The sequence below is a fragment of the Mustela putorius genome, unplaced genomic scaffold (genome assembly GCF_011764305.1).
Source record: "Mustela putorius furo isolate JIRA1106 unplaced genomic scaffold, ASM1176430v1.1 tig00003962_pilon_pilon_pilon, whole genome shotgun sequence".
Classification (NCBI taxonomy): Eukaryota; Metazoa; Chordata; class Mammalia; order Carnivora; family Mustelidae; genus Mustela; species Mustela putorius.
Genome location: NW_025422106.1, coordinates 22,242,739 through 22,344,979, shown reverse-complemented (window position 1 = coordinate 22,344,979; position 102,241 = coordinate 22,242,739). Strand labels below are relative to the sequence as shown.

Genomic DNA, 102,241 nt, shown 5'->3' with positions numbered 1-102,241 from the left:
GCAGTAAGGCAAGTCAGAAAAAAATTAACTTGTCTCTCTAAAAAATCCGAATAATATTTAATCTCATGCCAGTGACTATAGAACATAAAACTCATAATGAATCGCAAATTCTTGAACACTCAGGTAATCTTTCCTCAAGAGCCTATCTCTGCAACACCAAGGTTATTCTAGAACAAACAACTTAGAGCATGGGGAGTTTTCATTGACAGAATACTGGAAAACACGGAGGACACTATCGAAAATTCCCCCAAATCTGAGTTTTCAGAGAATTGCGCACATGTAAAGAAAAAACTGGGGACTCTGGCATCCCTGCCGACAGATTCCCACAGTCAAGTATTGCTGTGGAAATTCAGAAAATATCTGACTTTATTTCTTCAGACGCTCTCTTTAGCCACAACAATAGCTTTAGGCTTTGTTTAAATTCTGGTTATTAGTAACAATTTCTTACACTTTCAAGCTGCCTTACAGTTAGGAAACATTTTCACATAGATCTTGTTTGATCCTCACAGCCACCCTGGGACACAGATAGGGCTGTCTTCCTGTATGACTTGCAACCGGAAATACTCAAGTTCAGAAGGTCGAAGAGATCTATCCAAGGTCACACAGCTAGTAACGAGTCACCCCTCCTATCACCTGCTTTTGGATTCTATGTAAAGTATTACAATTGCTTTCGTTTTATTTTATTTTATTTTATTTGAAAGAGATCACAAGTAGGCAGAGAGGCAGGCAGAGAGAGAGAGGGTGGGGGGGGAGCAGACTCCCTGCAGAGCAGAGAGCCCGATGCGGGGCTCGATCCCAGGACCCTGAGATCATGACCTGAGCCGAAGTCAGAGGCTTTAACCCACTGAGCCACCCAGGCGCCCCGACAATTGCTTTCAGTTCTGTCCAGGACACTCATTCAGTCCTTTTGCCTCAGAAATATGCCAGGAAGAAGGAAGACAGAATATGAGAAATTAAACTAGCACACAGAATGACTTGGAATTGTCAAAATTGAGTTCTCTGAGTGACCTGAAGACAGGCACATCACATAACAATAGTTACACTCCTATACATACTTGCCTCGTTCTGTCCTAAGTACCTGAAATATATTACATTTCATTTAATCCTCATAACAACCACACAGCAAGGGTCCTACTTTTATCATACCCATTTTATAGGAGAGGAAAACTAGGGCGCAGAGAAATTTAAGTCATGTGCGCCTTGAGTCACACAGCTTATTAGGGGCAAAACCAGATTTAGCCCCAGATGGTATGGTTTCTGAATTTTTAACCACCAGGAAAAGTTACCTTTACATTAACAACTGACTTGCACAGTCCTTCTTACATGGTAGGAACAAACATCCATGGACTGATTTAATCCCTATTAGTGACACTAATTGAATTAATTCAAGTTGAAGGTAGATACAGAGAGATAGGGAGGGAGGGAGTGAAAAATGGGCAAAGAAAAGGGGGGGTAGGGGTGAGGAAGGAGGGAGAGAGGATGGAAGTCAGGGAGAGATAATAGTGGGAAAGTACTGTGAGAGGGCAGCCATTTGAGTCAAAGAACATGTGGCCTGATATGAGCAGAAGAGGAGAAGGAGAATCAGCAAGTTCCCTCATGATTCTTAAAGCGTGAGCATCTCATGAGCGGAGGACGAGTCTAGTGTCCAAGGATGTGCATTTTTCTTACAACATGGCTCCTGAATGCAAGCCAGCTACTTACTTTGGTTCCCAACCAAAGAGACAGCCATCTCTTCCTGTTCTGGAAGGAAAACCTTCTCTGCTGTGTTTGTTCAGAGGAGGTGTTTGGGTCCCTGAAGCAACACTTCCCCAGTGAATTTCCAAGGATGTTGATGATAATCAATGTTTGCCTTACTTTGGAACTTCATCCTTGAGTCTTAGATCCAAACCCACTTGTATCATCCAACCTGATTGGTGCTAAAGGAGGTAATTGCTTTCCTGTAGTTTGTAATGCAATTCTGCTGTGTATATTTAACGTTGCCCATGGAAAAGTTTGAGCTACCAGTTGTACGTGAAGCTACCAGATGTATGAACAGTTGCTTCAGAAAACACCCCTGCCTCCCTTCTTGCTCTGGCGCTAATGAGCTACTCAGCTCCGGGATGTCCCATAGTCTTCCAGAGATTCCAGACTGAGGTTCTAGACCCAAAGATAATCTCTAAGATCCTGGGAGTCCTCATATGAAAATGACTGATAATGAAACACCTCTTGGGAGGCCTCACCACCTCCTTGTATGGCATTTTGCAAACTGTGTGTTTCTTCTACAACAGATTCTCAGTCCCAAATGGGTCATGTTTCACTCTAGCTTACATTTGTAGGCTTTATAGGCTGCTCAAGGGCATAATTTAAAACATTCCGCCAAAGAGGATATAAACTTTGCTTCTGCTAAAGCAGCATAGCCTTGAATTCCTGAATTTTATAGTTATGGTACTCATAAAAGTGTTTAATAACAAACTTGGCTCACTTGGAAATCACCAGTCTAAAGGACTTTGCCCAATTTGAGATGTGTCATATTTGTTTTTAAGAAAATATTTACTGATTTATTAACAAGTTTATATTTGGGCTAAAGATTTCTGTATAATATCTTCTATTACTCTAAATGCAGGTGTGACGTGTTTTATGATTCTACAATGCTATCAATCATCCAGGTAAAGCTTCTGTCATTGATCCATTTTTGTCTTGTTGTGTGGTCTTCATGATTTTCTTTCTTTCTTTTTTTTTTTTTAAGATTATTTATTTATTTATTTGACAGAGAGAAATCACAAGTAAGCAGAAGTAGGCAGAGAGGCAGGCAGACAGAGAGGGAGAAGAAGCAGGCTCCCTGCTGGGCAGAGAGCCTGATGTGGGGCTCAATCCCAGGACCCTGGGATCATGACCTGAGCGGAAGGCAGAGGCTTAACCCACTGAGCCACCCAGGCGCCCCGCATGATTTTCTACCTATATCAGACAAATTAAAATGGGCCAGTGTAAAAAACGTAACAGCTGCATATGTAAATGTCTAAGACAAATATCCTGATAATATCCCATTTGTCAAAGGCTAGAACAAAAGCACCCATAAACCTGAACCATCCACAAACAGAATATCCACAATGGTTCCTTTGTTGCAAATTGAAAAATGACATATGACACACAACAATTTATAAATCTGCATGCTTATTGTTTAGGCTGACATGTCTAAAGTACTTCAGTTTCAAAATGCTTTCATTTACATTATCTCCCCCCCCCCTTTTTTTTTTTAAGATTTTATATTTATTTGAGAGAGAGAGAGAGGGAGAGCACAAGCAAGGAGAGCAGCAGGCAGAGGGAGAATAAGGCTCCCCACTGAGCAGGGAGCCCACTGTGCGGCTTGATCCCAGGACCCTGGGATCATGACCTGAGCCGAAGGCAGACGCTTAACCGATTGAGCCACCCAGGCACCCCTTATATCTCATGAGCTTACATATATAGTTTCTGGAATCAGACTACATGGGGGTAAATCCCAACTCTACTTCTTCACTAGCTATGTGATGATGTCCAAGTTACCTAACCTCTCGGCTCATTTAATCCTTACCATGAATTAGCAGGTGCCTTCTATCACCATGCCCATTTTGTAAATGAGGAAATGCAGAAACAAAGGCTTTTCCAGTATAAGATCGTGGGATAGTAAGCGCTCGCTAAGTTTTGGGAATTACAATTGCTACCCTACTTTTCAGAACAAGAAATGGACACTCAGTTTAAATTATTGTTTATGCCTATAAATAGGAGTTGGGACTAAAACCAGACTTAATGGACTTCAAACCTTGGCTTCTTAACTCCATGCTGCCTTTCTTATTTTACATAAAAAATCAGGTTTTCTATTTGATGGCTTTTAAGAAACATTTTTTTTTTTAGTCGTAAAAAGAGAGACCAGTTTTTTTTCACTCACTTTCAGGGTGAGAGGCATGTTGTCTTTTTTTAGTTTTTTCGTTTGCCCCATGAATGTGCTCAGTTTTACTCTTATCTGATGAATTATTCTTCTTGGATTAGGGAAGAAAGAAAATTAAATGAAAGAAAAATAAGATGAGGTATAAAAATTAAAATCAAATGAAAAATTTTATAAAGGATACACATTGGAAAGGGTCCAATTTTATAAAGGATATCTATAAAAGATATTTTATATATTTTATATTTTTTATAAAATATATTTATATTTAAATTTATATTTTATTTCATATAAAATATATTTATATTTTATAAATTTTACAAATTTTATAAAGGATACACATTGGAAAGGGTCCAATTTTATAAAGGATATCTATAAAAGATATTTAATATATTTTATATTTTTTATAAAATATATTTATATTTAAATTTATATTTTATTTCATATAAAATATATTTATATTTTATAAATTTTACAAATTTTACAAAGGATGCACATTGCTTTTGGGTCATCAACTCCTATGTGTTAACTTTATTTCTGAGATTTTTTTTTTCTGAGACTTTTTTTTAATCCTTTTCATTTGACGCTTTTTATGCACCTCAAAAAGAGCCTCTTAAGAGAGGCCAAAAATGCCATAATTAAAACACTCCAGTATTTGCTTCAGACAGTGAAGAATGCAGTTCACGAACAAAAGAAGAATTACAGAAAGCTCTGGTTTTGTTCTTTACGGGTTTAAGGGAAACCAGTCTAACAACATTCTTAAAAGGAAACAAGGATCTATGGTCTTAGTGGTGTATTTATGTATTTATTATTTTTTTTTATGTCATTTTTGTTTGTTTCAAGTTTTTAATTTAAATTCTAGTTAGTTAACATACAGTGTAATACTGCCTTCAAGAGTAGAATTTAGTGATTCACCATGTGTACATAACACCAGTGTTCCCCACAAGTGCCCCCCTTAATCACCATTACCCAGTTAACTCATCCTGGCACCTCTGCCCGTTTCCCTCCAGCAACCCTTAGTTTGTTCTCTGTAGTTAAGAATCTGTTCTACAGTCTGCCTCTCTTTCTTCCTGCCCCCCCACCCATGGTCATCTGTTTTGCTTCTTACTTTCTTTTTCTTTTTCTTTTTTTTTTTTTTTGAGTAGGCTCCATACCCAACACAGGGCTTGAACTCATAACCCTGAGATCAAGAGTCAGATGCTTAAGTGATTGAGCCACCCAAGCGCCCCTGCTTTGTTTTTTAAATTCCACATGAGTGAAATCATATGGTGGCACTGGGCTGACTCAGTGAGTGGAGTGTGAGACTCTTGATCTCAGGGTCATGGATTCGAGCCCCACATCGGCTGTGGAGATCACTTTAAAAAAAAAAAATCATATGGTATTTGTCTTTCTCTGACTGACATATTTTGCTTTGCATAAAACACTCTAGCTCCATCCACATCATTGCAAATCATATGTATATATATGTATACCACAAATTCTTTATCCATTCATCAATTGATGGACATGTAGCCTCTTTCCATAATTAGGCTACTGTTGATAATGCTCTTATAAACATCAGGGTGCATGTGTCCCTTCAAATCAGTATATTTGTGTCCTTTGAATAAATACCTAGTGCAATTGCTGGGTCGAAGTGTAGCTCTATTTTTAACTTTTTAAAGGAACCTCCATACTGTTTTCCAGAATGATTGTACAGCTTGTATTCCCACCAGCAGCGTAAGAGGGTTCCCCTTTCTCTGCATCCTCGCCAACACCTGTTGTTTCCTGTGTTGTTAATTTTAGCCAGTCTGAAAGGAGTGAGGTGTATCTCATTGTGGTTTTGATTTGTATTTCCCTGATGAGTAATGTTGAGCATCTTTTCATGTGTCTGTTGGCCAGGTTTATTTCTTCTCCCAATGGTATTTAATTATGTTCTTTCAGATCCAATTTCTTCTTTTTCATCTCTGTCATTTTCTCTTCTATTTGCTTTTTTTTTTTCTTTCCTCTTCATTTCATTCTTTTTGTGATTCCACAAAATATAGGTTTTGGTGATCATTTTGTAAAAAATGATTAGTACAAAGAGAAGCATTTTTAGAATAGCCTGATCAAGACCTCCCCATAGCTAGATTCACTCAGAGCATTGTATTGGTGCCTTCTTTTGTTGTTCACAGGGATTTCCTCTCTCTCTGGCAAAGGGAAAGAAAAATGGAGGCAGTTTTCCTGCATTTTCAGAATAAGGTCTCAATCCCTCAGGAGGCTCAGTTTGTCCTCCATGTTTGACTCCTGCCCTTTCTTAGTTCTAGCCGTGTGCTCAATGTCCTCAGTTCCCGAACAGCACTTGTTGCCTTAAAATCTTTTTATAAGTCATTACACCCACCTGGAATGCCTTTCCTCAGTCATCACTTAAGGCATGTGTGATTGTCCCAAACTCAGATGATCTGTCATCTCTTCCAAGAAGCTTTTCCTAAAGCTCCCAGTCTGACTTAGATATTCCTCTTGCGAGCTCTACTTTACATGTGCAAACCTCTACCAGAGCATAAAGGTTAGGATCGGACTTAGGGTTAGGGCTTGGGTGATTAGCCTCTGAAATATATCCCATATATAGCCAATGCTTTTTCTTCTCTATGGCTGCCTCCTGGATCCAAGCCACCATTCACTTTTTGCCTGATCAAATTCTTGTTACCTAGCAGGTCTCTTGCTTACCTTGCTGTCTCTCTTCAGTCCATCATTTACACTACAGCTAGAGTAATTTTTTAAAAGATTTTATTAATTTATTTGAGAGAGAGACAGAGAGATCATGAGCTGGGGGAGGAGCAGAAGCAGAAGGAGAGGGACAAGCAGAGTCCCTGCTGAGTGGGGAGCCCAACTCAGGCTCAAAACCAGGACCCTGAGATCATGACCTGAGTCAAAGTAGGCTGTTTAATGGACTGAGCCACCCCGGGCCCCCTAGAGTAGTTTTTTTAAGAAGAAATATTTCATATACACAAAATTATAGATAATGTGTAAAATTAGGTATAATAAATAAAGTGAACAGCCTCCAGTGTAAGAAATAAAATACTGCCTATCACTTTGAAGCAGACTGTGTCTCTTTCCCAAAGGTAAACACTATCCTGAATATGGTGTTTAATTTTCCCTTGTTTTTTAAAAAATTTTCTTTTCTTTTTTTTTTTTAAAGATTTTATATATTTATTTGACAGACAGAGATCACAAGTAGGCAGAGAGGCAGGCAGAGAGAGAGAGAGAGGAGAAAGCAGGCTCTCCGTGGAGCAGACAGCCCGATGCGGGGCTCGATCCCAGGACCCTGGGATCATGACCTGAGCCGAAGGCAGAGGCTTTAACCCACTGAGCCACCCAGGTGCCCCATGTTTTAAAAAAAATTTTAAAAAGATTTTACTTTAAGTAATCTCTATACCCAGTGAACTCACGATCCCTAAATCAAGACTCCCATGCTCTACCAGCGGAGTCAGCCGGGTCCCTTCCTTTGTTTTGTTTTGTGTTTTAATTCTTTTCCCATGCAGGCATCTCTAAACAATGCATTAAGTTTGCTTGTTATTGAATCTTTAGATTTACATGCCATTTGCTTTGCAGTTTGTTTTTTGCACTCAACATCATGTTTCTGAATTTTATCTATATTGATTTTCACTTCTGTGTAGTGTTCCATTTTACAAATGTGTCACAATTCATGCAAATTCCTGTTGATGGACTGTTGGAATTCTTCCAGGTGCTATGCAATCACCAACAATGCTCAGATAAATGGTCTTGACTATGACTTCTAGTGCACATATGCAAGAATTTCTCCAGGGCAGGGCTGTCCAACACAACTCACTGTGATGATGAAAATGTTCTATATCTATACTATCCAATGCGACTACTACAACTGAGAAATTAGATTTTTTATTTAATTTAACTGTAATTAATTTAAAGTTAAACAGCCACAAGTGGCTAGTGGCTACCATACTGGATGGTATGAACATACATTAGAAAATACACCAAAGAATAAAGTTGCTGGGTTATAGAGTGCATGTGACTTTAACTTTATAAATATTGACAATTGTCTTCAAAGGGGCAATATTAATTTATACTTTCACAAGCTATAAGAATCATCAACAGTATTTTTAATGTCTGCCTTTAAAATTTTTTCCTGTCTATGTATTAAGTGGCATCTTATCACAATTTTATTTTCCATTTCCACCATGACTGTTTATTTGCTAGTCATGCTTCTTTTTTGGGTGAAACGTCTATTTTGCCTTTTTTTTTTTTTTTAAATACAGGGAAAACAGGAAGGTGGGAGGAGGGGCATAGGGAAAGGGAAAGAGAAAATCTTAAGCCAGCTCCGCACCTAGCACAGAGCCCCATCATGAGGGACTCAACACAGATTTCCATGCAGGAACCTAAAATAAATGATTGAAACGGCATAAACAGGGGATTGGTTAAACAAATAATACTACACCCGTACAATGAAATACTCTAATAATTGAAAATAGTCATATTGATCTGTATGATTTTACAAGGGAAAAGCTCTATAATGTATTATTAACTAAAAGAAGGAAATGTTAAAACGATGATTACCAGATTTTGCTGCACATTGGAGCCCAACATGGGGCTCGATCTCTCAACCCTGAGATCATGACCTGAGCTGAAATCAAGAATCATATGTTTACTGACTGAGCCACTGAGGCGCCCCTATTTTTCTATTAAGTTGTTTATCTCTTTCCTACTAATAGTTAGGAATTCTTTGTATAATTTTAATATTATTTTATAATTTAGTGTGTTACATATATCTTCAGTGTATCCTTAAAAACATAAACCAGAACATGTTTCTTCACTCCTTTCCATTGCACTTAGAATAAAATCTGAACATCTTACTGGTGCAGTGGGCAGGTTGACATCCCACAGCCATCCCACCCATCCTGCACTCAGGAGAAGAAATACAATTTGGGGAATTGAGTATTGCACCAGGGATAGACCCGACAGATGGACATAGGGGATAAATCCCCCTCCCTTAGCCAATGACCTGTTCAGGAGAAAGCACATGACCTCATTGTGGACAGTATAATTCAGGGTGAAATTTGCCAGAAACGTCCAGAAAGATGGTTTTAACTCTTAGAAGGAAGGAAGAAAATACCAGACTTTCCCCCATTGGACTTAAACAAGGAAGCATGAGGGGGGAAAAGGCCAAGAATGGTACTAACACGGGAGGTGGCAGATCCTGGCGCCAGGAGGAAGCTGGGTTCTTTCTGGCCTTGTTGACTGCTGCTCGTTTCTATACTGAAGTCCTTGGCCTTGCTTTTCCCTTTTCTTGCTACTTTTCCCCAGAAATCCTCACAGGGCCAGCTCTTCATTGCCATTCAGGCTCAGTCCAAATGGTCACTTCCTCAGATGGGCTATTGATGCTATCGGTATCTCTGAACTGTCGCTCTCACATCATGTTTTATTTTCTTTATATCGCTATTGAAATTATCTGCATTTCTTTATTATGTCTCCTGCAGTAGAATGTAGACACCAGGAAGGCAGGAATCTTGTCTGTCTGTCTTTCCTGTATATTTCTACATCTAACACAGTGCCTGACACACACACACACAAGTAAGTACTCACTGAATATTTTTTGCATTAGTCAAAAAATAATGATTGGTTTTATTTTTTATTTTCTCTACTAGATTGAAGCTCCTGAAGATCAGGGACAAATGTCTTATTCATTTTTGTATTTCAGGTGCTTCGTGTAGTTGCTGCCAAATAGTAGATAGTTCAATAAGTTGTTGAATAAGTGAAAGGAAGGAAGGAAGGAAAAGAGGAAAATGAAATATTTGGGATAAATATAATACTAACCTATTGCCTTTACGGGCAATATTACTTGAAGATAATTTTCTCCCATTCTCCTTGCTACCTATAGGGGAATTTTGTGGATATAGTAATATCCCCATGAATAAAAGATGCATGACCTTCAAAGGGCTTCACAGTCTGTCTATAAACAATCTGTCCAACCTTATTTCTTACACCTATATGTCTTCTTTCTCCCTATCATTTACTCTTGTCACACCAAATTCTAGCACAGTTGAATTTTACACAAGGGATACATACGTTCCTGAAAACTTCACACAAGGTTAAAAACATCCATAATTCAAGACTATTTAGAAGCAGTATTTAGCAAGACTATTTTGTGATAAATGTAAATTTATTGCAGGGAGGATACTATTTTACTAGCTAAAATGGCTCCGCCGTGTGGCAACAGCAAAAGTAGTTCGTTCGTTCATTTGTTCCTTCCTTCCTCTCTCTCTTTTTCTTTTTTCCCCTCTTTCCTTCCTTCCCCTCTCTCTTTCTTTTTCTTTCTCTCTCCCTTTCTTTCCTCCCTCCTTCTCTCTCCCTCCCACCCTCCCTTTCTTTCTTTCCTCCTTCCTTTCTTTCTACACAAGTACTTTCTGATTGACTTAGCCACCACCAGCTTTGAAAGTATGTCCTTTCTAACAAATGTGAAACATTGTGAAGGCTTCACATTGCTTCACATTTTGTGCATGCAGTAAGGTGTTATTGATAGTTTATCATGAACTATTTCAAATTTGTATCAATAAAATACTCATGAAACTTGACCAGACTTTCTCACTTTTTCTAAATCACACTCAAACCCATTCGTGCCTCTTTGTCTTTGCGTATGCTGTGTGTCCCTCTGCCTGGAATGCTATGTGAGTAGCTAGCATCCAGAACAGCCAGGGAGTGGCAGAAACAACATATCCAGAGGAAGGTATAATATGGCTGATACAACAATGTTGTTTTAGAACATGGACAATGTTTCCAAAAAAAAAAAAAAAAGGCACTGACATGATTTACAACTGCTGTCAACTTTGAATCTGAAGGTGAGTAGCAGGGCTAGATTAAGCCTACATGGAGTTTGGGAATGGCAGGGAAGGTAGAAGTCCTGAAGTTGTCAGTTACCTGTACTCAGATGGGTATGTCTGGAGGAAAAGTGTAGTGAAGGGATACTGGCTCCTTTGGGCCCTAAGAGTCCCAAGATTCAGTATCTGAAAGCCCTATCCGAGTCCCCTCCTGTTGACATTACTCATCTCAGGGAGGCAAATATAGGCAGGAGTATAGAAGGAGAGAAGTAGTCCTCCCAAACTGCACCTAGGTCACCCAAAATTAGGGGATGAAAAACTCAAACTTAATAAATGTAATACATATAAATGAGTGAAGCAAGCTTGATATAAAGAAGTTTATATGGGATCCCTTCACTTGTAGTTTTTTCCCCCCACTTTTGATAGAGAAACGACTACCATTGGGAAACAGTATTTTTCACTTTTGATAGAGAAATGACTATCGTGGGGAAACAATATTTTCAAAAGAAGCCAGTAGTCCCGATTTGTATGCAAAACCTCTCGATTCTAAATATTGGCTCAAAAATTTTAAAACACCATGCAGGCCAAGTAATACATCTAGGAGCTGAATTTGGCCCAGCTGAGCACAAAATGTGACCTCAGAAGCTTACTGTCAGGTTTGACGAACTATCAGAAGGCTTCCTGATCAAAGCAAATCTCAGCGTTAATTAAGGCAACATTTATTTATTTATTATCTTATTTTTATTTATTTTTAAAATTTTAATTCAATTAATTAACATATAATGTATTCTTGGTTTCAGAGGTGCAGGTCTGTGATTCATCAGTCTTATATAATATCCAGTGTTCATTATATCACATGCCCTCCTTAATGTCCATCACCCAGTTACCCCATTCCTTCACTCCCCTCCCCTCTAACAATCTTCTGTTTCCTATGATGAAGAGTCTCTTATGGTTTGTCTCCCTCTCTGGTTTCATCTTGTTTTATTTCTTCCTCTCTTCCCCACGATCCTCTGTTTTGTTTTTGAAATTCCACATATCCATGAGATCATATGATAATTGTCTGTCTCTGATTGACTTAGCTCGCTTGGCATAATACCCGCTAGTTCCATCCGTGTCGTTGCAAATGACAAAATTTCATTTTTTGATGACTGCATGATATTCTTGTGTGTGTGTGTGTACCACATTTTCTTTATGGATTCACCTGTCAATGGACATCTGGATTCTTTCCATAGTTTCGCTATTGTGGACATTGCTGCTATAAACATTGGGGTGCAGGTGTCCCTTCGGATCATTACATTTGTATCTTTGGGATAAATACCCAGTAGTGCAGTTGCTGGAATGTAGGGTAGCTCTATGTTCAACTTTTTGAGGAACCTCCATACTGTTTTCCAGAGTGGCTGCAGAAGATTGCATTCCCACCAACAGTGAGGAGGGTTCAACTAGGACAACATTTAAATGTAGAATACTTGGGTTACATCCTAATCCAGAATTCCACCCAACATAAAAATCTGGTCTTTTCCATCAAAGTAGAAGCAGGTGACCAACACATGTCAAAGACCGGTGGACAGCACAGAATGGAGAGCAAGGACACAGAATTTGCCTTGAGACTGGTCTTGTTTGCTTTAACTGGGGAGAACCCGTGGAAGCAACAGGCGGTTGGCACATCTACAATGACAGGTGGCCCCACTTCACAGGATTTATAAAGATTTTCTTTGCTAATATTGGGGACTTCCTACTAGAATTGTTTCTGCTTGCTTTGTTCTATGAGGTGTCACCGAGCCCAACAACATCTCTTCTGGACAGAGTTAGAGGGGTAGGTCCTAAAAATTCTATTCTTGGGGAAATGTGTTGCTGGGTAGGTCATTTGGGGTGAACCCACTGGGAAACCAGTTTTCTTCTGCATTCCATCTCTGTACTCACACGGGGGCTGGATACATGGGTGTGAGCTGCTGAGTGGAAAGCTGGTACTAAGGGTACCACCCTGACAACGAGGGCAGAGTAAGAGACCTGGCAAAGTGTTGATAGGAATCTCTGGGCATGGGGTGGGGAAATGTAATCACTGGCATGCAAAGGGTGGCACTGGCTGCAAAACTGGCTCCTCCACCTTCCCCAGTGATTCCATCCCTCCTCTTTTTCTGGGTTCTTACTCTAGCCATTATACCCTTCTGGCATCTGGCATCTCTATTGGTTCCTGCCTTTCATCCTCCTAGTGGACACGTTTTCCTTTTCTCCCCAAAGAGCTTCCTTTCTAGTTCTTCCATCTCCGCTTCCTGCAGTGTGGTTCTCCTCTCTAAGCTCACCCATGATCCAGTTGCCAGACTTTCCTGAAGCTTTCAGTCCCCTTCGCCATCTTCTCATTGCCCTCCTAGATTCCAAGACATAACACTCCATGTCTTCCTCTATCTCTCTGTCTGCTCTTTCTGTCTTTTCCTGCGGGCTCCTCTGTCTTTACCCATTCCTTAAATGTTGCTGTTTCTAGAGTTAATGGTACCCCAATATGGCTTCCTTGTAATAAACAATAAAAGTTGCCCCATACTCTGAGCACAGCCCTGGGCCAGGGGCCGTGGCTTGGCAAGCAGAGCTTGGACTGGGCTTCAGGTCCTATTCCCCCCACTCAGCCTGGCACCCTTGTGCCTCAAACACCCAACAAAGCTGCATGGTGCCACCCAGGGCACTATGCTTGGTCCTCGATCCTTTTTTGCTTTACTCTTTCCCTCTGCCAACCTCGTTGACTATCATGGCTCCAAGACTGGAATGTTTTATTTAATCTGTAGACATCTTTTCATTCAACTCCTGTCCTCCTGTTCTTGGGGGTCCTGTGGGTGCCCCAAACTTGCCAAGGCCCAAACTGGATTCATTATCTCCCTGCTCACATACCCGCAAACGTCTATTTTCCTGTATTCCCTCTCTGGGTTAAAGACACCGCCATCCAGCTTCTCATTCAACTGAAAACTTTCCAGATTGTCTGCGTCTCTTCCCTTTCCTCAGTTTAAGGATCGTCTGTCAAAGGCACTACTGGAACAGCTTCCTAACTAGTTTCTCTAACTTCAGAATCTCTCCCCTCTACATCACCCTCCTCATTGCCATTGGGTTTCTTTCATTACACAGAATTAAGCATACTGCTTCTTTATTTAAAAGCCAATTCTTCCAATTAACCATAGGATAAACTACAGATGCTGGGGCATGGCATATAAAAGCCTTCATATCCTGACCAAACGCACCTTTCCAGCTCTATACCTCGCCCCTGATCTCGACACCTTCTTTGTTCTTAACCACATCAGACTATGATGCACAGTTTCTTTAACAAGTTCTTGCCATGTGCTTTAATGTTCTGTGCCTTTGCTGGTGCCTTGTGTGCCCTTCCTCTGTTTTTGGTTTGTTTGGTTGGTTGGTTGGTTGGTTTTGTCTTCTAAAATCTCATCACTCTAAGATCATGCTCACTCATCATCTCTTTTTCAGGCACTTCTGTCCCTAATTCACAGCTCTCTCTTCACTGGTACTACAGTACTACTGGTATGCTAGTACAGATTGTCTAAAAGTTATTTTATATCCTCCCCACCATATTGTGAATTTCTTAAGGGCTAGCCTAAGCTTTGTGGGTCTTGGTATCATCAGCAGCTTGCTCTGTGCCTGGTACCTTGTAAGACATTGAATAAAATTTTGTAAGTTGAATTGGGCAGGGTGCTTGGACATCGTTTTGTGAAAGGACCAATGGCTTTCTTTCAGCATAACTTCAGCCCGTCCGTTTTCTTCGGACATCAGAAGCATCTCAAAATAGGATGTGTTCTGTTGGAGACAGTTATGTCATATCCCCAAACTTTAGCTATGTCTCTGTAGGGACATAGAGATTGTACTTCTCAACTAGTACCTGAGTGTGGATCTTTTGAGATAATAGGGTTCCTTAGAGCCAGTCATGATTCTCAATCGAAGACCTAGGTTCCGGGTTCCACTATTATAGACTCTCACACTTCTGAGTAGCAGAAAGGATTTTCAATAAGGCAGATACATTTGTATTTGCTTTATCATCCGTGGGTCCCACTTCAACATCTTATTAAAGACTGAGAATTTCAGAGCACGAAAGACAATATAACAGGGCTTCGAAATCTCAAAGCCTTCTAAAACATCTGAGTTATCCCGAAAGCCTGCGGAGAGGATAGGGATGCTCACTGGCACGTTTTGGAGAGGGTTTGGCGATCCACGGTTAATGAGGAGGACAGACCTCTGTCATTCCCCTTAGTTAAGCCCCAGCACATGCTGGGCTAAGCAGGAAACATTCACTGACTCCCTGAAGCCCAGAATAGGTAGTTTTCTTGAAACGAGCAGATGTATGTTTGTAGAACCGTGGTAGTAGCTCCCGAGTGGATGGGAAAGAGCTTGCTTCCAATTTTCCCTCAAATACAAGAACTTGGTTCTGACTAGAATCCAAGCAACAAGTTGCCATCGAAAATGCGGTGAATGGTCAGCAAAGGATGCCTACAGGAAGAGCCTTTGGGAACATTCTGTGTGTGTGCGCGCGCGTGTGTGTGTGTGAAAGACAGTCAACTGATCCTAAACCTGCGCTTAATTATGCAGCCCCTCCCCTCCACCCCGCTGCCTCGAGCGCCCTAAAGGCTTCTGGAAAGGCTTACTGGGTCCCGTCCCCAAGGCCAGAGTATTGGGGTCCGGGCCCAGCACGGAACCGCGCAGCCACCCCGGCAGCTAGGAAGCGGGAGCAGGGTGGGCCAGGAAGCCGTGGTCCCGTGGGGCCCACTCACTGCCGCGCCGAGGCGGGGCAGGGGCGCGGGCGGAACCCACCGCGTCGTGAGCCCGCCCGGTCGCCCCTCCCCTGGGCGGGGCCAGCACAGACGGCGCTGACTCAGCAACGCGAGGGGGAGTTTTGTCCCTCCGCGGACCCCGTTTCTCTGGGCCTCAGCCCTCCGCCGCCACCGAGCCGGGTCCCTCTTTCCGGCGCTCCGAGTGCGAGTGGCAGGCAGGTCCGGCCGCTGAGGCAGCGAGCCGCGTGTAACCCCGGTGCTCCCCCTAAGAACCCCGAAGCTACCGGTCCCCAGCCGAGCGGCGTGGCCACCATGAACAACGCGGGTGAGGCGTAGCTCTTCCCCGCCGAGGCCCTAGCGGGGTCCTCTCTGGGGGGTGCTCAAGCTGGGCCCTGGAGGCCCGGCGGCTGGGAGAGTACCGGGCCTGGGACCGGGGGCGAAAGCGGGAATGGAGCTTTCAGGGCGGGCTGGGAGGGAGACAGCACTTGGGGGAGGTCGCCAGTAAAGGGCTTCGCCGCCGCAAGGGTCATCTCCGGATGGTCGGTCCTCCGAAGTTGGAGCCAAGCAGTGGGAGTCCGGGATCGGCCCTCTAAAACCTCCTTTTGGTGTTAGAAATACCATTTGGTTTTCCAACAGGGCTGAATTCGGAGAAGGTAGCTGCTCTGATTCAGAAACTGAATTCCGACCCTCAGTTCGTACTTGCCCAGAATGTCGGGACCACGCACGACCTGCTGGACATCTGCTTGAAGAGGGCCACGGTACAGGGTGCCCAGCATGTGTTCCAGCACGCTGTGACTCAGGAAGGCAAGCCAGTCACTAACCAGAAGAGCTCAGGTGAGGTCTCACAGCTCCTTGCACACTTTACTGGACCTTCCTGACAGCGCCCCCATTTTGATGTCTTAAGAGTGGTCTTGAGTAGAAGTTTGTGTTGAAAGAACTTGAAGTAAATTTCCAGAGAACAGGCACAGGGAAAGACAGATCCAAGGACGTCACCTTGTGACTTATTTTGATCCTCTGTGCCTTGATAGTGTATGTTTTAAGCACTGAAATGACAAGTCCATGGTCATCTGTTTGAATGTAATTCACTGTATGGTGTCCTGAAGTTAGGTGACTTTAGCCTGGTGTTTTGGAGATACCTTGTTTTGGTACAGAGGGAACCATGCAAAAATGTTCATGATCCAGAAACTCCCCAAAATGTTCTTGCCCTGAAGGCCATACACAAATGTATGAAATGGAAAAGACACGATGTTATTTTTAAGTAGGCTTTTTGATTGCAGTTTGAGCAGATGTGCTAATGGGCTCACTTCCTGCCAGTAGACCAGTTTGTAATACAGAAAAATACTCAATTCTCATGCCTTACTCCTCAAGAGCTCTAGTTTTGTTGTCTAGCACTGCTGTCAGAAAAACAGCTCCGGTGAAACATTGGTTATCCAGGAATCTAAATAAGGAGGACATTCTTACAATAAAATCGTACTAAAAGAACTTTGTAAAGTGTATCCATTGAAAAATTATTCCCAGTCTATTTTTTTTTTTTAAGATTTTATATGTTTATTTGACAGAGATCACAAGTAGGCAGAGGCAGGCAGAGAGAGGCAAACAGGCTCCCCGCTGAGCAGAGAGCCCGATGCAGGGCTCAATCCTAGGACCCTGAGATCATGACCTGGGCGGAAGGCAGAGGCTTAACTCACTGAGCCACCCAGGCGCCCCTCCCAGTCTATTTTTTTTTTTTTTTTAAGATTTTGTTTATTTATTTGAGAGAGAGAGAGCGCGCAAGTGGGGGAAGTGGGAGAGGGAGAAGCAGACTCCCCACTGGGCAGAATGCGCGATGTGGGGCTCGATCCCAGAATCCTGGGATCATGATCTGAGCTGAAGTCAGACACTTAACTGACTGAGCCACCCAAGTGCCCTACTCCCAGTCCGTTTTGACAGAAAGCAGATCAGTCCTTGCTGAGAGCCAGTCAGAACTCAAAGTGTACACTTCATATGGATATATTTTGTTGTATGTAAATTATACCTCAGTAAAATTGGTTTTTGAATGTTAAGGAAAAAAAAAGTCATGACCTTGCCATAATTACTGTTTTGCCATAGTAGGACGTGCTTGGGATGGTGTGGACTGTCCGGCTACAGATGATCCATTTAGTAATGTCACAGTGGCCCTACATAGTTTGGATTTCAGTGACCTCTGGAATAGATCAGATCTTATATATTCTGTAGTAACACTGTTATTTACAACAGATATCAATACCACATGAGCTATGTAGTTTATTTTCATGCAGTTTTCACATTAACAGTTCATCCAGTTTTTTCTTTACTGAGAAATAATATATAATATATATAAATAATATATAAGTGTAATATACTTATAATAATAATATAAAAGAGGTGGCATCCAGACAAACCCAAGGTAAAGAGCTAAGTCATTAGTGACTTTCCAAAACCACTATAGTTACTTATTTTTAATTGTTTTTTCTTGTTACAAAATTGTTATTTTTTTTTTTTTAAGATTTATTTATTTTGAGGGGGGCACATGGGCAGGGGGAGGGCAGAAGGAGAGGGAGAAAGAATCCTCAGCCAGACTCCCCTCTGAGTGTGGACCCTGTTGTAGGCTCTATCCCAGCACCCTGAGATCATGACCTGAGTTGAAATCAAGAGCTGGCCACCTAACCAACTGAGCCACCCACTTGTCCCAGAAAATTATTGTTCTTCAGTGTAGAATATTTGCAAAATACCAACAAGTATATATTTTTTTCTTTCAGGTCTTTATTCTGTGTGTGTGTGTGTTCAATATAGATGGATACCTTACATATTGTTAGGTAACCTGTCTACCTTTCTCACTTACCAATATAGCATGAACATAAGTTCATAGCAGTAAAGAAGTTATGCCCAAAAAAGAAGTCAGAGTTTTTCCTTCTGAATTTTCCTTTAGGAAAGAGAGAGTTACCCTACCCTACAGAGATCCTCGTAATGAGCACTCTTGGCCAATTTATTTTGAAGTAAAATACAATTTGGCAAGCACTTTACTCTGAAATGACCTCAATCTGTGCGAGTCTTGGATGCTTATAGAGATCATTGGATTGAATCAGTTTTTTAAAAAGGTGAAAAATTTGACCATAATATATTCCTAGGACAGGACCTCACATGGAAATGTTGGCTATCATTATAAATAGGCCAATGATCACTTAAATCAGTACAGGTAATGGTAACATTGTAGAGTTCATGATTATCTGCTTACCAGAGAAGTTAAGAAGATGATTGTATAATTGGCACGGGCAAACAGTTTTCAGGAACAGCATCATGCATGAATTCAAAACATTGCTGTGACTCAAACATAATAGATGGAAGAAAGATGATGTGTTCTAATTGTAAGAGTGGGTTTAATGATGGCAAAAGCGCGTTACCAAGATACAAGTGAAGAGTGAATCAGTGTGAAAATGACATATGTGAAAGTGAAGAAAACAATGCTACATCAATTTATTAATGTTAACATGACTTTAAATATCTGTATATGTTTAAATTACTAAATGTTGTAGGTGGACATTTACTATTTCATCTCTATTTTTTAATGTCTGTATGATCCAGTTAGCTAAACAACTTTTTCTTTTTTTTTCCTAGAGATTTTATTTTATTTGTTTATTTTTGAGAGAAAGAGAGAGTGTGAACCTGTGTGCAGGGGTCAGGGGCAGGGAAGAGGGGCAGAGATAGAGGGAAGAACTCCAAGCTGGCTCCACGCCCAACACGGAGCTCTGTCTCACAGTGAGATCGTGGCCTGATCCAAAAGCAAGAGTTGGATGCTTAACCAATTAAGCCACCCATGTGCCCCCGAAGATTTTATTTTTTAAATAATCTCTGCACCCAATGCAGGGCTGGAACTCTCAGCCCTGAGATCAAGGGTCACATGCTCTACTGATTGAGCCAGCTAGGCATCCCAACAACTTTTTCTTTTTAATTCTCTTGGGAGACTGGGGATTGACTTATGTTAGGGTCATTTTATATAGAAGCATATACGGTATGTTCCAGTTTAAAGGGTGGGGTCTTTTTAAAGCTTTTGTCATATATTGCCAATTGCCCTCAGGTATTTCGTACCTGTTTAGATCTCTATCCAGACTGTATAATAATGCTGTTTCCCAAATCCATCCCAATACTGGGCGTAATCAGTTAAAAAATAATGTATCCCCACCTAACATTTTGAAAATGTTTCTTTGCCATTTGTATCTTTTTTGGCCAGTATGTATTCTGTATGATCTGTATGTATGATCTCTGCTCATGTCTTTCTAGCCATATTTCTTTTTCTAATGTGATTTTCTTAGGTGATTTGTATTGGATTCTTTAAATGATATGTAAAGAGATTTATTTCATATGTTAAGGATATTAAGCCTTTGCATATATATTTCAAATACTAATTCTTACCTTTCTTGTTTTGGTGTTGTTTTAATCTTTCTGTTCTTTCTGATTTAGTTTTAAATTGTTCAAGATCTTCTCATGCATTCAGTTTTGGGAAACAGGGATAGGACAGTGTTGTAATCTATGTGAACACTCAGTCTAATTTCTTGGTTTGCTTTCTTGTTTCAGGGCGATGCTGGATCTTTTCTTGTCTGAATGTTATGAGACTTCCATTCATGAAAAAATTAAATATTGAAGAATTTGAGTTTAGTCAATCTTATCTCTTTTTCTGGGACAAGGTAGGGGACTGATCTTGCAAGATTCTTGTTTCAGTATCAACCTTGATAGGGACTATCTCTTCATTTCTTGCTTTTCCAGTTGTAGTTTGCGTTCCATTATAGATGGGACACCACTTATTCTGATTTCCAAAGTATCAAAGGTTGACTCTTCAAAGGCAGAACTGCTTTTGTTTGGTAGGTGGCTACTTTTTTGCAAGGAAATAATAAGTCTACTTACTGACTCACCTACTGCTTCTTTGTTTCTTAACTTATTTAAAATATTTTATTTAGTTTTTAGTAATTTCTCCTTTTACCGTCTTTATTTAGGTTATTTGGTCTTTCTAGGACCTAATTTCCCATCTCTGGGCAGTACTTATATGAAAAACAGTAAATAATTTTACTTAATTTTTTAATTTTTAAAATGTACATCATAAAAGTGTTCATTAGATATTTACTGATTAAGACTCTAAATATCAGATTTTGTTTCAAAATAAAGCAGTGCACGGTTTTGGATAAACTATTGGAAGGTAGCTATAGAAATATAAGAAGAAACTTTAAATATTCTTATGAAGCCAGATACTGATACTTAATTACCAACTTTAGTTTAAAAATACCTACTGTGGTGGGGCTATGGTAGGCCCAAACTCCTGTTGTATTGCTAGTGCCAATAAAAGTTTTAGCTCTTTTTTCCTTTAATTTTATTTAACTTCTCTTATCTAGGTTGAACGTTGTTATTTCTTCTTAAATGCTTTTGTGGAAACCGCTCAAAAGAAGGAGCCTGAGGATGGTAGGCTGGTGCAGTATTTGCTTATGAATCCTGCGAATGATGGTGGACAGTGGGATATGCTTGTCAATATTGTTGGTAAGAGCCTTTCTTTAATAGAACTGAAACTCAGCATGATCAAGCAAGGTCCTATAGTTGGGCATGGGCTGTCTCTTTGGTGGTTATGTGCAGGGTAAAATCAGTCCCCCAGAAGGATGTACAGTTAGCTCTGAGAACTTTTATCTCATACTCTAACCTTTTAAGTACCTTTCTTAAATGAGAGGTAAGGAGATAGGTACTGTAAAGAGTTGGCTGGGGAAGAAATGGTTGTATTAAGTAGAACCAACTTGCTATGAAAAAGTTTATCTTTTGTCCATCAATGTAATCAAGACACAGCTGTTTAATAACAACTGCAGCTGTTTAATAATATCCTCGTTCAAAAAAGTGGTGTCTTTTGGGAAAACCTCATCATGCTGAGCTCTTTACATAGTATTATAGATAAAAAGAGCAGAATTCTTTCTTAGATCTATTGATAAATATCCAGATTCAGAGACCTGTTTGATAGATATGAAGCATAAGATCGTTAAGTTTTCAGATTTAGACCAGCAAACAATGGCCTGTACTTTAAAGCAATAGCTATTTTTGCCACAGTTTCTAGTGCTGGAGTATGCTTTTACCTTATTGAACACCAAAATGTGTTTTCTTTTAGAAAAATATGGTGTCGTCCCTAAGAAATGCTTCCCTGAATCTTATACAACAGAGGCAACCAGAAGGATGAATGATATTCTGAATCACAAGGTGCAACATATGGAGCAGGGTGGGATTGAATTTAGTGTACTTACCTTAAAACTCTTAACTGATTTTCAAGAGGGATTCCTGGGTATTTCAGTGTACAGTTTATGTACAAGGTAGCTACTCAGTGTCTTTCAGAGGCAGTGTAGCTACATATTAACTTCAAAAATAATTGAGCTTAGAGAGGTTTTTTTTTCTTTTTAAAAAACTTCAACTTTTATTTTTATTGATTTAAATTTTTTTTTTTTAAGATTTATTTATATATTTATTTGACACAGAGAGAGAGAGAGAGCACACAAGTAGGCAGAGCGGCAGGCGGAGGGAGAGGGAGAGGCAGGCTGTCTACTGAGCAGGAGCCCAATCCGGGGCTTGATCCCAGGACTCTGGGATCACGACCCGAACTGAAGGCAGCTGCCCTACTGACTGAGCCACCCAGGTGCCCCAATTTAAATGTTTTCTTATGGGTACTGAGGAAAGAAAGTCCCACGCTTAATATGGGCCATAAACCCATTGGGTTCCTAGTGGCTGGGAGAATTTTATGTTCTAGTAAAACCAGAGAGAATTATTTGTGAGACTTTCTTAAAGAGTATACAGAGTTCTGAGGCGTCCCCAAACCACATCAGTGTAGTTTATCCACCCACTAAAGATTTGATGTAGTCACTGAACTGCTTTTTATTGCTTCAGTTATCTTACTGAATCATTCTTTTTCGCTACATAACCCATTTTCCCAAGGTGGGAGATATATATATATATTTTTTTATATATATATATATATATTTTTTTTTTTTAAATTTTAAATTTTAAATTTTTTGAGTAAACTCTGCACCCAGCGTGGAGCTTGAACTCACAAACCCGAGATCAAGAGTTACATCCTCTATTGACTAAGCCAGCCAGGCAGCCCCCTCCCCCCAACCCAAGAAAGGTTGGATGCTACTCCACCAGCCAGACCTCTTTTTTGAGAACTGGGAGTTTCTAGAATCACCTCTCTTGATCTACAAGGCTGAGATTGGATTTGTCACCCCTGGGAGAAAGATTGGATTTTAATATAAACTATAGATGTGTTTCCCCAATATTAGAAGTAGGTTATTTTCCACCCAGGAAACTCAGAATTCTTATCCACAGGTTAAAAGATCCTTAATAGTATATCTTTGCATTTCATTTTAGAGGAGAACAAGATCCTTTTTAGAGCACTGTAGTTAGATTTAAGATTCACCTTTATCTCAGGTACTTTCAAAATTGAAAACAACAAAAATGAAAACTATAAGGTTGGCATAGCTATTGTTATAATGATTTGGTAAGGAAGGAGAAGTGAACAACCAGTAAAATTCTAAATAAAAATCTACTAGAGTGACTTAGTGGCATAATAATCTTAAGTCTCTTGCTTTTCCTAGGAGTGATAGGCATTATGGAATCAGACGTTTTCCCCATACCTAGGCCCATATTGGCACAGAGGGTATCATTAGTTGAAGAGCAGAACAGGTCCCTCTAGAATTCTTTGGGAATAAGCCATGTTTTTTCCCTGTATGGAAAGTTTTTAGCCATTTTAAGTGGACTGGTTGGAGAGATACATACATGTTTTTATGAACTTTACCCTGGGTCTTGGTTTAGTTACACTTCAAAAGAACTAGTACTGGTCTACTAGGCTCATTTATATTGAAGTTGGGTTAACTATTCGGAGTACTGAATAAGTTTCTGTCATAGATGAGAGAATTCTGTATACGACTACGGAACCTGGTACACAGTGGAGCGACCAGAGGAGAAATCTCAGCCACACAAGATGTCATGATGGAGGAGGTAATAACAATTATTTGGATTTTTTGTGACCATTCTAAAGAGCTCTCAGAATATTTCCATCTGTTAAACTGATTAGGGAGCACAGTCATCGCAGTAAATGTAGAATTGAGTTGAAAATTAATTACTTTACAACTAAAAAACTGAGGTGTAAACTTTGTATTTTCATATGGGACTTGCACTTAACATCTAATTTTCAATTTAATGTTCTATACAATTCATTATTTTATTCATTTCATAAATACTGAGTATCTGCTAGGACTTTGGCACTAGGGATACAAAAAAGAGAAAGACATAGTCTCTACAAAGTGTTCAATCTCTTGGAAAAAGAAACATACGATTAGTTATGGTATATCCTGTGTCACAGGTGTGTAAAAAAGGATTTTTTAGTCCTCTAGGACTCCCTCTTAGAGGAGAGAGTAACTAATTCAATAAGCTGAAGGTTTCATGGGGGAAGATATTTGAACCAGCTCTTAAAAAACAATAGGAATTTATCAGATGGCTGATTGGGAAGACCATTCTAGACAAAGGGAATTGCATGTACAGTGGCATGAACAAAGGTAGAATCCTCAGAGAACAGTGTAGCTGAAACATAGTATCTTGCGTATGATTGGTAGCAAATAAAGCTGGAAAGGCAGGACTGTAAGGGATCTTCAGTAGTGGCCAGGACTTTTGGCTTTATTTTGTAGGAATAAAGATTGGAAGCTGTTGATGGTTATGTCACTTAAAATAATGTATGTGAAAACATTTTGGAAAACATGAAAAGCATTAAGCAAATATTAGGTGGTAATATTTATTATCAATGCAGTTAATCTTTATTAAGACTATACATAATACAGATGGATATGTATCAAAGTATGAATTACTTTGAGAAAAGAAAAAGCATTTCCCTTTTTCATCCAGTGGGCCCATTACTAGTGGGTTCCATGAGTAGGAACCAGTCAACTAACAGGATCCTTTCAAAACTGTATAGAGTTAAAATGGCCTAATTTTTTCACTGCCGTGGACAAACCTAATGCTTCACTTATGTTTTCCTTTGAATTTCAGAGAGCCAGTTAAAGTGTAGTTGAGAGCATGGTCCTTGGAATCAGACTGTCTTGAGTTCTAGTCTTCTCATTATTTAACAGGTGTGTGACCCAGGACAGGTTCCTTGAGCTCTCAGGTCTGTTCAAGTAAATGTGTCTAGCCTAGTGCTTCACACAGTACTTGTTTTTCCTTTCCTTTCCTTTTTCTTTCTCCCTTTCCTTTCCTTTCCTTTCCTTCTTCTCTTCTTTTCTTTCTCCCTTTCTTTCTTTCTTTCTTTCTCTCCTTCTCTTTCTTTTGAATCTCAAGCAGACTCCGCGCTGAGCGCGGAGCCCAACAGTCACAACCCTGACATGACCTGAGCTAAACTAAGAGTAGGACACTTTACTGACTGAGCTACCCAGGCAACCCTATTTCTTAAATATTCATTGAGTGGATTGGATGCAGGGGTTTCATTTTGCTAAGTTCATTTAAGTTATCTCCTATCTACCCCTTTTTTCTAAGGATTCCTATTTAAGAGAGGTATCTGAGAGTAATAGGAAAAAGTAGTCTTTGGAGTTAGACATGGATTTCAGTTTTGGCTTTATCACTTACAGCTCTCTGATATGCAGTAATATGCTTAACCTGAGATTCAGTTTGGGATTTAAAATATATTCCTCAGGCGCCTGGGTGGCTCAGTGGGTTAAAGCCTCTGCCTTCAGCTCAGGTCATGATCCCAGGGTCCTGGGATTGAGCCCCACATCGGGCTCTCTGCTCAGCAGGGAGCCTGCTTCCCCCTCTCTCTGTCTGCCTCTCTGCCTACTTGTGATCTCTCTCTCTGTCAAATAAATAAATAAAATCTTTAAAAAAATAAAATAAAATAAAATATATTCCTCATTGGATTTTTGTGGGGATCAAATAAGGAATTAGAAGAATGCAAGCCATGGTCCCTGGCACAAAGCAGTTGTCCAGTATATGTTAATTCTCTTCCTTCAAGCTTGGAATGATTTCTCTTGCTGAGGCCATATTTCCTGCATGATTTGCCTTCATTTATGATTATAGTAAAATGGTAGGATGTCGTAAGCCTAAAAATTCTGTAAACAGTTCTGGAAAAGAGCCTAGATAATATTTCTTACAAACTGTAAGCATCCTGTTGGCTTTTGTTTTTTGCTTTAATGATCTTTCAAATAGTGTATCTAAGATCCGTGTCCTGACCCTGGGATTGGCTGATAAAAATTAGGACAGATATATTTCATATATTTTTCCTTCCCTATTCCTATCTTGGAAAAATAGTAAAACACCACCTTACTGAGTCCTGAGTATGGTGGATGTTTTATAAGATTATTTACCTAATGATTCTGCCTAAACTGTTGACTCCAGAATTCTGTGTGGTCGGTCTTTAGATTTTTACAGACCCCCTAAACCTCTCTTTATTGATTATGACTCTTTGGTAATGAAGAGTCCAGCTCTGGTTTAAAAGCCACAAATTAGTACTTATGATTTGCCTAGCCTTGTAGGCACATCAAAATAATGACTAAATCAACAGCCATGAAGCTCAGATGGCTTTGAATGAAATGTGTTCGTACTAAAGGCATTATTTAGAGAAGTGCAGGTTGCTTGTTGTGATGACAGACCAGACAGACATGTTTCCATTTTGGAAACATGTAGTCCCCTTTACTGCAGTATTTTCTTGGTGCATCTACTTTTTTTTTTTTAGCCTTCAGATTTCCTTGGGATTATTAATGTAGTCTCTCAAAACTCCGTTAAAAACAAAACATAGGGGCGCCTGGGTGGCTCAGTGGGTTAAAGCCTCTGCCTTCCGCTTGGGGTCATCATCCCAGGGTTCTGGGATCGAGCCCCGCATCGGGCTCTCTGCTCAGCGGGGAGCCTGCTTCCTCCTCTCTCTCTGCCTGCCTTTCTGCCTACTTTAGATCTCTGCCTATCAAATGAATAAATAAAATCTTTAAAAAAAAAAACAAAAAAAAAAACCACATAAAGACTGGAAACAGTATTTACCAGTGCTATGAAAAGAGATAGGAAGCCATTATGATTTGCTGAAGAAATTCTATAGCAGTGGCTCTCAGCTCTTAAAACTGGAATATAGGCCTAGGCTTGCCCCAGGCGTGCAAGATCAGTTTCCCTGAGACTGGAGCCTAATTATCTGTATTTTTATTTTTTATTGTAAAAACATCTTTGCATAAAAAACATTTTCTAAATATCAAAAATATAAGAAGGTATACAGTGAAAAGTCTTCTTTCCCTCCTATTCTCCATCCTTCTAGTTCTCCTGTATCCCCCAACCAGTTTTTTTAGTTTGTTTCTATATTAGTTGTTAGTTATCCTTCCAGAAACCTTTTTTTTTTTACAATCCAATATGAGTTTATATTATTTTCCTCCTTTTTTTGCAGAGGCGTTAGTCTATGACTCATATTGTTCTGCACAGTGTTTTGTTTTTTAACTTAACAATATGTCTTGGTAATCTTTCTATATTAATACCTAAAGAGTTTCTGCATTTAAAAAATATTTGCATAGAATTCTGTTGTATAAATGATTTATTTGGTCCTTAGTAATGGACATTCTGATTATTTCCAAGCTTTTATTAAAAATATAATAAATAATCTTGTACATACATTATTTTGCATATATGCTTGTATAATTGTAGGTATATTTCTAGAAGTAGAAATTCTTTGTTTTTAGGTAGGCTCCATGCCCAGCATGGTGCCCAATGCAGGGCTTGAGCTCACAACCCTGTGATCAAGACCTGAGCTGAAATCAAGAGTTGGACACTTAACTGAGCCACCTGGGTGCCCTGAAGTAGAATTTTTTTAAAAGTAAGCTTTACTACACCCAATGTGGGGTTGAATTCATGACCCTGAGATTAAGAGTTGCATATTTTACCGACTGAGTCAACAAGGTGCCCCAAAGAAGTAGAATTTTTGAGTCAGGAAAATATTTATTTGTAATTTCAGTATGTAATGCAAATTATCTTCTTTGGGGAGTTTATACTCACGTCAGCAATATCTGATAGAACCTATTTCCCTTTAGTTTTACCAAGGCAATATAATTATCAAACAACTGGATACTTACCAGTCTGATAGGTCAACAGTTGATTGATGAATGATTTGATAGGTAAAGTATCTCATTATAATACTTTCTTACTTTGAGTGGGGCTGAGCATCATTTCTGTGAACTGTATATTCATATCTTTAACTTATTTTTCTTATAATTTCTAGGTACTCCTTACCTTGGCCCTTTTTGATATAAATTGCATTTTTTCCCCCTTAGTCTTTTGTTTATCTGTGATATGCTTTTTTCTTGCTATGCAAAATTTTTTAATTAGATATAGTATAATTTGAAATTTTTTATAGTTCTTAAGTAGAAAGACTTTAATTATGAAAGAATTCTTCCATTTTTCTTCTAATACTTGTAGGGCTTTGATTTTTGTATTTGAATCTGTAATCTGTTTAGAATTTATCCTGGCATAGGGTATGAGGCATGGATCTAACTTTTTTCCCTGAAGGCTACCCAATTTACCCACATTTTTTTCCTTTCCATCCTCTCTCTACCCCTTAATTTGATGCCATTTTTATCCCTTTAAAGCCTCTGCGCTTTCAGTTCTGTTCTGTTAGTTTTTTTATTCATTTGCCAATAACTATTTAGTTGCTGGAGCTACTTAGAGTGTTGTAATATTTGTGAGGCTAGTCCCGTCTCATTCTTCTCTTATTGTTTTCCTGGCTAATTTTGTTTTGGCATCTAATTAAGGCATCTGTGCTTTGAAAAGCTTCTCAGATGATTCTGGTTAAGATCCACTACTATGAAGGAAATAACATTTTCTAGTATGGTCTTCTCTTTTGGATTCTGGAAGAGAAAAGGGAATTATTCTTTTGATAGCCTTGGAGGACATCTCTGACCCTGAATAAGGGAGTAACCTCAGGTTAGTTCTTAAAGGTTCTTAAAGGAAAGAGAGAATGTTCACCTATTATGTTTCCTTTCCCTTTTTACTAAAGAGATATAATCAGGAAAATCAGTGAGTACTTAAGCCAAAGACTCCCATTAATAGTTAAAATTCTGAAGTAATATGAACTAAGTATTTAAATTCAGGCAGTCTCTTAAGTATTCTGGAGCTGAGAGTTAGTTGACTGAATTCCTTCAGAAGTGAAAATTTCACATCTCCAAACAATATAAAATCCTTAGTTTAAATGGAGATAAGTTGTGTATCATGTTTGCTTACAACCCTAAGTACATTTTGCATCATTATCTGTCATGAAAACCAAACATAATGAAGACATTTATTCCTTACCTTTCTGAACTATCATTTAAATGTCTTCGTTGGATCTGAGTCACTTTTTTTTATTTAGCTCATTGAGAATCAGAGTTGTTTCGAAAATAAACCTGCATTTCTTCTATCATAGTTTAGCAGTTATTCTAAAAAGAAAAACAAAAGCCCATGAAGATGTGTTTTTCTTCTTGAAGTGGATGAAAAACTTTTATCCTCCCAGCTCTTGACTTGAAATAATGTTCAGAATTGCTTGCTGAGTCAGACTTGGATCCAACCAGCCCAAGGTTCTGTTTTGATGGTAGCACCCACGAGGCATACTGTGTGAAGCATTCTGGACCCCCACAGCACTCAGTCACATATTTCTCAGTGCCTGTTATATGGGAGGAGTTGCAGATAATACATGTTAAGTAACTTACATTTAGTAGGGGAATAAAATGAGTAATACAAAGTGAAGTAAAGTAAATGTCTTAAGAGATATGGAAGCATGTCTAACTTCCGAGATGGAATTGGTACATATTACTTGGGGGATCAAGGAAGGCTACCTAGAGAAAGTTGCATTTGAGATACACTTTGAATGAAGTAAGTTTGGAGTGAAAAGCATTCTAGATAATGCTTATGGGAGATTTGGTGAGCAGTGAGTAGGCTCTTTTTACCTAGAGTCTTGGGGAGGAGCAAGAATGGTATTTCTCAGAAAGTGATGTGAAGTCTGTCTGCATTAGAATCATCAGAAGCTTGTCAAAAAGTGCAGATGTCTGGGTCCCACTGCAGATATACTGAATCTGAATCTCTGGGGATGGGCCCTGTAATCGACATTAAGTTAGTGATCCTGAGACACAGTGAAGTTTGAAGCTAGAATAATGTGGAAAGTTAGAATTAGTCATAACATCATGAGAGTTTTGAATATTAGTATATGTGCTGCCGAAGCAAGCACGAGTTTTGAATATTAGGGTAAGAGTTTAAGTAGGAAATGAGCAGGTAGAAAGATGGGAGGGGAGTGATGTGAAGTAAAGCTGCCCTTTAGGAGATTAATTTAATTAGGTGAAGCTGGAAGGAGGAGAGTTAGACCAGTTACGAAGCTGTGGCTGTTCAGGTGGGACTGATTAGGCCTGAACAAGGGTAGTGACAGTAGAAATGGAAAAGAGGAAAGAAACTGAGAGCTCTGAGAGGAAAAATCTCTATGACTTGGCAGCTTACCTACCAAGAATTCATCATTAAAAATAATGTTAAGGAAATGAATAAATACAAACAAGAGAATCAGATTTATACATACAGACAACAAACTGATGTTCACCCAAAGGAGGGGGTTGAGGGACTAGGCAAAATTTTGGGGTAAAGGGGAGTGAGGAAAAAGGTTGATTCTTGTTAATTCCATAAAGCATTAATGGAGTACCTACTAAATACATTTCTAAGTGCTAGTGGTATAGTGATGACCAAGACAGACAAGGTCCCTGCCCTCATGGACTTTACATACTAGTGGAGGGAGACAGACAAGTAAATGAACAGGAAACTATCTAATGTGATATGTACTTTGAAGAACAAATAATATGGTGCTTGATGAGGTGGTTAGGAAAGGCCTTTCTGAGGTCAAATTTGAGCTGAGGCATGAGTAACAGGGAGACCAGCTATGCAGAGATGTGGATACAGAGCATACCAGACAGAGGGGACTGTAAGTGCAAAAGCCATAAAATGGGAGAAAGCTTAGTATTTTTGAGGAACAAAGGAAGGCAGTGTGGCATGAGCTTGGAAAGAAGGTGGGAATGGTTGGAATGGGTCATGTAGAGGAAAGGAGAACATGCAGCCTACAAGCTAGGGTAATGAGTTTGCATTTGTAACCATGGCAGTTAAAAAAAAAAAAAAATCCCTCTGAGTGTTTTGAGAAGGGATAGTAAAATAAAGAGAAAAAGTAGGGAGACTAGTTAAGAGGCTCTTCTGGTCCTATAAAGGAGAGGTTATAATGATTGGGACCAGGCTGTGAGGGTGAGGATGGAGAGAAGGCCATACATTTTGGAATATATTTCCAAAGTGAAGCTCTCAGGACTTGCTGAAGTTGGGGGGACATCAGTTGATGGCCTGGTACCTTGAGGGGCAGGGCTTGCAGAGACAAGAGAAGGTCTGTAGGCAGTTAGGGCAGTGTGTGGAAAGGGCTAGCAATTGCAAATGAGAAAAATAATAAATAATAAGGTTTTGGAGGAGGGAAAGAATAGATGTGGTTTGAAAGTAGTGCTTTCAAACTTCAGTGTGCTCACCATTTCCCTAGAGAGCTTGTTAAAATGCAGATTGATTTAGGTCTGGGTGGAGCTGGAAAGTCTGCATTTCAATTTCTTTGATTCAAACGCAGCTCTAGAACTACTCAAAATCATCATTTGACTATTAGTTATCATCTCTCTATATGAGCACATTTAACATCACAGAGGGGCACATAGCTTTTAAGTCTACTTTTTAGTGTCTGTCCCTGCCTGAAAATATATTTAATGCCTCCAGAAAGTATTTCCTCTGCCTGCTTTTGAAGGCACAGTTGGGTGTTTTATAATTTGTTCTTAATTTATTTTAGAGAAAGGGAAAGGGGCTGAGGGGGCAGAGGGAGAGGGAAAGAGAGTCTCAAGCAGGTATAGTCCGATGCAGGGCTTGATCCTGCTATCCTAAGATCACAATCTGAGCTGAAACCAAGAGTTGGGCACGTAACCTACTGTGCCACCCAAGGCCCCTTGATTTTTTTTTTTTTTAAACAGATCAGTGCCTTTCTTCTGTTCCCCACTAGAAGGCAGTAGAGAGCTGTCTTCTCTCCACTGCGTAATCAGCAGGAGCCAAGGTCCCTACTCCTTCCTGCTTATAACTAGCTTATTTACCCACCACACTGAACTTTCTTCAAAGTTCAGCTCTTTCCTGCTACCACCTTTGTGTCCTTGGGGCCTTTCTACTCTGAGATTGTAGGTCATTTTACCTTTGGGCCTGATTTCTTGGTCAGTAAGTTGGAGCAGATGATTTTTCTTTTTAAGATTTTATTTATTTACTTGAGAGAGCTGAGTAGGAAGCCCATTGTGAGGGGCTCGATCCTAGGACCCGGAGATCCTGACCTGAGCCAAAGGCAGATGTTTAACCAACTGAGCCACTCAGGCGCCCCCAAGCACATGATTTCTTAGGGGCACTGTAGCTTTGCATTTTTATAACAGTAAAAGCAACTAATATTTCTGCAATGCTTTAGACTTTATTGTATATTCTCTCAACAACCCAGTGTTGTAAATACAAATTTAAGATTCCAAGATTCACTTCTGTAGTGGTTTGAAGCACTGAAATCTTTTAGCTCTGCCAGTTTTGCTCCATTACAAGTAGTTAGGTTGTTATCTTTTTTTTTTTTCCTTTTTAAAGATTTTATTTATTTGACACAGAGAGAGAGATCATAAGTAGGCAGAGAGGTAGACGGAGAGAGAGGGAAGCAGGCTCCTCACTGAGCAGAGAGCCTGATGTGGGGCGTGATCCCAGCACCCTGAGACAATTACCCGAGCCGAAGGCAGAGGCTCAACACACTGAGCCACCCAGGCACCCTTAGATTGTTATCTTTGAACCGCCTTTCCATTCTAACCCTTCTCACTACTACAGCTTACCCTGTTCGTGTCTGCCTGTAGCCAGCTTTAAGCTCTCACCTTTGTAAGGATTCATGACTGACTCTCAACTTTGTATCCTCCCTTCCTCCTCCCACTTGATGTCCGTCTCCCATTGAGCCAGGGGCATGGGAATTGACTTAGTCCCACATCATTTGTCTTTAAATTGAGGTCTGCATGTTCTGTGTTCCATGTTCCATGCCTCCTGCCTTCTGTGTTCTTTTTTCTTTTTCAATTCCTTATTGATTTTATTATTTACCATGGTAGACTTCAGCAAATCATTGCACATGAACAGATCTCTGTGATTGGGTACAATATTTTTAGGGACCAATCATAATGGACCTTTTTTTTTTTTCCACAAAATTAGACTTGAGAGGCACAACCTTTCTTTATAATTTACATTCTGCCTACTTATAGGCCGTATAATAGGTAAAATATAGGCAATAAGTATAAATGGATATAAACTACAAATAGGACTTGGGCCTTTCTGACCCCAAGTGAAGCTTTTCTGATACCTTTTAGGTTGTTCCACATATCCACATTGTGAGGTTAGTTTAAAGTCCCAGTGATTTTATAATTATATATATATATATTATATATTATATATATATATATAATTTATGTATTTATTTAACAGAGGGAGAGATCACAAGTAGGCAGAGAGGCAGGTGGGGGGTGGTGGAAGCATTATATATATATATATATATATATATATATATACACATCTATATATGTATATATATATATAATTTATGTATTTATTTAACAGAGGGAGAGAGAGAGAGATCACAAGTAGGCAGAGAGGCAGGTGGGGGGTGGTGGAAGCAGGCTCCCCGCTGAGCAGAGAGCCCGATGCAGGGCTCCATCCCAGGACCCTGGGATCATGACCTGAGCCGAAGGCAGAGGCTTTAAACCACTGAGCCACTTGGGTGCCCCAACTCCCAGTAATTTTAATTAGCCAAGGAGATGGACCCATAGAAGCCAGCTGGCCACAGGAGGCAGGTATAGTTGTGGCCTATGGCAGCGAAGTTTCCCTTTACTCCCCAAGTTTCCCAGTAAGGGAAGGATCTCCGTGAATCCTTCTCCAACATCAGTTTTTGGCACACTACTGCCCTCTTATGTTTGGCTCATGTTACAGTTTTAAGACCACATTCTCTACCAATCTGAACTTAAGGAAATAATTGCAAACATTGGATTCTCCTGGGTTTTTGTTGTCGTTTTCATTGTTTTTTAAACTGTAGTGAGAATCATAAGGATTACCTCATTAATTGGCTGAGAAGTGAGAGATAAACAGAATCAGTTCCCTGGTAGCGCTGACACATAGATCTCTCTGCCTTCAGCTTTCTAGCATTTTGGAAAGCCTGTATTCCCTGAATCCATTCCCTTGGCTCTCTCTTAATACCTTTTTTTATGGGGTTGGTTCCGACACTAAGTTTAATCTAAAATCACAATTACAAGTCATCTCATCCAGTAAATATTTCTTAACACATTTACCTAGTAGTGTCTAGCCAGGCATTGGGGATTTAGCAGTGAACAGAACAGACAGGAATTCCTGCCATCATATAGTTTACTTTTCTAATAGAGAGAGATGAATAAAATATATAAAAAATATCATAAAAAATAACCAGAAGGTTAGTGCTATGGAGAAAAATAAAGAAGGGAAAAACAGAAGTTCTGGGATGGACACTGGGTAATTTCAGTTGAAGTCAAAAATATATTTCCCTAAATAGACTAATTGTGGTTTTCAATATGTACTTATATTCTGAGGAATATGGTTATAGTCTTACTTTATTCAGTTGTGTGCAGTGACTTGTGTTCAATGCCTGGTATTTTTCTTTTGTCCTGAATGCCAGGTGCATCCTGTGAGAAGCAGGTGACACTCCCAGGTTAACCACCAGAGAGCAGACCTGGCTGTCTAAAGCTCTCTTGTCAGTTTTGTACCTTTGAGAACAGAGAATGTTATTTTAGAACAGCCAGGCCTCTTATCAAGAAGATAGAGTATCAGGGCCTCTGGAGATTATACTTTGGAAAAAATTTTTTTTATGTTAGAGCTTATTTAACTATTGTTAGTTGGGTTGGAACCAAATATTTTTTCCAGAGGGTTACACACTGACCTAAATGTGAATGACTTTGGGTAATTTATAATTATGGTAAACAAACAATATAAAACAAAGCAACATGTCTCAAATTATAGTTTTACTAAAATTCAAGAGAAAGATGGTACTCTTATCCTCATTCATGCCTTATAGGCATCTTTAGTAAGAATTCAGACTTACAAAACATATGCATTAGGACATAAGCATTTATCTTGCAAATGGATTCACCATAGAATCTATTTAGATGGTAAAAATGAATTTCCACTAAGGCATTTTTAGGGAGAAGGAAGAAATGATTTAACATTATTTCTTTAGATAGAGCCAAATGGACAGTAAGGTACTATGTAAATTATAGTATAAAACATTTATATTTATATTTAAAATGTGTTTAAAGTAAACAGAAATTGACCTAGTTGTCTTCATCTTCATTAGGCCTGGCCCTAGCCATACACATGTGACAAATACTAGTTGGTAGTACACATCATTTAACAATGTGATGACTACCAGAGGGGAGGGGGGTGGGTGAAATAGGTGATGGGGGATTAAGGAGTGCACTTGTCATTATGACCACAGGATAATGTATGGAAGTGTTGAATCACTATATTGTACACCTGAGACTAATAGAACACTGTATGTTAACTGGAATTAAAATAAAAACTTTTAAAAATGCTCATCATTTAGGATTATGAAACCTTCCTTGTCTAAGCATGTTCTAAATGTACACTTTCACTGTTATTGTCTTGAGCATGGTTACCAGGGATGGTGTCATCCTCATGATGACAGATTCCTAAGGTTGCCATTTGTGACCTTGGTGCTGAGCAAATACGAAGGATTCTCTAGTCCATACGAATCCCATACAGTTCATTAATCCATGGTTAGAGTAGCTCAGTGACAGTTGCTAATAAGATGCGCTGCCCCTTTGGTCTTAGAAACCAACCTGAGAATGATAGAGCATTAAGAGAAGGGTGGTTTAAGCACCAGCTGTTCAGGCTCTTATAGTAAATATCAGTAAAGAACATTCTCTCTTGGAAAACAGAACATAACAAAATGAAAGGCAAGCATAACCTCTTCTGTTGGTTAATCTGCTTCTGTTAAGATAGCAGAATCATGCTTTGTCTTCTATTATAAGCCATCAATTAAGCTCTTTATCCTTAATTATTGGCCTCATGTTGTAGGCAGGCATGTAACTCTGTTAATTTCTGTTATTTTAATTGCTGTCACATTCTAGCTTTGGTCAGTACATAGGTTTCAGTCTATCCCAAGGCTTTTGGAGGCCAGGAATGCAGTGGGGATGATGAAAAGAAGTAAATACGTAGCAATGTCAGTTTTTGATGATGAAATACAAATGCAGACTGAGAGATCTCATGTGTGTGTGTTCCTGATGAGTGACGAAGTCAGACGGGGCTGGGGTTCTCTAATAAATTTCCCTCCAGATCAATCTGGAGAAAGTCCTGGCTTCTGAAATCAACCACTCAAGTAAGCTCAGAAGTACTCAAAACTAAGCTTGTTAAGAGGTCTTTTGGGGTGAAAGAAATAGATGGGGATAGGAGAGACACAGATTATCTGGTGATTCTCTAAAACAAAGGCACGAGCAGAGATTTCTGAAGGGAAAGGAGCGTAAAGTGGAGGAAGAATGTGGGTTCTGTCAGTTTAAGGACAATAGAGTTCTCCAGAGTAGGTGGTCCAAGGAGAGGAAGGGGAAGAGTGGTGTTTCTTATAGGCTGTAGCTTTGTTTTGTCCTCTGAGCATTTCCTTTTGCCTGCTTTTAGGGTACCTTTGGGATCTGGCACAGGTCATTCTCTGAGATATGTCATCTTCCTTGGTTGAGACCACAGGATGGAAAGAGCCCATAGAATTAGTAGGACGGGGGCGCCTGGGTGGCTCAGTGGGTTAAAGCCTCTGCCTTCAGCTCAGGCCATGATCCCAGAGTCCTGGGATCAAGCCCCATATCAGGCTCTTTGCTCGGCGGGGAGCCTGCTTCCCTTCCTCTCTCTGCTTGCCTCTCTGCCTACTTATAATCTCTGTCTGTCAAATAAATAAATAAAATCTTAAAAAAAAAAAGAATTAGTAGGATGTTATTTTATTTTTTTATTTTTTAAGAATTTATTTATTTATTTGACAGAGATCACAAGTAGGCAGAAAGGCAGGCGCGGGGGTGGGGGGAACCATGCTCTCCACTGAGCAGAGAGCCGGATGCAGGGCTCTATCCAAGGACTCTGGGATCCTGACCTGAGCCAAAGGCAGAGGCTTTAACCCACTGAGCCATCCAGGTACCCTGAGTAGGACATAATTTTAAAAATAAAATAGCTCCACTGCTTCCAAGAATGACTGCAACATAGGTAGGTTTGGCCCCCCTAATCTTATCCAGGTTTAGTATACCTTAAAATGTAGAAGGACCAAGTTTGGAGATTACTTCATCCTAATAGAGAATTTTCCAAATTCTAGTCTATGAAATGAGAAAATAACAATGTTACTTTGGGAGCCATTGTTCATCCCTTAACTGGAGGAGAGAGAGAACAGTCCTTAATGATAAGTAGAATTGATAGGTGATGAATTACTTGTATAATCAGCTTGTGGCAGGTGTGAATCCATGGTCTGTTTGTCAGAAATGGACTGGAGCTGGTGTGTTTGGCTTCACCACCAAACTCTACATGTTGGGAGTATAGGAAAACATTGCCTGTACCTGTGAGTAAAGCCTTAATGATCAGAATGTTTTTAAAGAGAGCAGAAGTCCAGTTCAAAGCCTCTAAATTCAAATTTCACACCAATCACTGGAGAACTTTTGATTTAAGAACTTTTGATTTAATATGGTTCTTCTAGGGCTTGTTGGGCTACATCTAAGACCTAGTTACTGTCCCTACTGATTAAATCTAGTTGCAGGGGGAGACCTTAGAGAAACATAAACGGCTCTAAGCACTCCGTTAAATTTTTATGCCAGAAGTGTTCAGAGAACGGAACAGTTCGTGTGAGCTGGAATAATTAATTGGTGAAAACTTTCTGGGGGAGGGGTATCCTGCCCTGAGCTGTAAAATGGGAGTAGGATTGGGATCCACAAACAGAGGAGACGACAAAATTATGAAAGTGATAGTGAGCTGAATGCCTTCAGTGGACAGTAAAGAGAGACACAGACTAGCCTGAATGGAGTGTGGGATCTATGATGGGAAGTTAAGATTTGGTGAAGTTATAGGGAGCCTTTAAAAACTGGGAAAGAGGGGTGCCTAGGAGGCTCAGTGGGTTAAAAACTGGGAAAGGCACATTAAAACCACAGTGAGATATAATTACATACCAAAATGACTAAAATTAAAAATAGAATGTCAGGTATTAGGAGGAATGCAGTACAACTGAAACTCTCTTACCCTTTTTTCCTCTCACATTGGCAAGTATGTAAATTTCTTTAACCCCTTTAAAAACTGTGTGGATAAAAATGGCCATAGCAGTTTTATTCATAATAACCCCAAACTGCAGACGACTCCTGCATCTCATCTCAGGAGAGTAGATAAACTAATCTGTTGACACAGTGAAATAATAACACAGCAAAAGAGTATATGCTGTATGAGTCCATTTATATGAAGTTAAAGAAAGGCAAAATTAATCAATGCTTATATAAGGCAAAATAGTAGTTACCTTGGGGGAGGTGTCAGTTATTGCTTGGTAGTTACATGGGTATGTATGTATGCAAAAAGTTGAATAGAGCTGTGTATTTCAGATTAATACACTTTACATACTCAATATACGTTATGTCTTAGTAAAAAAGTGAGAATAATCAGATTCTGGAGTTTTAAATTTGTTGTGGGGGGTATTAGGGAAGCGTTATGGAATCTTAACTGGGGAGGTGATTTGAAGAAACTGGTACTTCTAAAATGAGTCATCCTCTTATAATGTGGAGAATGGAACAGTGTCATATCTAGATCAGATACAGCGCTACGTGCTATAGGACAGACAAAATAGCGGAGACCTGGTCCTTAGCCTTCAGAAGTTTAAGGTCTTTTGGAGGAGATAAGTTACATGAAACCCAGAAAGTTAACAGTGATAAATGCTTGATTCATGGTAGTATGGAAATGGCACTGAAATCAGATCTGAGTTCAAATCATAATTCTGTCATGTATTAATTTTTTTACTTCAGTCAAGTTATTTATTTCCCTGAATGTTGGTTTCCTTCTCTGTAAAATAAGAATAACATCTCCTTTTGCTGAGAAGATTCAGAGATGTGGTATTCAAAGATTATAGTACAACACAGTAATATTCAGTAAATGTTCCCTTTTCTTAAACCCTTTACCCATAGAGTGATACTTTTTTTTAAACAACCTATGACCTTAGTTCAGATCATGGCTCGGCACTTACTGGCTATGTGACCTTAAGTAGTTTACTGAATTTCTTTGTCTCAATCTCTGGCAGGGAGGGGAATAGGGAGGGAAATTATACCTAGAGTGAGTGTTATGAGGAATTAAGAAAACCTAACAGATAGGTAGTATCTAGCATGAAAGAGGCACATTAAGTAAATATAAGATCATTTCTCTTGAATGTAATGGACTATACAAATGTGTAATACAAATAATGCAGGTAATTAGTGATGAAATTGGATCAGAGTGGGTACTGCAGGCTAGAGACAGAAGAGGTTCATCATGTTGTAATTTGAAAAGACATAGCAAATTTAAGCCATCAAAAGAAATGAAATCTTGTCATTTGGGACGACGTGGAGGAACTAGAGGGTATTATGCTGAGCAAAATAAGTCAGTCAGAGAAAGACAGTTATCATGATCTCCCTGTTATGAGGAATTTGAGAGGCAACGTGGGGAATTTGGGAGGTAGGGAGGGAAAAAATGAAACAAGATGGGATCGGGAGGGAGACAAACCATAAGAGACTCTTAATCTCACAAAACAAACTGAGGGTTTCGGGGTTGAGGGGGAGGTAGGGAGAGGGTGGTTGGATTATAGGGAGGGTATGTGCTACGGTGAGTTCTGTGAAGTGTTTAAACCTGGCGATTCACAGACCTGTACCCCTGGGGCTAATAATACATTATATGTTAATTAAAAATTAAAAAACAAAAGACCTAGCAAATTTAATATAGCAGAGGGAGCTTTTTCATGCTGTGACCTTAAAGAAGGTATTTCTCTATGCTTCTATTTTTGTCTTTTTATAAGATGAAAATAATACAGAATATACCCTTGGATTATAATGATGCTAACTTGAAGGTGTGACATCATTAGAAACTGCCACAACCCAAAAATGATGCCTTCCACTAGAAATTATTCTTGTTCTAAAAATACTTCTAATAGGCATTGTTACCCAAGCTCCACCTGAGAAGTTACTGTCTTTTCTATGAGTGGAGATCCCTGTCACAATCAAAGGAAAACCTAGATGCCTAAAGGGACGGTAATCCATTTATAATATGTCCTTTTGTTTGTCACTTGAAATATAATCAGCAGAGCAGCAACCCCGGTCTTGTTGAGTATCAGTGGTGAGTGGTTTCTTGGCCAAAGAAGTTTAATTTGCAAGGCAAATACTAAGCACTAAATATTAACATTTCAGAATTGTATTGTTCAGAGTGTTTATGAACTCACAAGTCAGCTGATCAAATCCTGGACATCACATATTGCATGGAACACTGGGTGTGGTGTGTAAACAATGAACTTTGGAACACTGAAAAGAAATAAAATAATATAAAATGAAAAAAAAATCCTGGACATCAACCTTCAAATTTTTGGAGCAATATTAGATGTCCTATGAAACTTCTGGCCTGAATTAGCAGCTGATTTCTAGTGTTTCCCAAGCTTGAGGAAAACAAAGAGGTAAAAAACAACACTTTCCCCTAGCCATTGCTCATTTGCCCTCCTTCTTTCTTCCAGATATTCCGAGTAGTATGCATTTGTTTGGGTAATCCACCAGAGACATTCACCTGGGAGTATCGAGACAAGGATAAAAATTATCAGAAGATTGGCCCCATAACACCATTGGAGTTTTACAGGGAACATGTCAAGCCGCTCTTCAATATGGAAAATAAGGTTGGAGACTGGCACTGGGAGCCACTGGCTCTTTACTTTCAAACATGTGTTGACTACAGGGAAGGCTCTAAGAGTTAACATGATGAGTTAACATTCTTGAGTTAACATGGATGGTCATCAGCCTGGACAGTAAACAAACTTTTTTCTCCTTTCCTCGGAGATATTTTATGTACCTAATGATGGAGTTGGTCTTCTGAGGATCTCTCACCTTTCCCCAGTGCTACTCTTCAGAGACTTCTAACCAGCAGTCAGTTTAATTCCCACACACTCCCCTGATTGGGGCCCAGAATTGATCTCAGGTGCAAAACAATAAAAGGAGATTAGGTGTTTCTCACTGTGAGTTCAGAGCATCTCTGTACCGTGGGCCTCACTGGAAACTTTCACATGGAAAGGAGCACTCTCCCCTCCTAGTTTTTCCTACTCTCTTTAGGTCTTCTCCACCAATCTAGCAAGATGACAGGAGCCTCTTACTTCCTTGGCATTTTGACCCTCTTAGAAGCAAGTGGCTTTGTTTTAGGAATGAAGTCTCAGTGTGGCTGCTGTCTTGCCAGGAGTTGAGCCTGTCTTGTAACTTGAGAACAGAAGTCTTATAGTGATGGGATATCCATCTTGACTTACTCAGTGCATACAATTCGTGAGAATTGGATTTGGGGCAGTTCTTGTCAGTAGGAAAAACCAGTAGATGCAGCTCCCAAAGGCTGTTCCTTGCACTAACTAGATATGCAAGAATCTCTCTTCACATGACTTTGCCACCTTTTGTTTCTTTGTTATTTAGCAAGGTACTTGTAATGTTTTTTTCTTGCAGACAAAGGTGATAAATTTGATGCCATATATGAATTTAGAGGAGAGGTGAACCTTGTTTGACCTTCCTGGTTTTATGTTCTAATCAACATGTTACTAATCTCAATAGATTTGTTTAGTGAATGACCCTCGGCCCCAGCACAAGTACAACAGAGTTTACACAGTGGACTACTTAAGCAATATGGTTGGCGGGAGAAAAACTCTATATAACAACCAGCCCATTGACTTTTTGAAAAAGATGGTTGCTGCCTCCATCAAAGATGGAGAGGTTGGTATTGTTTCTGTGTCTTCCCCATTGAGGTTAAAAACCTCTTCTTCACTTGTTTGGTGTAATAGGAAGGTGAGATTTATATTGACTTTTTTTCTTCTTCCTTCCTCTATTTCTAGGCTGTGTGGTTTGGCTGTGATGTTGGAAAACACTTCAGTGGCAAGCTAGGCCTCAGTGACATGAATGTGTGAGTACAAGAAATGTAAAATAGAAAATATCTGTGGGCTATTGTTGGAGTGCACTCCTGGTTTGAAATGACTCAGTTGAGGTTTGCCCGAAGATTAAGGATGGCCTGAGGGTGGGTCTCTCTCTTTCCATCTTGTAGAGTTTGAGGGCTCATTGCGTAAACTCTGTATAACATATATGTTCTAACCTGGGAGATCAAGATCATACTTCATATTTAAGTTGAAATTGTTGCGTGTTCCTAAAAAGCCATCCTATATGAGAAAAGCACTTTTAAAAAGGAATTGATTATTGTATAAATCTGCTCAGTACATTTGAGATGTACTGAAAGGTTTTCCACACTTCTTGTTTACTGTTTCATCTTCCTTAACTACTACCCTTACTTTGATGCCTTATGTATTTTGTCTTTATGACTACTAGGAGTAATTTGCATGCATGCTTTAAAGCATGTCTCCTGATTGTTTATGGCAGTGAGGTTCATTTGCTAACCAAATAATACAAAATTCCTTGACTATTAAAATTAACCCCTTTACAGTTTCTTATTATTAGCTATAAGAAGTTGAGTAAGTAAGTAGTTAAGAACAGAGAAATCTTCTAAAACAGAGAATTCATGATATTTTTTTAACTTTGACAATATTCTCCAATATTTCTGACATTATTTATTTAAATATCACCATCAGTAGTGGTCTAAATGAGTTCAGAAACTGGGTGGTTCTGAACTGGGTGGTTCAGTTCGAAAGAGACTTTTTTTCCTTTTTTTTCCTTGAGAGAGAGGGATAGGGAGGGGCAGAGGGAGATTGAGAATCTTACGCAGGCTCCACACTGAGTGCCAGCCCGATGCAGGGCTCCATCTCATGGGGCTCCCTCTCATAATCCTGAGATCATGACCTGAGCCAAAATCAAGAGTCGATGCTTAACCAGCTGAAGCACCTAGGTGCCCCAAAAGAGACCTTTTTTAAAGAGATTACTTCAAAATTTTTTTTTAAGGTTTTCTTGCCAAAATGACCAATACAAACTCATCTTGTCCGCCTTTGAGATGGGGAATTTGTTTAATACTTCATATTTTCCTCAGTACTCTTGTAGCACATAGAGAATGGAATCCCAACAAGAAACCAAATTCTGCATCTGTACCATATTCTCGGAAGAGCTACAGCCCATATTTATTTGAACTATGGATCTCCTTACGTTTCTTTTATGTCCCTTTTACAACCAGAAGCCAGTTTCCCCCCTTGATTGTACTGTCTTTATTCTGTACTACCATTCTTTTTACAGCTATGATCATGAGTTAGTGTTCGGTGTCTCCTTGAAGAACATGAATAAAGCTGAGAGGTTGACTTTTGGTGAGTCACTTATGACCCATGCCATGACCTTCACTGCTGTCTCAGAGAAGGTATGACCCTCAGCCTGCTTACTGCACTGTTTGCACAGGTAGACCTACGTTCTCCTGTAGACTGTTATCTAAAAGAGCTTCATTTGTGTGATTTCTGTTAAAAGTTAGCTTCCAAGCAAGACATTGGCACTCATATCACTTGGGGTTTGGCTGCATGCTCGGAGATAATAAAAATGGGAACTTTGGGTGAGGAACAGAATTTGGGTCAAAAGGGAGTAAGGAAGTAACGGCTTTTCTGTGACTTTGGAAGATCTTGATGTGAAGAGAGGTCAGCGAGAGAACGTGGGAGAGAAGATAACTTCTATGTGTAAGGAATTAGAATATGCCCTGAAAGTGTTCATATCTTGATGTCTTATGTTTTCAGGTTTACCTTTTTTTCATTTGTCATTCAGATTCTTCTGCAGTAAAATGTCAGTAACAATAATCAGTGGACTCCTTGCCTGTGGCTGGATTTATACAGAACTATTCAGGAAATTGGATGTCAGGTGTTTAGAATTTCCTATGAAATACTCTGAGTAGTAGCATCACTATTTCTAGAACCTGGTGTTGGAAACAATAACTAAAATTTTACCTTTCACAAATAGGCTTCCCTGTTTCTAGGCTGTAGAGTATATATTTCACTCCTGCGCTCAGGGATCATAAGAAGAAAAGACTTAGAACTACTTTAGTTCTTTACCACCACACAAAAAAATGTTCTTTTTCTAGCCTAATTGCTAGAAAGAAAGTTATAGAATAACAACCTTGCCATTAGAAGCTAAGTGTTAGAAGGAACTTTTCATAAAATACTATTAAAAAAAAACCCAATACTTAAGTAAACAAAATACTAAAATACTTAGAGTAAAATACTAAGTGGTTTAAATTTTATATTTTTATATTTATTTATATTGTATGTTTGGACCTGCTGTATTGGATTTGTAACAAAAACTCCTTAAATTAAAGTTAAACTTTTAAGTTATTTAGTAAATTATTAAAAAATAAATAAATAAATGAAAACCTGTAATTTCCAGGAGAGGTTCAGTTTTGTTTTAATCCTTTTCCATCTCTGTTATATTCCTAATTTTCAGAAACAAAAATCATATACACTGTGTCATTTTCTCTGGAACTTCTGTTCTTTGGTATGGCTTATTAACATGCCTTTTTTTCCTCAGGGAAATGGAACTACGTTATATGCTACTAGTATAAAGCAGAATTTATATGATCATAACTGGAATTCTGTATTGAAATCTCTCTCTTCCCTCAGTTTGGGTTTTGGACCACCCTACTAATTTGCACTGCATTTGAATGATTATGCAAAGATAAATGCTAGTAGCTCTATTCTGGGATATCCTTTCTTAGTTGCTGATTTCTTGGAATCCCTATGATTGAGGTCCAGGTATTATTTCTTATTTGTAGATGACACAGAGAAGAGCTCTCTAGGTCATGCAGGAATTCATTGGCCAAGGAGAGGAAACATTTGCAGACTCATTATAGAAAATGATCTTAGGCTGCATAGATTCTAACGGTGATATTTACAAGGAAAGTAAAAATATACTATGATGGGGGGACAGAAACCCAAAACAGACATCTGATAGGCTAGCTCCAAAATGTATAGTTTAATTGTGGGGTTTTGAAGGTACCTGGGGCCAAGATTAAGAGGTAGTACAGATAAGGGTGTTTGAAACTTGTTGACTTGATTGTTGGCTTTTTCTGAGACTGAAAATTACTGAGATCTAAGAAAACTGCCAAGGGAAGAGTCAGATCCCATGTAGGTGAGACTCATGCACTTATATGCAAGTGGGAGTTGACAGATGAAATCATTGGGAGCCAGCTGTCTTCTCAAAGATTTGAGTTGTTTTGACATCAGTGAATGCCCTGGGTAAACGTAAAAGAAAAAAGTCTTCCCAGATGGAGCCTTCCTCTTGTTCTGCTCTGTTCCCAATAGTAAAGGTTATAAATGAAGGTTATCATTAAGTGTCATTGTCCCTTTAAAGAGATTATAATTGAGTATATTTTATTAATGAAGATAAAGGAGGGAGAACAAGAGCTGTCTGGATTTTGTTATAGGAAAATACTCTTTTTACTTTGGCTTTGCCATTCTGTCTCTTTTTATTAAATTCAATATTTGTGTTACCGAATCAGTAAAAGCGCACATTGAAGCATATCATTACTTGGTTCCACTAAATAGAAAATTAGGCAGTATGATGAGAATGTGTTTGTTTTCTTTTTAAAACTCTGACCGGGTCTTAGAGTCATTTCTAAAGTGAAGCCTTTACAGAGAATGCTGACTGATAAAAGCAAGGGTCCCTGGCTTCCGATGGTATTCACCACTCTTAGTAACTTAATATTTCATATTGTCAGCCAAGTAGCAATTTAGTATGCTTATTTTTGGTTTAGAATATAATGTAAAGGAGAGAACAGTATTTGTCATTTTGTTAGGTATATTGTATTTTTATTCCCAAGAAAGTTAAACCTCACTTCTACTAGAGTATCCCTTTGGTTATAGTAGAGTATATGTATGTTCCTGATCATGTACATCATGGCTCTTTAGAGAAGGCTGTTTTTTCTGAGTAGCTGCAGAAGAGCTAAAATTCCATGACACGTTGGCAGGAGGGATCTGTTTCAGACTATACACTGTTATCTATTCTTTTGCAGGATGATCAGGATGGCACATTTGTGAAATGGAGAGTGGAGAATTCATGGGGTGAAGATCATGGCCACAAAGGTGAGCTTAGTCTGGTAATGCTAACTCAGGGTGACTGGCGTCTGTGCTACTCTCTGCCTCCTAAGAGATACAGGTAAAAAGCTGCCCTAGTGTGGAGCATTTTTCAGTAATTAGTTCATTAGCTAGACTGCCCTACAGAAAATCTGAGGATCTAGTTTTGCTCCGTGATCCCTGTGACCAGCGTGTTTTGCCTGAACCCACAGTTGATTCTGAGACCAGTGTGTGCAGGCCTTCATTCCACACCATGCTGACCCCGTAGACCTCTCTGCACCAGGACCACTTGACCAATGAGCAGGTTGAGTTCCCTTTGCCGGGACACTTGCTGTATAGCATTTGGTGCGTTTTCATCTACCTCACCAACTCTAGAAAGTCACAATCTTCTCAGTGGGAGAATGGGATTGGCAAGAAGCTTTAGCCATTTATTGGAGTCTCCTTAGAAGTTGTGAAGTCCAAAGTGCAGAGGAATGCCCAGGCAGAAGACATAAGGAGATTATAGTAATTGAGCTAAAAGCTAACAGGTATTCTATGAGTTATAGCGTTCTATGAGGTGTATATATATATATATATATATATACACAAAATGAAGAAAATAAAAATATAAAGTAATCTTGTCACCCAGAGATCACTACCGATTAACACTTTAGGGTATATTCTTGCAATTTTTTTTAAAAGATTTTATTTGAGATGGTGAGAGAGAGCACATGCGTGCATGCACAGGACCCAGGCTCCCCACTGAGTAGGGAACCCAACATGGAACTTCATCTCAGGACCCTGGGATTGTGACCTGACCTGAAGGCAGATGTTTAACCAACTGAGCCACCCACGCGCCTATATTCTTGCAAAATTTGAGACCATACTTTTTAAAGACAGCTTTTCATAGTAGATAAAATCCTTTTAAGGTGTGATTTAAGATTTTATTTATTTGAGAGAGAGAGTGAAGGAGCAGGGGGAGGGGCAGAGGGAGAAGCAGGCTCCCAGCTGAATGGGGAACCTGATATAGGCCTGGATACCAGGATTCTGGGATGAATGAGCCAAAGGTAGATGTTTAACTGATTGAGCCATCCAGGTGCCCCTAAGGCTTTTTTATTTCTTAATTTTTAGGGTTTCAAACCCAAAGTGGCAACTACCACAAAGTATTAGGCGAGAGAGCATGTATGTGCATGTGTGTGGGTGGTATTTTGTAGCAGCTCTTTACCAGAGTCCACATTCTGAACATTTAGCCAATGGATTCTGGCTAGGAAAAATGTAGTAACCACAGCTTGCTAGACTAGCTAGAAGACTGACGAGGTGCAGGTAGGGAATCCAGTGAGAGATACCCAAACATTTGGAATCCAACTTCAGCACACATCCCCCCAACCAAGAATCAGGCAGAAATTTCCTTACTAAATAAGAAAAAGAAAATAGAGATCTTAGCAACTCTTTGCCTGTTCTGTCTTTAGATAGTGATTTCCCAACCGTGTTTGTCAGAGACTAGGATTTCCAAGGGTAAGAGGTAGGGAGCAGGTGTGCACGTTTGGAGGTGAGCAAATATAAATGATGTCATTTATATTTGAAGACTGCTGTCGTTGTTCTAAATCTTTTCCATCTTGCCATGATGTGATCCTTGGTGGATTTTCACTCACCATGCCTGGGATCTGCCATGAGACTTGGCAGCTCAGTATCTCTGTGTAAACAAATACAAGCGCTGTAAGTGCATTTCTGTTCATCCTCAGTTGGGTGGGCCCCTTCTGTGAGTTCGGTGATTGTTCTGTGGTTATGGGCTGCTTGTTAAATTAACTATTATGAATTATAGGGCAGTATATTTTTAAACTGGTGCGTCCTTATATGATGAATTTTATTTTATTTTATTTTTTTTTAAGATTTTATTTATTTATTTCACAGAGAGAGATCACAAGTAGGCAGAGAGACAGGCAGAGAGAGAGGAAGGGAAGCAGGCTCCCTGCTGAGCAGAGAGCCCGATGCGGGACTCGATCCCAGGACCCTGAGATCATGACCTGAGCCAAAGGCAGCGGCTTAACCCACTGAGCCACCCAGGCGCCCGATGAATTTTATTTTAAGACAAATACACACTGGGATTAGGTGAATTAGAGACCTTAACAAACCTTGCAGAAAGATTAAGATAACTCATGATTTAGTTAATGCTGCAAATTGGTAGTAGTTAAGAAATGAATGCAAAGGAATAACTTGTCTTGAATTGGAAGGATTTGATATTTGTAACATTTTAAAACATAAGAGATTGCTTCAGATGAACCTCTGTAGCATCTGTTTCATTTTTGGTCTAATTTGGTCCCTGTAACTGGGTTTGTTATGGGAAAGGTTAGTGTTGAGGAAGAGGACTACAGTTACGGTTTAGATGAGCCTGGATCTGTTGGCTTGCTTCTGTGTTATTTTTCCATCTGTAACTGTCACTTGATTTGTTGATTAGTAGTGTGTTTTTGTTGTTTTTGTTGGCCTGTCCACAAGCAGTGTTGTGGCTTGACCAGGCCTTATGGTTTTTATTCTGGAATTTTTTTTTCTATTTTTTATTTCGGAAATTTTGAAAAAAATAAAGATTTATTGCCTACAGAACCTCAAAATTACACAGCTCACCGGGGGACACACCTCAAGGTTGCAGGTAGAGAGCGTGCATGTGCGGGGGGGGGGTTCTCCTTTAAAGGGGGTTGAGGGTGGAAGACTAAGGTCTCGCAGTCTCACTGTTTATTGGTGAATTTAAAAAATAAGAGCAGAAGCTTAAAGCTTGGGAAGAGAAGGTGTAAGTGGCCTGAATGGTCAGTTATCGAATCAACTAAGATCTCTTAAAACAAAGGAGCCTCAGTGGGGGAGGTGGCCTGGCTCTTTATCTAGTCTAGTGCGGGCAGTGTGTTTATTTGAGATAGGCATCTTTTGTAGTGAGGCCTTAGCAATCAAAGCTTAAGTCAGGCACTTGCATTAAAAAAAGAAAGAAAACAATTCTCAGGGTTTACACTACTTGGTGATATCCATTTAAGAGAGAATAAACACAGTTAAGTCTGGTAAATGCTCTGTTTTGAGTAATGTGAGTTATTGTCTTTATTACTTTGAACCTAAATATTTATTCTTTTTTTTTTTTTTTAAGATTTATTTATTTGAGAGAGAGAGAGAATGAGTGAGCTCAAGAGAGTGGGGAGGGAGGCCAGAGGGAGAGGGAGAGGGAGAGAAAATCCTGAGCAAACTCTGCACCAAGCGCAGAGCTGACTGATGTGGGGCTCAATCCCCAAGGTCACTATCCCAGCTGAAACCAAGAGTCGGAAGCTTAACCAACTGCGCCACCAAGGCGCACCCCTAAATACCTACTCTTAAAGAGGATTCTGGGCCACTCTGTTATTTTTTTTTCCCATTCAGCTTTACCTCTTCACTACTACTTAGTGATTTTGCTGATTTACTAATTCTGTTTTGCTGAGAGCTGAGGTCTTGATTCCTGTGATCTCCCTATAATCCTTCTTGGTGAAATCTTTAGCTATCTAGTTAAGGTTAAACTAACTTTTTTGTTGTTCTTGAATAACTTAGCAAAGCATTTCAGTAGAGAATTAAAAGATAGGAGCTGAGTGGGGGTAGGGAATAGTTCATTCAAAGCCAAAATAAATTATTTTTGTGTATTTCTTAGTAATATATGGGGGAGGGGCAAATGGAGAGGGAGGGAGAATCTTTTTTTTATTTTTTTTAAGATTTTATTTATTTATTTGACAGACAAAGATCACAAGCAGGCAGAGAGGCAGGCAGAGAGAGAGGAAGGGAAGCAGGCTCCCTGCCGAGCAGAGAGCCCGATGCGGGGCTTGATCCCAGGACCCTGGAATTATGACCTGAGCTGAAAGCAGAGGCCACTGAGCCACCCAGGTGCCCCAGAAGAGAGAATCTTAAGCATGTTCCGCCTTTAGCACGGAGCCTGACATGGGGCTTGGGGATGGATCTGATGACCCTGAGATCGTGACCTGAGCCAAAATCAAGTGTTGGATGCTTACTTAACTGACTGAGCCACGCAAGGCACCCCTTAGCAATGTTCCTTTTTACTTAACAGGAAGTAAGAAAAGAAAATATGATCTAACTTAATTAGCACACCTGGCCTGACCTTAGGAGAGTATGTGTAGTATGTAATTATGCTGATGCTATATATTCACCCCAGTGAGTCCCTCTTGTCTGTCAGCCTGGTGGGCACTGGCCAGCATGTGTGAGGCAGAACTTGCTCTCAGGAGAGGAAACAATCTTTTTACAATCTCCGGAGGTTGTAAAACCACTAATGTCTTAGTGGTTAGGGCAACATTTAAAAAATGGAAACTAAATCTCACTGCTGAGATTTTGTTTCTGTAGATAATATTAACAGTCTGTTACTATTCTCTTTGAGATTTCTGCCTGTTAAGATGGGTGTTTTCTGAAAAAGCAGTTTTGATGATATAAGCTAGATACAAACACAGCAGAGATACTTAGGCATGCTGCCCTTGCCCTCTGCCCAGTCCTGGCTTTGGTCTTCCCCATTGGTCATGGTCATGGCCTTTCTTACACAGAGATGACTAAGTAAATCGAATAACCTGTTTACCAAAATGGACAAAAGTACCTTCTGACCCCGAGAGACATAAAAGGAGAAATCAATTCTTGTCTTACTTGGGCCCATTGGGTTACTTCCTCTTGTTGAACTCCAGTGTTCTTAGTCAGCTGGACTGAAAATTGGATACATATCTAACATGCTGTATTAGCATCATGGCTTTCTTTTTTCACTTGCTTCTTAAAGCATTTTGTACATGTATGGATCATATCAGAAATGGAGGGATGCCTGGTTGGCTGAGTCAGTAGAGCTCTGACTCTTGATCTCAGGGTTGTGAATTCAAGCCCCCACAGGAGATGTACAGATTACTTTAAAAAAATAAAAATAAAAATCTTTTTTAAAAAAGTGGATTTCACATCGGATAGGGGAACAGACTTTGGGACTTGTTACATTGTCTTTCATTTTAAAAAGTTGGTAAGCTTATTAGAGTAAAATCGTTTATAAAAACATCTAAGAATTTAAAGTAGAGGAAATAACCTTTAGTGCTTCACTCTTAGTCAGAAATTCACCTGAAAAGGGCATATTCTTTAAACCAAGATAACCTGCAAGTCATTTAGCTAATAGGTGATTGAGCCAGAATTATAATTCCGACAGTTTAACATGAGAGCCCGTTTTCTTAGCCGTGAAACTCTGCTTTCTCTCAGCTTCTCTGTTCTAGTAGCATCCACTCCACTCATGGAAATAATGGATCGATTCATGATCTTTGGTGATCAGAAACTAGTGGTGGAGGGAACATATAAAACTATAAAGAATCTGGAGACATCATAAATGTCCCATGCCAGCAGAAGGGGCTCGTGGAGCACCATTTATGGCTGGGAATCTGGAGGAGGAAGGAGGGATGGGGTACCTAGTGAAGGTTTATGTTCAAATATAGCACGTTGTGAGTGGGGCAAGTAAAAAACTCTAAGCACCTATTATTTCCCAGAGTTCTTGTGTCTATGCTGCTTTATAATATGTTGGCCTTTTTTTCCCCCTTAATTTTTTATCATGGATAATTTCAAGCATGTATAAAGTAAACAGAATAGTAGTAAGGAACTTCCTTGTACCCATCACCCAACTTCAGTAGCTATCAAATTCTGGCATGGATATAACAAAGTATTTCTGAGAGTCAGTAAATTGAATTTTTGGATATTCTTCCTAATGAACCAGTCTTATTATGGAACTTGACTTCTTCATGATTGGTTCACTTAATCTGAGATGTATTCTTATTTTAAAGTCTGATACAGCAGAACTGTGAACATGGAATTATCGTAACAAAGTTTTTCATGTTCATTAAGTCCAGTTTCTTAATATACTAAATAATACAACCTTAAAGTAAGGGTAGGGAGAATAGTATTTTCTAATTCTGCAGTGGTCACTGAAAGAAAAAAAAAATTTAAGTTTTTTTTTTTTAATGATCTCTACACCCAACATGAGGCTTGAACTTACACCCCAAGATCAAGAGTTGTTTGCTGTACCAACTGAGCCAGCCAGACGCCCCAGAAAACATTTCTTTGAAAAATTTTGTCTCCTAGTTTTTATTTTGAACAAAGATTAGTTTTTCATTTTTAATATTGCTTTTGTGCCTTTCAGATACATGAACATTTAAAATTGTTCTTAACCCACATTCTTCATCTTTTCTCACAAATGGCCTCTCTGTTCCTGATTTAATTTTAGTGAAATTTCCAGACTTCCTCCTTAAAAGAAAGTATCTTGAGGGGCGCCTGGGTGCCTCAGTGGGTTAAAACCTTTGCCTTTGGCTCAGGTCATGGTCCCAGGGTCCTGGGATCGAGCCCTGCATCGGGCTCTCTGCTCAGCGGGGAGCCTGCTTCCTCCTCTCTCTCTCTACCTGCCTCTCTGCCTACTTGTGATCTCTCTCTGTCAAATAAATAAATAAAATCTTAAAAAAAAAAAAAAAGAAAGAAAAAAGAGTATCTTGATTTCCATCAAAGAGACTTTGGCATATTGGAAATTAATCTGGAAAGAAATTTATGTGGCTGATTCAGATTATATCTGGAGTTCTACTGCTTCCTGAAAATTAGCCTTACCAGCCAAACTATTGCATATGATTTCAGATATCTAGGCAAAAAAGTCATCATATCCTTCATCTAATGTTGTATTGTGGAACCAGGAGAGACAGTTACTACTTTCTTGATTATAGATCCTGGACCACAGTTTAACTCTGTATAATTTCTATTTCTTTGCAACATGGATAATTTCTGTTTCCTTATGAGGTCCTATAGTTTGTATATAGCTGTCAAATGAAATAATGTGTGAAAGCATTTTTCAGACTGTATGCTGCTATAGAACTCTGAAGAGTTCAATGAGTATTCCATATTTCTGTCAGGGGTGCTCAGTATATATAATTCATAGCATCTTTATAATAATTCAAAATTGCTGATACATTTGCATTTATTTTTCCTCACGGCATCGAGTAGGATATGAGCATGGGTGATTATACCCATGTTGAATGTGAAAAAACTGAAACTTCAGGCACACTCCCCAAGCCCATTGCAGGGCTGGATCCCAGGACACATGAGCCATGGCCTGAGCCAAGACCAAGAGTGGGACACTTAACCAACTGAGCCATCCAGGCTCTCTGACAGAGACAGTGTCCCTAAAAATGTATGTTCCCTCTAAAAGATAACACAGCATTTGCAGGACTGTTTGAGATTCCATTTTGTATATCAAGCACAATTAATGTAAATTACAGGCAATATTGAGCTGAATGTACTGAAATAAGAGAAAATTGTATGAGCTAAAAGCAGAGGTCTCCGACTTTCTAGAAAGGGGTGAGATACAAATATGTGATATCACCTCGGAGTTTTCATGTCTCTACCAGCTTGGGAAAAGTGCTGCTGTTATCAAATCCCAAGTATCCGAGGTCCTTCCGAGGGACTTCCCGTCGTCCATCTTTATTAACCAAAGAGCCTGCATGACTGGGGCTAAACAGCAGTGCGTGGGAGCGGGACAGAGCAAGCATGCACTCTCGGGTTGACTGCTGCTCCCTTATCAAAGCGTGTGGCTGGGAAAGGGCTACCGTGTGTGAGGGGGGACAAACTATGGCACAGTAGCTCCTTTTGACCGTAACCAGACCTCAGTCTCGGGGACAAATTCCTCACGTTCCCATAGAGTTTTGTGCGTGTGTTTGCTTTCACCTGTGGAGAGGACCCGCTGTTTTCACCTGATTGTCTCCAACATGTTCCTGCATTGGTTTGAGAGGGATAAAGGGGAAGCACAGGCTCTGGAGCCTCACCGCCTGGGCCCTGGCAGTCCCATCTGTTGGCTCTACGACCTTGGTCATGGTATTTAACCTGCAAAAGCCATACGTTTCCGATCTATAAAATAGGTCATAATTGTACCTCCCTCGTATGGTTGTTGTGAGAACTGTGCCAGGCATGTAAGGAGTGCTCAAAAACGTCAGCTGTCGTCGTGACCGTTGTTAATGTTACCTGTGGACAAACGAAGGCAGAACAAGTAGTCCCCCTCAAACGTTGTCTTCTAGAGTGGGGCTGTTTAACTTGCCCACAGCTCCAGTTTCAGATCTTAAAGTAATTCAGGACCCTAGTGTGACCATTGCGCTACATGACCCGTTTACCGGATGGATGGCTCGTCATGTGGCCTTAGTTTCATGAGAGAGAGCAGTGGAAGTGACTAAATCTAGTGCTGAGGAACAACCATTAGCAATAGCATCACCTCACATTTATTGATGGGATGCAGGGAACCGTGCACAGACCATGGTGGAATGAGTGTCGGACCCTCCAAGGAATTCATACGTATTCACCAGGGGCACGGGAAGGGGACTTGAAGAGGGCTGTGATGGGACAGAAGTGGCATTCGTGGTGTGCTCCTCAGACTGTAAGATATAGGGTAAGTAGACCCAGAAAGGGAAAAGAAGAGATGATTTCTCCAAGAAGGCAGATGACAGAGAAAGAGGAAGAACTGGAGAGGACCCCCACAGTGGGGAGACAATCGGAAGGCACCGAAGCTTTTGTGGGGGAGGGGTTAGAGAGAAGTCAGGGAGAACTTGGTGGTGCATAGTGTGAGTGGAGCAGTCAGAAAATGAGTCAAGGGAGAAGGCTTTGGGGCAGGTTTTAGAAAAGGAATGAAAGCCCAGCTGTCCTGTTCTACCATATCAGCACCAGTACCAATCCCTTCCAGTGCTAGGTGCGGTGAGGAGACCGGAAGATTGAAGCTGGGACACTTGAGATTGTAAATCTTGCTCCATATATAGTGTTTGTAATTAATTATAAGGACAAATAAGTAAAACATAAACAACAGAGTAAGTGCAAAATAATGTAGGGGATAAATTGCAAGGTAGATGAGTGATTGGAACTGTGAAGGCTCCTTCGTGAGTCTTCAAGAGGGAATGGAGTTTTTAGGAAAGGTTGTGACTGTTTTGGTAAGGAAGTGGGCGGCCAGCCAGAGCAAGAGTAGCTGAAAAGAGTGTAGTGCCCGGCATGTGGGGCATGCTTCAGGTGGGTCTGAGGAAGGAGGCCAGGACATAGTGTGAGCTTTTGAGGAGATCGAAGAGCAAGTTTTGCCTGAAAGAGGAGTAGTGGCCATTCTGGGGTCAGAGAGAAGTCACTGAGTTTCAGTGGGAAAATAGACCCTTGGGTGACATCTGAAGTCTTTCCTCCCCTGTCCGTTGTTAGAGATCTGGCAGGATTGTGTGTGTTCTCAGGCTCCTCTGGATCGTGCTTACTGGTCCAGGGAGGGGAAATCTGACTGGTTGGTTCATTGCCTTCTCTCCTCAGCCCAGAGACAATCAGGCTTCTTCTGGACTCCAGCAGAGGATGCTTCCTCAGAAGTGTATGCTTCTGCTCATTGAACGTGGTTGTGACTTGATGGTTTAAAAAAATACAACCAACCCATAACCAAAACAACTTTGTTTCCCTACTATACTTTTCCCTCTAAGTTCTCTAGCTTTTGTTTCTGAAAAAAAGCCTCTGGTGGTATTAAGCTGTAAGAGGATCTCTTCTCTTACTAGCAAAGTGTTCGGGAGCATGAATGTGCCCCACCATACAGCCAGACTTTTGTGTTTATTCTGGAGGAAAAAGAAAGCCTCTTCTTAGATCACTGTCCGATGTCTGTCTCATAAATGGTGCATTTGGTTCCCTTTCTTTTTTTTTTTTTTTTTAACTCCCAGCCCATCCTGTTCTCTGTCTTCTAAGTATGTGCACCTGGCACACATGACATCTCTTTGATCTAAATACAAAATATCTTATAAGCAGCACCTGGACACATGACATGGGATGTGTGAGCAGGTGGAGTTGGCGCCAAACAGGTGTCCGAACTAGATGACGTGCTGTGACCTGCTGCCTTGGCCGTAAGTGCCAAGTCTCTGAGCGCCGTAGAGGAGGGGGCTGAGCCCCGTGGAAAAGGCTGAATTTGAAGACCTGGGTTTGAATACAAGCTATATGACTTTAGACAATTCACACCAACCCTTCCTGCCTTGCAGTGTTGCAGGATTAAAATCAAAATGAGGACAGTGGATATGAGATTGCATTGTGAAATGAAGCACCCTATAGATTTATGTGTGTGCTTTTGTTTTGCTTTGCTTTCTAGAGTATAATTCTATTAATAAATCGTAAAATCACAGTGTTCCAAAATCAAATTACAGAAAAGCATCTAAAAAGCATCTTGTTTCCCTGTCGGTCTCTCTCCACTCCCCTCTTTCTGGTTGCCATTCCTGTTAGTTTCTCTTTCCGGTTATCAGTGTGGTTTAGTGCATCAAAGGTAACACACCATGTTAGCCTGCTCTGCCTCTTGCTCTCACTTCACTGAACAGTGTGTCTTGGAGGCATTTCAAATCAGTATGTTTCCGTATCGGGACAGCATCATTATTTTCCATTGTCTGGATGTACCATAGTTTATTCAGCCAGTTTCCTTACTAATGGAACTTGGGGTATTTCCTGTCTTCTGCTATTACAAACAAGGTTGAAGTGAGTTAATATATGCGTGATGTTTTGAGCCGTGCCTAACATGGTAAGTGCCAAATGAGTATTAGTTATTGTGCATAAATACTTACTATGTTCCTGCAAGTATTGTTAAGTCTGTGGGACAAAATCTCAGAAGTGGCATTAGGGAAAGGGGTAAACACATTTGAAATTTTTATAGACACTGCCAAATTTCATTTCATAACGATTGTGTCATTTTCCACATTTGCTATATATTCTCTAAAAATGTAAGGTATTGGAGTACCTGGGTGGTTCAGTTAGTTAAACATTTGCCTATGGCTCAGGTCATGATTCCAGGGTCTTGGGATCGAGCCCTGAGTTGGTGGGCTCCCTGCTCAGCGGGGAGTCTGCTTTTTCCTCTCCCTCTGCCTGCTGTTCCCCCACTTGTGCATATGCACTCTTTCTCTGTCAAATAAATAAAAATGAAATCTTAAAAAAAAATTAAATAGATAATTAAGGATAGGTACAAAGATTTAGTTGCAAAGATATTCATAGCAGTGTTGTTTCTAAGAGTGAAAAAACAAGCCAGACTTCGTCAGTAGGGGACTGATTAAATTCATTTTGGCTTGCTTATCCAAATTCCGCACTTAAAAATTAGAGTCGTTGTATTGTTTAAATTAATATGAAAAGAGATGAAGTGGAAAATCTGCAGCCTGTGTGGTACTTAGTAATAAAAGAGCATGTGTGATGTCTCGTTTTTTTAAATTTGTAGAGTCTATACGGAGGAACTTTATTAAAGGCCGGATGTAAAATCTGAATAGAGTGTATCTCTAGATGGTGGGATTGCAGTCATGCCTTAAATTTATATTTCTTGGGGCGCCTGGGTGGCTCAGTGGGTTAAAGCCTCTGCCTTTGGCTCAGGTCAGGATCCCAGGGTCCTGGTATCGAGCCCCGCATTGGGCTCTCTGCTCAGCAGGGAGCCTGCTTCCCCCCGCCGCCCTCTCTTTGCCTGCCTCTCTGCCTACTTGTGATCTCTATCTGATAAATAAATAAAATCTTTAAAAAAAATTTATATTTCTCTCCTGCTCCTCATCCACCTCTTCCTCTTCCTTCTCATTTTCTACCTTTTCATCTTCTTCCTCTTCCCATGTTTCCAAAATCTGTTATAAGTGTTTATTATTTAAGTAGTCTTTAGAATTAGGAGCCAAAACCCAGTATAAGAATTCTGAAGTTTTGGGCACCTGGGTGGCTCAGTCAGTTGAGTGTCTGTATTCGGTTCAGGTCATGATCCCAGGGTGCTGAGATTGAGTCCCACATCGGGCTCCCTGCTCAGCAGAGAGCCTGCTTCTCTCTCTGCCTCTGCTGCTCTCTCTGCTTATGCTCTCTCTCTCTCTCTCTGTCAAATAAATAAATAAAATCTTAAAAAAATAATAATTCTGAAGTTTTGAGGAGAAAATCACCTACCCTGTTGAATAAAGATATCATTTTGTTATTTCTTGTAAGGTTTTTTTTCACCTACGTATCTGGATTCGTAACATTGTTATAATTATATAAGATATATTGTTTGTATGCTCTTCATTTTTATCGCTTAAATGTTTTCCATGTTGCTGCATGGTCTTTGCAACTTCATTTTTTTTTATTTGAAGATTTTATTGATTTATTTGACAGACAGAGATCACAAGTAGGCAAAGAAGCAGGCAGAGAGAGAGGGAAGCAGGCTTCCTGCCGAGCAGAGAGCCCAATGCGGGGCTTGATCCCAGGACCCTGAGATCATGACCCGAGCTGAAGTCAGAGGCTTAACCCACTGAGCCACCCAGGCGCCCCTGCAACTTCATTTTAAATGACTGGCTAATGTCCCGTGAAGTAGTTTCTCAGTGTTTATTAGGAGGTTGGAAATACGAGACAAATGCCCGTGAGGTGTTTGCTTTCCTTTCTTGGAAGCTTTCTTCAGCCTTGAGTTCTCACCATCAGGTGAGAGATCGGCAGTGACGTCATGAGGCCCCGAGAATCCAGCCTCCTTAGATCCATGCTGCCAGGCACACCCATCAGAGCAGAACAGAAACTTGATTTTGTCACACCTTTTTCAAAAAATAGCTGCCCCAAGACACCCCGCATTAACCACAGATCATTTGTTAGTGAGGTAAAATACCTCATAGAAGGCAGAGAGCAAAAAACAGAAAACATCTAACTCATAAATGATAATATATTTACTACCTTAATCAAGTCTGAAAGGTTGGGAAATGTTAGATCTCTGGTAGAATTTCAGAAAACTGTTATTTTCAGGTAAAGATCTTCCCCTTAAACTAACCTGTTCAGTACTATTCTGTTTCTGAGTGAATTTGACCTCATCAATCTAGAGTTGTATCAACAGACACCGTTTTTCCCTTTACCAACCAACACTACACTTTCTCTTAACCAATACAGAAACACTGGCAGTTTTTTTGAGGACTGTTCACGTATTTTGTTTCTTTCTCATTGCCTGTAAACAATTTACAGCTTAAGCAAAATGTGATTTCTCCATAGTTCCTAAAACTGACTTTCTGTTTCCTTAAATATAACCTTGGGCTCCTTGTTGCAGATTTTTCTTCTTCTGGGAACCCCTGTTTCTGGTGGCCAGAGTGCTTAAGGACTGGAAGCTGCAACTTTCTTCAGATCACAATGGCCATTTTTAACCACCTGAAAAAATAAAACATAAACCTGCCTGAATGGGTACTTTGCTGCCCCCCCACATGGCACTCACTTGGGTTCTCAGACATACTGATCCTAATCTCCAGCTCCTGAGACACGAAAGATGCAACAGTTACAGCAACCCCGAGTTCGTTATCTGCTCAGGGTGCAATTACCTGGCCGCCACCTAGACTGTGAGGTTTTTGTGGGCCTCCAGAGAACTCATATCCTGAAGAGAGAGGCGAATCAAGGCAGGTCCTCTGGGTAGGGACACTGAGAGGGCGGATCGCATTTGATAGGAGTTTTAATTTGTGAGGACTTAATCTGATCTGCTTTTGGAACAAGATAGTGTACATGTACTTATTGTCCATTTTCTCTGTGCATTCTTTGAAGACTCATTTGATTGTGTGATGATAGTATTGTCGTAAGGACACAGAACTTTATTACACGAATCTGCCTCTGTCCTTCACCTGCCTCACTGTCCAGAGCCATTCTAGGGATTTATTTAGCCTGGGAAGGGGAAGGATGACTAATGTCTCAAATTGTATGGTGTTTAGTAGTCTGGTTTCCTGCCCACTGAAAGCCCCTCTTGGGGAAAGCAGATAATGAATTTCTCAGGAAGCAGTGACTTGGGATGCAGCAAGAGATGGTACTGGTTGTCCCTTCCGCTACCCGAGCGGATAGTTGGTGTCTGTTGATAGGACTCTCTGTCCTTTGAGAGAATTTAGTGGCACTCGTGTAGGTGATAGCGCGGGCCAGGTTTTCGACAGACACAAGCAAAGCCAGGGGCTTGGGGGTAATGAATCCAGGCAGGAACTGGAAGCAGCCCTGGTTACAGCGTCCGTTGGGTCTGTGGTCCCCTTGCCTGTACCTCTGGTTGAGAAGAGGAGTGCTGGATCAGGAGGCGGGCGTCAGTGGACAGAGATGCATTCCCTCAGCCTACTTGGAAGGAGCCCTTGAGCACTTCTGCACCGCGTTCCCTTGTGACGATAGACATCCTGTGCCACATCAGGGGGAGCTGTCCTTGGCTTCTGTCACAGGTGAAGAGGAGAACTGGGCACAGGAAACCTCACCGAAACAGTTGTGTTTTCATGTTAAATAATGTCCTCTGTGACACCATTTAGCTTACACAATTAGACTTGCCATCATGTTGCATTTTAATGACTTAAATCAGTCTGGCCTTTAGGGCAGCGGTTGTCAAAGTGTGCTCGCAGGACCCCCGCGGCTCCCTGGGACCCTCTTAGGGGGTTTGCAAGGTCTTCCCTTCAACAACAAATCTGTATGAGGCCAGGTTTTCCTTCCTCTCCTTCAGCCAGAACAACAGATTGCAAAAGATTGCAGACAGAGCAGATACAAGAATTCATTTGTCTTCTGTGAAGCCAGACGTTAAAGTGCAAAACTATGCCATTTTTCTAACTAAGGTTTATTTTGGAGAATTTAATGGTTTTTTTCCTTAAAATGTATTATTTCTATTCATGTTTTTTAAAAAAATTCTTATGAATTAGTATTTTAAACTTTGTTTTCATTTCTAATATGGTGAACACCAGTAGGTGTTCCCACATAAACAACTTTCTGGCATCCTCATTTATTTTAAGAATATAGTGGGGCCTGGACATTGGAGAACTGCTCCCCTAGAGGACTGCCATGGGAGAAACACCTACAATTTCTTCCTTTTTCTTGGTCTCAAGTAGTGAGAAATGATACAGCTCAAAAACCGATTTGCACAAACACTTTGAGGGAAAAAAGGCTCGTGTCTAGTATAGACCAGGTGCCGGATATGGTTAAGATGGGAGTGATGATGATGACGGTGATGAAGACTGCTAATTCCTCTGAGTCCTTTGGTGTGTAGGTGTGCACAGCAGCCCTGTGTAAGTTCACATTTCTGTGCTCTGGGCTCTCTCCTTGACCAATTCGTATTTTAAATATGCACTTTAGTTGCTCACTTTAATTTTACTCTTTATATTATCAGTGGCCAAGTGAAGCATTTTTTCCCCTCTTTAGGTTTGTTGGAAGGGTGTTCCTGAAGGGGAATTTGTTTTGTCCTAGTGGAGCCTGAAATAGAGGTTAATCGTCGTCCTAATGGGAAAAGGCAGGCTTCTAAGATGGGTGGATGATGGCTGACGCCATGTTTTCTCTGGGCTGAGCTCTCAGCCTAGGGTATTCATACGGTCCTACCCAGTGGAAAGGTCTGTAAACTGTAGGGCCTCTCTGAGGAAAAGAGATCAAGAAGCTGTCTCAGTCTCCCATTTCTGCCTGATCTTCACCACAGATTTTCCACTAGGAAAGCAAAGACCGTGTTATCATTTGACTTACACAGGATCACCAGCAAATAAGCAGCTACCTGGGAATGAAGACACGGGCCCCATCAGGTTCCCCCTAGCAGCTTAGCTGCTCGCAGGAATTTACAGGGGAGAGGAAGGTAGGAGAAGAGCCTGTGATGCTGAGAAGGTGGGCAGGGTAAGGATGAAACTAGGGTGCTTGCCCTTCTGATCCTAGAGGTCAGTCCCCTTGGTGTTGGCTCTATGAACAAGAAGCCTTTCCTCCTGTCTTCTAGGGTCACATGCTCCTCTTCAGCCCAGACAGCCCAGGCAATGAAACAGCACAGGATCTGCGAACAGTCTTAGGTCCGAGGCCCAGGTCGGAGCCTCCCCTGTGCGACGGGGCCTGTCACCTAATTACTCTGAGCCCCAGTTTTCTGATAGATGAAATTATAGCCATGCCTGTCATGTCTGCATCACAGAATGGTTAGTAAGACCTAGAGTAAGTGAGGTTTTAGACGGGAAAGCTGAAAAACGTGTGCAGGTATAAGTTTTGTAAAAAGCTTCTTTAGAGTGCTAGTGGGGCTTCTGCCCTTTGCCCCTTGCCCTCTGGTTCATGAGCCTTCTGTTCTTTCCTCCAGGTTACCTGTGCATGACAGATGAGTGGTTCTCTGAGTATGTCTACGAAGTAGTGGTGGACAAGAAGCACGTTCCCGAAGAGGTGCTAGCCGTGCTAGAGCAGGAACCCATCGTCCTGCCGGCCTGGGACCCCATGGGGGCTTTGGCCGACTGATGCTGCCTCTAGCTCTTTCCTCCTCCTCCGGGACCTGAAGTAGCTGCAACGGACAGATCCAAGGACTGAAGCCAAAGTTACATGGGTTCCCACAGGACACAGTCAGACTCTTGGATTTCTCCTCCAGGAACCTCTTCGGAGAAGTGTGCTTTATGATGAGACAAAATATTCTTGAAAGGAAGGATCAGGTCACACTCTGTACTCTCCTCATCCCCAACAGCTCAGGATCTCTTAGCATTTTAATTAGCTGTCATTGTTTGTCCTAACTCTGTCAAAAGGTCTGGCTTAGTGTCTTTTCAGAAGACAGGAGAGGATGAGCAATTGATGGAGAGAAAATGGACCTGATGCTCCTTGTTTCTAGGGTAGAGTTGGGGGAGGGTTATCTTGAGATTTGAGCTTTCAAACTGCATGCTGCCTGACAGCATCACTGTCCTTCCTAGATGGCAGTCACTGAATCCCGTTTTTGTCAAGGTAGTTTTATGTGCCTCTGATAGCCCAGGAATGGGAGGTTGATCGAGTCTGACATGATTCCTTCCTGTTCGGAACTGTGGGGAAGCACAGGTCTCCTTGAGTGGAGGCTTAGAGAAAGAGGAGTGTGAGAACAACCAAAACTTTATCATGATCTGAATTATAACCCTTAGGGGGCGCTCTAGCCCAACGGTTTAACTGCGGCCTCTGGACTCTGGAGTCCGGTGGGCAGGAAAAGGCGATGCCATTCTTTCTGACAACTAGATGGTGCTGAGAAGCTTTTGAATAAAACACTTTGCTAAATGAGAGTAAATGGCTTATTTGATCTAGCTAGGAGTTTATTTAGCAACAAAAGAAAGCAACCAGGTGACTCCTATTCCTCAAAATGGAGAAACCGTAAGATGCCTCAGGGCTTCCCTGCTTCACTTTCTGTGTGGTCTTGATGGTCCTTCCCAGCCAGTGCTGACCCTCACTGGCTTCCGCAGAGGATGTCCAGGCACCGCATCTAGGAGAGCTTGTGTCCCTGCCACTTAACCGTTTTTTCATCCAGATCTTAGAAGAGTAAGAAAGGAAGCTTTGCTGGGTTCAGACTTGTAAGTGGCTGGAGAGTATGTTTTACTGAGACTGGGTCTCCCTTTCACTGAAAGCAATTAAATATAGCCTCCTAATCAATATTTCCATCAGTGCCTGAGCCCCCTACCTTTCTGGCTTTCCTAGAATCTTCTCAGTCCTAGCAGGGCTGTCTGTCATAGCACTTTCCAAGATAACATTAGATAAAGGATCAAGCTTTAATCGAAGTGTTGCTATTGTTGTAAACCCTTTCTGTTTCATGCAAGTTAAATAAACCCATTTCTAGGCACATCATGGCAAAATGCTAGAACAGATCTTTAAGGCATCCAGGAACACAGACCATTCCCTCCAAAGAAAAGACCATTAGTTGACGACTATCTTCTCATTGGCAACTCTGTAAGCAAGAGGACATTGAAACATATCTTCAGGGTGCTAGGAGAAGTTAACTGTGAGCCTAGAATTTTATACTCAATGAAATTTTCAGAGGTGAAATAAAGTACACTTGCAGTCAAACAGAAGGGAGGTGATCCAGTATGGAAGATAGGAAATGTGATAAGTACATGCATCATCCAAACAGAAAGTGCCTGTAGGGAAGTCTAACAGGGTTCAAAGAAAGATGAGACCAATATACCTGAAAAGAGATGATGATAATTAGGGAGGTGGTTGGACTAAACATATCCTTTGTCATTCAGGAAGAAGAGAAGTATATCGATTGACTTTAGACTTTGGTATGTTAATGATATATCCAAAATTTTCTAGATGAACTACTAAAAAATAAGCAGGGTATTTTTGTCCATGAAAAGACAAGATGTGAGAGAAAAAAAAGCAAAACAAATAGAGTATCCAAAATAAGACAGAGATAAATCTAAGTATGTCATTAAGTACAATATATAAATGTTCCTGAAAAAAGGCAAATTGTCAAACTGGAGGGTTTTGGGGGTGTTTAAAGATTTTTTTTATTTGAGAGCATGAACAGGGGAAGCGGCAGAGAGAGAGAGGGAGAAGCCGACTCTGCTGAGTAGGGAGCCCGACCCGGCCAGGGCTTGGTCCTAGGACCTCAGGATCATGACCTGAGCCGAAGGCAGATACCTCACAGACTGAATCACCCAGGAGACCCTCAAACTGGAGTTTGAAAAGAAACTCAGCCATAAGCTAATTACAAGAGACATCGGCAACCTGGGATATGAAAAGGTTTGGAAAGATCCATCAGGCAGATACTAAGCAAAATAAATCTGGTGTGGCTATACTGATAATTAGCAAAATTAGGACTACTCTGAATAACAAACAGACTCATGCCAGGATCTCTTATTCACAGTCTCCCTGGAGTTGTATAACATGTCGGCCCTGGAAATAGGCTTTAAAACAAAAAGCATGGGGCACCTGGGTGGCTCAGTTGAGCGGCTGCCTTCGGCTCAGGTCATGATCCCGGGGTCCTGGGATTGAGTCCCACTTTGGGCTCCCTGCTCCATGGGAAGTCTGCTTCTCCCTCTCCCACTCCACCTGCTTGTGTTCCCTCTCTTGCTGTGTGTCTCTGTCAAATAAATAAAATAAAATCTTTAAAAAAAAAAAAAAGCATTGCTAGAGATAGAATCACTGCATTAATTATGTTTACTTGGTTCCCCGGAAAAATACAAAGATTCTAAATTCTAAATTAGTATGTACCTAATAACCTCAAATTATATAAAACAAAAACATAACTATATGGAAAAATAATCCAATATCATAATGGAAGATTTTAATTCCCTTCTTGATTGTTGATAGATCAAGTAACCAAAACCTCAAGTGAATATATAAAAGATTTAAGCATTTAGTAAGTTTGGTATAATGGACATCTATAGGACATTGCTCTAATAATTGCACAGTCTTGAGCGCACATGGAACTTTTTCAAAAACTGGCCATATATTGGGGAGTAAACCTCAACAAATTTCCGATAGTTCTTAATAGAAGCTAAAATTAAGAGCTAACTGAAAGGCTCCTATATGTTTAGAAATTAAGTCATAGGTCCAAGAAGAAATCATAAAGGAAATTTAACCCAAACAATTATTAAAAAAAAAATACTGCATATTCAAAATGGCAGGTAGAGCTAAAACAGTACGTAAATTTTATAGCCTTAAAATTTTATTAGAATGGAAGAAAGCCTGAGAATTGAGCTTAGCATCCATGTCAAGAAATTAGAACTGTAAAATAAACTTTAAAAAAGGTAGAAGGAAATAAAATGTATGTGCAGAAACTAAAGTTCAACAAAGCCGTAAGTTGGTTCTTTAAAAAAAAAAAAAAAGTAAATTAACAGATCTTGACAAGACTAATGAAAACACATACACAAGAAATTAAAAGGAGAGCACTATTATACATACTGCAGATATTTGAAAACTGGAAGATAAACTTTGTTAAACGACTCATTTAGAAGACCTAATTCCACAACCTCCAGAGTAACAGAAGAGAAACAATAAGCTGGAAAGCAGACAGAGGCATTAAGAAATTTAGCAGAGCTGAAACCATTGAATCCTCAGCTCGTGGCGGAGACAGCCAGTGCTCTGCAAACCAATCTACACTGCATAATACCACCACGACCACCGCCCCACCCCTCCACCCACCACCCCCGCCAAATACAGCATCTCCAGATAGCCACTACGGGAACTGGGGAGCAAAAGGAGGGTTACTGGGGGGTTGACTGTCTGTTAGATCCCCTCCTTACCTTGGGCAGCTGGGTAACTGGCCCTCCCCTGCTCTTTCAGCCAATTCAAGATTTATTCTCTAGAGAAAAACAGCTTATAGTCTGGAGGTCAGCAACACAGTTGGGGATGAAAGTACCGTAAGAGGGTTGAGTCTTTGCATTCCGAATGTTCTCTGCCATCTTGTGCTCCTAGAACTCCAGTGCCGGGCAGGAGTGCCCCGGGGGGGCTCAGTCAGTTAAGTGTTGTCCATCAAGAGATGGTTTCAACTCAGGTCATGATCTCGGGGTCCTGAGATGGAGCCCCACATCAGGCCCTGTGCTCAGTGTAGAATCTGCTTGTCCCTCTCCGTCCGCTCCTCCCCCCTCCCCTGCTCCCTGCTCTCCCTCTCTCTCTCATAAATAAATAAATAAAACTCAAAACCAAAAACAAAACAAAACAAAATGTAGTGCCCAGGGGATTGGAAATCTCTGGGGAATCTCGATTAGCCCAAAAGGATAGATGTAAAGAACTATTATGGTGGAAAGCCTTGTCTTGTGAGACCAGCATAACTCTGACAAGGATAGTAAGAGGAAAAATTACATGTAAATCACACCCATAAACATAGATGCAGAAGTCCCAAAACAAATTATAAACGAAATCCACAATATGTAAAAAAATTATCTTTATAACCAAATATTTAATAAAAAATATTTGTCAAAATTAGGATCAAGTAGGGAGAAGCAAACAGCAGTGCCCCTGGGGAAATGGGTCAGAGCTTAGCCAGAGACCTGAACTGGAGGACCCTGCTGATATTCGGGGGACTGCTGAGCGCAGAAATAGGAAGGCGTGGCTGGGCACTCCTCTAACTGCTGCTCTGACGGGTGGAAAGTCCTTGGCAGCCAGAGGACTCTGGGGACATGTAGAGTCATGCTGACCCCACACATCCAAGAAGCCAGGACCTGATAATGAGCTGTGCCTTCAGGATGTGGTCACAGACCCATGTGCTGTCTCCAGCTTGTCCTTAAAGAACAGCTTGAGGGGTGCCTGGGTGGCTCAGTGGGTTAAAGCCTCTGCCTTCGGCTCGGGTCATGGTCTCAGGGTCCTGGGATCGAGCCCCATGTTAGGCTTTCTGCTCAGTGGCGAGTCTGCTTCCCTTCCTCTCTCTCTGCCTGCTTCTCTGCCTACTTGTGATCTCTGTCAAATAAATAAAAATCTTAGAAAGGAAAAGAAAAGAAAAGAACAGCTTGATTCTAATGGGCTGCGGGCAGCACTGGGGCCCTCGCGCTAACGAAGTCCTTTAGCTGGCACTGCTGTTGACCACAGCCAACACCACTGGTTAAGCTGGACTTCTTTAAGTAATTCCAGATGAGCATTCCCTTATTTAGGACAACTTGTTCAAACCGTTGTTGCCTGATGCCAACTCTTCCTTCCTCCCTGGGGTCCATGCTACAGTTTGATTAAAAAACTAGGAATAAACCAGCCTGAGTTTTGTTTCCTTTTTTTTTTTCATCCCTAAGAGAAAGAGAGTAAGTGGGTGTGGAGGGGTAGGGGAGGAGTTGGAGGGGGTGCAGGCAGAGGGAGAGGAAGAGAGAGAATCTTAAGCTGGCTTCACGCCCAGCATGGATCCACTCTCCATCCCACGACCCTGAGATCATGATCTGAAGCCATAATCAGAGTCACACGCTTAACAGACTGAGCCACCCAGGTGCCCCTTGTTTCCCTTTTCAAGTTCCGCCTTTCCCACTTTATCACAAAGGAAAGGAAGAACGAGAGGGACAGAATGTTTGATTCACACCAGCTGCTGTCATTTGGGAACAACAGCTCTAGTAAGTGCCCTACGGTTGCAAAGGGGCTTGAACTCTGAAAGAAATGCTGCCTGGTTTTAAACTAACTTCTAACCACGGTGACCGCAGACCTCAGTGAGGGTGAGGGATGAGGGTGATGAGCTAGCCAAGAAGAGATGAAAGGGAAACCTTCAGGAAAGGAGATCCCTGGGGATTTGGCCCTAGATGAATTTCCCAAGCTTGCCCAGGAATCACCAGCCTGGCTTTGCAGCCCTTAAATGCCAGTCGGCTCACCACTACCTTGCAATCGCCCCCCTGACGTCTAGAGGGCACTAAAGCCTCACACTGATTCCTTCCAGGTCAGGAGAGGCCGCCAGGGCCCCCGCAGACACACTTGCTCAACCTGGCCCCCTATGTGCTGACTCGGTTCCTCCAAGGACATAGGGGCTGCAAGCTTGTGATTCTTTTCTTCTACCCTGGCCGCCTTTGGGAGGAGGGTGATGGGCTAGTCTGTGACCTCTCATCTCTGCCTCAGGGGCATCCCAAAGCAAGGACTCCATCTGTTCTTTTCAAAGGTAAAGATAAATAAATAAATAAAATAAAATAAAATAAAAAATTCTACTAAAAATCACTTTTAAACTCAGTTTTTTTTTTTTAAATTATCAAAGCAATGTTTTCACACGGTGCAAAACAATACGCTCCTGTTGAACCTCTTAAGATAATTAAAATACTGTAGAAAGTTCTTTACTGTAGCCACACCAGGGGCAGGCATATCCCCTCCGGCATCACCACCCGGACAATCTGTTCCATACAGCTTTGAAGTATGGCTAGTTAACCAAAGGAGAAATCATTCATTCATTCATTCTGTCTGTCTGTCTCCAAGTAACTATTGAGTCACTAGGTCAGGGACTGCTAGAGGCCTTGGGGATGGCCAGAAATGAGACGAGGTCTCTTCTGGCCCAGCGCACATCCCACGGTGGGGCCGATGAATCCCAGGAATGCCAGGTGCTAAGTCCTAGGAAGAAAACATCAGGATTCAGAGTGAGGGTGATGGGCAAGTGTCAGTGGTCCAGAAAGATCGCTCTGCAGGAGTGATTTTGAGCAGAACCCTAAACTTGGGGAGCAGCTGGTGGGGGTGGAAATGTACCTGTTGGTTGGGGAGCGGCCCGCCCACCTGCGAGGTGAGAGAGAAAAAGTTGGGATTCTTGGCTCTGTTGGGCCTTCTGCCAGTTCCTTCCTAGAGCACTGTCCCTCCTAGGGAGGGAGCCCCCCTCCTCCCGTTCCTGGGGCCCCGCCCCGCCCCCTACCCGCTCCCTGCCAGGCGCAGCCTCCCCACCCCTCCCCACCCCGCGCGAGCGCCGGGGCGGTCACCCCCACCCCGGGGGGAGCGCAGAGCCGCGACCACGCGGGAAACGTAAAGTTTCTGCAGCTCAAAGTGACGCAAAAATTCTTAAAGAGCTCTTTGGCGGCGGATATCTAGAGATCAGACCATGTGAGGGAACGGGAGAGTACAAATACGGCCGCTCTGGCGCCCGCTCCCGCACAGGCAGCCGCGCCCCCGGTGCCTCGAGGGCGCGAGGGCCGCCCCGCCTCCGAGGGCCCTGGACCAGCCTCCCCACGGACTCCCGGCAGGTGGGTCGGCTTGCCCGGCTGCGAATCCCCGCTCCTGCCGCACCCCACCCCGCAGGGGCTCCACCGGGCGCCGGATGGTGGGTGGGCGTGTGCGCGCGGTGGGCTCCAGGCGCTGCCGCCGCCCTCGAGGGGAGCACGGGTGGGGACAGGGCGCGGTCCAGGGGACTGGGGGGCACTGGAGGGTTCCTTGGTCTGCCGCCCGCGGGGGGCTGTTCCGATGGCCTGGGGACCAGAGCAAGACCCTGTGAAGATGTGCTTTAGGCGAAGCGTTGTCCCACGAGTGGGGAAAAGTTGCTTTAGTTTCAGCTCGCGGCTCGGGTTTGGTCCCTTACCGCCGTGGCGTGCAGGTGGCTGCGTGCAGAGGCGTTTCTGCCGGGAGGCTTCTGGTTGATAGAAATGCCCAAGGATCTAGAGGAATCTCTGAATGGACTCTTAAGTGGGACGAGTCTCCGTGCGCCTGGGTTGTTCCCTCTGGCAGAGCCGGTGCACGCTCAGCCACCTCCCGGGCCATTCAGAATTTATGGGGAAACTCAAACTCCAGCGAGCTGTTCTACACGGTTCAAGCGTGGAACCGTCAGTTGCTGAAGAAAACGTATGCATTTAAATATGTCTTTGAAAACGCTCTCTGGAGCGGAAGGACCCGAGGGAGCACGTCTCCTTGGGCACTGGGTCTTTTGCGTAAAGAATTTCTGGTTCACTTGGGGTTCTGAAGAATCTAAGAGGGGGAGATTTTCTAAGAGTCAGACATTACCAGCGCTTGTGTGTGTGTGTGTGTGTGTGTGTGTGTGTGTGTACTTTTATGCTCAATTTTGTCCAGAAAAATGAACCAGGTCAGTGGATTATTTATGAGTCCGCTAGCTCTCATCATACTAAGACTGGATCAAATATTTAATGTGTTTTGCCTTCAGTTACATAGGAAAAATGTCCAAGGAAGCAACATTGGGATTTAGGTTTAACGACATGGAGGGGCATTATTAGCATTTGGGTTTTGAGCAGTGGAGGGAAACACACAACTTTGACTCTGTCCTAGTCCTTGCTTTTGTGTGGAGCCGCTGGTGCCCAAAGGGAGTTTTCCTACCACGGACTGGGGTGGGGTCGGCTGCTCCCAGTACCTTGTGGAGAGTCCGGTTCCGATAGGGCTAACTAAGCAAGCCATTTTGTATATGGGCTTTTCTTTCTTTCTTTCTTTCTTTTTTTTTTTTTTCACTGAACTCAAGCAAGAGCAGATTGAGACTGCTTCACACACAGTTCATCAGAAGGCCCCTCAGCGCTCTGGTGATGCCCGTGGGACATTTCAGGAATCTAAGAGCAGCACAGTTCCTCAAACCCATTTCTCTCCGTCTCTTGCTTAAAAAACATATACTAAGGGTGGACAGAGGGGTGAGGGTGGGGACAGAGTGATGCTGAAGCTTCAGTGGAATCAGGAAAACCTCAAATTCCTCTGTGGGGGATATTTAGAGTTGGGAGAGTATTTTGATGAAACTCGGAGAAGCATGACCAAGAGCTTCACAAATGGGCCATGTGCCATGGTGTGGGGGTGCTTGCCTGAAGGGGGTCTCTCCGAGGGCAGGCTTGCAGAAACATCCCTGATGTCCCCTTCTGAAGAGAAACATGATTCCACAAATGAAGGCAGTGAGGGGCAGTCCCTTCTCCTTCCTATCACCAAATGGTTTAATTTGAGAGAACAAAGGCAGGGCTGCCTGAGAAGTTTAATTTCAATTTGGCTTAATGAACCAACAGGATATGGTCATGATTTGACTTTTTTTTTTTTTTTTTTGAAGAAAGATGCCTGTGTGTCCAAAGGGAGTAATTTTTCTGTCAGAAGCTACCTCACACCTTAGTTCTTCCCATCGCAGCTCAGCTCCTCAGCTCTAAGTGAGCAGCAGAAGGGGGCCCCGCATAACCAGATGTCCGAGTCCCCTCCACTCCTGTGACCGTGACCCTAATCTCTCTGCTTTAAGCAAAGACGACTGGAAATGATGCTGCCAAATGTCCGAGCCCCGGGACTCTGCCCAGATGTTGCTGTCCAGTCAGGGTCCCCTGGGGACCCCCAGGGGTCACCGGAATGCAGAGGTTTGCACAAGTCAAATCCTGCACCTCAACCACCCACAGGAAACAGGAGCCTGGATTTCCCCACCCCCCACATCCCCTTTACAGGACGCCCAGGGTGCGGAGCGGTAGCAACGGCCTCCAGGCCATAAGATCTGGGCTCTGCCCATTTTCCTTTCAGTCACGCATCTGTTGCCGGTCAGCCCCCGGGTCCTCTGAGGACTGTGGTGTTTCCACATAACAGTCACAGGCTTGGGTGTGGAGTCAAAGATCTGATAAATTGCCCTACTTCTCCATTCCTGGGGCAATTAGTCTCTGGGCTGAACCTTCTAGCACCCTAAGGAAAGAAAAGTGGGCATCTTGCTGGAAGGGACCTGGGTGGAAAATAGTTGAAAGTGGCCTGGGGGAGACACCTGGCAGAAGGGATTTTCCTGGAGCAGAGGGTGAACTGCTTTTCTCGGGTGGGTGCTAGACCCACCAGAGGCTGAACACAGCCCCCCTCTTTCTAGGCACAGCTTATCGTACTGACTTGGGTCTGTTTTCTGAAATGATCTCTGAGTACAGACTCTGTGCAGGGGCACTCCCTCAGCCTGACCGGGACTGGCTGCTGGTGACTGGGGAGATGACTGCTCCTTTACGGGGGGTCAAGAACACGTTTTTAAAGCAAGGGAATGGGGGCACCTGGGTGGCTCAGTGGGTTAAAGCCTCTGCCTTCGGCTCAGGTCATGATCCCAGGGTTCTGGGGTCGAGCCCCACATCGGGCTCTCTGCTCAGCAGGGAGCCTGCTTCCTCCTCTCTCTCTGCCTGCCTCTCTGCCTATTTGTGATCTCTCTGTCAAATAAAAGACAACAACAACAACAACAACAACAACAAAACTTTAAAGCAAGGGAATGTGCTCCCAGCCTTGTGTGGGGTGACAAAATGCGTAGAGATGAGGTCAGTGTGAGGCCGTTGGCCTTCTCTCTTCCCTGGTTACCACCCCAACCTCAGCCAACGTTATTCATTAGTGGGTATTTAAGACATAGGCTTTTTTTACTTTTTTTTTTTTTTTAAGATTTTCTTTATTTGTTTGAGAGAGAAATCATGAGCAGGGGAAGGGCAGAGGGAGAAGCAGACTCCCCGCTAAGCAGGGAGCCAGAAGCAGGACCCAGGATCATGACCTGAGCTGAGGGCAGACGTTTACCTGACTGAGCCACCCAGGCACCCCTAGACTTTTTACTTTTAATTCATTTATTTTATTTTGTTTTTAAGTTATCCCTACACGCAACATGGGGCTCAGACTCCCAGCCCTGAAATCAAGAGTTGCAGGCTCCACCAACTGAGCCAGCCAGGGGTCCCCAAGTGATAGGCTTTCTAAAAGCCAGGGCTGGATATCCTGTCAGTAATCCCCGGACCCCCTGGAGTGCAGAGCGAGAGATGAATCCCAGCAGTGTGGTGACGTGGGGGTCATGTCTCCTGGGGCCGGCCTGGTGACCAGGGTCTCCAGACACTGACAAGTGGGAGATGGCATGGGGAAGGACTCCTGGGATCCTGAGGTCCAGATCTTTATGCCATTATTCGAGGTAAGGAGGGAAGAAATGGGGTGGGGCTGCGGGGACGTGGCGACAGGCCAAGGCAGATCTAGGAGAGCCAGCTGTGCGCTCTGGGGGAATCCGGAGCTGGAGGCTGGGAGGTTGCCTTCTTATGTTTTTGTATTATTTTTTTCTTGGCACATTCAAAGAAAAAGAACATTTTATTTCCATTACTACTGAGCTGCTGAATGAAGATAAACGGAATTTTTTCCCTCTCACTAAGGGACTCCCTCAATTTTAGGGAGGGGCCGAGCTGGCAGGGCTCCGGGTCCCTTGTGGTTTACTCCAGCTTACCCGTGGCTCTGAGGGCTCAGCCCGGCCTAGGACTTGTGTCTGCTACACCTCTGTTCTTGCCTCTCCCCTGGGTGTGTTGTTTTTGAACACGAATCCAGCTAGCTGCCTCTTTTTCTTGTTTCAGAGGAAAGGAGCAGGGGCCGGAGGAAAGGGGAGGGAGGCCCTGCCCAGAGAGAGAGAGGAGAGAGGAGATATGCTATTCTGGGCACACCCTGGGCCCACAGGGAGATCTGACTGACTGGAGGTTTCCCAGCGCTCTGAAGACTGGAATGATTTTCCTCCCCCCAGTTTTTTCTTTTAAAACATTTCAACTGAGGGGCGCCTGGGTGGCTCAGTGGGTTAAGCCTCTGCCTTCAGCTCAGGTCATGATCTCAGGGAGCTTGCTTTCCTCTCTCTCTGCCTGCCTCTCTGCCTACTTGTGATCCCTGTCTGTCAAATAAATAAATAAAATCTTTAAAACATTTCAACTGAAAACTCAGAGAAATGGCCTGGCGAAACTTCTTCCCTCAGAGCTGCCAGTCATTAACACTTTGTCATGTTTGTGTGTCCACTTGCTCTAATTTTTGCACCTGTAGTATATGTAGTTTGATTCATTCTGTATAATATGTATGACATAATTTGTGTAACAGTGAGACAATCTATATAGCACATAACTTTTTGTTGTTGTTGAAACTCAGAGTTTGCAGACATCTAAATACTTGACATTTTGTCGCCTAAGAATGAGGACATTGACCCTACATAAGCATGGCCCCGTTATTCTCACATTTGGGACACAACTGGATCAACTTTTATGAAATACACAAATATCACAGCCCTTATTTAAATTTCCCACACTCTCTCAAGGGTGTCTTCTGTAGGATAGAGGATTACTTCTTGAGACCACAGACTCACAGGGGTCGGAATCCACTTCTTGCTTCCACCTCTGTGCATCCGAGGCCTAGGTCAGTCCTATGTAATGATGAACTGATTTTCCTGACGGTCCCCAATCGTGCACGACACACTGTAAAGCACATTTCGGAACTTCTTGACCTAAGAGTGTAGGTCCCTACAGGCAACATTTCCTAAAGCAGAAGCATTTTGTGGCCTCTGTGGGCCCCTCCTCTCTGCTGCTTGACCTCAGCCCTGGGCTGCTGTGTCCTCCCTGCCCCGTCTGGAAAAACGGGTGGGCTCCCTCTTTCCTCGTGCCTGCACCACTCCCGCTGTACTTAATTCGACTTCAAATCCCTTTCTCCCTGCCCCCCCCTCTCTGCTTGGCTCAGCTGCCACAGGTAAATCTACCCTCACTTCCAAACACCACCCCCCCTCCACCACCCCTGGGGTAAGGTGGGGGCTGGTGTTCGCCACCCTCCCCCTCACCGGCTCTGTTTGTGGGTCTAATCATGTCTGTTTTACGCAAAAGTAGTTGTAGTGATCTATTTTGTATGGAGGACGAGAAAATCTGTGTTTGGAATCTGCCCCATTTTTTGATCTTGATTTCCATTTATGGCGTAGATTGCATTACAACCATACAGGAGGGTTTTGAAGGTATAAGGGGCACTCCTCAGCCTGCTCGAGCTAACACATCGGCTGTTTGAGTTGCCCACGTCTTCTCCTGGCCTGTCCATGCTGAGACACAGTGGCAGAGGTTTCGTTTTCAGCAAAAAGTTGTGAGTTGTGGGGTTCAATGTGATAAAAACGGAGTGTCCTCACCTTCTACAGCTCTTAGAAGGCTGCCCAAAGACCCCCTCCATAGAATCCGCCAAGAGTCTCCCCACTTCCTGTCCTCTCCTGAAGTTTAGTTCTGCTCAAGACCCAGAAAGAGCGTGAGGCCAGAGAGATGAGGGCGGACAGATACCTCCCGATCAGCTTCATTGTCCCCGCATTCCCTTTTGTCGTCCTTCACAGAGCTGCGTCCCACGGCTTACATTTTAGATGTTTCTGGATTTTCCGGGCAAACCAGGATTCTGTAAGCGAGTTTGGGAGGCTACCCGCCCTTCACAAGGTGGATTTCTGTAGGGAGAAAACACATCCTACGTTCCAAACAAGCAGCTCACACATGAACGTTTGGAACACAGACCGTTGATGGGTGTGCCTGCTGGTACTTGTTTCAGAGTCTAAAAGCACAACCCGGACTCTTCTTTAATCCCAGTCATGTCCGTCTTTCTAGTCCAGAGTCCATGGAAATGACTGCTGTGACCGTCCTCCCCACCCCTCCCCACCCCCTGCCAAGATGCACAGCTCATCTTGCCCAAGGGTGGGGAGTGGGGCAGGGCCCCTGAGAATGGGACCCTGGGGACCAAAGGGTTGTGCCTCACTTGAGGCTCAAAACCACCAGCATTGTGGCTGGGGCTCCCCAGGCCCTGCACCCAAGGAACCCAAAATACAACCTCCATTCTGGCGGCCGTGCCCATATTTGAGCCCAGAGATGTGTGGGTCATGGCCCCTGCTACCAAAGGCATCCAAAGCGAACAGACGTAAAAGGATGACGAATGACACCTACTAATCAGTGACGAGTGACGTTCTGGGGATCATACAGAGTAGAGAGAGATCCTTTGGGCTGGGGTGGTGAGTGAAGCTTCGTGGATAGAAACTGAACTCAGGCCTCCAAGGATGCGGGATAATTCGGGCAGCAACGGCCTGAGGTGGGGATACACTTGGGGGGCGCTCAATGGGCCCACCTGCCCCTGATGAAACCGGGGCACCCGTTAAGCATGCAGCACCCACATGGATCTCTTGAATTATAATCTCTGGGACAGCAGCCCAGGACTCTGCTGTTTACAGCTTTCCCAGTGACCCCATGGAGAGGAGCTGATTGGGAGGAATGATCACAGGAAGGGCTCGTGGGATGGAGTGCAATCACTTTGCCTCTGGACCCCGGTCTGCCTGACCGGGGCAGGAGGGACGGCATACGTGTGGTGGCCCAGTGGCTGTCAACACCCTGTCATTTATTGACGTTGTCCCCATGCTAGACACTGACAAGGTAAACAACCCCCAGCACGTTCGTGCGGCCTCTGGAGCGATGTCGACCACACCACAGAGGGCTCATCCTCTCTACTCTGCACTCTGTGTGCAGAGACGGTCGAAGCTCCCCCCTCCCCCAGGCAGGGCAAGTTCTGGACAGGAGACCCTTGTCCTTTCTCGCGGTGATTGGCCCAGACGGCCCTCAGGATTAGAGACTATTTAATCCCACTCCAAAAAATTAAACTGTTGGTCTCACACAAAGAATTCTTTGGTTGGGAAAGCAGTGTTCCTTTCTAGCCCTTTCGGTCCAAAACCAGGCGGGATTTCCCTGCACTCCCTGTTCACATGGTGAAGTCTGTTTTGTTTGAAAGGTGAGCCAGGAGTCCCTTTGGGCGACTGCGAGTCAGAACCCACTCACATCCGGGCCTCCTGTGACAGAAACTGCACAATAGGGAAAAAGGGATGACTCGTAGACTCTGAAGGCATCTTGGGGCTCGAGATGTGAGCTACCTCAACGTGTGCCTCCGTCCGCAGGAAGCTCCATTTCCAATGGGAGGCACGACAGGGATTTCGAGCACCCCTGCCTCTCCCTTCTTCGGCACAAGTACTGTTTTCCCACAGTCAGAGCTTGGCCTTGTTCCATGAACTCCATGCAGGCAGGACTGCACCTGCCTTGCCTCCAAGAGCCTGCCTGGCATCTAGTAGGCATACAGTGTACCTTTGCAGAATTAGTGTTGCCAAGCCCAGGGGCTCCCCGGCAATGGGCACCAGAGCTTTGTCATCGCTCCGGTCCTCAGGGAGGTGTGTTGGGAACATCCGACGCCCTCTCTGAAGAGAGAAGGCAAATTTCCACTTGGCTGTCTGAGCTATAATTACTCTGTTCTTGTGGTACGCCCATCATCCGGGCCGGGTCTGGTTTGGTTTTTGAAAATGGAAACCGAGTGTCCCGAGACAGGAACTCACTTTGATCTCAACAAGTGAAGTCAAAGTACAAACTTTCTCCAGTGTTTCTGCTTAGAATGTGCTGACGGACGTCCAACGGCCAAGTCAGGTCATGGCCATTTCCAAAGGTCTGTGTGGTTTCATGACTAATTGCTGTAATTACATGTTTGTTCTGATCCTGGTTCCCCTGGCTACAAAAGCAGGGTTTGTGGGAAAGGGAATGGAGATTTGACCAGAAGAAGTTGAAATAGAAACAATCCTTTCTCCTGAGGGGTATATGTGTGTGGGGGTGGGGTGAGGGTGGGGAAAGTGGGGTGTCTTAGGCCACCCCCTGGGCTGAGAGGAAGCAGGAGTGTGGACAGAAAGCAGACTGTCAGCCTGACAGAGGCATCACCGTGCTGCTTGCGTGCGGAGATTCGGGGATGAGGGTCCCACGTGTCAGGCTGTCATCCCACCCAGGACCAGCATGACGTCATGCCACCCCCGCCTGTCACCTGGTCTGCCTGGTGCAAGGGCCCACACTCAAGGTGCAAAGGAAGGCTTCTGGGGCTTTCTCTGGCCACAGAGAAACTCAAAGGCCGCCTGGAGGAGGTCACAGCTGTAACAGTGACCTCATTCGCAACCTCTACCCAGCAGGAGAAAAATATCTTTTAAAAAAGGAAGCTTTGAAGAGAACATTCTTAGAAGCCAATTTTCTTAACTCTTACTTCTATATTCCCAGGGCAGCCTGCTCTCAACTGTGATCTGCTGGACTCAGTAGGAAAAGGTGGCCAGTGCTCTACAGAATCAGAAAAGTAGGGAAGGAGCCCGAGAGCCTCGGGCAGAAGGGGGTCCGGGCCAGGCCGTGGTCTCCTGGCTGTCTGGTTGAGTCTCTGGGAGGAGCTTTTTTCCAGTTGGGAGAAGCAGAGAAAAAAAAGGAGATGCATATCTCCTGCCCGTTTGGTGGCTTTGGGTGGCTGTAACTTATGTTTGTACCCCAGGGTCTGTGATCAGGAGTGCCAGAGAGCGGAGCTGTCTGGAGTGTGACCGGCTTAAAGTCATGAGTCAGCCCAGGATCCCTCTTAACCCGCTTTCTTAGGACTTGGGCCATTTCAGCCTGTTGATGTAATTAAAAAAAAAAAAAAAGTGCTGGGGAATATATCAGGAAACAAGGTCTTTGTAATGCTCACAACAAAAATAGAGAAGCACATACTATTCTTCTAGTAGCTGGTCTAGGAGCTGGTTCTTCTAGCTGCTTCTAGGAGCAGGTGCCAAGAAATTGAGATCAGTTGCTTTAGGGAACGGACCCCTGAAGATACTGAAGAACGTACATTGTCCGGAAAAGTTCAGCAACACATACATTTTCCAGCCTCCCTGCAAGCTTCCCCAGGAGAGAGTATATAGGAAACCTAGAACAAATCCCTTGACTCAGGTCTGAGGAGGTTCACAGAGTCTCTAGTATGGCTAAGGGTTTGCTCCCCCGACCACGATATTCTTCAGAGATGGGTGACGTGTCTCTCCCATAGATCATGGGGGATGTGCCAGAGAATGACTGGATGGTATAGCTGCTCCTTGAGCTGCAGTTTTTTGTTTTGTTTTTTTAAGTCATCTCTACACCCAACCTGAGACTTGAACTCACGACCCTGAGATCAAGAGTCACGCGCTCCAGGCACTGAGCCAGCTGTGGGAGAGGCTTCCAGAGCGGCAGGTTCAATGCAAGCAGCAATGCGGTATCCCAGATAGGGAGAAGTTCCTGCAAAATTTTTGCTTGGGGTAAAAATTCGAAGGTGGAGAAAGAAAGGTGGGGGAGGGGGAGCCTTGGTCAAGGCTGGCTCTGCCCACTGGGTGCCATGGGGTTGCACATGGTAAAGCCCTTTAGCTCTGTCATCTGACCTTCAACTTCTTCAGTGTTCAATGCAGACAACAGGCCGATGATTGAGGCCAAAGGGAAGTGTGAAGGCCTGCTTCAGACAACACAACCAGAGACCACAAAGGGCAGGTATAATTTAGCTCTGAGTTTAAATACTCTGACACCTCATCATCTCTCGAAAAAATAATGAACTTTAAAAAAATCCCTCAGCTTGGTACGTGGTTGCTTATGGTGGAGGAGAGAGAATGGGTGGTTAACCTGAGGGCTTCCACGGAGAGGGACAGGGAGAGGCTGAGAGCGGCATAAAGATGGGCACAATGGGGTTTTATCTAGAGCACTCCTTATCAAAATTCATGTTCATTTGTGAGCAACCTTGAGCCCAGGGTGGGGTCAGGGGGTGGGGGCCAAGCAGGTAGAAAGGGTAGAACACGGGACACCCACCCAGTCCCCTAGAGCCATGGAGCTGGCTGGTCTCTCTCTTGTTGCTGTAATCTTTCTGGCAACAATCAAGCCCTTTTAAATTTTTATTTTCTGCTTTGCAGAGAAAGGAACCCAGTGAACACAGAGCTCTAAGTCATTTCTCGGTCATTTCTCGCCCTTGCCAATATTTATGTACGCAGTCATCGGTGTGAATCCATTCCTCTGCTCTCATTCTTTGCTACATTTTTATCTTCACGTTTCCACGTGTGGACAGTTCAGTTCTGGTCCCTGAAAGCCCCAGAGAGGTAGGAGACAGACATGGCCATTTTTTCTTAGCCGTCCATTTCTAGCCATCCTCCAGCTGTCGGATTTGAAGGGGTAATAGCAGATTTTTGCAGCTGTGAACATCGATAGCTCATCCCTGGACATCTCCAAAGGCAGAATGTGACCTGAGCTAAACAGAAACCTGTTTCAACTCCCAGATTATTTCAAGAGCTTGAAGAGTACAGGCCCAGATGAAATGAAGTGAGCTGGCAGGTCTTGGCTCCTGATGACTTTACAACAGGCCATAGGTTTAAAGTCCAAAAGGGCTCGAATTTCTGCCCCACATTTGACTTACGAGGCCTGGGTCCCAACTGCTGCTCTGACTTCCCCACACCAAGGCCCCGGCAGCGCTGTGGAGGTGCCGAGGTCCCGGCCAGCCCTTGCCACCAGGCTGTGTGGGCTCAGAGACACCGGCCATGCTGGCATCTGTAACCTTCACGCTCCGCTCGCTGGTTCTTCCGGCTCTCCCCGCCTGCCCACTGTTGCCGAATAACAGGTGCATCTAGCTCAGGACAGCTGGGAGAGGCTGGCAGAACCCATGGTGAGCAGCAGGGCCCTTCAAAGCCTGGGTGGACCCGCAGAGGCACGAGGCGAAGGCAGCTCTGCAGAGCACAGAAGGACTGGACACACCCAGAAGCAGCTAGAATCTCTACGGGCTGGACCCTGGGAAGAGGGGAAAAGTCCACAGCTGAGAAGCTAGGGGTGCCTTTACTCTCGTCCTTTTAAAGCCATACCTATAATTTATGTAAAATACATGGCATGCTTGGTGTAAAGGGCTTAGGACCATCCTAATTTATTGGCAGGCAGCAACAGCTCCTTTCTTTGGGTTTTTTTTCCCCTGCACAGCATCCAGGACAAGGTAAGTGCTCTGCAAAGCATTGGTGAAGCAAGCTCTTTTCCTACCTTCTTCTGGGTGACTGGTGAGCTCCAGGATGTGGTGCTGGTCCCTCAAACTGAAGTCGGTCCCTTGTTCTTAAACAAAGCTGATGCGAGACCTGGGTGCTTTGCTGTCCATTCCTGTTTGTTTTATTGTTTCAGGGTTTTTTTTTTTCCTTTTCAGATGACTTGACTGTGATTTGATACCTCATCTAGGTTGAAAACTGGGTTGATTTTATTGACTGCCCTATAGCAAACAGGATGTTTCATGCTTGACAGATGCTTTTGTAATCCCATTAATTAACGGAGTTTACCGTGTTTGTTGAGTTAATACCAAAGACAAGGAGAATGCGTAATTCTGCTCTCCCTTCACTGTGTGCCTTTCCAACAGAGCTCTCAATCCCGCTGATAACAAAGCTCGGAGGAGATCCCAGGATCTAAGCCCTGAATTCAGCTGGGGACTTCCGCAGATGGGTGTCGTTATCGTCCCCTAGCCAGCAGGATGGAGACCACGCCCTTAAATTCCCAGAAGGAGCTGCCCGCGTGTAAGGATAAAGACGATTGTCAGGAAAATGGGGTTCTACAGAAGGGGGTCCCCGTTCCTGAGGACAAGGTGGAGTCTGGCCACATCTCCAATGGGTACTCGGCGGTGCCGAGCCCTGGTGCCGCAGACGACACTCAGCACGCCCTTCCAGCTGCCACCACTGCCCTAGTCGCCGAGCCTCACCAAGGGGAGCGGGAGACCTGGGGCAAGAAGATGGATTTCCTCCTGTCGGTTATTGGCTATGCGGTGGACCTGGGCAACGTCTGGCGCTTTCCCTACATCTGCTACCAGAATGGAGGGGGTCAGTATCTTGGGCCACAAACAGAGGCTCGGAGCTGGTGATGGTCTTTAAGGTCCTCTCAGGAGGCCACAGCGGAGATCATGTCTTTTCTGTCTTGTCTAAACTGATGAGTCTCAGAACATGATTGCTTGGACTTTCAAGCTGGTCCAAAAGATGGGTTCCCAGTAAGCCCAATGTTCAGTCAGCATGTCTGCGGCTCCCTGGGTTAGGAAGTCAGATGAAAGCTCTCCCAAACCTGACTTTGCCAGATTCTCTGGGTGCTTGTGCTTCATGCGTGGAAGGGCCCCCTTCCCTTCCCATCCCCGTAGGTCCCAACTGCACGCTCACAGCGGGATGTGAGAATGGCCATCAGCCCTGTGCGGGCTCTGCTCGGCAGAGGCCAGAGAGGCTAGATCTGTCTGAGGGGAAACTGGGAAGTGGCTCCAGGGTCCCAGGCCCTCTTGGACCTTTGGACCTGTGTGTGGTCAGAGAAGGGCTTCTGCTCAGATCCGGAGTCTTGAGTTGGAATCTAAGCATGACCCAGAGTTGAACCCAGCCACAGCATGGCCTTAATAATAACCCCAAACCAGACATTGGATCTGCCTTCTGTCTCCTCCAAGAGTGTTAGATTTTTGAGGCTAGAGATTCTCTCCTTTTCCTCCTTCCACCCCCAAGACTTCAGAGCAGTTAACTGGTAAATTATCAAAAAGAGTAGCGGACAGTAGGCAGGGCTGTGGGAGCTGCAGAGAGTAGAATGGAGAGGAGTGAGTAACGTACGGTGCCTCTGTGTTGACGCTGGACTGGCTATCAAAAATGGGACAAGGACGAGAAATGGAAGTCAAATCAGTCATTATTTTATTTGACAGAAGCTCTGGTAGCTGATTTGGGAGGGCGGCTGAAACGAAGTTTGGGGAGAATTCCTTAGTGTCCTCATGTCCTCCATGGCCTGACGTGGAGTTGCCTGGGTTTGCTGCACTTTTAAAGGAACTAGATCCACGTGACCGCAAAGGCAGCTGGGGGTTGGGGGGGGTGGGGACGCGGGAAGCCTAGCCCTCCCTGCCCAGGAGGAGGGAAGTTATCTCCAGTTGGAGAGGGCTCACCTTCTATAAGGTGCTGGGGACGTTTGTCCCACACTCATTCCCCACCATTAAGCCAGTCAAGCAAACCCATTGGACAAATGCCACCATGAGAACACAATGTGGTTCTTATTCCCAAGCCAGATGTACCCAGAGCAATTGTAAGTGAGATGGGACCTTTCCGAGTTGCCCCAACTTCCGGTTTCTAGGTTCAAAGCAATTTCTGGGAGGGAGAGTCAGCGGGGAAAAATCACAGCTGACCCACCCTTTGGGCTGAGACTCAGGCGACAGGTGAGCAATCCCCACCGCGATGTTCCCAAATTCTGTGTCACTACAAGAGCCGGGGACGCCAGCATCCCTGGTGACACAGCAGCTCCAGGCATCCTCCTTTTGTGACAAACTACCCTTCTCAGCCACACCTGCCAAGGCTGCTCCGAAGGGAGCGTTCTGACTTAGTGGAGTTACGGGAATAGAGCCACCTATCCATAACAAGGGTCTGGAGCCAGGAACGATAGGGACAGCCACAGATAGGAATTCAGGGACTTGCCAATTATTGGAGCCTAGGCGCAGGTTGTCACAGGTGATCTCTCTCAAGGGTCCTGAGCTCTGGTTGCATCAGAATCACCTGGGCAGGTCGCACATTTTTGTCGTGACACCCACACCTGAAACTTCCGCGTCGGGGGTGTGGGTAGATCTGTGTCCTTAAGCTCACCAGTGATTCCTCGTGTGGCTGGCCTCGGGAAGCTGGGGAGCTCAGCCCTCCGCCACTGTCATTTTATAGGGGAGGAAATATGTTCCGGGAGGGGCAGTGACCCCCGTCTTCAGGGTGGGTTGATGTGCAACCCATTCCAGGGCCCGGTCTGTTGATCCTGAACCCAGCTTTCTTTCCATGTACTCTCGGCTGCCTTCGTTAACTCTCTGAAAGCCCCATTTGACCGTGAAGCTCTGGGAAGGCGCTAAGGCCAGGGGACCACAGTGTGAGGTCACGCAGCACAGAGTGGCTTCATGAGACTCGAGCATCATAGTTCCCCGTGAATCTCAGCGCGACCCTGGGTGTCCCGATCAGCTGGGCTGTCCTGGCACAGATGTGGGCAGGGGGTGAAATTGTCTTTCATCTGCCTCAGGGGCTTTCCTCCTGCCCTACACGATCATGGCCATTTTCGGGGGGATCCCACTGTTCTACATGGAGCTTGCACTGGGCCAGTACCACCGAAACGGATGCATTTCCATATGGAGGAAAATCTGCCCGATTTTCAAAGGTAACCAAAAGGCTTGAGTGGGTGGGTGGGTAGGTAGGTAGGTCCTGCAGGGGAAAGTATGGGAGCTGGGGACCTTCTTCCGGAATCAGCTGGGCCTGAAGGTATCTCTGGGCGATGACTTGAGTCGTAAGTTTTTGACGGCTCGAGTGGTATGCGGCTGTTAAAGAGAAACAGAATAAATGGCCATCAAAAGCAAACCCGAGGGGTGCCTGGGTGGCTCAGTGGTTAAGCCGCTGCCTTCGGCTCAGGTCATGATCTCAGGGTCCTGGGATCAAGTCCCACATCGGGCTCTCTGCTCTGCAGGGAGCCTGCTTCCTCCTCTCTCTCTCTCTCTCTGCCTGCCTCTCTGCCTACTTGTGATTTCTCTCTGTCAAATAAATAAATAAAATCTTTAAAAAAAAAAAAAAAAAAAAAAAAAAAAAAAGCAAACCTGAGGCATCTGGCTACTAGAGCATGTGACTCAATCTCAGAATCATGAGTTTGAGCCCCACATTGGGTGTAGTGATTACTAAAAAATAAACTTAAAAATGGTAATGATAAAAATAAAATAAGCATTTTAGAAAATACATACAAGTAGATCTAATAGAGTCCTATAACTATAGTGGATAAACTAATGGTTGCCAGAAGGCAAGAGGTGGGGAGTGGGCAAAATGGGTGAAGGGGACTGCGAGGTACAGGCTTCCCGTTATGGTATGAATCCGTCCTGGGGATGAAAGGCACCACATCAGGAATCAAGTGCTGTCACAGCGTCGTGTGGTGACAGATGGTAGCCACACTTGTGGTGAGTAGAGCGTTACATATATATCGTCAAATCACCTGTTGTCCACCTGAAACTAATATAACGTTGTGTGTCAGCTGTATTCAAATAAAAGTATTTTTTAAAGCAGCCAAAATAGGGATGCCTGGATGGTTCAGTCAGTTTAGCGACTGCCTTCTGCTCAGGTCATGATTCTGGGGTCCCGCATGGGGCTCCCCCATCCGGGCAGAGTCTGTTTCTCCCTCTGACCCTTCCCCTCTTGTGCTCTCTCTCACTCTCTCTCAAATTAATAATAATAATAATAACTTTAAAAAAAATCTAAAGCAACCAAAATAGAGTTTAAAGCAGTAACAGCACACACGTGTGTGTGTTTCTCAAACGTGTGATCCTGCAAATACATCTAAGGAATTTACCACATTGCCACCTGTCCAGCACCTCCCAGAGCCTTGGGGAATGAGGGGGATGGCAGCCCCCAGCAAGCCCCACTCCGCTCCCTTGAGCTGCAAGGGCCCTACAAGGCCCCCGGGGTCTGTCCGTCTGTCACTGTCAGGCCGCCCTGTAAACGTGCCCCCCACCCCCCAACTCCCCTCCCAGGGATCGGCTACGCCATCTGCATCATCGCCTTCTACATCGCCTCCTACTACAACACCATCATGGCCTGGGCGCTCTACTACCTCATCTCCTCCTTCACCGACCAGCTGCCCTGGACCAGCTGCACCAACTCCTGGAACACCGGCAACTGCACCAACTATTTCTCGGGGAACAACGTCACCTGGACGCTGCACTCGACGTCCCCCGCTGAAGAATTTTACACGTAAGTGCATGTAAGTGAGGGGTGGTCTGGTAGAGGCAGGCCACACCCCCGGGGGTGGGGCTTTCGCGGAGGAAGGGAGGGGCTCTTCTCTTTCCTGGTGTGTGTGTTGGGGGGGAATGAAGCCCTTAGGGCAAGAGCAGTACGTGTAAGTGAGCGAGAGGCAGGGCCGCCACCACACTGATGTGGAGCTGGGAGACTCGACCTTGAGTGCTCCCTAATCTGGCCTTCTGCGCTGTTCCTCCCCTCCCCCCTTTGTAATGTGCCAGGCCAGGCTGCCCCCACGTGCCCAGGCTGATCCCTTCCTTGGTTCGCATTCCAAAATGACTCCTCCGCGTCAGAACCAGCCTTCTTCCTGGGCCCCCGCTCTGGCCCTGGCACCTTGTCAGGGAATCAAAGCCTCCCCCTGCTGCAGTAGTCCGCAGCTATTCAAAGAGTTTCTGGTTTCCTGTGTTCACTTCACAAGCGAGACCTACCCTTTGGAGGAAGATGCCTGGAGTACGTCGTACTCTTCAATGCGGGCCTTTCTGGCGGCTGCCAACCACGAGAGCAGGATTTTGGGGTGGAAAGGGGTGCACTACCCAGACACCCAAAAGCTGCCCCATCCAGAAAAGGGGGGCCTGAGAGTCTTCCCCCGGGTCGGAGGAGGGTGGGTGGTGCTGAGTACTCTTCCCAGGGCCTGTGGGCTGGATGTGCTGTTCCCTCAGGATGGGCAGGGCCACCACTCTCTGAGGCTCAGGGACTGCTGGGTCCTCGCGATGAGATGTCTGTCCCTTCCCTTGGCATGCTGCCTGGTCCGCTCACTGCACAGGCCATCTCATGTGGCTTTCTTTCTCACTGGCTCCAGGCGCCATGTCCTGCAGATCCATCGGTCTAAGGGACTTCAGGACCTGGGGGGCATCAGCTGGCAGCTCACCCTCTGCATCATGGGCATCTTTGCTGTTATCTACTTCAGCATCTGGAAAGGTGTCAAAATGTCTGGCAAGGTGAGGAGGACTCTGACTGCCAAGGGGCCCTCGGGAGCCTGGACAGCCCTAGACAGAGAGGGGCACTGTTGGCCTTCAACACCAAACAGGATCCACGATGCTCAATTTCTCTTCACCAAATCTGTTCAGGAATTCTAGAAATGGACCAATCCCAGGAACCATTGTTTGATTTTTAAAAAAAGATTCCTTTAACCCTCCTATGGTGTCACAATGAATAATCGTGGCAGAAAGTTGTTGAAAGCCCATGATGGGCTGTGATCCATGCTTTATATCCACTGGCTACCCTCTTGTCTTGTCCTTTGCTGGGTGTTTTCCCATATTGTAGGTGGGAAGTGGGTCTGGAGGTGGGAGTATTGGCAAGCTGGGAATCAGAGCCCCGTCGGATTCTAAAGGCTCTGATATTTCTGCCGCATCACCCTGCCTCCTATAGTTACAGAAAAGAAGAGGTCCATCTCCTTTCCTAGAGGTTTTCAAGCATAAAAGCCACCAAGACCCACAAGCTGACAATCTGTGTTTCTGCCCCTTTCCCTCACAGGTGGTATGGGTGACAGCCACCTTCCCTTATATCATCCTTTCTGTCCTGCTGGTAAGGGGGGCCACCCTCCCCGGAGCCTGGAGGGGTGTTCTCTTCTACTTGAAACCCAACTGGCAGAAACTGCTGGAGACGGGGGTAAGATAGCAGGGAAAAGGAGGGGCACCTGCCTGTCATTTTACTAAGGGAAGCTAGTCCCCCCAGCAGGGACAACAGAAATGTAGGCTCAGTGGCACATCCGCAATAATGTTTTAAATCAGAAGAACAAGCATGAAAAGTACAGACAAGGGCAGTGGATTGGCTTATGCTAAAATGTGAGGAAGAGAATTCACATTGGTTTCCACATGGTATGTGGTCGCCCCGGGGAGGATCTCTGAGAGCTGGTCTTTCTGCTTTGTGTGGAGCCAGGGGTGGAGGCCAGAGTATGGCCCAGGCTTGGCCCTCACCCTCACCTCTGCTGCCAGGTGTGGGTCGATGCTGCCGCTCAGATCTTCTTCTCTCTTGGTCCTGGCTTTGGGGTCCTGTTGGCTTTCGCTAGCTACAACAAGTTCAACAACAACTGTTACCAGTGAGTATCTGGGGCTCCCCGGGCAAAGCTTGAAAGTGGGGTGAGCATTGTCAGCTGGCCCAGAAGAAGGTGCTCAAAACAATGGCCTCAGGCTTGGCTGGGCCCAGGCACCCCACAGGTCCCTGACCAGTTCCCCCATGGCCAGAGAACCCACCAGGTACTTAGCCTTCCCCAGGCCAGTCAGGGTTTGAGAGGGGCCCCAGGCCACTTGCGTTTTGCGAGAGCTTCTCACACACACACAATATTTTTTTAATTAAGAAATTCCACATCAGATTTTTAAAAATTGCAACATATAGTAAATATTTCGATTTTACTTATTAATGTGTTTAACAAGAATTTTAATGTGATTATTTATTTATGTACATATTTACAAAAGTATAACGATTGAACTATTTTGAACAAGGCAGAATGCCACCATGATTTTTGTGGCAAAGTCTCATTTCAGAAATTTAGATGAAACAGAGAGTGTTTTACCAATTATGATTTCACTATCACTCATCATCTTTAGAGTTAACTTTGAGTGCCCTCTCACAGAGGGCAGTGACCAGCAATCTAATTGTGCTGTTCATAAGATGATTACAGAGTTCACCTTCTCTTCCAAAGGAATCCACAACTGCCCTAAGCAATGTGGTGTTGCACTGGGACACCAAACTGAAGTTGGATGACAAGGTCTTCTTTTAAAAAAGTGTCAGGATATCCCTGGGACAGGATCATAACTTCATTTGCACATAGTGTCAAAAGTCTAAATCCGGGGACTTTATGAATGTGAGGCCAAGGCTCCCTCATGGCCCTGCCTCCAATCCAGACCCTGCTTCCAAGCAATTTTTTCTTTTCTTTTCTTTTTTTTTTTTTAATATTTTATTTGTTTATTTGACAGACAGAGATCACACAAGTAGGCAGAGAGGCAGGCAGAGAGAGAGAGGAGAGCAGAGAGCTGAGCAGAGAGCCCGATGCGGGGCTCGATCCCAGGACCCTGGGATCATGACCTGAGCCGAAGGCAGAGGCTTTAACCCACTGAGCCACCCAGGCGCTCCCCAAGCAATTTTTTCTTAAGATTTTATTTATTTATTTGAGAGAGAGAGGACGCATGAGGAGGGGAGGGGCAGAGGAAACGCAGGCTCCCCTGCTCAGCGGGGAGCCTGACCAGTCGGGACTGGATCCTGGGACTCCAGGATCACGACCTGAGCCGAAGGCGGTCACTTAACCAATGAGCCACCCAGGCACCCCCAGAGCAATTCTTGTTTGAAGTCAGGAGGTCTGGGTGGTTCCAGTTCACCACAGGACATCACTATAACCAGCCCCGGGCTCACCCCCTGCCATGCATGGTGCGAATGGCAGCCCGTGCTTCGAACTACCAACCAGTGTGAGAGGCCAGGCTGGGGCAGACAAGAGGGGACACCAGGACAGGTCCCTGAGGGCCTCGGGTGGAGACTGGTGCTCTTGAGACTCTGTCCTTGGAAGTGTCTCAGTCCCGCTGGGTTCTCTGCTCCAGAGACGCCCTGGTGACCAGCGTGGTGAACTGCATGACGAGCTTTGTTTCGGGATTTGTCATCTTCACGGTGCTCGGGTATATGGCCGAGATGCGGAATGAGGATGTGTCCGAGGTGGCCAAAGATGCAGGTGGGAACCTGTGTTCTCTTTATGTCCCTTGCTCTCACTGAATGGCTTGGCTGCTCTTTGGGTCCTTACAGATATCTAAGTTTTGAGCTATTTCTAAATGTTCCTTTAAACATTGTCCAAGGTTTGGGAGAAACTTACCGCCTTCTGCGTGCTCAGCCATGGCGGGGAGGGGATGCGGCAGCTGGATGACTGGATGAGCGCTTTTAAAAGCATTGTGTTTGGTCTGGCGATGAGTCCAAGTCTAATAAGCAAATGATTATTAATCCTTCGAATTTCCCCTTGGAGAAAAATAAAATATAGATGACGTAGTCACGCTACTGTATTGTGAGGTTTTCGTGGAAAAGGAGTGACAGATATTGAAGAAGTGGCCATGGAAGTTTGTGGATGGAATCCCAGGGCTTTCTTGCCAACACACTTCCGTCTTTGACCTGATGCACAGCTGTGCTCGTCCTGGTACCCCAAGCTCAGGCACTTCCATCCAGCCCGTGAGAAGTGGAGGACATGTCCCTCACACTATCAAAAGGGACTTTAAAAATAGCGGGAGGTCTTTATTCCGAGGCCTCTAGGACTCTTCTGGAATGTTTCACCTTTCCTACTGTTTTCTAGCTAATACCATCAGAGAGAGCTAAATGCTCTGGATATCAGTCCTGGCCCAGAAAAAAAAGCTCTGAGTTGTGATGTGGTGGAAACTCTTATTCCCATGTGTAGCTTTGCTAGTGTTAGGGTCTTGGGTTTCTTTCCATCCATACCCCTCCCCCCGCAACTGACTGAGGGTTTACACCTTTTAAGATGGCTGCGGTTCCTTCCCTCTCTTGATGTCAGGATGGGCAGGGGGGATGGTGTGGAGTGTGAGCAAGTGTTCGGGGTGTGTTAAAGCCTATTTCACATGTAAGTTCCCGTGACAGAAGTGTAATTGTTGGTGTGGCTGCGTTTCCCCGAGACGTCTTTGCAGGGCAGGTGTCGGTGACCACCTCCTCCTCTCTCCCACTCTGTCTCAGGCCCCAGCCTCCTCTTCATCACGTATGCGGAAGCCATAGCCAACATGCCAGCATCCACTTTCTTTGCCATCATCTTCTTCCTGATGTTAATCACGCTGGGCCTGGACAGCACCGTGAGTGAATGGGGAGGGAAGCCTGGCTTTCTGGAGGAGACGAGGGGGTTGGGGAGGAAGGTGCGCGTATCCTTCCCATCCTGGCCACCCCAGCAGGTGTTGGCTGCTCCCTCCCGGTGCTCCCTCAGCCCCTGGTTCAGGCCTCCCTGCAGCTGCTCATGGCCCTCTAGGACCTGCGAGAGTCATTCAGGGGTTAATGAGGGTAAGAGGTCTGCACAGAACAGGGCTCAGGTATGTGAACTGCTATTATTGGGTGCTGCCCCTGCACCAGAGGGACCCTAAAGGTCCCTCTTGGGTCTCGGTGCCCTGCTGCCCCACATTTGACTCAGCACCTGGCACTTAGTAGTGTGGGAAGACTCTCAGCTTTGAGTTGGTCTTTCTGGTGAAGCCGGAGTCTCCCCAGGAGGCCTCACATAAAGCAGTCCTGTCCGGGCGCTCTGTTTCTTTCCTTGATGTGCTTGGGGTGGGGGGGGGCTTCTTTATGACCGTGAAAACGGGGTGATACGTTGCCAGCGAGGGCTGGGTCTGTGGGGAGCCCATCATGACCAGCCACCTACCTTCCCGTTCGCTGTCCTCGAAGGGAACACACTGGCCTTGAGCCTCCCCTGTGACAGCTGGCATGTCCCTCTCAGTTTGCAGGCTTGGAGGGGGTGATCACAGCTGTGCTTGACGAGTTTCCGCACATCTGGGCCAAGCGCCGGGAGTGGTTTGTGCTTGGTGTCGTCATTACGTGCTTCTTTGGCTCCCTGGCCACCCTGACTTTCGTGAGTACTGCAACCCCCAGCTTTGAGTAGCCTCTGCGGAGGCAGCAGAGCCCCGCAAGAACCTGTCCCTTTGCTTCCATCTTCCGTGGCGCCCTGGCTTTGGCACCAAGTAAGAGGGTTGATGCTGCTCTGCAAATGTCACCAGGGATCAGGAGGAAAGTTGTTTCCGGCAGTGTTTGTGTGTAGAATCTGTTCTGTGCTTGGTAGTTGGAGGGCTTTCCATCTTGCAATCGACCCAGCTGGATTTCAGGCTTTGCAGTGTGTCTGGAGAAGAACTGAGATTTGCTTTTCCAGTCTTTAGGGCTTCTTTTGTGGGATTATTGCCCTGATGTCCCCATATCCAGAATATCTGGAGGCTGGCATCTCCTGTTTGTAATCTCACTTTGTCTCCCCCAGAGAATATGCAATGGTGAAGAAGTCAGACCCTCTCCCATGATTTTTTTTTTTAAGCGGAGGCAAATACAGTTAAAATGAAATAAGATCACACCCACAGCCATCCCTGGCTTATGTCCTCCTGACTCAAGGCAGATTTTGAAGACCTGCATCTTCAAGCTATGGTCAACAGGGTTGGGTGGGGTGCGGGGGGCACCCTGAGGAGGACCCAAGGGATTGGCAAGTTAAGACAGAAGGAGAAACCAGAACCAACGTGCTCAGCATGTCTGGTATTGCGAACTGGCCCAGGTCCTGTCTTTAGGGACTGGGATTCTTTAGGGCAGAGTATACAGTAGGTGCTGCATAAGTGGAAGGAAGTTGGAAACAGATCCAGGGACTCTTCTGAGTCTATCTCTTAAAGCTCAGTGGGAGAAGAAGCAAGGAGACAGTGCTCTGTAGCACAGGAAGGGACGTCTGGTGCCGAGCTGTCTGGCCCACGCTGCGAGGGCTGATCTCAGAGGCAGGCTCTGGGAAATTTATATTGGGTCCCAGGTGGGACTGGTCAAAGTTAAGCAGCTATCGGCCTTCCCCATGAAGAGGAGGCAGTGCGTCGGAGGGCCCTTAACTCGTTTGCCGTCTCCTTTCCAGGGAGGGGCCTACGTGGTGAAGCTGCTAGAGGAGTACGCCACGGGCCCTGCGGTGCTCACCGTTGTCCTCATAGAGGCTGTGGCTGTGTACTGGTTTTATGGTAAGGTGCTTCCCTCCACCAGACGTGAGCCTTTCTACACCAGCCTGTAGCCCCCAGAATAGAGAAGGGCTGATTTCATCCAAGAAAGCCGGGGCAGGGTACCAGACGTCACCTCCCTGGGGGCCTGGAAAACCACGCCTGCAGAGTGGCTTCTTCCGAAGCAGGTCACCATGTCCTCCACACTCCATGCCACAGATTCCTTGGCTCGTGGGAGGACGCTGTCTCCTTCTGAGTTTAAATGTTCACCTAGAGGGCGTGGGCTGACCAGTTCCATAGAGCTCACCCGTGGAGGAGGCTGGAGATGCTGCGGGGTCTCAGAGCGGCACAGACAACGAAGAACCAGTGCACGGGGAATGCATTTGAGGAGGGTATAATATACCCGTATTTTACAGAGCTCCCCATAAAGCCCCGGGATAGAGTCTGGGAGACCTTCTCCCAGGGAAGAGGCAAGAATGTTCCCGTGTAGATTATCTGCTTTGGCAAAATCCCCAGTTCAGCCCCTGGGATGCCGGGGTGCAATCTGATAGGGGTGAAACTCGCAGCAGCAGAGAGAGGAAGCTGACATGGGTCCATCGGCAGGGCTCCCAAGAATCCGTGGGTGGGGATGGGCTGACCTGGGCAATTGACATGAAGAGAACCAGGTTCAGGGGCTCCTGGCTGGCTCATTCATAGGGCATGGGACTGTTTTTTTTTTTGTTGTTGTTGTTTTTTAAGAGTTTATTTATTATTTAACAGAGAGAAAGAGAGCACAAGCAGGGGGAGCTGCAGGCAGAGGGAGAGGGAGAAGCAGACTCCCTGATAAGCAAAGGAGTCCCATGTAGGACTGGATCCCAGGACCAGACCTGAGCCGAAGTCAGATGCTTAACTGGCTGAGCCACCCAGGTGCTCTGAACATGTGGCTCTTGATCTCAGGGTTTGAGTCCCACATTGAATGTAGAGATTACTCAAAATAAATAAATAAAATCTTTGAAGAAAAAAAGAGAGAGAAATCGAAATCGGGATTTGATCTAAGATCGACTCCCACATTGAATGTACAGATTATTCAAATCTTTGAAGAGAGAAAGAAAGAGAGAGAGAGAAACCAGGTTCAGAGATACCTCTCTTCATCTTTAAAATCAAGAAGTGATTATTTCATTCTGAAAATGTATTGATTTCCCTGGTTTCTATGGTAATAGAACAGCCTTAGCCTGTTTGTCATTACACGTAACGTGAAGAAGGGGAGGCCCCATATTCTGAGTTGCACATGAGCCCAGTGTTTTAAAAAGAATCCCTCCCTGCCTCCTCAGTGATTCCAAGGATGGAGTTCAGGGTACGGGACCTGGCTGTTGCTGAGGCTCTCGGGGAATGGACTGCAGGGCGCCTCGCCTTCCCGTTTCCAGTTTCTCACCAGGAGGAGTTCTCAGTTCTCACATGCACATATTTTTTATAGAAGAACCTTGATCTTGATCTGGCATGTGAGCAGGCAATCTGCTGTTAAAATTTCCTCTTGAATGTTTCCAATGTATGGTCCAAGTCCGTCTCTGTTAAGTGAGGTCCTGATTCCTAGATAAAATGTAACTTTCTTTTCTACAGTACCAGTAAAATCAGATGAGTGCTGAGATCTCAGAAGTCAAGCGCAGTGTGGGCGCCAAGAGGGGGCTTTGGGTCCCTCCCCAAATGTCCACCTGCCTCGCCCACTCCATGTAGAAAGAACGTTGCTGGCTATCAAATGCAGTTTTGTGACAAGTCCCCTGTCCCACTTTCAGACCAGATTGGTGCCCCTGAGTCCCCGCCGCGACAAACTCTAGAGCTGCTCATTGTCTCTGAGGGAGTCCATGTCGTCCCTCAGCCTATCTCTCTTTCTCTTGCGGGTGACTTTAGGCATCACTCAGTTCTGCAGTGACGTGAAGGAAATGCTCGGCTTCAGCCCTGGGTGGTTTTGGAGGATCTGCTGGGTCGCCATCAGCCCTCTCTTTCTCCTGGTGAGTGGCCATTTCCCTCTCCCTGGCCCGGAAGAAAGGTTCACCCCAACTGTTATGTAGAGTAAATTGTGCTGAAGTGTAACAGAGTTGCAGAAGAGTGTGTAAATCTGAAGTGTACCTCTCATTGCAACTTTATAAATCAAGCATGCTTTCGCAGCAGGAACCATGCTAAGAAACAAAAACATGACCAGCCCTTGAGAAGCCCCTCCGGTGTCCCTCCCAGTCAGTGTGTCCCCCAGGCTTCCCCGCTTTCTGGCTTCCAGCACCATGGAAGGGTAGTCGGGGCTTGGATCCCTGTGGCATGTGTCCATCACAGCCCTGCTCCGTGAGAATGATAAATAACATTTATTGAACATGAGGTGCCAGACCAGACTTCGTGCTAAACTTAGATCCATTGCTCTGTGAATCCTTACAACCGTTCCATGAAGGAGCATAGTCCTCATATGCCATTTTACAGTTAAGGAAATTGAAGCCTGAAGGGTCCCAGGTTACATGTGACGTGTAAGAGCTCTTCAAGACCTGGGAAGGATTTCCTCAGCTGCTCTTGAAGGCCCTGGGAGGAGGGGTCCTTGTAATTTCGTATTCATTTTCTTCAAGATGCCCCACACGAGAGTCCTCAAGCGTGGACCTGAGTCAAAAGTAGAATCCATCTAATGCCCAAGGACCTGGGTGAGAACATTCAGTTCCAAGTATTGCCTCTTTGCATTCAGTGCTCACCCCCCGTGTCCCTCCGAAGGAGACACTTGCCCCAAGACGCCGAAGCTCCCTACTCACATCCCAGCTGTGCTCTAAGGAAGCCCTGCGTAAAGTGGCTCCGTGCCCGTCAGCAGGGATCACTCTCCAGTTCTTTCATTTTAACTGTAATTTTATCTTGGAGGGAATTTTTTTAATCTCATAGAGCCAGAAAGCTTGTTGGACTGGTCCTTCCATCAGGCTCTAGCTTGTTAGGAATGTCTGGGCCAAACATTTTGTCTTAGGGACATCTCTGGCTTTGACATAGAGGTCATTGTTCCTTCCCCGTCTTGTTTAAAACAACAAGGGAAAATCCCTTCGTGTGTTCTGTTCTGACTTTCTCTGGGCGGCCCTTTGTTTGGTACTTTTTGTGCCCATACATCTGGACATGAACATATAAGGTGAGCCGTAAGTTCCCTCTTGCCTCTGTGATGCTGCGTGAGTCTGTCTGTACCCCAGAAGCTTTGCTTGACTTCCATTCCCCTGACCCTCGCAGGTTTCCAAAACCAAAGCCAACCACTGCCCTGGGCAGCAGATAGTTCTCAGTGCCCAGCGGCTCTGGGGAGTGCTCTGGTGGCTCTAGTGTTCCCCCAGACTTGGCCTGGTAGTTCTTATTACCTGATCAGCTCACTGGTAAACTAAAAATACGTGTATATTTTTCTTTAAAATTTTAAAATTTGAGTTAGGGAACCGTGTAATGTTTAGTAAAGGGAGTGATTCATCACTTGCCTGTAACACGGGGTGCTCCTCCCCACAAGCTCCCTCCATAATCCCGTCACCCAGCCAGCCCACCTCCACCCCTTCTCTCCATCCACCCTCTTGGTTCTCTATCCTTAGGAGTCTTTTATGGTTTGCTTTCCTTGCTCTCTTTTTCCCCTTCCCCTATGTTCATCTGTTTAAAAAAAAAAAAAATGTCTTTTTTAAAATCCAGGACATTTCGTTGTTTTCCGTGAGAGGGCTGGCACGAACTGCCTAGCCGGCCATCACTAGACGCAGTTCTCACATAGATGGATCAGTAATTTATGTGATTACCTGTGCTTCTTGATAATCTACTTAAATCCTTTCATTTGGTTTTCAAAGAAAAGAGGAGAGTTCCTTTGAGTTCCTTGAGGGAAGAAGCTCTGTCTCTCTGCTTCAGTATCCCCTACCAGGAAGGCAAGGATGTCCAGGGCTGAGATGTGGGAGAGGCAAGTAAGGCCACAGGTGTCAAATGGAAGGGGGGGAGGGGTTGGGCCCAAACTACTCAAAACTACTACCTTTTACTACAACACTTTTTAAAAACCAAAATTAATGCAGGAAAGTCCCCAGTCAGCAGATTTCAACATTTTAAATAAACAAACACAAGGCCTGACCTGGACTTGCGTGTCTCACCTCGCTCACCTTACCCTAATCTGGCCCTGTCAGATCTTGTCTTTTTAAAAATATTGCACTAAAGTATTCCCCCTTGATGACTAAAATCGACTTAACTGTTGTGCCCAAGGCGAGTGCCTCGCAGGCTCCCTCCCCTCGTCCTGGCCCCAGGCTTTATAGTATTTCATCTTTGTGAGCCTCTGGCTATCTTGCAGCCTGGGCAAACATGTGTGGTGTGCAATCATGCCCCGTGAGCTCCCATGCCCAGCAGAACTCATGCACAGACTTGGCTGAGGCCCGTCACTCCTGACCCCTGCCGTGTTTGCTTTTACTCACTTCCTCTAAAGGCAAGTGCTCTAGGGCCCAGCGAATGGGAGGCAAATTCGTCTTCCACTTTTGGGTCTCTGTACCAGATCCCTGGCTCTGCGCTTTTTAAGGCTGCCTTCAGTGAACAAGCAGTCGCTTACTAAAACTATTCTTTTTCACTGAAGCCAAGTTTCAGAAAAAAGAAAATATATATGAGCAGGGAGAGGCAGAGCCGTTCCTGCATGGGGTGTGTCCAGAGTTGCACACACTGGCTACCACAGGAGCCTGAGGCCTCTCTGAACTGGGCTGGGTTTCCCATACCTGACGTGAAGATGAGAAGGAGTTATAGAAGGCTCCTCACGGTGCAGCCTTGCCATGTTCCAGAACTAGCTCCCCGAGTAGCTGGGCCCAGGGGTGAGGACAGCGAGTCCCGGGAAGGGTCTGCGCTGGGAAAGCTTTCTCCCAGACTTAGGATAACACTGTTGGGAAGATGGATGTGTGTTTAACAACTTCCCATTTTATTACCTGCAGACAAAGAAGGAAAGATATAAATAGTTGTCGAACCACACAAATAGTTTACATCACTACTTTCTTTATGACTACGGAGTAATAAAATTAAATCAAGAGCAGTGACGATTTCAGCCCTGTGGTTACTAGGCAGAAACTGGTGTTTATGCTCTCCCTCTGGAAACCAAACTAAAGTAAGAAAACCTATAAACTGAGTGTTGGGAACACACCGTGGTGTTTCTTGGGGGGGAGATATTTTCATTTGAATTTTCTTTCTCCTTCCACACTTCCGGTCATGATGAGGGCCAGGGCGGGTGGTCACTCATGGCTGAGACACGTCGTGGCAGGGCCATGCCTGTAGAAACCCCAGGCTAAGGCTCTCAATGCAGAAAGCAGAGACCTCAAGAAAAGAGGGGACACATATACCCAGGAGCCCAAGGCTTCTCCAGGTCTTGAGAACCTTAGTATCTCTCCCGGACACAGGTAACTTCCATCTGACAGCTGGGAAATGCAGGAGGAAGTGAAAACAGAACCTAGAGAACTGTGGGGCCCTAGGATGGGCAGATGCTGTGGAGAGGCCACCCAGATCATTCTTCCACTGTCTGGCAAGACCGGACCCAAATCACTTTTCATAGTTGCCGGTGCTTTCCCCTTTGCCCCAAAGGGATTGCTTTAACTCCTCAGAAAAAAACGTTCTGAGGCCTTGGCATCCTTGCTCGAAGGGTCGAGATGGGGGGTGGAGAGGAGAATCAGTACAAGCACCTGGCTGTTTCCTGGTTGCAGCTCGGGCTCAGCAATGAGTGGATTCTATGCGTCAGAGTTCAATCAAGGATCTCTCACATTTGAGGGATTTCCTGAAAGGATCCCAGCTTTAGCATCTGGGGTCTGGGGTATCAGAACTGCCCCTATCTGCAAGGATGTCGTTACGATTTGTAATGTTTCTTGGCATTCTGGTTCCAGTTCATCATCTGCAGTTTTTTGATGAGCCCGCCCCAGCTCCGACTTTTCCAGTATAACTACCCTCAGTGGAGTATCATCCTGGGTTACTGCATAGGGACCTCGTCTTTCATCTGCATCCCCACATACATAGCGTACCGGCTGATCGTCACTCCAGGGACATTTAAAGAGGTAGGTGCTCGTGCGTGTGTTCTGACTAATAATTGTTTTGGGAGAAAAGGATACTCTGGGTGTGCTCGGTTCAGAGGAGATGAGTCCCCCATGTGAAACTCAACCGTTGGCTCTCGATCTTCTATATTTATATGTCTACACCAGTGAGCGACCTGTATTGGCTGCCACTCCCAGGAGCCTTCGATGCGGTGATGAGAGAGAGAGCTGGTATTTGCATGCACCACAGCCCACAGCTTGAGCTGTGTATAGCGTTCTAAACGTCTCAGATGACCACTTTGCCTTCTGCTTGCCATCGGGCATGGACATCAGATCTGTCATGTCTGAAGCAATACATACTTTTTATGTTTTCTGTTTGATCACAACCTCATTCCTCCCCAAGGGCCTTGGACCCTGGTGTGGCTTGAAATACACACTCGGGCCCAGAACTGTTGAGTTTATTCCTTTAAATCATCCTTTATTGCAGTCCTTTGGTTCCATTGATTACAATCTGGAGGTCATAGTCCGGGGTGATCTGTTTCTTAGATTGTCAGCTTGCAAAAGGCCATGGCCTGGCAAATTTTGAGAGCCACGGTAGTCTAGCAACTAGAATGTTACCAAAACAGGGAAAACAAAAGTGGGCCTGGCATTTTGGGAGATCAGCAGCATGGGTGGCTGGGGACTAGGACACAAAAGCCAAAAGTTCTACTTGTGTTGTTCAGGATACTGTTCCACCATACATCTTCGTGGCTCTCTGCTCTTTCTGCACAACATAGCCCCCCTCAAGACTAGTTAGAATGATCTGTGTCCAGTTCCCAATTAGCAAGACTTAATTCTGCTTAATCAGTCACAGCTTACATACTCCTCTATAGGGGGGGATGGTTTGTGAAATTATGTTTTCAATGAACTGACATGTCCAGGTAGCTGATGAGGGCTGCAGCCACTTCTTTTTAAGGGGATTTCTGGCATGAGACTACAGTTCTTGAATGTGAACTTGATTAGGAACACAAAATAGACAGTTTTGTTAATGTCATTAACTATGCAGATGGAACTATTTGAGTTCCATAGGCCCTTCTCTGTAAGGAAGAACAAACTCCCAGAATCAGGGAACAAAAGATTGAAGGACTGAAACTAATGTAATATTGTGTAGGAACTATACTCAAAAAAAAAAAAAAAAAAAGAAAGAAAGAAAGAAAGAGACTTTCATTTTCAATGCAAAATATAAAGGATGAGTAGCACAGCTTCACCTACAATCCATAAATCAAAAATGCTTTCAGATCCAATTTTGCCCACTTCCTGTACATACTCTCAGCCATCAAAAATTTTACTAAGCAGCTTCCTAAAGATTTTTCTAAGCCTCTGAGTTGCTGCTGTTTTCCCTTCTTCATGTCACCCTGATGCTAAGTTTTACATGGTGGGCTGTATATTTCATACCCAAGCCCAAGTGTATTTCAGATCATCTTAAAGCTTCTATGTATCTCAGCTGTTTCCAAACTAAAAATTCCTAAAGTCTTCCCTGTAATGAGTCCTATGTCAACATGAGTTTGCTTTAGCAGTGATGATTTAAATCATCACGTCTTTTTAAAGTTTTGTGATAATTTGTACCTTTGTATGAACTAACCAGTACTTCTTCACAGGCAGATTGATGAGATCAGGGACATCCTAGCCATTGCAGTGGCTGCATCCACATCATGCGTCTGGTGTGTGTGCAGGGCGGTAGGAGCCTGGCTGGGGCAGGGGTGCAGGGGGCAGGGGGTGGACAGAGTCCAGCATTCTCTCTGCTCCCTGAGCAGTATGTGGTCAAGGAGGCTTCCTTGGTCCAGAGAAAAAGATTTGCTTTCCCAGGTCCTTGAAAGCATGTTATACCCCAGTGGAGGTTCTACTGAAAGTTCATCATTTTCTCCCATTAATATTACAATGATTTTTATAATTAGTTGACAGATGCTTATAGTTCCTGAATATGTCATTTTCAAAGTTGTATTTAAGTGATCTCTACACCCAACATGGGGCTCAAACTCCTGACCCTGAGATCAAGAGTCACAGCTTCCAACTGAGCCTGCCAAGGGCTCCCTGAATGTATCATTTTTATCTATAGTTGGGAACAAATAAATCGGGAATGCCTTTCTTAAGGAAAGTCAGTGAGACTATTCCCACTTACTAGTAAATGCCATTAAAATGCTATTTAAATGTTTTCATATTAATGTTGAAATATTTAACTAAGTGTTAATGAATGTTTTTAACATTGTATTTTCTTCCCAACAGCGTATTATTAAAGGTATCACTCCAGAAACAGCGACAGAAATTCCCTATGGGGACATCCACTTGAATGCCATATAACATGCTTCAGTGAGAGGAAAATGGCTTCCCAACAACCTCTTCCTCTGGTTCTGACAAGTCATGCCTCGCCTTCTCCCCTCTCAGTGAACGAGTTTCCAGCTACACCTGACAATGGAAGGAAGGGCCTTCTTCATGGAGAGACTGTCCCAAAAGACTATGGTGCCCAGACTCCTATGGCCTCCAAATACTTGTTTCTGGGAAATCTCCTGGACATATCACCGTGTTAGCTCTATGACCAGCTAAACTGGACTATTTTGGATGTGTGAGGGTGTGTATGGAGGTGATGAGAGCCACCATCTCATCAGTTAGGATTAGGTTTAGAATCAAGTTTGTACAAGTCTCCTGCATCGTTTCTTGTTATGATCATTGGTATCTGACATCCACTTGCTTCTAAAGATTTCACTGTTGATGAGTGCATAAACCACGTAGGAGAAAACAGGGATACTGTTTTGTTAGCCATATATTTTCCGAGTAGCATAGAATTCTATAGCTGGAATCTTCTAGAACCCTGTAACCTGTGTGCCTTTGTGGAGTCAGGAGAGGAAGATGTAGAAACTAAATGGAAAAATAATGTATTCATGTGAGCATGTGTGTCTGTGTATACTGTTGTCTCGGTGTATCCTTCTCTCTATTCCAATACTTTGGGCCCATTACAAACTATATGAATTTCCTCTAATTTTTCTTACATTAACAATTCCACCTACTCAAATGTGTGTGTATGTTATTATAAGGGTATCATTGCCACCTCTGCCTTTTCCAGTGACACACTTCAGCGCGCACCTTCCTTTCTGGGCCCGTGTTCAGCGTTTGCTGCACTTCATTGTCATCTTCCTGTCCCTGCCAGCGAAACATGCAGGATAATGTTCCACAGGCAAATCCGGCCCATTTCATTAGTGACTGTGGCTTGGCCATAAACCGCTTTGAAGGGGATACTGACAAATGCTTCTTTGGTGTTCAGGTGACCATCTCGTTTAAGCTGTTTCAGATGACCTGGTTTGACTGCTCAGGTTACTTTGATTTGTGAAGAGAGGATTAAATCCAATTCTTGCTTACAGGGTATAAAGGTCTGGTACCCTGACCTTAACCAAGGTTGCCCTCAATCCAGAAGTAATTGGAGACTCTGGATTAGCCTTAAATGGAATTCCCCCAACCCTTCCTGGTTGACTACCAGGATTGTGAGCTCTCCAGATAATACTCAAGATTGAGGCTAAAATAAGTAAGGCTAATTGGAAAAGGGTCAGTTAAATGAATAACCTTGCATTTCACATAAAACATTGAATACGGATCAAGTAAATTTGACCCCGGGTGGATTTTGGCTTTCAGATGCGTAAGTAAAGAAGTAAATTTACCTTGTAATGTAAGATTTCCTCACCAGAATCTTAAAGGGAATAAACCTAGTCAATGATAAAAGGACTCAATCATCTCGCTGCACATCATTTCAGTCCTCTATATATATAGCATTTAATTCTAACAGCCTTATAGAAAGAAGACCCATCTAGCAGAGACTTGGTTTTATCCAATTATAGATCTCCTCTCTTGGCTCCTTTCCGCCCCCCCAGTCTCTGCCCCAGCCGTCTTCTTGTATTCTCCCTACATCCTTCTATTTCTGATTCTTTGCTTCTCCCAGCAGGATATTTTCCTTATAGAAGTGAGCTGCTGAGAAGTTTCCCAAAATATTAGAGGAAAAGAGTAGAGGGATTAAAAAGTCCCTCACTGACCTACCTTCATTATCTTTCCTCTTTCATTCCTTCATGCTCCTTATTTCCATTCTCTTCGCTTTCTAGCACGCTGAAGGGAGAGGGGTTGTTTAAGGGGCAGCGTAAGTCAGTGGTAACTAGCTTTGCAAATTTAAAGAACTACTTTATGAAGATATTCAGATACGGATTCTTTCTGCCCCACACACACTTATGCATGTTCCAAAGACATCATTTTTTAAAAAAAGCACTTTTTCAAACAGAATTAGAGTTCTGCCACGCCAGGTGTCGAAGGGATTATATAGGTGTTTTGAAAAGTTTTCAGACTTCACTGGACTTAAATAATGAAATCTCTGTTCTGCACAGTTTTCATTTACTTGATCCCTATTTATCAGTACTACTACGGATTTTTTTTTTTTAAAGGAAAACTTAGAAGTAGGTAGATGGACTTTAAAACAATCTTTTAAAGACCTTTTACATCTAATGTAGTATTTACATAAAAGTAAAAAATAA

The 102,241-nt window shown here is 43.7% G+C and overlaps 2 protein-coding genes and 1 long non-coding RNA gene across 4 annotated transcripts; 2 read left to right on the top strand and 1 right to left on the bottom strand.

Moving 5' to 3' along the window:
• Positions 1–15,546: 15,546 nt before the first annotated feature.
• On the top strand, positions 15,547–62,711 carry BLMH (bleomycin hydrolase). The gene is made up of 12 exons (XM_004746921.3): positions 15,547–15,783; positions 16,095–16,292; positions 20,028–20,137; positions 20,837–20,978; positions 21,589–21,677; positions 23,373–23,465; positions 40,285–40,440; positions 41,351–41,509; positions 41,629–41,696; positions 42,965–43,082; positions 45,714–45,783; positions 61,784–62,711. Exons 1-12 carry the CDS (start codon positions 15,771–15,773, stop codon positions 61,933–61,935), a joined length of 1,368 nt encoding a protein of 455 aa, XP_004746978.1. The 5' UTR covers positions 15,547–15,770; the 3' UTR covers positions 61,936–62,711.
• Positions 27,784–32,485, bottom strand: LOC106005308. The gene is made up of 3 exons (XR_001178563.2): positions 32,384–32,485; positions 28,764–29,112; positions 27,784–28,321 (listed from the first exon to the last, which is right to left on the bottom strand). It is a non-coding gene; the product is annotated as an uncharacterized LOC106005308 (long non-coding RNA).
• A 6,050-nt stretch (positions 62,712–68,761) lies between the features above and the next one.
• SLC6A4 (solute carrier family 6 member 4) lies at positions 68,762–101,447 on the top strand. 2 transcript variants are annotated; one of them, XM_013053501.2, is made up of 15 exons: positions 68,762–69,044; positions 80,701–81,154; positions 83,334–83,468; positions 84,820–85,039; positions 85,884–86,022; positions 86,558–86,692; positions 87,019–87,122; positions 88,615–88,742; positions 89,741–89,853; positions 89,950–90,084; positions 90,486–90,617; positions 91,638–91,737; positions 93,598–93,698; positions 97,554–97,721; positions 99,960–101,447. In XM_013053501.2, exons 2-15 carry the CDS (start codon positions 80,812–80,814, stop codon positions 100,032–100,034), a joined length of 2,028 nt encoding a protein of 675 aa, XP_012908955.1. In that variant the 5' UTR covers positions 68,762–69,044; positions 80,701–80,811; the 3' UTR covers positions 100,035–101,447. The 2 variants fall into 2 exon arrangements, with proteins under 2 accessions (XP_012908955.1, XP_004746979.1); XM_004746922.3 differs by lacking the exon at positions 89,950–90,084 and having other exon boundaries at positions 68,764–69,044.
• The last annotated feature ends 794 nt before the right edge of the window (positions 101,448–102,241 follow it).

What these genes read in the sequence shown, in the direction of transcription:
- BLMH (XM_004746921.3), top strand. An exon ending in TATGCTTGTCAATATTGTTG is followed by an intron (nt 20,979 to 21,588) that starts GTAAGAGCCTTT and finishes GTTTTCTTTTAG; the next exon opens with AAAAATATGGTGTCGTCCCT. An exon ending in TCTTCAATATGGAAAATAAG is followed by an intron (nt 40,441 to 41,350) that starts GTTGGAGACTGG and finishes TAATCTCAATAG; the next exon opens with ATTTGTTTAGTGAATGACCC.
- SLC6A4 (XM_013053501.2), top strand. Translation starts at nt 80,812, where the DNA reads ATGGAGACCACGCCCTTAAATTCCCAGAAGGAGCTGCCCGCGTGTAAG. An exon ending in GTGTCAAAATGTCTGGCAAG is followed by an intron (nt 86,023 to 86,557) that starts GTGAGGAGGACT and finishes TTTCCCTCACAG; the next exon opens with GTGGTATGGGTGACAGCCAC. An exon ending in CGCTGGGCCTGGACAGCACC is followed by an intron (nt 89,854 to 89,949) that starts GTGAGTGAATGG and finishes CCACCCCAGCAG; the next exon opens with GTGTTGGCTGCTCCCTCCCG.